At 42.1% G+C, this 119,109-nt stretch overlaps 1 protein-coding gene across 3 annotated transcripts; it reads left to right on the top strand.

The window, feature by feature from the left end:
• The first annotated feature begins 43,472 nt into the window (after positions 1-43,472).
• On the top strand, positions 43,473-117,319 carry SHTN1 (shootin 1). Of its 3 annotated transcripts, none has more exons than XM_081005250.1 (17): positions 43,473-43,578; positions 49,743-49,795; positions 55,746-55,806; positions 64,801-64,895; positions 79,135-79,303; positions 80,245-80,342; positions 81,569-81,650; positions 83,139-83,233; positions 87,982-88,128; positions 91,764-91,917; positions 94,839-94,947; positions 99,837-99,919; positions 101,134-101,240; positions 102,105-102,158; positions 104,333-104,453; positions 105,133-105,304; positions 114,435-117,319. In XM_081005250.1, exons 1-17 carry the CDS (start codon positions 43,521-43,523, stop codon positions 114,637-114,639), a joined length of 1,863 nt encoding a protein of 620 aa, XP_080861376.1. In that variant the 5' UTR covers positions 43,473-43,520; the 3' UTR covers positions 114,640-117,319. The 3 variants fall into 3 exon arrangements, with proteins under 3 accessions (XP_080861376.1, XP_080861377.1, XP_080861378.1); XM_081005251.1 differs by lacking the exon at positions 43,473-43,578 and adding an exon at positions 44,094-44,185; XM_081005252.1 differs by lacking the exon at positions 43,473-43,578 and adding an exon at positions 48,324-48,343.
• The last annotated feature ends 1,790 nt before the right edge of the window (positions 117,320-119,109 follow it).

Here is a 119,109-nt window from a genome sequence, read left to right as displayed (position 1 = left end):
TGGCCAAAGTATTGGAGCCTCAGCTTCAGGATCTGTCCTTCCAGTGAGCACTCAGGGCTGATTTCCTTCAGAATGGATAGGTCTGATCTTCTTGCAGTCCATGGGACTCTCAAGAGTCTCCTCCAGCACCATAATTCAAAAGCATCAATTCTTCGGCAATCAGCCTTCTTTATGGCCCAGCTCTCACTTCCAAACATCACTACTGGGAAAACCATAGCTTTAACTATACAAACCTTTGTTGGCAAGGTGATGTCTCTGCTTTTTAAGATGCTGTCTAGGTTTGGCTGATGTAACAAGTTTCAAAGCATGACATGTAGGTAACATTCCTGCTGGTGCAGGCTAATCTTTTTTTCTTTCTTTTTAATCAATGCAGAAGTAAGCCAGCTTTCAAATGAACTGGAAATATTGCATGGAGACAGGTTCAGTGAGTGACTAGGTCTCCAGCAGTGCAGAAATATTTCATAAAGCAGTCTCCTTTTAGCATGAAACTGGCCTAATTCATGTGCTTTTATTCAGCTGAACCTTGACAACATTGTACATTTTTGTTAGAAAAACAAACCAGACTGGCTTTATTTTGCAGAGCAATGGAATGCTTAATGTGTACTTGTATACATGTAATAAAACTCTCAGCCTTTTCCACCTGCATAGTAGTGGTAAGATTTATTATAAAATGTTTTTGTTAATCAAGGTCACTACTTTGCTAAGGAGTAGCAGCAATGGAATTACTTAGAAGGAGTTAAAGGTGGTGGCTGTTAATGTTATTTGGTGCATGTTATTTTTACTGAATGCCATAGTCATGAACAGTGTGAAACCCTTGGCCCCAGCCAAAGTGAGAAAGCAATATTATGCCAAGGACTTGTTTAAATGCCATGCAGGAAGGAGGGAGAGGGTGGCACCCCTACTATGGAATGCCCAGTCAAGGCACCAATTTTTCTGTTTTTTAGGCATCAGGCAAACAATTGTTTTCTTTTTTCTTTTTTTCTTTATTTTTAATCTCTCTTCAGAGGTTTCATCTGAAATCAAGATAGATTTAAGCTGTTGGTGTCTCTAGTATCGTCTCTCCCTTACATTATGGATGCTGGCTTATATCATAGATGCATGTTCTGTATTATTTAACTACTATTATTGCTACAAGTTTGTTATGGCCTTTGGCTAGATCAATAAACTTATGAACTAGAAAACTGAATTTAAATGTTTTAATCAAAGCAAGGAAAGAAAACCCAGTTGTTTGCATCAACTGCTGCCCCAAAAGAATTTGTGGAACCAAACTTCTATCAGCACAGCAGAACTCTGAAGACCAGACACACACTGGTCACTGGCCAGCAGTGCTTTCTCTCTGCCACAGTATTATTTATTTTAACAAAGCTACTCTTGAGTAAATGTGGTGTTGCTTGCGCCACCTGCTCTGCATTTTCTGAAAGAAAAACTGCACGTCTTCAAGAAACAGCACCATCTGGTGACTTGCTAGCACAGTGTTAAGTCCAGGCAGATGTGTCCTGAACCGAGGGCTCTTCAGGCAGTTATATGCAGGTTAATGGAAAGGTTTACAGATGGTACATTGTTGAAGCTTCTGGGACAAATTTCAAAGGAGAAGAAAAAGCAGTATCTAGCTTTTGATAATACGTCAACAGGAGTTAGGCTTCTTTGTACCATTTTCACCTTTGGAAACCCAGCTCCCCTATGTCGGTTCATCCAATTGTACAGGATTTGGCAGAGCTGTGCAAATCAACAGCATAGAACACAGACACGCACCCACCACTGTCAAGGCAAGGAGTAGTGGCTGACTCACCAGGAGCAACTCGTAACAAGCAAGTCTGTAGTTTACCTCTTCCACCAAATTTGATCCTGGGGAAAGAAGATCGGGGAAGCAGACGTGCCCATCCTAGGTATAAAAAGGAATGAAGAAGGTTTATGAAGTCAAATAATTTCATTTCTACATTGGGATCAGATTTCCTCCCTGAAGCCTGAATACTGGTTTTGGAATTAGTGCTTGAACCCCAAACCCAAGAGTGGTCTGTACTAGGTAACACAGGTACACTAGCCCAATTCAAATATAACTGAGATGCCTGAAGTGTCATGGAAGCTGCTGAAACACTGCTTTCCTGTTATCACCTCCATCCATATACAGTGGTACCTCGTTCTGGAGGTCCGTTCTTAACCCGAAACTGTTCTTAACCTGAAGCACCACTTTAGCTAATGGGGCCTCCTGCTGCTGTGCCGCCGCCGAAGCACGATTTCTGTTCTCATCCTGAAGCAAAGTTCCTAACCCAAGGTATTATTTCTGCGTTAGCAGAGTCTGTAACCTGAAGCGTATGTAACCCAAGGTACCACTGTACTAGAATTTTTTATTTCAAAAAAGTTAGGAACCATACCAACTGGAGGTAAGCAAAGATAAGGTTGTAGACCAATGTATTTCATTGATGGTGTGGCTATGGTGGTGATAGACCCTACCTTACCATACAAGGCTGGCCTAGCTGATCACTGGTCTTCCATTTAGTTCTATAATTCTGCACTTTTTATATCCTTGACTTAAACAACCTACTCTGTAGCGTAAAAAAGCAAAGACAGCAATGAGTGTTACGGCACTTTAAAGAATAATACAATATGAGATAAGTTTTCATCCCACAATACCTGATTGTTTGACTTCACTATTTCAAGTTGTAAAAGGTGAGTTCCTGCAACAGCAACAAAAAGTTGTGTTGCGTAGTGCTTGAAGTGTATATTATATTCAGCTCCACACTTTTTTATTTTGATACTCTATAGAACAAAAGCAAAGACGACAAAAAGTCTTAGGATACAAAGAGTAACATTCTGCGATAAGCTTTCATTCCACAACATATTCTTTGATATTTGAAATGTATATTACATCTCATATCGTAAGAAGTTGGGTCCTGCAACAAAAAAGTTGCAGTATGTAGTTCAGGGTCCTGGGTATTCCATTCCTTTCCTCTCCCCCCAGGCTTTTCTTTTCTCTTTCTTTTTCTCCTACAGCCAGTCAGTCCACTTCCCATGCCCAGTGAGCACACTTAGACTTTTGGGGGGGGGGGCAGATTTTATTTGTGTTCTTTTTTGGGGGTGGGGGAGACTTGTACCCAATCTAAATTACATTGAAATATTTGATTTCTCCATTTTTATCTGTTGATAGCTTTCACTGGTAACATTTTAAATTAGATTTGCAGTGTAAATTGGGGAATCAATCACATGACATAACGCATGCGCACCATTTGAATAGCAAGTTCTATCAACTTTGTGGGGGCCCCACACCCTCAAATATTTTATTAGGGGATTGAAAGGGACCTTGGTCCCTAGAAGTTGACCTCTATGAAACTCCAGCAGCGAAATATTTTCCCCTATGGATATTTTGAGCACTACAAACCTTGGGCTTATCCCAAGTCTGATTCTCTCTCTCTCTCTCTCTCTCTCTCTCTCTCTCTCTCTCTCTCTCGTGTGCTGGTGCTGTTTTTGTTCCATATGCAAAAGTATGGGTATGAGAAGGGAATGTGTCCCATACTGTGGTGTCTTTACTTTGTCCTATATATTTAATGAGAGAAATACAAAATAAGCTTGCACTCCACAACTGAGGAACATTTTCCTTTGGCCACCCACTATACCAGACCCTCCAAGTGTCCCTATTTCCCAGGGGCGCCCCTGATTTAGAGAAGCTGTCCTGGTTTCTGATTTGATCCCAGAATGTCCCACTTTTCCTTAGGATATCCCTATTTTCATTGGAGAAATGTTGGAGGGTATGGGGTTTTCTGACCCCCAAGCCATCTGAAGGCAATCCAGTATAGGGATTTTGTTTTTTTTAAAAAACCATTTAATGTTTTGTTATGTTTTTATATATGCTGGACGCTGCTCAGAGTGGCTGGGGCAACCCAGTAGGATGCGTGTAGTGTATAAATAGTAGATTTTGGAATGGGACATCCCTATTTTAATCGGAGAAATGTTGGAGGGTTTGCTATATATCACTCAGCAGAGGCATTCAAAAAAGTCCTCCTCTAGTGATGATGATAATGATGATGAAATATGTAACTAAGCACCAAGATCAGATCACCATTATGTTCAGTGTGGCTTACTCCTGGGTAAGTGGGATTGTGCACTAAATGGGTGAATCCATGTGGGTTGAGTTGCATGTTGTGCGCATGGCAGAGTAACCACATGATTCCTTTGCCATAAGAAAGATGCACAGATGCTTGTTCTCTGCATGCCAATTTGATCCTGGGCATTGGGGGTTTATTCTGGCAGTTCTGCTTTTTGAGGTCATTTCTTGTTTCTCTGTCCTTTCTTCCTTCTCCTAGAGTTAAGAGCTGAGATATGAAAAGACAATCTCCCTCTCTCTCTCCCTCAAAAAAGCCTTTAATATCAGGTCCATGTAATTTCTTTAGAAACATAAAGGTCTATTCTCTCATTGATGAAACAGGAGAATTACACACATAACTTCCATTAACATTAATAGGTCTCACCTACATAAAACCAAAGGCACATCAAAGGGAGAATGGACTTTGTGTAACTATTGGTATGGAACCATTCTTTGTTTATTTAAAGGCCCTATATGTCTTGGTATAGACTCTAAATTAGGACTGAGTGAGTGAGGGAAAGCTCTTCCTTACTCACTTCATTGTCATTTGCCTCTTTAAAAGCAATTTTCAAGAAATTATCAGGTAGTGGCATCTTAATATCATGCTCTCCTGCCGTCTACTTATTTTCTGACAAAGACAGAAGCTGATACGGTGTGAAATATTTTTATGTTGGATTTTAAAAATATATATTATGGTGCTACTATTTCTTTGTAGCCAATAGCATCTCAGACACACAGAGAGAAATATACTTACAATGCTTGCAGTGCTAGCATCAATTACCTGCCAATAAGTCTGCAATTCTACACCTACTTTCCTGGGAGTAAGCCCCATTGAACTCAGTGGGGTTTTCCTCTGAATAGACATGCCTAGGATTGCCCTGTAAGACAGGTGCATAACTAAATCACAGTGCTGATACTATATTCTCTCAGACAATGCTGTCCTGTACATGTCTACTCAGAAGTAAGTCCCCTTGCAATTCCATGAGGCTAACTTACAAGGAAGTTGACATAAAATTATAGGCACTTTTTGTTATTTCCAATTTGTTCTTTGAAATAGAATTGTATGATAAAATGCAAAGAATAGTGATAGCTCAGGGTGCTCTGTAGTTTTCAGGAGCTGGTTGCACTGAACAAAACCGAGCTCTGACAAAGACTCAGGCAGCAGGTTCTACCTAAAGTGTTTTGCTTCCTGAAGTAGGACGGCAAATGATCCCCATTTGTCCCAGTCACACACACCTAGTCAAAATGCATAATACCCAGAACCAGTTATTTTGGCACCTGGGACAGAAACCTTACAAGCACCTATTCTTCCTCCCTGCAGCAACAATGCAAATAAATTAAATTACAATTTGTTGCCACCCAAAATTAGCTGCCTGAGGCAGCCACCTCACTCTATCTAATGGTAGGGTCAGACCTGTGGGGCAACTTTGTTCCAAGTGTCTGGGGATGAAATGAGCAGGTGTCCAAAAATAGGGGTGGGGAAATGCAAATTTTCCTTCCATTTGCAGCAACACTTGTTTCAATTTACAAAACAACAACAACTGATGGGATATGAATTTATGAATTTATCTCCCTAGTGGATTTCTCTACAGATATTTTGGGGGGATGGCATAACTTTTTCCCTACCTTGTGCCCATCTCCATGTTCCACTACCGTATCAATATTTTTTGGAATGAAAAATCTGCCCAGATTTTTTATGCTTGAAACTCGCAAAGACAAGGTAAAAACTGCCTTAACCAACACCTCTCAGTCAACCGAGTCTGTGCTGCCCGTTGCTAGTCTTAAATATAATTAGAGTACCATTTTCCCCCTTTTGAAGCACACAATTGCCTAATTCATTATAGACATGCTATATGTACTAACCTAATTTTAGCAGGATAATCTCATAATGGACATCAATGAATAGAGAATTAGTGGAAAAGCTATTAATAAAGCGATATAACAAAACCTCAGATCTTTTCATTTGCAGGGCACACAGTCAGCTTCATATTTTATTTCTGGTGCCCAGCCTGAGCAGCTGGAGATGAGTCTTAGGCATCTCCACAGGAGACAGAAAGAATTAGCTACCATCAAACTTTTCATTAGAAGAAAATGCACTTTGCCATTACGACTTTCACTTTATGGCAGCATTAGCTTAACAGCGAAGAAAAGGACATTCCAAGACATGAAAAGCAGGTAAATTCTAGGCTGAGAAATTGAGTTTCATTCAGCGCTGGTTATCCTTATAGCTTGTATTTTGTCTAGCACTTACATTGTACAACATGCTTTGAATTCTTATCCAATCCTTAGCAGTGGTATATGCAAGGATTTGGCCAAACGCTGCTGTTAAAGCTGCATCTAACCATTGGACCAGGTGCTGCTGCTCTGTTTGCCATTATAATACTAGATCACCCTATCATACAGGAATGGAGGACCTGTGAGCATGCAGAAGCCATTGGAATAAACCTCCCATCATCCCAGACCATTGACCACTCTGGCTGATGCTGATGGCATCGGAGTCCAATAACATCTGGAAGGGGATGCACAGGTTCCCACCCCTGCTGACCTCTCTCTTCTCCTCTCTGCCCCTGTTCCTCTAGGATGATCTAAATAGTATGCTTGCATGTCTCACATATGCCACAAAGCAGGGCAAAATGGAAATTAAGCTTTGCACGTGTTTTAAGTTAGACAAATATCCAGTGCTGAATTTTGAGCACTTTCAAATTTTGCTTCGAAATTAATTTTTGAAGAATTTTGTTCCCATTAAATTTTAAATCTTGCTATCAAAATGGGTGGTATAAATGGATATGCAACATAACAAGGAACAAGTAGATGGGTGGATGGGGAAGTCTGGAGAAATGAGATGAATGAAGAGAATTTAAAGATGTATGTATTAAATTTTGGAAAATAATATTTTTTTTAAAAAAGTCTTGGTGATGAATTTTATCAACAACACCAGCTTTCCAGATTTGATACTTTTGCATACCTTCTCAGCAGAACTGGTGCCAGAATGGGGGCGCAGACACATGGCCGAGCGGCAAGGGTGGGGAGAAGGCGCCTCCTACTCTGTGCTGCTGGCCAGTTGAAGGCTGCCTTCCCTCCTTCGCACAGGGAAGCTTCAAACAACTTCCAGGCAACTTCCAGGCAGCAGCCCTGAGTGAGAGAAGGCCAATGTGTTTCACAGCGACCCATGTAAACATTTTTTAAAATGTTTTAAAATTGCCATTTTTTTTAAAAAAAGTTGGACTATCTGCTGTCCAAGAAAAGATGGCAGAACAATGGACATATAGGAGGACAATTACTGGATGACAGTGTCATGTGGATGCATCATAAAAAGTGAGCGAATGAAGCATGGCAATTCCACACTAAACGCTAGTGAGGAATCTCTCTTAGCCCAGTGGGGGGGAATGCTTCATGTACAAATGCCCAACAAGCAACAACTAACTTTTGACAGCGCCATCCTATACACGTCTACTCAGAGCTAAACTTCAGAGTAATCCTACCCTTCGAGCAAAGCAACAAAGATCCCAATGCATCTGGAAGCCCTACTGGGAGCTGGGCCAGGGCAGGATCTAGCCGCTATGCCCCTGGCCCTGAAACGTTTCATCTCAGGACGCCGTGTTAGCTACCCCTGTCAGGAGGACCACTTGTGATAGCCTCCCACATGTTCAGCCAGAGGTCAGGTCTCTGCTGTGGTGATGCCTGCCTCCTTTCAGCAGTGGAGAAGGGTCCATACTTCGCCATAACTTTCTCCTGGGTAGGACCGTGGCCATACTCCTAGCTAAGTAGATAGGACTGCAGGCTAAGATGGTGGTTGCATGGTACTTGCAGGGGAACAATTAGGCTGCCAAAGCTTGTCACAAAGGTTGCACTGAGACAAGCAATTGATATGGTCAAGTTATTGTATTACCACCAGCCATACAGCAAGGAAAGGGAGATGGAAAATGAGGGATACTATAAACTTAGAAAGTCTAGACATACCTCCCCCCCCCGCAATAACCACTTTCTGGGAACAGAATAAGACCGTGTGTGTGTGTGTGTGTGTGTGTGTGTGTGTGTTATTTCTTTTCAGTTATGATTCGCTGCTTGGATGTGCTCAGAACTTAGGAAAAGAATGTACAAACAAAATTAATGTACAAAGATTTCCTGCAATCACAGGCAAAACATCAGCAGAGAATAAAACTCCTTCGTTTTCCAATTGAAGATGCTTCGTAACCACTATTACTGTCCAAACAATTTAATGTGCAATAGATAGAATAATTTACTGTTTGCACACCTCAAAATGAGCATTCACCTTTGAGCAAGACAGTTCTACCTTCAATATTAAAAGTGAAGTGGGAATTGATTTATTTTTAATGTCCGAGTTTTCAAATGAATAGCTAATCTTTTCTTATTTATCTGGTGTGTAGAAAGTGGTGCAGTATCTGCTGCTCCAGGACAGATGTGCTCTGGATATTCCACAAAGTCAATTTCTATATGCTGTCTGCAGGGAAAGGGTCTGTGCCACCACGTTAAAGGTTCAATTCCTTTATTAGAATCACACCAGCCGCCCCTACGTACCAGGTACAGTTACTGTTCTCTGGTTTCTGTCCTTGGAAAATCCACTGGGTGGTATTCAACCCAGCCCTACTCAGAGTAGACGCACTGCTGTTGGACATGGCTAACTTAGGCTCATTGATTTCAGTGGATCTCCTCTGAGTAGGATTTAGTTGAATACAGCCCAGTGTCTCTCATTTGCCGTGATTTTTGTGCTTTGGGGATACATTAATATTTTGCTATGGTGAGTTGCTAGTGTTTGCCTTCTTTGGGGCGCCATGTCCAACCCCAGGTATTTTGAGTGGGGAAAGGATGAGTCTTGTCTCTAAGGCATATGTAGGTAAATATATAAGTACTTGATCTAGACCTTGGTTTATGGTGTTGTGTGGTTTCAGGAGTGCTGGATTAGCTCCCCTGCTACTCACTGCCTATACCAAGCTCCACCCCTTCCCCCTCTTTGTAAGTAGTAGCGACCCATGGTGTTGGGAAACTGGGAAAGCAATGAAGCCCCACCTGCCCCATCCCACCAACTGCTTCCAGGTTCACCTTGTAAAACACACTGAGCTTTAACAAAAGATCTTCAGGCAGCTGAGATTCAACCTTTAGTTTTAAATTAGAAACGCAAACCATCTTGCAAAGAAATGTTACCATTTAAACTGCTGGCATGAAGTAGGGACTCCCAATGAAGGAAAGAAGTATTCAGATTCAGCCCCCCCCCCCCGATTATTTTATCCCTTCTCTGACTTACTCTAGGCCAATTGGCCTCCAACAAACTTGAAAGCCTCATTATCACCAGGAGAAAAGTTCCAGCAGATGACATCATCACCCTGCTTCAAAAAGAAAAAAGGAAAAAATGAGCTGAAGTGCTGCACTTGCCCGTGTTCTACCTCCAGTACAGACGTACCTCGGGTTACAGACACTTCAGGTTACAGATGCTTCAGGTTACAGATGCTTCAGGTTACAGACTCCGCTAACTCAGAAATAGTACCTCGGGTTAAGAACTTCGCTTCAGGATGAGAACAGAAATTGTGCTCTGGTGGCGGGGTGGCAGCGGGAGGCCCCATTAGCTAAAGTGGTGCTTCAGGTTAAGAACAGTTTCAGGTTAAGAACAGACCTCCGGAACGAATTAAGTATGTAACCAGAGGTACCACTGTACCTGATCAGAGTCGGATGTGTGTGTGTCACCAGAGCCAAGGGTCAGTATTTTCACAGCTTAGTGGCTTGAACAGTGGGTCTGGGGAAAGATTTCTAGTCATCAAAACTGTACAGTTGTTTTAAATGGTTGGGAGTAGGGGAGAAAGGAAGGCTGTTTATTTCTGATTGGTTGGCAGCCCTACCTGCAAATAAACCACAGGTAGAAGTCTGCCAGCCTACAGTAAATCCCAGTGGGAGTGCACTATAAATTTCAAAACAAACCCAACAGTGCATTAGCAAGGAGATCATTATTAATAGTCATAAATATCAAGAGCTTTGGTAAGCCAACCTTCTTTGCAGAGGAAATAGAAGACTAGAGTTCTGGAGAATATTCTTGTTGAAATACAACAATCAATGGGATCCATAAAATAGTAGCATGCGCTACGTACCATCCTCCTGAGACAAAACAATTTCACTCCAGCAACAGTGTTCAAATATGTAGACAGACATCTCTCTCTATATATATTTAAAAGAATAATGTGTAAAGATTCAGTAAGTTCTAAATTTCTGCAGATTATTACCCACTGCATTAAGTACATGACTAAGTGCAGTGATGTAAAGGAAAATATGCAGAAAGCATAGTTCATGACTCCGGAGGACAAAAAGGATTGATGAATTAAATCCTCAGCTCATCAGGAAGGCCTCTTAGGCAAGCCCTATTGGAATGAATGTGGGCTGCAAAGGAACACAGGAGTGGTTTTGTGCAGCTTCCTATTTATTTTAACAGGATTTGAGCAAGAAGATTTCTATGAGGATTGGGCCTCTAAGGCATGCTCACTTGTGTTGCTGTAGACACAAAGTAATCATCTTTTCCATCGCTTTCAATATTTAGCTGATCATCCAGTCCTAAACCTTCTTCTTTGTGTACCTGCTTGGATGGATGTCACAGTGGTGCACCTCTGTCGGCACATCCCTTTTCTGAACATGTGTAATGGCACAAGACACAGGACTGAGCTCGAAGCCATTGCTAATGGAGAAAAAAAGGGGGAGGGGGAATCCCACTGATGGGATTGCAAACTTTCATTTTCAAAAATCCCAAACTGAAATAGTTGGTGTTTGGTGTGTGCAATGGTTTAGCAACACAACCAATTTATCTTGATTTGCTGCCATAGCATCTAAGTGTTATTTTTTATGTTCAGCATGTTCAATTACTGTTTACATCCATGAAAGTCTGCTCCAAAGTGTTTTTCTCCTGGCTATGCCAGTGCTTAATGAAAAAATACAGTTTTTGCTATGATTAAATGCAGATATGAAAATATGCAAGAAACCCTCTTGCTGAGCACTTGAGTACAGTGATAACACACATACCTGTATCTTTTTGTTTACACCATGGGAGGCAAACTTCTTTGACCCTTGAAGCTGATCTGTGAACTTGGTCAAAAAATTCAGAACCACACAGCTAAGGTTTGTGCATCCTATTAGCATAATTTGCCACCCAAGATGTAAATGCATGCTGCACAATGACACACCAAGAGAAAAAATGCACATTGGAACTTGTTAGAAGAGAGTACTTATATTAGATTGTCCTTGCTGGTTTTGATTATAAATTGCCCAAAGTTTATATTATACTAGCTGCTCTGAGATAATCTAGGGACGACATTTATGCTGAACTTTGAGGAGCGGGGGAGGGAGGGAGTGGCAGCAGAAAAGGCACATCAAATAAACATCAAATCATTTGCTGGTTTTGCAGAACAGAAGGATTATGTATGAGATGCTTTTGTTTTTTGTGCCTCTTGGCAAACCTCTATGTTGCGGTAAGGGGAATGGTTTAATTGGATATACACGTTTGAAGATATTTGAGAATCAGATTCTAAAACTGCTATAACAGGAATATAATGTGGATCACACACACACATAACACACAACCCCCGTATTATTTTCTGTCCAGAGAATGTGTGTAGGACCTCACTGTTACTAGAGCTTGCTTTTTCTGAAATACAGTTTATTTAGAGAAGGAACGGTGATGTTTCGCTCTCTTTTTCCCTACCCCAGCCCTCCCCTTTTTAATTCTTGAAATTAAAATGTGTTGGAATGCTCAGTGCAGCTTTTCACTCTCTCCTGAATGGGCCCTTTAGTTTTTCACACCAAGGTGTCCTTCGGGGTGCCAGGTCAGGCTACCAAAACAGCTTCTTGGAGGGGATTAGGACCAATTAACATCTCTGTACACAAAAGCCACTGGCAGCTGAACAGGCGGCCTGGTGGCCTGTTCGGGAGCTGCATTTTAAATAAGGGCCTTCTGTACTTGAGCTCAAGTGGGAAGAGGCGGAGAAAGTTTTTATTTATAATTGAAAACGCTGCTCTTGGATAATGTGCAATGAAAGGCAAAGTGGTGTTCAAAAGTATCAAAGAAATATCATTTGAATATTGTCCTTTATTGTTTCAGTGCTCATCAAGGATACTGTAACAGTGTAGTGACTCCACACTACACATTGAGAATTATTATTTCCCCATCCTATTGGAGGAAAAACAAATTAATCCACAGATTACGCCATACTCTCTGCATTTTGTTTTAAAGTGATGGGGATCTGCATTTTGTGTTAGTGATGGGGAACTGCTATAGCAACGTGATTAAAAACAGGCACCTCCTTTTTAAAATAAAAAGTACCCATTATAAATTGCTGTCACAGGAATTACTGTTTTGCAGAATGCCTTTTAGTTTCTTTATGGCAAAGACATATTTTTAGGAGACAGCAATAGTATTGTTTAATAGACTGAATTTATCCATATTTTTACCCTTTGAGTGGAAAAAGCACGAGGTGGGGGCAGGGAGTGGAAAGACTGGTCAGGTGGTAAGGAAGCAGCACTTATTTTCTCCCATTCCTCCACTCAAACTTGCAGCTTCATACGGATGCTTTTAATTGAAAAAGGGGGTGGGGTGGAATTCTTACATGGATCTTCTGTGTTAGGCCTAGTCTAACCCTCCCCATCCCTGGAGTGAGTTTTTAAAAATATTCTATTGATTGGAATGTTTATTTCAGTGGTGGGGGGAACTCAGACAGAATAAACTACCACTGATTGCTTTTTCACGGAAATGTGCTGATTTATACTCCAGGAATGAAATCTTTACAGCTTTAATGGACTTTCTAAATTATGGCCCTCCAATATAACCCCTCTTCATAATATAACAGGGTGTTGAAACATATGGTAAAGGTAACAAATATATCTGTATGTTATTGCTTAAAAAGAACCCTGCTGATTTGCTGAGGTTTACAATTTGTACCATGTTATGCAGGCTATGATGAAAACTATATCTGCATATTTGCAGCGAGCATCCTTCAAATCTAGCTGCTTTAAAGCATTTTCTTCCAGTTAGCAATAATGCTGAAGATAACTAGAACAGCAGCATCAACAATAACAACAACTGCAATGCTGTTTCATAGATAGAAAAATTATTTCTATCCCACTATTAACCAGGCTTTAAAAGAAGATATGAATGTGAATATATTATTATCATCAGAGGAACCAGATCCTATTGCCTATGTCTCTTTTTTAAAAAAGAAAGAAAGGTAATGAAAAATGGTGCTAAGAGAAAGTTTTAAAGACACCAGGAATCAATGGAAGGGAAAAGGCATAAAAGAATGAAAATAGGCTGTGGTTTCAATGGGTGACAATTAGCTTAGCTCCATTGATGCCATGGAACTTAGCCAGTTTATATCAGCTGAGGAGCTGGCCCAGTATAAGTGCGTGAGCCCGGATCAAAACATTCTTAGCGGTATTTAGTCATTTGTTTTAAGGATGTGAGAATTTCTAACTGCCGAGGCAAACGGGAAACCCCGTAATTATGATCGTTTCCAACCTCGGGATTTTATAAATAACTACAAACTCCACTCCAGTGAGATATTTTAGAGCAAACACGAAATGTTCTCAATGCATGGCTTCCCACCACCACCAGCACCACACACAACTCCCTCGCTCGGTTGCCCCCCTCCCGTCCCTCACTTTAGTTTCAGATACTGTATTGTGTTCCTTCCGACATGTTGATTCTACCTCATGTTTAACGGTAATTGGCAGTGGTCTAGGTGGGGATAGAAACATTGTTATGTTTTGTTCATTTTTCACACTTCAGCGGTTCTCCCTTTCTTTCCATCAATGTATGCTTATTAGTGTATGAAATGCAGGTGTGTGGGAAATAGCAAGCATGCATTGACAGGTTACTTTGTTGGCCACTGCCTAATTAGTAGCATAGTGGATGCACCCTGCTAAGCTTTAGTGTGATGCTGGTCTGTTCTAATTTCCTCACAGCTTTGATATTCGCCAAGAGATTGACGGTTAGCACAAAAAGCCAAAGCGCGACAGCGGCCTGCAGAAACAATGGCCGCTCTTGCTTGTAGACACCACAGATGTGAGAGAAAGCTGACTAAAAACAATTGGCTGACACTGTCTAATTGTCTCCAATGTCAGCATCATTAATGTTTTCCCATGTAAAAAGTAAAAGGCCAAGGTTGTATCCTCCTTTTCTTCTGAGTCACATGATTATGTAACTTACTGAGTTCAGATTAAGTGTTAATTGTATTTGTGTATTTTTATTGTATTTGCAATAAAAGAAACTGAAGCTACCTTGAATTTAATGAATATGTACTTAATTAATTTGACAGCCTTTATCCTTATTACCTATTCAGATAATCACAATCAGAATTAATAACATTTATAAGCAATTAAAATTACAGCCTATTGAATGATAATATATGTTTACATTTCTTTCCCTCTTTTTATTGCTGATATGCAAATTATGAATACTTAGTAGCTGAGATGTTGTTTGCCTGCCAGGATGGTTCTTGCCTGGGTGTTAACAGCAACAAACAACAGCAATCACTTCAATGTGTAATAGTGCCTTTCACAATCAGACAATTTCCTAAAGCACAACACAGGAGCGGGTCAAGACAGTGTTTGAGGAACGTATAGATAATTGCTAAATTGCAAGAATAACAGTTTACCTGGAAAAACAAAACACCCCATAAATCTTTCAAATCACATGTAACAAGAAACTAAAACAAACCACTCTAGGGTTTGGGGGTGAGTGGGGGGGGGGGGAGTTATAGCAGTTTTGCTATTTCCAAGCATTATTTCCATAGGATAAAAAACAAATACCTATTCCATTCCCTGACTGAACTCTCTCTGAATTTCACACTGGACCCCTGAGGTGTGCCATTCTGTTAGGTCCCCTAACAGAATCAGCTGAGGAGAGCAGACATTGACTACAGAGCATACTTCTCAGATGTATGAAGGCACCGAGTTATTGTTACACTTAGCACTTAGGTCGTTGAATAGTAAAACTGCTTACATCCAGGATAGTAAAACGGCTTACATCCAGAGGTCCTGTGGCTGGGACTGGACGATATGGGATTGGGGGGGCAACTCCCATCTCTTGCGGGGGTGCAATTAGTGCCAGCACCGTCCGTTAAGAGTTTGGGTGTAATCTTCAACACCTCCCTTTCCATGGAGGCGCAGATTGCAGCTACAACAAAGGCGGCATTTTTCCATCTCCGCCAAGCTAAGCCGTTGGCTCCTTATCTCTCTCGCCCTGACCTAGCCACTGTGATCCACACGACGGTCACCTCCAGACTGGATTATTGTAACTCGCTCTACGTGGGGCTGCCCTTGAGACTGACCCAGAAACTCCAGCGGGTGCAGAATGCTGCAGCGAGACTCCTTACGGGGTCTTCGCTGTGAGATCACATTCACCCGGTGCTATACCAGCTGCACTGGCTCCCGGTGGAGTACAGGATCAGGTTTAAGGTGCTGGTTTTAACCTTTAAAGCCCTATACGGCCTAGGACCCTCGTACCTACGGGACCGCCTCTCCTGGTGTAGCACCACCCTAGCAGAAGTGGTTTCTGTTCTACTTCTGAGACTTTAGACATATTAGTGGGCTTCTGGCATGCCCTGCGGATACCTTGCACAAGCGTCTGGCGGTAGGTGGTAAGCCTGGCCAGGTGAATCGCATTGTTTGGATCCCAATTAGGATCCTCCAAGGGAAAGTTGTCCTGGAGATGACGGTCAACATTTAAAATATTTCCCACTCTGGCCTGCTCACGCAAATATATCTGTGCCTTTTCAATTATGTCTCTCCTTTCCTCAGTGGTGAAAAGAGTATTCAGGAGCTGGTGGCAATCTGTCCAAGTAGGACTATGAGTATTTACTATTGAAGTCACCAAGTCCATCATAGCCTGAGGTTTTTCTGCGAAAGACGGGGTGTTTGTTTTCCAATTCATCAGATCCGTAGTCATGAATGGAATGTACTGGAGGGTCGAAGTTCGAGGTGGCTGTAGGTCAGCTACAGATTGTACTTTCTCACACATACAATGCGCTGGATACTTCACCACACTCTACCTCCCAATCTTTCCCTTTTCCCTCCACCAGACCACCATCTGATGTACCCAACCACCTAGCGTACTCAGTTCCCCCTTACTGAGACGCAGAAGTTTGATCAAGACTTCTCTTCCTCCCAATTAATTGGAGGGCCTCAACCCCTTGTGCACTTAACCTTAGCTGGTTCCCTGTTTATTTCTCTGGTTACCCCCGGTCCATCGCCGTTAGTGAGCAGGGTATCAGACAGACGAGACTTCTGCGTTCCCCTGGAAAAAAATGTTCCAGTGCGCGCTGGGTAAGCAGTTAGTGGTCCTCCCTCTTGTACCCTGCCCGCTAAGGCGAAGGGGCTGCGTTCCAGCAGACCACTTATCCGAGTCACAGAGGCACTATAAAATGTAGCACCCTATTGCCCTATTCACTCCAAAACAGATGGCTAAAACAGATGGCTCATGGTTTTAAATTTTATCTTAAACAGAGATCTTGGGTTCACCTTCTCACACACCATCAATGAAATAAGAATCTAACATAAGAATCTAACATTTCTTACTTTCTAAATCCTTTGCATAATTACATTTAAGCCAATATATTTCATACATTAACATAGATAGATTTTTAGAAGGAAAGGAACAGTTTCAGAGAGAAGCCTCTTCAGTTTACAACTCCCTTTCCCCAGCCAGCTGCTGTTCCTATTAGCTCTTGCCCTTTAACCTTAGGAAAATATGACTCGAGTCTTCTGTTAAACAATAAAACTTACTATTTACCAACTCTTAATTAGTGTTTTTTGCAGCTTGATTGTATTCTGTAATATGTAGGGTCACTGTAACCTTTGCTCCAAGCCTGTAATTTCCTTTTACAACTTTGAGGTACTGCTATAAATCAGAGGGGCCCTGTTTAGGAAGATAAACATCTGCCAAAGTACTTAGCCAGCTGGTTTCTGCCTGGCATGAAAGATACAAACATTTACAATATATATTTTTAAGCTCATTTTAAAATACAGGTCTTGATCAGATGCCTCACTGGTATGCCCCACAGAGAAACTTACGGTCTTCAAATAAAAACATCTTGAAGGTCCCAGGCCACAGAGAAGTTAGGCTGGCCTCAACTAGAGCCAGGGCTTTTTCGGCCGTGGCTCCGATGTGGTGGAACACTCTGTCACAAGAGACCAGGGCCCTGCGGGACTTGACATCTTTCCGCAGGGCCTGCAAGACAGAGCTGTTCCACCAGGCTTTTGGCCAGGGCACAGCCTGACTCCCTCCCTCGGCAATCTTCGCGGAGCTCTGGCCCAATGGTTGCCAGTGGCTTGAATTAATTAATTTTATAATGAATGATTTTAGAGTGTTGTTTTTGCTGTACTTTTGTACTGTTTTATTGTTGTTAGCCGCCCTGAGCCCGGCTTCGGCTGGGGAGGGCGGGATATAAATAAAAATTATTATTATTATTATTATTATTATTATTATTATTATTATTTACTCCTGGGTGGGGATACCGATCTGGCCTGAGTTACATCCAATCTAGGCTGGCCTAGGAGAATGGGGTGGCATCTCTCAGCTTTGCCTGCTGGGTTTCCAGGTGCAGCATCAGTTCCAGCTTGCTTAAAATGGTTTCTTGACATTCCATCTTACTGACCAGGTGCCACCTCCGGAACGAATGAAGTACTTAACCCGAGGTACCCCTGTACTAGTTTGGATGTTCTACTCAGGTAAGAATGATGTTAATCGGTGGGACCAGAAGCAGTGTTAGGGGGTGGTCCAGAGAGTCCATGCCCCAGGCATTTGTCCCTTCCCCACATTTTTAAAACTTAGATTATTATCTCTCTATTAGCATATGCAAACTTTATGTAGATTGTGTCATGGGCCCCTCCCCTGACTTAATTGGCTAGTTAGTTGTCTCCAATGATCATGAACAGATTATTATCTGTTCTGATTTGAGTTCTTGGTGACATCTGATATCGTCCATGCAGGTTGGGGACCCATTAATTCGTCTGTCCCTGAAAGCTTATGAATCCAAATACAGTGGTACCTCGGGTTATGTACTTAATTCATTCCGGAGGTCTGTTCTTAACCTGAAACTGTTCTTAACCTGAAGCACCACTTTAGCTAATGGGGCCTCCTGCTGCTACCACGCCGCCGGAGCACGATTTCTGTTCTCATCCTGAAGCAAAGTTTTTAACCCGAGGTACTATTTCTGGGTTAGCGGCGTCTGTAACCTGAAGTGTATGTAACCTGAAGCGTATGTAACCCGAGGTACCACTGTATTTCTGCTGTCTCAAATATTTCTGATGTCACACAGTGTGATGGGGCCCCATCGGACCCTCCTGCGGCTGCGATGAGCCCTGCCAGGCCTCAGCGTGCCATGTGATGTCACACCTGTGACGCATTGGGCCGCTCCGCCAGGCACCCACAGTGAAAAATTTGAGGGTGCTTTGGCAACCAGCCCCCTGCCCCAGAGATGGTGCCTATGCATCAGATATAATCCATGTGGGTGGTGGACCCATTAATTCAATCTGTCCCTGAAAGCTTATGAATCCAAATATTTCTGATGTCTCTTGATTTTCCTACTAATAAGTCTGGCAGCTCTGTCAGAGCCCTAGTTGACTTCTAGAGTAGGTAAATGACCTGGGCTAGTGACATAGTCTCTCATAAATATTCTTGCCCTATCCACAGACATCAGCTGCCTCCTTGGTTTTATAAGGAGCTAGAGAGAATGAAATGAAAGGGAAGATTCCTAGAGCAGCAACAGCTGAAGCCTTGTGATAAATCTGACCAAACACAGACTAGAAACCATGTGAGGGCCTACTATGTGGTGGCAATGATGGCCAAAAAGTTTATTCTTTTTCACCATTGCAACTGCTCAGTGTCATCTAGCAGAGGCTTTCCAGGCTTTCCCTGTACAATCTGCCTAAGGCAACTGGTGGCCTGCTGTGACCATTTTGTATATCTTGCAGAAAACCAACTGCACCCATTTTTATTGGAACAGAATCTGATCAGAGATGGATAACTTTCATATTGTCCCTCAAGGATGTGGGCAGATTTCTTGGAGAAGTAACACCATCTACATGTATGCTTGATTCTTGCTAATCTTGGCTGCTCTCTAATTGGATCTCAGAGATAGTCAATGGCTCATTTAGAGAAGCAGCGATTCCGTCACAGGAGCCCTCTAAATGAGCCTGTTCTGAGGGAAAAACTGTTCTTGAACCTGGTAACAATCATTTTACTCTGGCGGCTCATAGAGCCTCTTGAGATGGTACCCAACTGATTCTGACCCAGCTTAAGTATGCTGCCACATTAGACTTCTCAGCATAGAATTTGGTAGGCCAGCAAGCTGTTTTCTTTTATCACACATTTTCACTGGCTTCTTTTTATCATACCTTCTACATTTTCCTTTAACCTTCTATGTAGAGCTGAGAGCAAATGTAGCCTCACAATGCTGGAGAAGGTGGGTGCATGGGTAACAAAACTTTTATGTCAGTCATCTGCAACTCCAGCGTCCAGGTATTTCATAATGGTGTGTTAGGGCCTCACCTCCTAAATCTAGTGAAGATTTGATGTTTTATGTACATATTTTTGGAATCAATTCTAGCACCATTGCAGTGGGGGCTATTATTATAATATGATTATATCCTGCCTTTTCCCTGACACCTTAGGTGTATGGTTTTTCAGTTTTTCAGTAACCCTACAAAATGCCATTTAATTTATTCATTAGTCTTCATATCTACAGCTACTTATCCAAAATGTTGTTCTTTCAATTTCCTGCTACAAATTGAGCACCAAAGATGAAAAAACAGTATTTTGTCAGTTTCTTAACATCACTACAAATGTAATAGTAGTGAAAAATACCCCACAGGTTTATAAAGCACTTTATGAACCTTAAAAAAAAATGTATTTTTTTGTTAGAACCTTTCTTGTGACGCATCAAAACTATTTTGTTTTTCTGATGCCTATTTGCAAGGTTCATGTTAAGCAATACTTACAGATTCTGCTTTTGCGGTCATTTTGGCTTCAATTGCAAAAAAAATTGCAAGCAACCTGCAGCTTCACCTCAGCAGATGGTCAGTTGTGACAGCAACTATCAACTGATGACATTTAGATAATGACTGCTCCCCACACAAAACAGGGGGCGCCCTTTGTGTGGACGCGCGCAGCCCCTGGATCTGGAGCGGCTCCATCAACACAGGCTTGGCTTCGCCTTCCCCAGGTGGGATACCTGGAGGTCTCCGCCTACCTCAGTCAGTTGTCCAATCCCACCTGGGGAAGCGTTGCCAAGGAGACCAGGCCAGGTAGGGGAGGGACTACCGCCCACACAATAGAGGGAGGACATTTAGATAATACTTTCCTATGTTTATAGGAAGACCTTTGCAAACTGTGTTGTTGAGAATTGCCTCTGGCATCTTGAGCCTCAACTCAAACCTATGCTGGACTGTGACTGAACAACTTAACAATACATTTACAGCATTCTGGATGAAACAGAAGAATTGTTCCACCAGTGTGCCCACTAGTCAGGGGATTAGGTAAGAAAAATCTGAGACTGATTTGCACATCGGGGGGGAACACACACCCAGAAATTTCCCCAGAGTCCCTTGCACAGAAATCTAGAAGTGCAAACAGCAGTATTATTATTATTTTTTAGAAAATTCTTTATTATAACAAAATTGAAGGTGGCATGGACACCATGTTCACTTTCAAATGTATTATCAAATTGCAGCTTTTAAAAATGTAGTAGACTTTTCTTTCTTAAGTGCATAGTTTGTTTGGAAGCTGAATAAGCCACAACAGAGTGAGCATCACAAAAGCAGCTCTCCCTGGCAGACATGGGTCTAAGGTTGATTCCTGAGATGTCAAGAGAGGAAGCCTTAGTAGAGGGGTAGGCAACCTAAGGCCCGGGGGCCAGATGTGGCCCAATCGCCTTCTCAGATGGTCCGGGAATCAGCGTGTTTTTACATGAGTAGAATGTATCCTTTTATTTAAAATGCATCTCTGGATTATTTGTGGGGTATAGAAATTGGTTCATTTTTTTCTTCAAAATATAGTCCGGCCCCCCACATGGTCTGAGGGACGGTGGACCGGCCCACGGCTGAAAAAGGTTGCTGACCCCTGCCTTAGTACTTTCACCACTTTGGAACCAAAATAGGTTTTACTGTCTATGCAACTTTGCTGACTAATGTATGGAAAAGCACATAAACATGACATTTGGAGAGTTTGTAAGTAAACCATTTTATCTTCCAATGCTGGAGGAAGAAGGGACTATTTTGGAGCTCACTTGAAAGGATATGTTTTAAAGAACTAACAGCCTATATTTCCATGCTTCACTTTACAGTGGTACCTCAGGTTACATACGCTTCAGGTTAGATACGCTTCAGGTTACAGACTCCGCTAACCCAGAAATAGTGCTTCAGGTTAAGAACTTTGCTTCAGGATGAGAACAGAAATCGTGCTCTGGCTGCGCAGCAGCAGCAGGAGGCCCCATTAGCTAAAGTGGTGCTTCAAGGTTAAGAACAATTTCAGGTTAAGAACAGACCTCCGGAACGAATTAAGTACTTAACCTGAGGTACTACTGTACTGCATATATTGTGATTTTAAATTTCTGTTGGGGTTCTCTCACCAAAGAGTATTTGCCCCAAGCTTGATATTGGCACCCAATAATTATCCTTTTTATATACCTGTTTTTCCTTTAATCAACACTAATCAGCCTCTTAGTGGCCCTTTGCCAGGGCTTCCTGCCTTGCCTTGTAATGATCACAAACTTATTTACATCTGCTGCCTGTTCTTTCAAGAGTCCTTTTCCTCCTTCCTGCTGCTCCTAAATTGATCTGCAGGCCATTCTAACCTGTGGATCAAACTAGATGTATGCCCTTGTGCAAACCTTTATCCAGGATTCCATCTGCTGTCCAAGGGGTAAATTCTGCAGTATTATCCAAGCCAGGCAACTCAGGTTGCCAACCACTGGTATAAAAGCCATCTTGGCAGTGAAACAGGTCACAGCAGCAGCAGTACTCAGCCACTTTCTGATTTGATGTTCTGCAGCTGAATCAGCATTGACCCTTGTAGCTGCTGATCAAAAAGAATTCTCATTCAGTTGGCCTCAAGTCTTTCCTTCAAGATTTCCTTCAAGGACACTTCTAAGCTGTATTTGAGAAGTCTCAATGCTTGCTTTAACATTTTCTGTTTGCAGCTGGTATTATCAGCAGGTTTCTAGGAGATCTGCTATGTGCTCCATTCTCGCTCAGTCATTCCCACACATTTCTCCACAAGGGGAAAATGCCCTATCTCTACCTTTAGGTGGAAGAGACTATATTGCTCAGTTGTAGAGCACATGTTTGAGTAAAGAAGGCCCAAGGCTCCATCTCCATTATCTTCAGTTAGAGTAAAGGTACCCCTGACCGTTAGGTCTAGTCGCAGACGACTCTGGGGTTGCGGCGCTCATCTCGCTCTATAAGCCGAGGGAGCTGGCGTACAGCTTCCGGGTCACGTGGCCAGCATGACTAAGCCTCTTCTGGTGAACCAGAGCAGCGCACGGAAACACTGTTTACCTTCCCCCTGGAGCGGTTCCTATTTATCTACTTGCACTTTGACGTGCTTTCGAACTGCTAGGTTGGCAGGAGCTGGGACTGAGCAACGGGAGCTCACCCCGTCATGGGGATTTGAACCGCTGACCTTCTGATTGGCAAGCCCTAGGCTCTGTGGTTTAGACCACAGCGCCACTATCAGGTGGCAAAGACATTAAAGACCTCTGCCTGAGACCCTGGAGAGCCTTTGAAGGTCAAAGTAGATAATACTGGACGTGATGGACAAAACAGCTTTCCTTCAGCTTCAGCAACAGCCAAATGTTGTTCAGGGTGTTTGATTCAATTTCTCCAACTGACCACATAGTGGATCACCAGTCAACTATATGTTTTGGCAAATTTATCCCTTTGCTATGCATTTGGGCACTGCTTAATGACAGTGTATCCAGATTTTGCATGATAGTTTCTGACTGGGTTTTCATCTGTTTTGATGACACCACTTTGAATCAAGATGGTAGCCCAAATCTTTCAAAATTGCATAACCAATGATTTAAAAACTGCACTGATTCTATAGTTTCTTTGAATCCCTGAGCAACACTGGGTACAAGGCTGCTAGTATCCCATGTTTCATTACAACTCCAGTTTCTTTCTAATTTGTTGTTTTTGGCACAATATATTTGCAAACTGGTATGCACCAAAATAAACCTACGCCCCTCTTAAGTTCCATTCAGACCAACAGAATTGAAATGCATTCAAACAAAATTGAGAGGATTGTGCCCAAATCTTATTTCTCCACCCATGCAAAAGGCAAATAAAGCCTTTTGTTACATAGAGCTAGCACAGACAAATACATTAAATAATGGAGCAAGCCTGGTTGAAAAAGAGCATGCTAGAAAGTAAATGAGATGAAGGCATAGAGTAGTGTGGACTCTGATAATGGTAGTCTGCAGTAATGTAACTAAGAACAACAGTATTGACTTGCAGTCCATTATGAATCAAGGTGTTAGCCTTATTTCAAGATTTTACAGTAGCTTTTAGTCTTTTTAAAAAATCTTCATTAAGGATTTTGAACGCAAAGGTCTTTGCTTACATTTAAAATACTTTCCCTGAGCTCTGAAGCATCATAGCCCCTTGCTAATGGATTTCTGAATGCCATTTTCATCATTCTGTTTTTATAGGTCTTTTCACTTACTTCATTACTACTACTAATATTATTATTACTGTTATTAGTATACATTTTGCTTTTGTGCACACTGTAAATCCTTTAATATTTACCCCTTTTTTGTTTCCATTAATGGAGGGTGGAAGTGATTTACCTATATAAAAACAAATAAAAGCCTAACCCAGCTTATTAGACAACCAACTATATTGTACTGTGACTACACAGACTCTGTAAGCTGAATTGATAGCACAGAAGAGTGGTGCATTTATTGCATTTGAGAACTACTATGAAAGGAAAGATGCTTTGCTAGATCGATATTATATTGAAGCAAAACTAGATGATACATTAAATGTGTGTGCATTTAATGTATTTTTTCTCATTATCACTGTAGCAGCACCAGCTCTCTCTCTGTGTAGGGGGAAGGTCAGAATCAGGACCGTGGCGTGAGCCATTTTCCTTGTGCTTGGTGAAAATCACTGTAAATGCATTGAGATGCACTGAAGTGGTGTTCAAGAACAGTACCCCATCAGTGCAAAGATTTCCACTTGCACTTTCCCCTTCCTTCCCCTGCAGGTGCCCCACACATTCCCTAAATCAGCTCCAGAGGGTTAGAACAGATTTAGAGAGTGCAAGGGAGTGGGCAGTAAGAGGGGAAGAACATTCCATTGTTTATTCAGACATCCTAGCAGTGAAGGAATGCTTATGTCACACTACAACCTCATGTCTTCTGGTTGGCTTAGCAGGGGTGGTCTTGAGTAATATGGCACCCTAATTATTTATTTGGCACCCTTGCCCCTCTCACCTTCCTTTCTACGCATGCTCTCAAGTGTACTACGTCATAGTTGTGGCAACTCCATCGCCCATCTTACCTAACTGCACTGGGAACTCAAACTTTTTTTCTTGCTCTGTTCCTTTCAGCTGTTCTGGACACACTAGTTTTAGCTCCTCCTCTTTTCCCACCAGGAAAATGTCGCCAGCATTTATTTCAGGAACATCAACTGACCATCAATGACCATTAAGTAAGTATGTTGATCAAGCTGCACACAAATTTTTGTGTGTGTTCATTCCCTTAGCACAATAGAACAGCTGGTCCCATAGCTGTAGTTTGAACTCTCTTTGTTTCATGTGCTATAGGCAAGTCATGATGACTATACTGTTATGTTCAACCTTGGAATATGAATCACAAGGACACGGGGAGTGAAAGCTACTGACCTCACTTAACCCTGACCCTGAAGAAGATTGATCTCTATTTGGTCATTGCCTCTCTAATGAGCCTGTCATCAGGGTGCCATTCAGCGCCTAACGGAATGTAGACATTCCACCAAACACAACGGACTGTCATTACTAATATGGCATTTATTTAATAAATACTACTGTTGTTGTCTAGTCTCAATCCATCCCAATGTACTAATTTAAACCAGATGCTAATTACATTCCACTGCCACTCATATCCATCGATAATTCATGCTTTGTAATCGTTGTATTTCAGTAACTATTGGTATAACAACCTTGCTCTTTATAGATACTGTACTGCAACTTTGCCTGTCGGAAGCTGAAATGTGCCAGTGGACAAGCGTAAGCTATCACTTAACAATCCTTTTCTGATTGGTTTTTGCAATTCATTTGGTTGTGGAAGGTTATGAAAATTGCTCATGTAGCACCTACATCCCTGTGCTGTCAACCACTTCTTTATTTAAATATTTGGAAAGGTGGTGTGCAGCCGAAAACCATAAAACAACAATAACACCACTGGTTAAAAAACAAAACACAACACCAGTAACATGTCAATAAAGCTGGTTGGTAAAAAATTTCAAATTCTAATGGTGTGCCTGAACAATACAGTTTCTAAAATATGTCAAAAAGAAAGCTGGGGTGATTCCTGCTGAACTTCTGTTGGCAAGCAGTTCCACAGGGTAGCCTAAAAGGACACTAAAAGTCTGGTCCTTGCTAAAGGCCTGAACTGAATCTCAGAGGCATGGAAACAACCCAAAGAGTTTCATCAAGTACTGAAATTACCAATGCATGGATCACTGTATTCAGGCTATCCTAGAGCTGGAACAGCCAAAGATGAAACTGGAAGAAGGAACTCCTAGCCACAGGAGTCACTTGTGCCTCTAGTGTCAAAGACTGATCAAGGAGTACCCCAAATTGCAAAGCTGTTACTTCATGATGATGCACACATTTATTTTAATTGAAGATACCATTTGGGGGGATGTGCTCATTACAAATGCCTACACAAGTCTAGGACCTCCTCTACACACAACAAATTAATCAAATCAGGCAGTAGTTCTGTCTCCACATATAGACTTGTCCTGATTTGCAATTCTTGTCAACATTGCAGAGCAAATACCATTTCCCCCACAAAAGTACTTCTCCTTCTGGCACTTTGAGCCATCTCTGATTAAAATCACCAGAAAGTATATACAATATTACAATAAAACGCTGTATCATCATATGCACAATATCCATTTCAACAAACCACTGAGCAGACTATGGACTTGTCCACACTTTCCGTGCCTAGAAAACATGAGTCTGGATGGTTTTCCATTTGCCCTGCTACTTTCTCCATGGAAAAACTGATGGACATTTGCTCCGATTCAGAGTTAAAGAGTGAGTTTTCCAGGAGGAAGGTGGCAGAACAAGCAGAAATGTGGATGAGCCCTAAAACGGATGACTAAGCGAGAGTGGAAGCATGATCTGCCTCCTTTATCAGAGGCAATAACAAACTGTTATTAAGATCTATCTAAAAACAAGGAAGGACCAATTGTATTTCCTGGGGAAGAAATTACACAATTTTGGGACCATCACCTAAAAGGACCTGCCTTTCATGGCCACCAATCTAACCTTCCTTCTTGGAGGGCACATGAGCATCAACTCTGTAGTTGCCCATAATAGCCTGGCAGCTTTTTATGGGTGCTGGCACAAGGAGTCTGGACCCTTAAAAACCTGCCAAGGCTTTAAATTGCCAGCACTTTGAATTGGGCCTGGATGTGAATGGGTGGGTGATATGGTATGGATGTTTAGACCCTGTAAACACCGAGACTACTGCATTCTGCCCCAGCTGAAGCTTCCAAACCATTTTCAAAGGCAGCGCCACACAGAATGTGTTGCAGTAGTTTGATCTGGATGAATGGACTCCTATTAACTACTGCCACTTGTATTACCACAGATAGCAAAGGATCCAGGAAGACACCCCCCCAAGCTGTGAACTCAGTCTTTCAGAGGGAGAACAGCCGTATCTAGAAGCATTCTGGTGAAAGTATTGTTATGAGTTTTGGGGAGAGGAAGTAGGCTATATGTGAAATCCTTCTAACCTGTGGATCCAACAAGTGTTAAAATAAGCCAAGCTAGCTTCCTGTGTTGAGGTGATAGTCTGATGGGCAATTAAGGGAAACAAAGGAAAGGATGTCTGTGTGAGATGGCAAATGGGTGTGGCCTTCACAGTTAGTTGAAAGGATGACGCCAGGGTTTAGAGTTGAGCTGCAATGATGTGCGTCAGAAGCAAAGCAGCAAGCTGGAGAGAGAGTCTGAGCAATATTTGATTTCTGTTTGAATCCAAGGCTGCCGCTATGGAGAAACATGACCTTTTTCAGGTGTTAATGCTACAAACACCTCCATTGTAGGCGCAGGTTGTATATATGTGTAAATAAACCATAAAACATAAAGACACCGCAGTCTCCTCTGTGCCTCATTCCTAAATTAAACACAAACCCTGGGTAAGCATATGGAACCCCTGGAATCTTGCTCGGAGATTGCGGTGGCATTCAACAGTATGCTAACTGAGCTAGTCAGACTCTGAAACTAGAGACACCTTGGAAGCTTTCCCAAGTTATTGTCATAGACTGGCTGGATGCAGAGGAGTGTTGGGAGGCACCACCAGCTTGGAGAACCTCCATGGGAAGAAGACTCAGAGCCATGGGATTGGTGGTGGTTTAGTGAGTGGTCAGGGGGAGAAGAGGGAGCAGACTGGGTAGAAGAGGTGTTGGAAGCTGAAGAGGTAACAGGATTTAGTGAGCAGGAAGAAGCTGTAACTGACAGCAGTCTAGAATCAGAGGCAGAAGCAGAGGCTGGAAAGGAGGCAAGAGACAAAGATGAGGTAAGCAACTGAAGAAGCCCTCCTGATGTGACCAGCTTCTCTCCCCTCTGGTCTCCCAGAACCCACAGAGCTATGAAGAGGGTGAAGCAGAAACAGATGTGTCGATAGAGTCTCAGATTGCTTGGGAAGGACCCAGGGACGGAGGACACTTAGAGAGTTGTGGGAAGGCAGGGACCTTCAGTCCTCACAACTGCCTCATTGGGGCAAGATCTACCAAGAAGAGTTGCTGTGCTCACTAGGCCTGTCCTCCTAAGCTGTTTGTTTCTTTGAATATAGAGTTAACTTCACTGACACTGTGTGAGTTATTACTGACCTGCTTCCGGCAACTGCCCCTGACATTTATTTATTTTATTGTGTGTGAGGTTATGATGTTATATTTAGCAATTTTACAGGGTGAAGGTTGTGCAGCAGAAGTCATTCATTTTCAATATTATTACAAAATCTGTAATTCGAAAGAGTGGTGGTGGCAAGAAATGGGTGAAACTTGCGTGTTTCATTCCAGGTGGCCTAATTCTATATTAAAAGCAGCCACACAAATAAATTTCCCATTGTCTCTGACACAAAGAGTAGTAAGCACTGCAAGGCAATGTGCAAAGGTCATCAAAGTCATAAATATTCAAAAGAAAGCTACCATTGTAGAGTATTTATTTTGAAGGCAGGCCAGTGGCTTTGCTTAGAATTTCTTTTTAAAAAAACAACAGCAAATTAATATAGTGGGATAATCTAGCATTCTTATGGAAACTACATAATGAGCAGGAACAAATGTTAACAAGCTGCATCATAAAGATCAAGACGAAGTGCTGGCATAATGGATGGTATATGGCAAAACAGTAAAGAATACCAAACAGACCTTGACCAATGTGCAAATCTGTATCTGCCTCTGTGAAGTTGAATTTACTATATAGTTTTATATAACTACAAAGACCCTGATGTTGGGAAAGATTGAGGGCACAAGGAGAAGGGGATGACAGAGGATGAGATGGTTGGACAGTGTTCTCGAAGCTACCAACATGAGTTTGACCAAACTGCGGGAGGCAGTGGAAGACAGGAGTGCCTGGCGTGCTCTGGTCCATGGGGTCACAAAGAATCGGACACAACTAAAAGACCAAACAACAACAACAGCAGCTCATCACAATATAATAAGTGAATCCTTATTCTATCCATGTATGCTTTGAAGTAGGGATGCATTAGGCATTCAGTTTTCTTTGAATTCCAGTGGAAATGGACATTATTCACACTTCATCCTAATGTGCAGATCAGAACATAATTAGTCTTCAGATTTCGCACTCCTCTTAATTTTGTACTACCATTCTCAGCTCAAAAAATGCACCAGAAGAGGTTAGAAATGTCCATTTTGGGACAAAATGCATTTAAAAATACATACAATGAGATACAATATGTAAGAAAACATATATTTTATGATAAAATATATCATTAAATAGATCTTTAATGGTGCAAATTTTCATACAGTTAAAAAAAAATATTAAGCAGATAAATGCAGAAATGGAATGGAACAAACTTACAGATGAACAATTGTGAAACTGACATGAGCCAGAAATGTACAGTACTGAGTCATCCAATGATTCGCTCATTGAATTCCAGAAGACCTGCTGTGCAGCTGAATTCAATTAGGCCTACAACACAATCCCAGGTGGGGCCAGGGAGTATGAAAAGTGGTGGATCTACCCCACTTCCAATATCCTACCAGCTTTCCCCAGGCCAGGCAAGAAGTGGGGCAGACTTACTCAGACTTACTTTTCTTTCCTGCATCATTTCTCACTCCCAGATTTCCTAGGGAGCAATTATTCACACCAAGTCTGGGAGTACGCCCTTAAAATTGTATTTATTTATTTATTTGCGAACTTTTTATACCGTACCATCAGCAAAATAGAAGTACAATCCAATGAGAAGATATATATATTAAACAATATACATACAATCAGCATGAAATCGTAAGATATACTGTATCTTATAGGATGACTTCCATAGCTCCTTATGATATATAAATGACATGCACACATACCTTGTATATATCTGATTCAGACAAACAGGAGCCACACTCTAGCTCAGCTTTTCTCAACGTTAGTTCCCCATATGTTGTTGGACTACAAGTTCCAGCATCCCTAGCTAGCATGACCAGTGGTTGGGGGATGATGGGAGTTCTAGTCCAACAATGTCTGGGGACCTAAAGTTGAGAAAGGCTGCTCTAATTGCTTTAATGCTTATCACGTGCCATAAGTAGACAGTCACCTATATTTTCTGGCTGTGTGTTTAGTACCATCACTTTGTCTTCCCCTATATCCAAGACTGTAATCCAAGACACACTTGATGGGGAATAAGACTCAACTTAACTCTGTGTCATTCACAGGCCTATGCTCTAAGAGGAGGAGTGATGATGCTGGACGTAATCACCTGGATACCTTCTCAAGCAGTTACAGGTACCACCACATAGTATGCTTTTAAAGTTCCTGCATACAACCCCTAATTGCTGAACAGTGTAATCCAATGAATGTTTACTCAAAATCCCAACTGTCTTCAACTGGGCTTATTTCCTGGCAAAAGGGCACAAACTGAAAACACTAAATCTATCTGGCATAACCGTAAAAAGGGGCAAATTTAGAATATGTTACATGCCCTACCTTTTCAACAATGAATTTCCCAGGAATGGAGAATTTGTCACCATTTAGCATCATTATTTCTCAGGGATGAAGGCTTTTGCTCAGACTTATGGTCTGCATCTTTGTATTTCTATGAATGACTTTGACATCATCATAATCATCATCACCATCATCATTATTATTATTATTTTGCCAGTATAGCTTTAAGACTTCTATCACCATTCAACAATGTTCAACAGAGAGCATGAACACAAAGGGGTTCACACATGAAATTATGACACAGGTCAGCAGCTCAGTTAAGAAATGTAGTTGCAAGGATGGATACAAAAGAGAAACTGTAAGGAAGGCACCCACCAAGTCACCATATTTAATAGGCTGGACAGCTTCCGAAGCACAAGAGAATTCCTGTTTTAGATCAAGATTCAAAGTGCATGTTCTTATGTTTTATGTTCTTAAATGGCTCAGGACCACAATACCTCAAGGAATGAACCTACCCGGACCCTGAGATCATCTTCTGAGGCTCTCCTTCGTGTGCCTCCTCCTCAAGAGATCTGGAGGGTGGCAACACGAGAACAGGGCTTCTCTGCAGTGGCTCCCTGTCTGTGAAATGATCTCCCCAGGGACATTCGCCTGGCGCCTTCATTATACACCTTTATGCGCCAGGCAAAAATGTTCCTTTTCAACCAGGTCTTTGGTTGACCTGATCAACATTCCATACCCTTTTAAAATGTGGCTCTTTTTTGGGGGGGGGTGTATTATTGGGTTATTTCTTTTATTTTTATTTTATATACTGTAGGGTGGTATAAAAATTAAATTAATAATAATAATAATAATAATAATAATAATAATAATGTCATATAGTTGGCTCAAAATTGCCTGGCAGAAGACTGACAATTCCAAAAGAAGAGGTCCTCTTAAGGTAGGGCTGTCATATGTCCATGTCTTCCCAGACATATCCAGGATTCATTGTAGGATGTCTTGATTTTTTTGCAAATTTCCCTAAAAATAGTTCAAAAACTTCATAAACTTCATTTTTTGGGAGATGTTGCAAAAAAAGAAATGAATATATATTCATTGAATGAAGGATACAATGACTCTTCCTCTACTGTATAAATGAAACATTTTTCAATTATACCCCCCCCCCCCCCGCCTGAATGTTTCCTGGGGGAAATTCAGTTTACAGGCTGCAATTTTTTTTAGCAAAATGGTGTTTAAATTTTTGTGCCTGCAAAAAGCATCCTTGTTTAGGCAAGCCTACCCAGATGCCTAGAAGTGCTGACATGAATTTTAATGTTTTAGTGTTACAAATTTCTGTATGTTTTAAAGCAGGGGTCAGCAAACTTTTTCAGCAGGGGGCCGGTCCACTGTCCCTCAGACCTATGCCTCACAAATAACCCAGAGATGCATTTTAAATAAAAGGGCACATTCTACCCATGTAAAACACGCTGATTCCTGGACCGTCTGCGGGCCGGATTGAGAAGGCGATTGGGCCAAATCTGGCCCCCGGGCCTTAGTTTGCCTACCCATGTTTTAAAGTATTCTAATTTTTTCTTGATTTTATTGGTTTATCTGTTTGTAAACCATTTTGAGGTGTTGTGGATTTTTTTACAACCAAGTGGTGTATAAATTTTATGAAATAAAAAAATAATTTAGGAAGGTGGTCTTCTTTCCAGATTTTGAGGCAGAATTTTTTCCCCAAGGGGCACATATGACCAGTGAGGTTTCTGAGAAGGATAGCCATGATAGCCACGCTCGTCCTCCACAATAGCTGGACCATAAAGAAGGCTGATCGCCAAAGAATTGATGCTTTTGAATTATGGGGCTGGGGGAGACTCTTAAGAGTCCCATGGACTGCAAGAAGATCAAACCCATCCAATCTGAAGGAAATCAGCCCTAAGTGCTCACTGGAAGGACAGATCGTGAAGCTGAGGCTCCAATACTTTGGCCACCTCATGAGAAGAGAAGACTCCCTGGAAAAGACCCTGATGTTGGGAAAGATGGAGGGCACAAGGAGAAGGGGACGACAGAGGACGAGATGGTTGGACAGTGTTCTTGAAGCTACCAGCATGAGTTTGACCAAACTGCGGGAGGCAGTGGAAGACAGGAGTGCCTGGCGTGCTCTGGTCCATGGGGTCACGAAGAGTCGGACACGACTAATTGACTAAACAACAACAATGTTTTGGAATACCAGTTGCTAGAAACCACAGGAGGGGAGACTGCTCTTGTGCTCAGATCCTGCTTGTGAGTATCCCACAGGTATCTGGCTGGCCATTGTGAAAGCAGGATGTTGAACTTGATGGGCTTTTGTCTGATCTAGCAAGATTTTCTTACATTCTCATGATATCAGTATATAAGAACTAGCCTCATACTTCCTGTGTGATGCTAATGTGAAGAAGGAGATACTATTTAGGTGAGAATTAGCAGGCAGCCTGCGTATGCTCCAACACTAAAGCTGAAGGGGATAGAGAATGTGCAACCCCCAGGTTCTCTGCAATATACTCTGGTTACAATAGTTTGTCATAATATCTGAGATGCTATAATGTCGGATTTAGCTCTCAGTACTTGAGGATAAATGTGGGAGTCATAAAGCCACGGCAAAGGCTTGTAATATTGCAGGGTGCCCCCTGACCTCGGCTGACCAGCACTCTGAGCTTTACAATGTATTGGAATGTATTGACCTTAAATGGAGTTGTGTTTCCTCTGGGCAGTGATGACCCTATATGGTGATGGGTGTAATAAAGGCCTTGACCGGATGAGGTAACGTGAGACATTGGCAAACGGCCATGCGGCTGGAGAGAGACAAAGGATAATAAAAAAGCTACGGGAGGAGAGAGAAGTTCGAAAGGAGCTGCTCATACCATCCTGAAAATATTGCTGGCTCTCTGTGTCTTTATTTTATGCTAAACTGCGCCATTTGTGACGACTGGCTCCGACAAGTGGTGCCCCATGTGAGGCTGAATAAAAGAAAACGTCTGAGGCTTTTAAAAGAAAACCGTGTGAGGTTTTTCGATCCAAGCAAAGGATATCATCGGCTCACCACGCCCGGCAAGGGTTTCAAGCGCAAATCATCTTAAAAAGATCCCGGTGAGTTCGATCTCTTTTTTTTATCTCGATTTTAGAAAAATGGGCAGCTCTTGTCTACTCCCCAACAGAAATTTTTAAAGACTTAAAATTTCTCCTCTCCTCCAACAAATTGGAAGTTCCGGAGGGTGATTTGATACAGCTCATTCTGGCCATCGAAGAGCATTCCCCCTGGTTTCCTGCAGATGGGACTTGGGAATTGAAACATTGGGACAAGATCGGGGCACATTTTCATGGGCACCCCAGCATTGGTCTTCGGATTCTAAATGCATGGTGCAAGGTTCGTTACGCCATGGGCTCTTTATCACCAAAAAATATCTCCCTGGCTGCATTGCCAACACAACCTCCAGCTTCCTTAGTCCAGCCTGCTGTGTTAGCCTCTGTTCCAATACTTGCTTTGCCAGCAGCCCCAGACCCCAAACCTCCGGACTACAGTTCCTCACCAGAGGACCCAATCCTGCAAAAATACCGTGGTCTGGCTGGCAATGATCCTAATCTTTCAGCGGCAGAACCAGCTGCCCCTTTTCAACGTGCAGTCCTTGCCTGTTCCTTAATTCAGGATACTATGGCATTCCCTGTTATTGTGCCCCCTGCTGGTGCCCCGGCAGGCACCCAAGCCCAACACCAACCTTTTGACTTTAAGATTTTGAAAGAGCTGCAACAGTCAGTAAAGGCCAATGGACTCCAAGCCACATTAGCCCAGCTCTTGGTTCCAGAGGACATAAACTTTTGGCCCATACAGTGTTACCCCCATCAGCTGGTGTTTTGTTTGCCCACGAATGGGAAACTGCCTGCCGTGCTTATGCTCCAGCCTTGTTACAACAAGTCAGAGGAAATAATCCAAATGTTACCCTCGCAGACGTCATAGATGCCATGATGGGGCGTGGTCCCTTCGTTCAAGCTTCAGTGCAAGCCACACTGCTGCAAATCTTATTGAGGGACACTGCTTTTGCTGCTAAACAAGCAATGAGAAAAATCCCAGAACCCAGTATTCAATCAAGGTGGGGTTCAATCAGGCAAGAGGCAAGAGAATCATATTCTTCCTTTATGGACAGGCTGCTTACAGCAGTGAGTCGCCAAACTGAAAATCCTGAAGCCAAACAAATAATTATCAAACAATTGGCCTTTGAAAATGCCAATGAGGATTGTAAGGTTGCGTTACGACCGATAATACACAATCCTGACACAGACACAGCAGCCATGCTTCGCATTTGTCAGTCTGTAGGTACAGCCACCCACAAGGCTCATCTGCTGGCAACAGCGCTAAATGAAAACCAGCCTGTAGCCACCGATACAACTTGTTCCCAGTGTGGCAAACCAGGATCACCGATACCCCAGTGGGGGTAGAACAGTGGCCTCTACCAAAAGAAAAATCCGCAGCAGCGGCACCAGCTATCTCTGGCCAGCTTATTTCTGAACAATTGACTTTCGGCCACATTGAACCATCTTCATCCCACTGGCTCCAGCAGACAGGGAACGGTTTGCTTTTACATTGCCAGCATATAACAATTCGCAGCCCACCCAGCGATATCAGTGGGTTGTCCTGCCTCAAGGCATGCGGAACTCCCCTACACTTTGTCAACATTTTGTGGGTGAAGCATTGAAACCTTTCCGCATGCGCCACCTAGAGATGCTGCACACGAGCTGCATCTGGCAGTGTTTGCCTTCCTAACCATTTGCCTTGCCATCCTTTGCTGCACCGTTATACAAGGAAGAGAAGCAGACAACCAGTCCAGTTGAAACCACCATATTTCACCTCATCGGCTGGCAAGCAGCTGTCGTCAGAATCCTACTCTGGCTGGCAGTATCCACGGCTCAGCCACTTTCGAACTAGAAGAACAGCGTTGTTGAATAAGACTTTTAGGGGAGAAAATTATAAGATATGGAGGGATAATATTTTTGTACAAGATATGATTATGTTTGCCAGTTTATTGCATGCTTCTAAATGTTGGGTGTGTATGCCAGTCATTCAGGCATAATGCTTCATGGTGTGCCTGTCAATGGATCTTTTCAATTTACTAATATTATATCCCCTAAGCAAACTTTTTGGCCTCCAGTATAATTGACCCTCCATGAGCCTGCCCCCATTTGTTTTCAAATTAAAGAGGGGAAAGAATCATGGGGCATATATCCAAACTGTCAATATACATTGAATTTCACTTTTAATAGCTCTTGTTCTCTTACAGGAACATACAGTGACCAATCTCAGTGCTATAGGAGTGACACCAGTGCATGGCTAATAAACTAGAAAGGAAGCCTACCATGCAGCTTGGAATCAGAATTCTTATATTCTTGGCTCCCAGATGGGAGTTGGCTTCGACATTTATTGATTTTAGTGATCATTATAGTAGTTATTTGCATTATTTTGTGTTGCTGTATCCAATGTATTCCTTCTTTAATTTCTATATGTACTGCATGGTTCTCCAGTCCGCGGCCCGCTTCCGGTGTCACAAGAGTCGCTTATCGTGCTCGATATAACCGTATTGGTACTGACATATATGACTCTGATTAATAAAATAAAGAAAGAGGGCATGTGGGAGTCATAAAGCCACGGCAAAGGCTTGTAATATTGCAGGGTGTCCCCTGACCTCGGCTGACCAGCACTCTGAGCTTTACAATGTATTGGAATGTATTGACCTTAAATGGAGTTGTGTTTCCTCTGGGCAGTGATGACCCTATATGGTGATGGGTGTAATAAAGGCCTTGACCGGATGAGGTAATGTGAGACATTGGCAAACGGCCATGCGGCTGGAGAGAGACAAAGGATAATAAAAAAGCTACGGGAGGAGAGAGAAGTTCGAAAGGAGCTGCTCATACCATCCTGAAAATATTGCTGGCTCTCTGTGTCTTTATTTTATGCTAAACTGCGCCATTTGTGACGGCTGGCTCCAACAGATAAAGAATTCAGTCTTGCTGGCAGCATATGGACATGTTTATTGTGTTTTATTGGTTTTGGCTTTGAAAAGGACTATATGTTACTGTATTTTTGTACCATTCTAGGAAAGAAAATCTGTAAAACCACCGCAGCGCTTGAAAATGTGGAGTCCAACTTGCTAGCCTTTATCTTGGTACAAAGGCTGAACATGGACACTGGCTCTTCTGTTGCAGAGATGTAGTATTTAAAATGCTGTCATTCAGAAATAGATCAGCTTTGCCAAGGTTATTGTAATAAAAGGCTTCTTGTGCTGTTCTGTTATTTCCTTGGCACTTCCATCACCTAGTATTATAGAAATGCTGGTGACACACATAGATGAATTTATATTGCTGCCTGCTCATGGTCCCACAAATCCTTAGAGGGCAAGGTTGGGTACAAATCAATAAGCAAACCACCACCTTCAAATTTCTTATGTAACTTCTAGGAGAAGCAGCTATTCTAGAAGCCTCTTGTGACACCCGCCATTCATAGCTGTACATTTCACAGACGGTATCGTTAATTGCATCGGAACAATGTGTTTTAAAAACATTACATTATCTGTTTATTCTGGGCTTTCCCCCCTAATTTATCTTCTCATCAAGGTTGTAATTTCTTTGCCTAGACAGGCAAAATCCGCCAGAGTGGGAGTGGCCGGCTTGCGAAAAATCATGTTAATGCTGCTAATCAAATAGTAAAGTTTAAAAGGGATTCATCGTCATTAGATTCTGCTACTTTAATCATAGAAGGTATTTGGTTATGAATGTGTTTTGATTAGTTAGTTTTCAATGTGGATAGATATACAGCTGACACTTATTCTCATATATTATGCTAGAGCTATTATTTGGTCCTGGCTGATTTGATAGGAAATTTGCATCCGTTAGCAACTCTGTAATAATATATGAGAGCAAATATGGGCTGCATTTTAAACTTATTCATGATGTTAATTATAGACTCAATGGTTTATTGCCATTAATTCTTTATGGCATTTTGTATGAAGGTTTGTTTGTCTCTGCAATTATATTTCCTTACACCTACATAGATGCCTATGGGATTGACCTGCTATACAAATGATAAATGCTCTGCACTCATCCAACTTGTTGTGCAATGTCTCAAGTCCTGCACTTAGACCACCCCATGGACTGAATTAATACATGATACAGTTTGATGTCTGTTGGACCATTGGCCTCCATTAAGGTTTAAGTCAGATGATCTTTGGCAATAGGAGTTGTAGTCAAACATCTGGAAGGCACCACATACTGCTGAAACTTTGTGCAAAATATTTTAACTGTTACATACAAAACTGTCACATTTTCAGATGCTTTATTTGGGTGTCTTGGGTGACAGGCTGAGGAGTGTAGATGATGTAGAAAAAGAGAAAGAGAGTCTCATGACTTCTCTAGTAATCAGGGTATTTCAGTTTGTGTATTAAACTTTGGTTCTCTAGCTAGTATGCTGGAATAACACTACTACATGACAGTTCTTTCTTGGCTTATTAAATGATCTATGGCCCTTTAAATGTGTCTGAGAGTGGGGTTATTGGGTTGCTGTTATAGAATCATAGAATTGTAGAGCTGGGAGGGATCCGCAGGATCACCTAGTCCAACCCCTTGCAATCCAGGAATCTCAGCTAAAGCATCCAAGACAGTTGATCATCCAACCTCTGCTTAAAAACCTCAGACGAAGGAGAGCCCACCACCTCTCATGGGAGTCCAATCCCTTGTCAAACAACTCTTACTGTCAGAAAATCCTTCCTGCTGTTTAGTCACAATCTCCTTTCTTGAACTTGAAGCCATTGGTTCAGGTCCCACCCTTCAAAGCAGGAGAAAACAAGCTTGCTCCCAGGGGCGGAGAAAGGGGGGTGCGGTGGGTGCAGGCTGCCCCGGGTGTCACCACTGAGGGGGGGTGACAAAATGCCGGTCGGCACACACTGCGGGGCCTGCAGCGCACCTGAGCCACACGTCTCTCCTGGGAGAGATGCAGTGGCTTGGGCATGCGCAGGCTCTGTGCTGCCCAAACGGTCTGCCGGCTGCCTCCCCCCCAGCTGTAGGGCAGCTGAATGGGAGGAGGCAGGCAGACTCCGGAGGCTCTGCGGTATGCCCCGCCCCATGGGCAGATTGCCCTACCCTCGCCCCGCCCCTATGAGCGGCTTGCCCTGCCCCTGGGCACTCTGCCCCAGGCACCTGAGCGGCTTCCTCCACTGCTGCTTGCTCAATTTTCCATGTTTCAGTCCTTTAGATATTTGAAGATGACTATTGCATCTCCTCTCAGTCTCCTCTTTACCAGACTAAACATAACCAATTCTCTCAACTGTTCTTCATAAGGCTTGGTTTCCAGATCCTTGATCATCTTGTTCTTGTGTTATATATTTTGTGTTTTTATACTGGAAACGGCCCTGTGTTCTTCAGATGAAGGGCAGTATATAAAATTTAATAACAATAATAACAATAATAATTCAAACTACTCACATGTCCCTGATACAGTGTCAGTCCAGGGCATTATTGGGAAATAAAAACAGGTGGACCCAGCTGCTCAGAGTGCTGCCCACCACTGCTACCACCAGAGGGGCTCCACCCTCAAAGCTGGAGCTGATCTTGGAGAAAACTGGCTTAAGAGTGACAGAATACCAAAATGCAGAATGATACACATGTGGAAAGAAAAGGCAGCCTGAACCTTGCTTGTTGTCTCTCTCTTTAGTAATTTGGCTATGAAAACAAGTCCACTCAGGAAATCTAATGATTCTTGTACAAGGATGTGTGTGTGTGTAAGGGACACACAAATACCCATTTACATATAAATATATATTATGCTTCTTTCAACGGCCCGGAAGATACGTACATGTTATACTAATTCTGACATGGTAGAAACACAAGATCTGTGCTTATGCTGTGTAGAAGTATACATGAGCATTGCAAGTTGTGATTCATTTTAGAAATAATCTAGTTTTTGAACAAACAGGCAAGGGGGTGGCCTCTCTTCCACATTTCTGAACCACATTCCGCTCCACCACAGTAGTAAAATGAATATGTTAAAATGCAGATTATGCATTACTGTTCAAAAATTACCAGTCATAGAATAAATATGTTTTTGGCTAAGAACATATTTTAAAGCTGCAATCCTATATGCAGTTATGTGGGAATAAGCTCCATTGGATTCAGTAGAACTTACTTCTGAGTAGACATGCATAAGCTTGTGCTTTGAAACACCTCATAGATTGAATCACAGCCCTGTAATGCCTCTGAATGAAAAGAGACAGATACCATGCTGCTACATATTGATTCTTCAACAGACAGTGTTGTTTAAACATCATCAATTCAGTTTGTCTCCAGTGCTGAAGATCAATACAACAGATAACTCAGTAAAATGTGCTGCAAATTACTTTAACTCCTGTATATGAAGCTTGCCTTTTATTGCTGTTTGTTCCTCAATGTTTATTTTTTAAATGATTTTCTCCCTTAACTAGCGCAGTTTAGTATTCACACCTGCGGAATTACAGGCCTGAGAGGATTGTTTGTGCAATCTTTTCCAGTTCCTATTTGTTCTATATATGTGATCCATAGTGCAATGAGCACGTTTACTCAGATGCAAGTCCCACTCTTTTTAATAGGGCTTATTTCCCATGTAAGTGTGAAATATTGCAGCATGATGGTGTAATCCTATGCATGATTACCAAGAAGTAATCCTACTATGTTCAGTGGGCCTTACTCCCAGGTCTGAAAGTAAGCCTAAGTGCCTTTATGGACACCTACCTTGGAATAAGCCTCACTGAACATGATGGGACTTACAGATGTGAAAAGCAGTGTAAGCCCCATTAGGAAGAGAGCTGGATCCCTGAATCCTAGGCATATGACCCTTCATTTCCCTCTAAACCCTCTCCCGCTCTGTTAAATGGGGGTATTTCCCTAAATCAGAGGTTTGCAATGAATACAAGAAAGATAGTAAATCATTTTGCAAACTTGAAAAGATTGCTACACAAATGTGCAGCAGTGACAGCCTCTCCCCCAAGATGTTCTGCTCAATTAGTTACTGCTAAAATAATACTTAAATGGACAGACCTGGAAAAGTTCAGATGCCTTTGTGCCAGAACACGTAACAATTTGATGCTGTTGCCTAGTAGATTTTTTTAAAAAAAATCTTTATTGGAATTTGTAATGCTAGCTCTGTGGGTTGCTTTCATATGTTGACTAATTGGTAGTCTGCCGTTTCATCCTGAAGTTGTAAGATGTCATGCCACGAGCTGAATAGGTCATGACAAGTCATGATTTGACCTTCTGATGAGTCAGCCACTCAGTAATCTTGAATGCCTTTGCCTCTTATATGTGCCATATAGTATTTAACTTACTACCACCCCCTTCTTTTAAAAAAAGGCTGTATCTCACTAGTACATCTTAGAGTCTATCAGTAAACATCACCCCACCTTTACATCCCCCACCTATGATCCCCCTGAAGCAAGCACACACTGTTTTGTCCCATTAAGGCTACTTAAATCCCACTGAAGTCCTGAACAGCCCCAGTCAACCCTGCCCACCCCCATTTTTATGTTTGAGTAAAAATGCTTTGGATCAGACTTGGGCCTAAAACTTGCCAAAGTCCTGTATTAATTTCCCCCACAACCGGGAACATGGTGGCAGCTTCTTTTCCTGTGATAACGGGTGAGGAGGAAAAGATTTCTCTGAGCTTATTGTCTGCATAGAGGAGGGCTGGTTAATATATATAGCCTTTAATGTATGTTTGGTAGACCTGTAGGTGGTGTTTAGTGCAAAAGGTTTGCAATGAAATATGTCAGTTCATTTGTGTAAATCTACCATTTAAAATTCTTTTTTGCATTCCATACCTACAATATACATTACCATGATCTTATTTATGTCCTGTAATCAGTGCTTTTTTTCTTTAAAAATGTTTAGGGGTACTCTCATTTTTACTCAAGAAAATCACCATTTTATGGTTCAAATCAAGAAAAATAAATACAGTAAATGGAGAAAGTACAGTGGTACCTCGGGTTACATACGCTTCAGGTTACATACGCTTCAGGTTACAGACTCCGCTGACCCAGAAATAGTACCTTGGGTTAAGAACTTTGCTTCAGGATGAGAACAGAAATCGTTCTCTGGCGGCGCGGCGGCAGCGGGAGGCCCCATTAGCTAAAGTGGTGCTTCAGGTTAAGAACAGTTTCAGGTTAAGAACGGACCTCCAGAACGAATTAAGTACGTAACCAGAGGTACCACTGTACAAAGATTCACAAAATGCTTAGGGGTATGCGACCGTACCCATGTCCCCCGAGAAAAATGCACTGCCTATAATACACTACAAATTTTCATGTACAGCCAAGATGTTTGCAGGTTTATTTCGGGGTTATTGTTTAGTATTAAGTGATGGATATAAAAACCGGCCCAATACATGCTCTTTTGACCCTCGCCCACCATGGCTTATTTGTGCCAGCTGGGAGTGGGGAGTTGACTACACGTGTGTCCAGGGAGTGGTAGTGCGACCATTTTCTGCTTGTTTGATATCTCAATGGCTTTTGATACTGTTGACCATGTTATCCTCCCTTTTATTTGTTTTCCAGTGGTTCCATTCCTATGTACAGTGGTGCCTCGCAAGACGAAAAGAATCCGTTCTGGGAGTCTCTTCGTCTAGCGGTTTTTTCGTCTTGCGAAGCAAGCCCATTGACGGATTAGCGGATTAGCGGCTTTTAGAGGCTTTTAGAGGCTTTTAGCAGCTTATCAGCTTATCGGATAAGCAGATAAGCGGCTTGGCGACTTAGAAAAAGAGGGGGAAAAGGGAAAAAAAAAACCAGGAACTCGCAAGACATTTTCGTCTTGCGAAGCAAGCCCATAGCAGATTCGTTTTGCGAGGCACCTCCAAAACGGAAAACTCTTTCGTCTAGCGAGTTTTCCGTCTTGCGAGGCATTCGTCTTGCGGGGCACCACTGTATGGGGCCAGGTTCAACACATTGGGTGGGGCTATGTGCATATCTCCTGTATGCTGGCCATCGTTTGTGGGTAGGTGGAATGAGGTATCATGTTGATGACAACCAGGTCTGCTTCTCTGTTATATCTAAATGGGTAGAGGCCATAGCTCATTTGAACTGATGCTTGGATGCAGTGGTGTGCTGGATGGAGCCCACAGGTGAGATGGACTCCTGATAAGATGAATACTTTGTAGGTAAGTGGTTCCCAGGTTTGAGGGGTGCCTGTTATCAACTTAGATTGATATTCCAACTATATGCTTTCCTGATCAGGGATAGCTTGGCTACTGTGACTCGTGCTGATAACAATCTCATGAAAAACTTATGCACTTAATGTGGGGCTTCCCTTGAGGTTGCCTGGAAGCTGTAGCTAGTGCAGAACACAGCTGCTGCTAGTTAGTTGAGTACCTGGGCATGCACATACAGTCATACCTCTTCTTGCGAACGCTTCATGTTGCGTTTTTTCAGGTTAAAAACGTGGGAAATGCGTCGCTCTGATTACGGACTTTTCGGGATGTGAACAGCACCCTGGAACGGATCGTGTCTTTTCCTTTGAAATGATAGCAAGATTTCACCACACACTGTGTCCATGAACTCCCTGCCCTTCCTTTGTTTAACTGGGCTCATTCAATTTCATTCCACTGGGACCTTGCAACCACCACTGGGAACAGTGCGTGGCAAATATTTTGCAAGGAATGTAAAAGATGAAAGCTCATTCATTCCCAAAACAGGAGTAATGGCGAGGATAGAGCCATAACAGAAATGGTCTGGGCATGATCACTACATGTCCATGACTTGTTTGTTGTTTTACGGGAAGCAAACTTTCTCTCTCGCTTCCTTAAAAAAAAACAAAACAAAAAAAAAAATCTGGCTTCCCTCCTGCCCTATACGAACGGGGCGAAAGCGGCCGCCAGAAGGCCGGGCATGTGCAAAAGCGGCAGCAGCGGCAGCCGCTCGAGGGCTCTGCCCGAGCGCACGCGGCCAGCCTCTCCGCCCCTCTCGGCGCTCGCAGGTGAAAGCGGCGCCTGCCTGACGCGCTCGGGCGGCGTTTCCGGGTGCCGAGCCAGACGCTCTCGGGCGGCCCGGCAGCATGAGCGGCTCCGAGGCGGCGAGGCAGCTGGAGCTGCTCGGCGGCCTCAAAGACCAAGGTAAGCCGCGCAGGACGAGGGCGAGGACCGGGGGGCCCACTGCACCGGCCGGCCGCTCCTCCTGCAGCGCCTGGGCGCGAAGCCGCAAGAGGCTCGGGGAGCGGCTGGCGCGCCGCTGCCAAAACAAAAAGCACCCGGGCGACCTGAGCGGCGCTTTGGCCGCCCGCCTAGCGAGGACCCCCTCTGTGGGCGGAAGGTCGCGCCGCGCTGCGCTGCCCTGGACCAGGGACGCCCCGCCGCCCAGTGTCAAAGGCAGCAGCCAGACGGCGAGACGCAGGGTGGCGGGGCCGAGGGGAGGGGACGCCGCACGGGCGCGCGCGCTCCTCGCTCGTGCGCTCCGGCAACCGAATCCGCCCCGCAGTGGAGCTGGGAGGGAAATGGGTCCCCCTCCGCGGGGAAGCGCTTGCTAATAGGGCTGGCGTCCCTGAACCCCGAGGCCTGGAGGCAGCTCTTCCACCCGCTACACACACACACGCACGCACGCACACACACACACACACACACACACACACACACACCCCCCCCCCCGGATTCGGAATATTTCCCGTTTGCCTCCTTGTTTCTCCCTGCAGGAAAATGTTGGCAATCCCCTCTCCTCGGTTGCCGGGTAAATCGGGCGGGTTTGATTATTTAATCGGCTTGCGCCACCTCCTCCCATCGGCTGCAAAGGCTTATTGTTTTCTTATCCACCTGGCGCTGCAAGAGGAAAAGACGATTTGTGGGTTTGGGCGCAAGGGGTGATGAAATCCGTGGCACGTGCCTGGCTTTGTACGTCCCCTCCCCCTTACGAAAGAGCCTTATTCCCCAAAGTGAAACAATCCCTTTTTCCCAGTTGGAAGGGTTCCAAGAAAACAGCGTTCGCCTGGTGTTTTTACCTTCCCCGCAGCAAAGCGCAAAATGATTCAGACTAGGGAGTCTCCCCACTAATTGAGCAGAGAGCTGATGCTCATATAGGAAGGTAACTTTTAAATACATGCCTGCTGCCGGTTAAAAATTAACTAAAGGAAGCATGGAGTAGTGGTTATAGTACTAGGCTAAGATTAGGGAATCCCAAATTTCTAAATCCCCATTCAGTGATGAAACTCATGGGGTGGCTGAATGCCAGCTAATGCTCTTGCTGCATGAGCTACCTCACAGGGTTGTTGTGAGAATAAAAGAAGGGAACTGCACATGGGCGTAGCCAGGATTTTTGTTGGGGGGGGGCAGGACTTTTTTCTGGCAGGCCAGAACCTCAGTTTGCTATGTATTTTTATTGATTTAGGGGAGCAGCTGCCCCTCCCTGCCCCCCTTGGCTATGCCCATAGAATTATATGAGGTCCTTGGAGAAAGGGGAAGGTTTAAAATATATATCATCTAGTAGAATTGGGTGGTGGTCAGCTTGCATCCCTGCTTCTTCCATCTATTCTTCCATTGCCTATTCAGGCAGTGTCAGCTCTAGTTTTCAGCTTGTTTTAAACTTCAAGCCATGTTACCAGCCCCCTGTCAGTTCTGTACATGCTGATGGCACACCCTGGGCAGCTTGTGGCATCTGAAGGTTTTTGGTGTTGGCATTTGACCTCATAGGGAGTCAGACTGTTGGCCCATCTAGTTCAGTACTGACTACTGTGGTTGACAGCAGCTCTCCAAGGTTGCAGACATTTAAAATCACACAATTTTATATTTTGTGTAGAGCGAAGTTTTACCTGCTGTCACATTTCCTACTGCCCTCCCCCTTCTGCTGTCCATGCATCTGGGGAAAGTTTGAAAAGGGAAGCCGTGCATGTCTACAGAATGGTCATTCAGAACATGGTTGCAAATCATGAGGCGAAAGAGCAGGCTTGCCTTTTCAGGCATTCCCCAGTGTACGGATATCACAAGGTGAGGCTCACAGGGCATATGTGGGTGCCTGCTCTCCCACTCAATGCAGTGATAATAGAATGTGTGAACAGAGTTACTGTTCTAGGCCAAATTGACGTCACAGGTTTGAAATACAGTGGTACCTCTTGTTACGAACTTAATGCGTTCTGGAGGTCTGTTCTTAACCTGAAACTGTTCTTAACCTGAGGTAGCACTTTAGCGAATGGGGCCTCCTGCTGCCGCCGCTGCCACCGCCCGTCTATTCTCATCCTGAGGTAGAGTTCTTAACCCGAGGTACTACTTCCGGGTTAGCGGAGTCTGTAACCCAAAGTGTTTGCAACCTGAGGTACCACTGTACTATGATACCACTTTGAACAGTCAGGATTTCCCACAAAGAGTTATGGGAGCTACAGTTTGTTAAGGAGAGCCCTCTTCCCCTCATGGAACAACCATTCTCAGAATTCTACGGGAAGAGGGATTGTTAAACCACTCTGGAATTGTAGTTCTGGGAGGGCAGGAGGAGCCTGCTAACAACAGCTCTCACAATTCTTTGAGGGAAGCCATGAATGTTTAAGGTGGTATCATAATGTGTCAAATGAATAGTGTGAATGTGGCCCTAAGGTACAGTGGTACCTCTGGTTACAAACTTAATTCGTTCCAGAGGGCTGTTCTTAACCTGAAACTGTTCTTAACCTGAGGTACCAATTTAGGTAAATGGGGCCTCCTGCCGCCGCTGCACTGCTACCGCACAATTTCTGTTCTTATCCTGTGGCAAAGTTCTTAACCCGAGGTACTACTTCCAGGTTAGCGGAGTCTGTAATCCGAAGTGTTTGTAACCCGAGGTACCACTGTATAGGGAGTGGCAGGAAAACATTATCAAACACTTGCTGCATTACAGTATTTTACACTTACCAGAGAATCTCAGTTGAGGAAATCATAACCAGGATAGAATATGGAAAACCTACCCTCCCTTTAAACTTTGGAGTCATCCAATGTCCCCTCCAGCCATTATCACATATTTCTACATGTTCACACATCAGCTGCCCACATTTACTGCTGACATGCAACCCCTGAATATTGGTTTTTCCATTTTTATTTTTTTTAAAAGACAGTTGTGAATATAGAAGTAGCCAAGTATCTAGCCGCCTTTTGTGTGCTGGATACTTCTGACTGTTGTTTTTGACTGGATACTTCTGACTATTAGAGTTTAGTTCCCAGGTCCTTTTGATTTCAGGGAGATGGAGGATGCGAGTCATAAATTCATGGAGAATAAATTAATGGTTGATAGAAGATAAACCACAGGCTATTTGTCTCAATGACTATTTGGAACGTTCATGTTCAGAGACAGTATGTCACTGGCATACCATGAATGAGCAGCACGCTGGTGGTAAATAAACCAGGAAACCTTGACTTTCTATTGCATATGAACCATGGTTTGTTGCTTCCTATCTATACACTAAACTGTGGTCTGCTGCAGGCTTATGGAAGTTTGTGTTTTAGGGAGCAACAAACCACAATCTGTGATTTTGACATAATTATGAACACAAAGCTTCCTGATTTGTGCACACTGCTTTTACTAGGAGGAGCAAAGTGAGAGCATTTGAGCAGTTAGTGTCAACATGCTGCCTGTTCAGGCAAATCAAAGCCTGACTGCTGATATGGGAATACCTAAATGGCATGGACACTAGTAGCTGCCTTTGCTAGCATTATAGGACAGTGTAGGCCAAGCCTACCCAGATGCTTAGAAAGTTGATGCTGTTTTAATATTATAACTTTTGTATGCTTTTAAGTGTGGTTATATTTTTGTTTTGTTTTATCTTTTTGTAAACTGTTTGACTTTTTTGTTTTGTTTTTTACAATAAAGCAGTGTATACGTGTAAATAAATAAATAAGATTAGCCCTTGTTTCCCCCCGTAAAGAAATGTCTTGTTTCTGGTGGGCCTCCTAGTACTTATTTGATTGCTGGGATTCTTACAAAGAATGTTAGACTAGTTAAAGCTGAATCTAACTGTGCGTGGCAACTTATTGTGTAAACAACAGTATATTTGGATCAGTTAACCCAGATTACTTTGTGCGTGCCCCAGCAGATCCTGCATAGGCACTTAATGCTTCATAAATTTAAAACACAGATGAATGAGACCTTGTGGATTCTAGGCCTCACAAGGCTGAAGCTACCTTACTCCTTTTTTAAAAAAACAAAGACCTAAAAGGCTATTTGTACTCTAGGCACAGACTCCTAGGCATGTCTTCTCAGAAGTCAACCCCATTGAATTCAAGGGGATTTAACGGGGTGGCGCTGTGGTTTAAACCACAGAGCCTAGGGCTTGCCAATCAGAAAGTCGGTGGTTCGAATCCCTGTGACGGGGTGAGCTCCCGTTGCTCGGTCCCTGCTCCTGCCAACCTAGCAGTTCGAAAGCACGTCAAAGTGCAAGTAGATAAATAGGAACCGCTCCGGCGGGAAGGTAAACGGCGTTTCTGTGTGCTGCTCTGGTTCGCCAGAAGTGGCTTAGTCATGCTGCCCACATGACCTGGAAGCTGTATGCCGGCTTCCTCAGCCAATAAAGCAAGATGAGCGCCGCAGCCCCAGAATCGTCTGTGACTGGACTTAACGGTCAGGGGTCCCTTTACCTTTTTAATTCTAAGAATCTGCATAGGCTTGCAGCCTGAGTCCGTGAAGTCTAGCACTTCTGTTAGCCTTTTATACTTCCAGAACTTCTGACTTTTCGCCTCACACTAAGGTTACCTTTATAAATACTTTAGAAAGTGCATCAATAATTAATAGATGTTCTGAGCGTGTTGCAGACGAGACATTGTCAGAAGGAACAGTTTAAAGCTGGGCAGAAGACATGGTACAGGAATCGTCTTGGGCTCGGTGACAACTGGTTAATCTTTCATGGAAAATGTCTCCACATAATTTGCTAAGCAGCAGGTTAAAGTCTGACTCACTTTTTTATATAAAAGCAGATCACAGAGTGATACCCAGTTGTATGTCGTGATCAGAGTAGACCCACAGAAATCAATTGACAAGTCCAAGTCGGGCATCACTCATTGGGTTCATAGTGCCTCTATAGGGCTAGATTTACACATGCCTGGCAAATACTTTTCTATTCTTTAAACATCTTTTAAAAATGTTATCTCAATATTATTTAATTTAGGCTCTTCTAAACTGATAGGGATTACCTGGTTTTAGGTTGTGTCTGGGTGTTTTTGCTCCTTTTGTATGATGAAATTATTTGATATTTTCCCCTTGACTTGAATGTTGGCTGAATTGTTTGTATTTTCTATGGTTTTACTTCTGGTTTTAGATATTAGCGTATGTGGCCCAGAGACCTCTTGTATAAGATAACAAATAAATATAATAACTAAATATCTGCAATTTCTATGCAAGATTGCTTTTAAATGCTGCTTTTGTTTGTTATTAGTTTTAGTGTTTCTCTAAAAAATTTTTGTTGATGTAAAGCTCTCCTGGGAACATATCTAAATGTTATACATTATAAATGTTATAATAAATAAGCACATGACTTGCAACTGGACATGTGAACTGAACCTGCTAAAAAGCATTTTGTTTGTGGTAACAATATCAAAGTTATCTTGTATAGTGTCATAACTGTGGCAGTGTGTGTGATGTTGTGTGAACCATCCTACAGTTATGCACCGCTATGCACACCTTGTGGGGAAAATTAGAAATCAGTAATTAAAATTAAGTTGAGGCTATAAAGTCAAAACACCATTGGTGTTGCAGTTACTGAAGATCTAACTTCACTCATGATCTGATTATACCAGCTAGTTTGATTGTGAGAGAACATGAAGTTCAGTAATGCACAATTACGTAATAAAGGATATATTCTGCGTGAATAACAAAATGACTGGATACATAGCATCCTAAATCTAATTGTGAAGCTGTGGTCATAAAGCAAAAAATGTGTGCAACTCTGCTAGTTCTTGCCTTTTCATTACTGTTTATCATCTTTCCTTCCAAGCATCTTCTTTCCCATCCTTCATTTGTATCATCATTTCATGTATCACTGTTCCTGGAGAAGCCAGACTGAAATCTAATGCAATTATTTTAAATGATTTACATTTGGGAAATAATTTTTTTAAGTCTTTTAATTGCTCAGATTATGTCTGTGATGATTCTATGATACTACCTGAACAGTCTTTTAAAGTCCTGTATAAATGCTATGTGTTATTCCAGTGAACAAAGTGATCTTTATTATAGACTTGCAACATGATGTTTGCAGCTGTAAAGTTTATGGATGTGTGAAAGTTAATGAGATTTCTATGAAGAGCACCACCAAGATAACTTTTTATGTATCTTGTTTTTGTAGCTATTGGTGAATATGAAGATCTAAGAGCAGAAAATAAGAAAACAAAAGAAGAGGTTTGTACTTGTTTTCATGTGATATAAAATATTGTGTAACTATTGATTTTGATGGACCTTGGCACAATTGGCATTTCCCCTTACAAATATTTTATCCATATGAGGAAGTATTTGCAGCAACTTCCATAACCATAGTAGTACTTTGATACCACTGTAATGGTGGAAATTACTGGTATGTATATCTGTGTATCACCAGTTTGCTTAGTAATTTTGTCCTTTATTTACTTATTTGATTTATACCTGCCTTCCACAAAAGGAGCCCAGAGCAGCAGCACTAAAACAGTAGTATTAAAAAAATTCTAAAAACAGTTTTAAAATATTATTTTAAAGCATTCACATTCTCTCAGTCAATGATTTCTTTTTGCCAGATTCAATGTTGTTCAGCCATCAAATACCTGGCTAAACAGGAATGCTTTTAAATTCCTCTTAAAAGTCAGTAATGAGAGAGACAGATGTACCTCTTCAGGGAGCCACCACATATAAGGCCCTGTCATGAGCCAATGCCAACCAGCAGCTCCCAGCAGTGGCACAGTGTATAGTCATACTGTATATGTATATCCCAGTGACTAACAAGGCCATAAACGTCTACTTAGAAGTAAGCCCCATTAAGTTCAGTGGGACTTTCTCCCAGGTAAGTGTATCTTGGATTGCAGCCATAGACTGATAAAAATGAGAACTGCCAAACTTGATATGTTGATATAAGAGAATTCTCATTGTAGTTAGCTATAGTTGACATTGCCCGTATTTAGTTCAGATAAGAGAATTTCTCATGCAAGTTTTCGGCAGAAACCAATAACAAAACTACTTCCTTATTTACACAGTAATTTCAGACTGTCACCACCACCACAATGTGCCTCTTAGATCATGATTCCTATCCTATCCTGGCCTGGATGCGTTTGCAAGCCGGAGCACACACTACAATCATTTTCTTCTCCTGCCTGTTGGAGGTGCAAAGCAAAAACAAATATCAGGTTTCTTGCAAATTCCTCCCTACCCTCACACACAAAGAAATGGGAAGAAACCTAGTGCTCATGGTGGTTACTACAGCAAGTGAAACAGTGAACTATGTGGAATGACTCCCATCACCATTCCTCCCCTCCATCTGAACCCAGTGCCCTCGTCTAATTTAGTGGGAAGGTCTGTAGCTCATTGGGAGAACATCTCCTTTTATGCAGAAGATCCCCAGCATCTACTGGTAGGCTGGGAAAGACTCCAGTCTTGAAATGTTGCAGAGCAACCTTCAGTCAGTGTAGACAGTACTGAACTGGATGGGCCATTGGTCTGAATGAGTATAAGGCAGCCTCCAACATTCCATTCCTAAAAGATGGTCTAAAGTTGCTTGTAGATTGGATGACTGTGAATAAATAGAAGCTTAATTTGGACAGGATGAAGAAATAGCTCATGGTGAGTGGTCCCAACGCTTGGGGAGTGATGGAAATACCCGTCCTAAATAGGATCACACTCACCCAGAAGGGGCAGGTTGGCAGCTTGGGAGTGCTTCTGGTAGATGTCCATGCCAAGACAGTGTCCACAATCACGTTTTATCATATTCTCTTGATTCGTGAACCACACCCCTTCTTAGACGAGAGGAATTTGGTTGAGCATCCCTGGTTTGTAGTCTAAATGTGAAGTGCTGTTTCTTTTAAGCTGTGATCCTATACCCACTTTACTGGTAATGAGCTTTGCTGAGCTTAATGGGACTTAAGTGAGTAGACATGTCAAGGATGGCACTGGTTTAGGTCTGGCACCCTTGAGGAAGCATCTTCTCCCATACGTACTCTATTGCCTTTCGAGATCCATTACTTGATGGGCCATCAGAATATTAACACCCATAAAGCAAGTTTCCCCTGTGGTCTCCCAAAGTTGTGACAGCTGAGGAAAGAATTTGAGAGCTCGTCTTTTTTTGATCAGTTTAAATATTTTTCTTTCTTTTTAAACAGGCTTTAAGTTAATGTGACTTGATACTATTGAGGCTTTTATTGCTTTTATTGCTGCTGTTGGGTTTTTCCATTTACTGTTTTTGTGATTGCCTTTATTGTGTTGTGAAACTTGTACTGAAAGGTGGGCAGTTAATGAATAATTGTTTGACCAACAATGCCAGTAGGTGGATCTTGCTGCGCTCCCCCTTGCCTTTACTGATGCATCGTGGTTGGGGCTTTCCATGGTTGTGGGTTTTGTTATCGCAGCTTCCTAATTCATAATAATTCTGTTTCCTGTACTCTGTTTACATGCCATGATAAGCCATAAACCTTGGCTTACCACCAACAGGCACTTTGCTCAAGCACACTGTTGAATTGTTCCTGTGTCACTCCACCCTTCATGGAGCTGGGAGCAACAAACCACAAGCCTTGGTTTACTGCAGGGTTTGAAAGGCTGTCAGGAGACATTCTTCGCTTTGAAGGAGGCCATCATCTGAAGGGTCATCCAGTCCTGGTCCAGTTTAAGATAAGCTCTACAAGAAGGGAGAGGGCCTTGAAGTTGTCCATTATCAGTTGGCACCTGGACAGAATGCACTATATTTCTGTTTGAATTACAAATTTGCACCTGTAAATATAAATTAGCATATGCAAAGGCCTTTTGTGTGATGAATTCTTTTGGCAGTAAGGGGCTACCCTAGACTAGTGTACTAATTCCATCAGTAATGTCGCAGATAAAACTATGAGAAGAGGCTACAGTGTTGTGTAGTCCTCTCCCCACTTTCCAGCTCGAAACAACTTCTTGTAGACTGCAGTACACCCCTACATCATCAAGACTTAATGATCGTCAACACTAACCAGAATTGCTATCTGAATCAGGTTTTGAAATTGATGCAGATTTGCACTCCCTAGCTGAGACGGAACCTGATACGAGTCATTGATGTAATGCTTTGCCATGGTTAAGGCTGACAAGGGAACGTTGGAGGAAATTCATGTTGCAGAGGTTGGGAAGTGAATGGACATGATTGTGACTAGCTCCTGATCTTTTAACAACGGTTAAGAAAACAGTGGCGTTAACATCTGCACTGAGACAAATTTTAAGAGAGTCAGAATAATAAGTCATTGGTTTTTTTTTTTTGCACATTGCATGTTTTTGTTCATGGAAACAACCAGTTTCTGTTGCTATAAAGCTATACATTTGTACTGGTTCCTTTTCTTTATTTCCACTCACAGTCTTCTTCCCATAAAGTAAATACAACATGCTATTGATTTACTGCAAAACTATCCATATATTCAAGCCTCTGAGTCTGATCAATGTGAACCACTGACATGAATATTTCGTCTTCTCTTCCATACCCTAAGAGGGTTTGTTTTTTTGTGGATGTTTTCATGTGTTAATATTAGAGAAAAGAATACTACTTTGGAGGCAGGGGCAGCTGGTACCTCCAGAATTGCTGTCCTTGACCATTCATTTGCATTCTAAGACATAAAGGGCTTCTTTTTTAATATATTAAAAAACATGGTAGGCCTGCCCTGTTGTGGCAGGCATATCTGGTTTTTCAGTGAGACATTTTAATTCTATCTTCTCCCACTGTTGCTTATCATTTTGTTTTATTTCAATGAATGGATATGCAGGCTGCAGTCCTGAAATTTCAGTAGAATTTGGATTTTGCTAGGTTGAAATAACAGCTAACGTTTCCCAAACTCAAGTCTTTTTATGACAGTTACCTTTCTATAACAATGCCTTGAAAAGCTGCATTGTGATATGGGAGATCTGTTATTTTCCACGTTGTCTTTCACTGGCCTGCCAGTAAGAACTACGAGGCTTGTGGGTGCTAGGGGCAGGGCCTTTTCAGTAATGGCCCCACACTTTTGGAACTCCCCACCCAGGGAAATTTGTATGGCTTCATCATTGCTTGTTATTATTCCCTAAAATGTGCATAGTTAATGGCATGTGTCAAAAGAATGACTACTGGTGTCTATTAACTGATTTTTAGTTTAATTAGTGTGTGTGTTTAAAATTGTAAGCCTCCCAGGTGACCTGTTTAGTGGAGAAGGGGAAGAACTTTAGAAGGTTGTTTGCCAAACAGCTCTCTGAAGTGCCTGCCCCTTCCATTAAAGACAGGTGCAGTAAGGTTTAATAGAAGGGGAGGAGGTGCTTCAAATAACAGTTTGACAAACTTCTCTCTGAAGCCCCTCCCTTTCCTTTGGAGGGGATAGGGAGGTTTGTGAGAGCTGTGAGGGGGTGAATGTTGTGTAAAGGGAGGAGGGGTTGGCCAGGTGATAGGAAAGGGCACTGGCTAAGGAGATGGTGAGTTGGCAGAGTTGGTGAGCAGAGCAAGCAGGGTCAGGAATCCTTTGTTAATAAATAAATAAAGGTAAAAGAACATAGGAGCATGGTTCAATCAAATTTGGAAGTTGCATGGTGGAGAGAGGATAGACATTTCTCCACATTAGTATTCCAATCAGCTTCTCCCACCCCCCACACCAAACAAAGGCTGCTGTTTTTCTGGTGCACCCCCCCCCCCCCGGTAAGGCAAGTATCAGTCAGTATAAGTGGTGTGATTTATATTGTGGAAACTTGCACGTGGCAACGTGTTTTGCCTGCAGAATGGCCTTGATCCAGTTCAGCCCCCTTCCCCTATAGCTGCTTATAACTTAAAAGAAATAAGAGAGGCTGATCACAGATCTCCTGCATCACATCTTGCTTGATTTTTAACCCTTAGTGTCTCCTGTTTGTGCACATACCATATATGTGTAGGGGAAGCAGATCATGTTGCTGGTCCTGCCCTGTCCTCTTTACATTTGTCAGAAGGTGAGCATGGGACTTCTGACACATGTAGAAGTCAGGAGTAGGCTAGTAGGCTGGTCCCCTTCTAGTAGGCTGGTCCCCTTCCTCTTTCACTTGATCAGTATATATGCACATAGAAGGTGAGGATAGGTCTCTACTGCCTGATTTGTTTACCCATTCAAGGGATTAGTTGAACTTTGAAAGAAAAGGTGAGATACCCTAGGACAATTAGTCATTCTTGAATAGCTTATAACTGACTGAATAGATGTCATTCAAATGAAAGCAGGGTCATGGCATGCTAAGGTGGGTGTAATACTTTGTGATTACAAGTAATGGGTGTAGAGGGAGGAGGACTGAATCACCCAAGAATTTGTCTCTGTGGGCAAGGAAGGCTTGTAACAGCAATTCTTAACCATCCAAGTTTGATGAGTCTGAGCATCTGTGATTATATAAACAAGCCCTAGAGCAGTGGAAGAATATGCTTTTTAAGGACTGTACAAGAATCCCCTTGTTGTGCTTTGTGGCCCTGAATCAGGGCTACACATCCCACCCTGGATTCTTCTGCACAACAGTTGAGCGGGTGTGCATTAAAAACTTTTTGAAAAGGTTTGGATGCACATCACCATGCAGGATCAGGTCCTCTTGCTTAACTAAGCAGGAGCATCCGATCCTGCATGGTGCTGGCTGATCCTCCTTCATGAGTGATTTCCCTGCACATAAAGGAAGCTGCTCAAGAAAAGGTGACCAGCACCATGCAGGATCAGATCCTTCCACTTGACATTTGTTAGGAGGAAGAATCCAACCCGGCTTAGTGCTTCTTCATAAGTGGCTTTCCTTACTCCACTTACACTAGCTGTGGGAAAGGAATTTCCTCTGAGATAAGAGCTGTTGAAGCTGTAATATTAAGGTGGAACGTTAAGTTGGGAAATATCAAGGTAGTCTGAGCTGCTAATAACATCTTTAGAGGAAACCTGTCCATTTTAACTTGCATGTCCTCTCCGCAATTGATGGTGCAGCTTATGAATCTTGTCATTTGAACCTTGACGCTTTTTGTACTGGAGTTTAAAAACCAAAAGCAGGAATTGGCTCCAAATTACCATTTGCCTTTCTTTAAAATTTAGTTTTAAGTTAAATCTGCACTTTTAGCTTTACCCTAATTCCTGATTGTTGTTTTGCTTTCTGTTGATTGTGGAAGTTGATTTAATTATTTAAATTCTGAAAATGCCATTGTATCTTCCGGCAGTGTGACAAAATCAAGCAGCAGAGAGATGAAGCAGTCAAGCAGTTGGAAGAGATTCAGAAAAGTAAGTAGTGTTTTCCAAAGGAATAAGGGTTCTTTGCTAACAGATTTATGTTGTGTTGTGACTCAGATCTAACTTTTGGAAATCTGTACAGTAATTCAGTTACTCTGGGGTTTTATCCTCACAGGTTTTTAAAAATTATTTTTTCATTTTCAGATTTAGCAAGGAAAGAAAAAAGAGAAAAAGAAAAAAGAGAAATTGAAATTTAAAAAGAGAGTGAAGATTAGTAATAATAATGTACAAAAATGCTACTAATAACAGTAGTCCAATTAAACAGAGTAAAATACATTACACAGAATGATTATTAAAATCAGACATTCTGTCAGATAAGAGTTTGCTCCCCTGAGGAATTCAACTTACCATCCCTGCAAACTTTTCTCCTTACTTGTCCCCTAATAAAAAGTTAATCAGGTACCCAGTCGATCTCTCAACTGGGAGATTTAAATCTTTGAACAAGGCTGCTCTTAAGTCCTTGTGGATTGGGCAAACCAGTAAGTAGTGTGGTACTGACTAGGTGCGATATGCTTGGCCCAGGGGTGCCAACTTAAAATACATTTTTGGGGGGTGGGAGGAGGTGGTAAGCCCTGCTGCACATAATTGATCACATGACACAGTGCACACACACCATTTGACCTTGGCCCCTAGGAGTTGGCTCCTATGGCTTGGCCCCACAAAGAAACGGGTAACTTGGAGGAGGTGATCTTTGTTTTTGGTTTGCATTACCATCTCTGCTTCTTTAAGGTCATGCTCAGGAATGGGCAATGCTAATATTCTCATTGCCTTGGGCCAGGTTTTAGTGAGGGGTAGCAACAGTGGGATAGACTTGCCCACTTCTGCCTTCTCTGAAGCCTATTGTAAGACCCCTTTGTGTCCCACAATTCCTTTGGCACATACAGAGAATTCGAGAAAGGGGGTCACTTTCTCCCCACTTTGCATCATATTCTTTCCCTCCTCAAAATACAACATGAAGTAGTCCTAATAGTCCTCTTGTGGGATTTCCATTTCCCTATTGTAGCTGGTAAAATTTTCCAGATGTTGAACCGCCACGAAAATGTGTAGGAATGAAAGCAAAAGCTGAGACAGGTTGAGAGGCAGTTTTATGGCAGTTCCTTGAAATTATCCTTTCTCTCTACCCACAAAAAATGCGGAAGATAAAGCTTGACAAGGATGACCTTTTCTGGCACATTAGGCACAAGGATGACCTTTTCTGGCACATTAGGCACAAAGTTTTTCCTAGCAGGGATTCTGCCACCCCTCCCCTGCTTAAATGCCTCATGAGAAGCATAAGTTGATGGAACTGCAGTTATGAGAAAGATTTTATTGTATAAGTTTTAAAGGTAATTGTAGAGCTTTGAAAGCATCATTTACTTTGTTCTAAATAGGAAGCAAGCTGCATATTTTTTTTTCAAAAAAGTTATCGTAGGGCACAAAGGCTGTTAAAAGTAGGCAGGCATTCAAGTGGTATAGTTCTCCCTGTCACAAAGATGCAGCAATGAGGAATTTCTGCCTGTTTTGCGGACTTTTGAAAACAATAAACACTGTTTTTGTGATGTAATGCCAAAAACATATGTCAATATGCTTTCTAGGCACTTGCAACTTCATAGAAAACCTACATTTCAGTTCTGACATGGTGAAGGCATCACCAGTTCCATTTACATTTTCTAGTCAAAGAATCACTTCTGTTTACTGTCTTAATGCAATCTTCCTTCCTTCCTTCCTTCCTTCCTTCCTTCCTTCCTCTTTCTTTCTTTCTTTCTTTCTTTCTTTCTTTCATATCTGTATAGGGGAATGAAATATTCCTTTAAATGCTTCCATTTGGATAGCATTACTTGGGTTGAAAAGTGGCAGGAGTATTTGTTTTCCAAAAGACTTATTCTTTTATAAATAAAATTACTTGAAACGAATACACTAAATGCCAGCTTTTGCCTCCTTACTTTCAACATTTGTCAACTGCTGAAGTATTGTTATTTTTCAATTTTTGGAATACCCAGAATGCTAGCCCAGGGGCTGATAGACAGAGAACATCTTCTTTAGTTCAAAGAATTGCAAGGAAAGGAAATCTCTGCCCTTGCCTTCTTTTATTTACATTTTACGTTTATTCATGTGTGCTTTTGCTATTCTTGCCCACATATGGAGGGTTCTAATTGGAACTGGCTGTGACGGCTGTGTGGAACTCTTCCTTTGAATATCTCTGTGGTGGGAAATGGGGTGGGGACCCAAATTCAATATATTGGAGAAGGCTTGTTTGCTTTACTGTCTAAGGCTCAGGCTGCTAACTTCTTTATGAAGGATCAAGCACATCTACATAACCAAATTTAAAGTGGGTATGATGATGTCTCCCACTGGCGCAAGGAATAAATATGCTAACAACTCTCCCCACCCCCACCCCCTCCACCAAATATCCAGTTTTCCCTCTTGTGTGATAATGGTTCTATTGATGCCATGTGGTGTCTGGAGGTAACAAAGCACAGCTAATGGGAGTGGAAAGCCCTCCCGTGAATAGCTTCTCAAGAGAGGAGATGACAACAGTATTGCAGCCTGTTATGTTAGGTCTCTGTCACCATAGTATGTTTTGTTGCAGTATTAGGCATTAGCAATAGAGGGCTAAAAGAAAGAACCTGCACCTCATACATAGATGACAAAGAAATTTACACGGCTGGGGTTTGCGTTGGTTCATAAATGCAGTAGAAAAACCTCCAGTGAAATAGTCCTAAACTTTAAACTATTTTGAAATAATCTGGTGGAGTGGCTATATGTTGAGGGGGGAAAAGGCCTAAGAAGTCAAATTCCTGTGAAAAGAAGTGGAAGGAATAGGGCAGGCACACACAGGCACCTTGTGACTTGTTAATATGTGCTAGTGATACTGGGAATTCAAGAGCCTGGCAGAAAATGTCAAGGAGTGGAGTCTTAAAATTTGAAAGTAATATTTGCTCTTGTAAAATGCCGTGGGTTTTCCTTTATCTTCCTTTTCATGTGCTTCACCCCCTCCCTTTTTTAAAAAAAGAAAGGGGGGAAAAAGACATACCTTGTAAACATAGCGATAAAATGCCAGGAATATTAGGATTTTACAGCAATAATGGAGCCCATTATTTAAACGACAATATAAAAGGCAATTATTTTGATGAAGAGCTACACGGGCTTTGTGTCTGTGAATAAACTTGGCCTGCGCTCAGCTTCTATTTGTTCTCCCGGCATAAACACATATTGTGCGTGATTCCTGTTTAATGGGGCCCAGTCTGTATGCCAAGCAGCTGCATTTTAGGCCCTATAGCGTGATTTCATAGCTCTCTGAAAATTGGTTCTATTCAGCAGAAGAGATAGGAGGTGGTGGTAGGGGGGGGGAAGCTTCAACACACAATCATTTCTTTTCAATTGGAGCCAGAAAGGTTGATGACAACATGACCATTGTGTGATAATGATAAGACCACTAAGGATCTGTACTTCTCATCAAGGCTTTCACACAACAGCAGATACAATTTAATTCACTGCTCTGTCAGCAGTGCTGATACCATTATGCCGTCTGTCTCCACAGTTATAATCACTGTCCTCCGAGAAATGCAGTTGAAATGATCTTGAGCAGTCAAAGAAACTCTCAATTAAGGCTGCCACTTTCAATGTGTCAGATTGTGTCTTATGCACTTGGTACAATTTTCACTTCCAATCCTGTTTATTTACAATGTCGGCCAGTAATTACGCTTAACATGTCATTTAGTGAGGGTGCCCCTGCCAAGGAGATTGTTGGGTGCTGCAGTGCCATTGAGGGGGAGTTTCTTGCAGTCAATGCCATCAGCGGCTTTTAGTCCCTGATGGGATGCGGTAGTAATGTTGATAATGCAAGTATCACGCTCATCAAGTCATAATTAGATGCCACTCAAATGTGCCACTTGTAATAACAGTGTTGATTCATGTTTTCTCGGCGACTGCAACTACTAATTAGTTAAGTGGTTTTTGGTTGGCCTGCATTTGCTGCATATTATTATTACCCCTGAAAAAATGTTGAGGTTGGAGAGGTTTTTGGCCACTTAGTGTTGCTTTATGAATTTTAATATCAGCATAATAAGAACTTTGGACAGTCTTAGGAAGGGGGGTGTATGTATGTGTGTATATATATGTGTGTGTGTGTGTTCAGATACATTTTACCTTTGGAATTTAATCATAATTGCAGGTTAACTAATCTTTAAATGAACCATGAGGTCTTAAAAAAAAACCCCTTTATATTTTACATGAAAAATCTAGTTAATTTTCACCTCCTACCATTAATGTAAAGTGACTCTTTTTTTTAAATGCACTACTCCTACCATTTAATGTAAAAGGAATCAGAACTTTCTTGGCTAACTTTATGAAACAACAAAGCAGCTTTTTGGACAAATGCCATGTAATCACTTTTTCTTTTCTTTTGACAGTGGACAGATGTCACAACTTGGTGACACATTAGCAATAGCTTATTTTTGCTGTTTGTTGTGATTCTTCAGGTTGGAATGCATTCTACGCTACCATACATCCGGGTACCAAACCTGAACTACCTGGTCTGTGTATCTGCATAATACACACTGGGTGAAATTCAGTGGCGTCTATGTATGGACAAAACGGACATCTGCTTGCACAATGGGACTTCCCTTTCCTCTTCTCCCCAGTGCAGCTCCCTGAAGCTGGGGGTGCAGAAGCCAGCTCACACAATGTTGAATTTTTCCCACATTTCCAAATGTACATTTTACACATTGAATTATACATGTAAAACCTGTTTTGTGTACACTTAGAAAATTGTAATGTGCCAGGTTGATGTGGTAGAAGACTACAAAATACCTTCTTTAGCAGGATCCAACCTATGTTCTTTGCTTTCTTGGCTCAACATCTTTAGATTTCTAGGACATTGAAGTTGGTTTTCCATGCAGCCTGATCCTATATGTGTTTATTCAGAAGTGATTTGCACTGAGCTCAAAGGAGCTTCCTCCCAAGTAAGTAGGATTGTGGCCTAAGAGAGGTTGGCTGATGACCATTTGTTTTATTATTCTTGCCTTCCACTGCAGCATGTGGCAGAGATTATTTGCGGCATTTCCCCACGCTTTGCTCAACTCATTCCATTTTCTGACAGTATGTCTGCAGCGCATGCAGTGCTTACTCCTGTTCTTGGCTTATGACATGCTGCCAAATAGGTAGCCTGGGTTGACCTAATAGAAGATAAACCTCTTAAAGTACAGGGCTTCTGTGTTCTTTTGATTATTGGATCCCAGGGCTGAGTATTTCCCTTGGTGTCTCTGTGTTTCTACCTCATCTACATGGGAAACTACTGCCATGTGTTGGTTTTCTAGGCCCAGCTATAACAACACATCTAGGCTCTTGCGGTGTGTCTATGTATATCTCCTTCGGTTAAGGCTGTTTTCTTTCATCTCTCTGGTGGTACAGTGCCAGATGCTGACAGAACACGAAACATAAATAACAATTATAGCAAACAAGAGGGAGAAAGCCATTGGCTTCTTATTCATTTTCGAGCCATCGCTCACAGCACTGTTTCCCCACCACCACCAATAAAGCCCCAAAAGGCTTGGATTCATGTGTGAAAGAATCATAAAACTGTGCTTCTTAAATTGTGGTGCCCAGAATTGGACACACTACTCCAGGTGTGGTCTGACCATGGCGGAATAGAGTGGGAAGAAAATACATCAACTCTAGTATCCCATAACGATAGACAGTACACATAAGAAGAGCACTGCAGGATCAGGCTGGTGACCCTGTGGGAAACCCGTAAGCAAGACATGAAAGCAGGACTTGTGATTCCCAGCAACAGATATTCACAACTTCATAACAATATCATTTATATGCAGTTGGGTAACTGTCCTACAACTGGAGGCTGCTTTTATTCTGAAGTTTTCTCATTTGGTTTAGAAGATGAGACAGTGAGACTTCTGTATTCAAGGCGGAGATGTCAAGGTTATAGCTCTGCCCTTGGGCATATACAAGGGCAATCTAATGCATTCCTACTTGGGAATAGGTCCTACTAAATGCAGTGAGTTGCATTCAACCTAGTGCATGCCCCCTAAATCTGTTCTGCGGGGTTTCCACAACCTTCCCAAGCGGATTTGGGGATGCCGCAGGACAAGGAGAGGGTGAAAGCTCTAGTACATAAACTGTTCTGCTTGCACATTTTTAAAGTTAAATACCGTATTTTTCCATGTATAAGATGCACCCGTGTATAAGACAACCCCTATTTTTTAAACCCAAAATTAAGAAATTAACTTGTTTAGCTTTTTGGGGGGTTGAGGGAGGTCACTATCGCCAATCGCTCACACGCCTTCCCGCCACTGCCAATCGCTTGCCACAGCCACTGCTTATTGCACACCTCACCACAGCCACCAATTGTCCGCCCAGTTGCCGCCACCAACAGCCCACCCACCCACTTTCCGCAACCGCCAATCGCCTGCCCAATCTCCTGCTTGCTGCTGCCATTAATGGCACCCCCCCTGCATTCATTATCTGTGTATAAGCCGACACCCAATTTTTGTCAATTTTAAAAAAAAATTTTTAGCAAAAAGCATTGTCTTATACACGGAAAAATACGGTACCACCCGGTGGAACTCCTTATTGCGATGTAAATTGGATGGCGGTGACGGCAGTTGTTTGTTTAAATATTTATACCCAACTCTCCATTTAAAAAATGCTCATGGCAGCTTGCAATAAATTTGGAAACAAAATTTCACCGAAGAGTTAAAGAATTCTTAAAGGCACTTAGAAAGGTTATCTTTAATGCCTCAAAATAACTTAAGCAATTTTATCAAATATGTGTAAAATATCATAGATAGTAATGGGAAGTCAGGTTACAGATCCAGCAGTCTGGCCAGAAATATGGGTGCTTTTGAAGAATAGTCATGTGTGACCTTCTATGCCAAAGCTTCAATCTCCAAAGTAAGGCTGGAAGAGAACCAGAAGCAGCTGTCTTTCCATTGCTTTCCTGGCATCCCAACACTGTCGCTGCCACTTATGGACGGAGTGAGGGGTGGGGAGCTCAGTGTGGTGCAGTGCTTAGTGGCAGGAGTTTTGGTTGGCTGCATAGCAGCCACACCTCACCCCCCCCCACCATCTCTCTTGGTAAGCAGCAGTGTTGAGATGCTGGGAGGGCAACACAGCCCACCCGCTCTGTGCCACTGGCCACTCCTAGAGAGAACCCTGCCTGAAACCTCAGCAGGCTCAATGTAAACATTACTGAGCTAGATGGGCCAATGGTCTGACTTAGTGTAAGGCAGCCTCCTGTGTTATGTTCTTATGAAGGAAGAAAGTCCACTCTCACCAGTGTCACGCCTGAATCTTTGCATCTTGAAAATTCTGTTGCACCTTTCAGCCAGCTTTGGGGACTGGAATTAAGCCGTTTGGGACAGAGTTTAGGCTTTAGGAAATATTAAGCTTTGAAAAAATATATAGAAAGCTAAAAATGTACCATATTTTTCGCTCTATAAGACGCACCAGACTACAAGACGCACCTAGTTTTTGGAGGAGGAAAACAAGAAAAAAAATATTCTGAATCTCAGAAGCCAGAACAGCAAGAGGGATCACTGTGCAGTGAAAGCAGCAATCCCTCTTGCTGTTCTGGCTCCTGGGATAGCTGTGCATCCTGCATTCGCTCCATAAGAAGCACACACATTTCCCCTTACTTTTTAGGAGGGAAAAAGTGAGTCTCATAGATAAAAAAATACGGTATTTAAAAACCTTTATTTATACAGTATACCTGAAGGAGCGTCTCCACCCCCATCGTTCAGCCTGGACACTGAGATCCAGCGCTGAGGGCCTTCTGCTGGTTCCCTCATTGCGAGAAGTGAGGCTACAGGGAACCAGACAGAGGGCCTTCTCGGTAGTGGCGCCCGCCCTGTGGAACGCCCTCCCATCAGATGTCAAAGAGATAAAAAACTACCTGACATTCAGAAGACATGTTAAGGCAGCCCTGTTCAGGGAAGTTTTTAATATGTAACGCTGTGCTGCTTGGACAAGTGAAACCGACTTGATTTTTAACACTTGATTGGGAGCCGCCCAGAGTGGCTGGGGAAACTCAGCCAGATGGGCAGGGTATAAATAATAAATTATTATTATAAATTATTATTATTATTTATAGAAAATAATTGTTTTCCCCGCCCTTCCAATTCCTACTGCGGTGTAGTAGTTCGACAGGGACCCGGGAGACACGGGTTCAAATCCCAACTTGGCCATGTAGCTTGGGCCTCGTCACTGTCTCTCCGCCTAATCGACCTCACAGGGTTGTTGTGATGATAAAATTGGGGTGGGGGAGAACCATGTGTGCCAGTTTTGAGTGCTTGGAGGAAAGTTGGGATATAAATGAAATCATAACAACAACAACAATTAGGATGATAAAAATTAGTTTGAAATTATTTTTGTGTTTGCTGTAATATAAGCTATAGGAAGTGGGAAGAGGTAAGTAAGAAAATGTGATTGTTATAAGAATGGAAGGCATGAGTTTTGAAGGGGTGGTGATTTTGGGCAGGGAGGATGAAGGCAAGCATGCAGAAGTAGAGGTAAAGTAGAAGGACTAGAAATAATACAGAATGCACTTTGGGGAGAGGTGAAGCACTGGGAAAGAAGAGTTAATGTTTGGTAGGTTCTGTTAGGAATTTCAGACTGCAATCCAGTGCTCTCTCTCTTGGTAATAAGTCCCATTAAAACAGTGGGCCTTCCTTCCGAGCCAGTCTGATCAAACAGCCATAGGATGGGAATCCTGTTTCTCCTTGTATTCAAAACTTTGGAAATACTATGTATTATTTTTGACCTTAATGTTTAGTTCTTTTTTTAAAGCATTCATAAACATCTGGTCCTTTTATATATATGTTTTGCTTAATATGGATAAAGTGTTAGCTTTAAAGAAGTAGTTGATGTGGAAGTTGAATTAGATTTTCATAATCATAGGATGAATGATCTGAGTAAAATAAAAATCAGAGTGAGGGAAGGCTTGACTCATTAAACACTGTGTGAATCAAATATTTCCCCCTTATGCTTTAGTTTCTCACATGGTCATTGAGGAAGTGAGCTGCATACAGAGCCACCTTGAAATTGAGAAGACATGCCGTGAAAGTGCAGAAGCTCTGGCTACTAAGGTAAGAATATGTATTTTATTTTTCCTCTCTGTGGAACACCTAATCTGAGGGTTTATGAAACAATGATTCATCTTTGGCTGGTAAGCTTAGGTCGCATAACAATGATGCTGATCCTTTGTAGTCCACTTGGAAGGCCCAAGAAGCTGTAAGGTCAGCAGAGGAGACTGAAACCACAATCCTTTACACACTTATTTAGGAACAGAATGATTCCTGACCCCCCCCCCCCAGTAAATACGCAAAGGATTGCTCTCTAATGTTGAGATCCTGTGTACTGCTACTTGGCAGTGAGGCTCATGAAGAGTGAGGTTTAATATCTGAGTTAATATGCATTGTGGGCACATTCAAATGTGTAAGTTATTGTGTTAGATCCCCTGACTAAAGTGCTACTGCTTCTGTCCATTTCCTTTCCTTTCCTTTTCCTTCCTTTTAAAAATACACTGTTAAAAATTATTATTTTTTGCATAGTACTTAGGAGAGGATGCAGTTATGAAAACAACCTAACAGTGTACATCAGTTGCCCAAAGAGGTGTAAGAAGCCATGTCCAGACAAGCACATTCAGACATACGTTTTTCTTTCACACTGCAGTACCTATAGCATTATGGAACTGTGGCTTTTTAACCAAGACACCAGGATGTTGTGCTAAATTTCATTCTGTGTCACTACTCCCCCACACTTTCTGCGCATGTATGTGTCTGTTCCTGCACAATTCCCCCATGAGACCAACAGGAAAGAACTGTATGCCAGTATACCACCCCAAATTATGTCACCTGACTCCCTCAATTTTCTGGGTTTCTGGCTGGGTTTCTGTTTTTCCCCCTGGAACCAAGTAACACAGAATCAAGCACTAAATAGGTGCCATTAGTTTTCCAGTAGTGGCTTTTACATTGTGTGAAGGCTCAATTGTAATATGGAAATTAACAGTTAGGGAAATGTCAGGGAAATGGAATAAACAGGTGTGTGGATGCAGCCAGTATGTCTTGCACCCAGGAAGGGTGTGCCCAGCCCCTCCCAACCTGATACCCCAGTATATATGTGCAATCAGTTCCATACTTGTCAGTGCTGAAGGATGTGCCCTCAGACAGATTCAGTGCATGACAAAATTCCTACATGGAAAGCACTCCAATGTAGAATGTGGCCCGCAACTTAATGAAAAATAGTCATATTATGATTATAGATGCTTCTGTTTTGTCACATATACATATGCAGGGGAGTTGTCAGGGTCCAAATACGTGTGTGCAGTCATGATATGTGACAATCTTGAGTTTTATGTTATTTCTGATAAAAAAGAGCTTTATGAAACAGCCCTGAATTTGTTTGCTTGAGGCAGGAAGCAGGGAGAGGATGGGAAGTTGACTGTTTACTTTTGGACGTAATAAAGGATTTTTTGCTTTCTTTCTTTCAAGCAATGCAATATGTGTCTTAGTATTTTATTTGCTCAATATGTGCAGTCCGCTAAAGATAGATTTGCTTGACTGGGTTTTCAAGCTTTTAAAAAAACAAAGCAAAAAAAGGATAATTCATTGAATGTTTACTTTTTTATTCTGCCTCCCTTCACCACTACCTCCCACATACCATTTTATGCATCTGGGTTAACTGATAAACAAGTTTAGAAATGTCCTGAGTGTCTGCGACATGAAAGAATAATGAGCATTTCAGTGTGTGAATCAAATGGAAAAGTCAGCCAGAGTATTACATTTCAGGTGATTGTTTATGAAAGCAAACCGTGGAGCAAGCAAAAGGTGACCTGTACTGCTCTGTTGATTGCATCTAGGTTGATGAATTTACCAAGTATATAATTTTCTATATTCCATCTCATCAGAAGTGCATTATTATTATTACAGAGTGTTTTTATCTCTTCATGGATACACACACACACACACACACACACACACACGGTTGTGAATAACACATCTGAGCCACTTCATAATCAGAAAATGGATTGTGGCAATTTTGAGCCAAATTTCATTAGCAATGCTGGCTAGTCTGTGTGCATTTGTACACGCCCCTCCCCCCCGCAAAATCTCAAAGTACTTCTTCAGATGTAGCAGAAATCCCACCAGTAGGAAATCTTTTTTAATTCAGATTCATTAGCAATGTACTTTCTGGATATATTAACTTAATTGTTTGCATAATGATACTACATTAGGATTCATAATATAGTCAATCAACATATAACTAAGAAAATGAATTTATGACTGTAACTATCCTTTCTTTCCATTCTTTGCATGGAGTGACACACTCTGACAGCTAAGAGACTAGCACCTTCCTCTTTGGTTTGCTATGTCAAAGCTGACTCACTCTTCGACCAACCCTGGAAGGGTTTCTCACATTTTCTGTCTAGATCTTTAGGAGTGAAACACACTTAGAGAAACTAGCAGTGCAGGGTGACTGGGAAGATCTCCCTCTTTCAAACGTCTAGGTTGAGGATTTGTGATTGAGGACAAGAGTGGTGATCTCTTCTTACTATGTGGCGTCCCTTACCAGGAAAAGAAGATCTTGTGTCTTAGGGCTCATTCATGCTTCCACTTTCCCCTGTGCCTAGAAAGAATGGGTCCAAGTGGTTTTCTGCTTGTCCTCTGCTTTCCTCTGCTCTTTAGTGCTGAATCAGAGCAAATGTCAATCTGCAGAAAACCAGATTGACATTTCAGCAGTAAAGGGACTTCCGGGGGCGGCGCGAACGGCAATGGCGGTCCTCTTCTGAACGGGAGAGGAGGCTCCGCAGGCAACGGGTCGTCCGCTACGGCGAAGCGGAGACCCATTCTGGAAAACCCCAGGCGGCAAGAGCCTGGGGTCTTGAGGCTCGGTGGGCGCCTTGAGCGACCCTCCAAGCGCAAAAGGAACCCCGTAAGGGGCTCCGGAGCGCGGAGGGGGGTTGCGGCGCTGAGAGCTGCTTCACAGCCTGAGGAGCGAAGCCGCGCTGCTACTGTCGGTGAGCGCTGATCCCTTTTCCTGCTAAATTACGGATTCGGACGAAAAGCAACTAACTTGTGAGTAAAAGACTGAGTCACTTGAAATTAGAGACTTTAAAGGGAAAATCTAAATTGGCTTGAACTTGGCTGAAAGCGGAGAGACGTGGAAGCAGGAAGTCCGTCTTCCGCAGCCATTGAACTTGAAAAAAGCAATCAGCTGGAGGAGTGGAGGCTGAAAGAAAGAGATCCTAAGCTTTACAGATCTAAGCATCTATTGAACTTGCATCTTAAAGTAAAGACTTTAAGCTAAAGATTTGGGATTATTACTTGCACTTGACTTTCCTCCTTTTATTGGATTACAAATTAGAAGGTGAAACCCAGAGTCAGGAGCTGCCTGAGCACTAAGGGAGCTGTCAGTACTGCAGATTTGGATACTGTATATTGGAACTTGAAACAATCTGAGGGTATTGAGACCTTTTAAATTTGAAACACTCTTTTTGGAGATAAATAAGCACTGTCTGTAACAAAGTGACCATTTATAAACTCTGCTAAACATTTGTATTTGAAGGTTCTTGGACATTAAATTAGACTCTGAAAGACATTTTAAGCTCCCTCTAGAGGATTGGATTAAAACAGTGACTTTACATGCACATTTTACTTTCGATTCCCTTGTTGTCTGCTTGCTCTGGACCTTTCCATTCCCATGGGAATAACTCAGTGTGACCTTGACTGACAGATAACGTTGGAATGAGTGGCACAAGAAAAAGAGGGAGAGCTAAACAAACAACTTTAACAACTCTAACCTCAGCCTCACAGACACGTAGATCATCTGTACCTACTTTGCCCTCAGAAGTGGAGGGAGAGGGCGAAGCAGAGCAGTTACAATTGGAAGATATGGCCTCAGGAGTATCTGTTTCTGTTCTAGACAAAATTTTTGAAAAATTGGAAGCTTTGGACAAGAAAGTAGATGCGCAATCAGCAAAGATTGACAAAAATACAGAATGTCTAAATAAATTAACTACACAAGTGGTACAGAATGCACAAGCAATTGGACAGTTAACGGAGGCCTCAGCAGAAAATCGGAAATTGGCTGAGGACACCAGACAAAAATTAGAAAATTTAGAGCAAGAGGTAAGACCACTCACTAAACAAGTTGGGGAACATCAGATTTATCTCTCCATGATAGAACTGCGAAATCGTCAGAATAACTTGAGGATTAGATCATTACAAGAGGCAGAAGAAGGACATCTAACTGAGTTTTTGACCAAAGAATTCTCCAAGTTCTGGAATTTGGAAGAAAAGGACTTTAAAATCGTGTCAGCTTTCAGACTTGGAAGATTCATAAAGAAGGAGAGGCCCAGAGACTGTTTGATAACATTGAGATCAAAGGAGGAAAGGGATAAGATCTTGGGCCTACATTTCGTAAAATCACTGGAGGTTTTGGATAGAAGAATTGAAATCTATAAAGATATCCCAAGACTACTGCTGGATCTTAGAGCCGCCTATTCTGAACTTGCTAAACTACTAAGGAGCAACGCAATTCCATTCAGGTGGGAATTTCCCCAAGGAATATCTTTTACCTTTAGAGGGAGAAAGGTTAAAGTAAGAACACTGGAAGAGAGAGACAAATTCCTGTCTACATACGGAGAGGACCTTCAAAAAGGAATTGAACTACCTTCTGGGCCTGAGGCAACGCCAGTACCAACATCAGCACCTGTGGAACCTGAAGATCCTGAGAACAAGATACCACCCCTTGAAAAATAACCAGATAATTCAGGATGTCTCTGCAACTGTTGAGTTGGAATATTAATGGTTGTAACATTCCGGAAAAAAGGAAGAAAATATTTCATATATTAAAAAAAGAACAATTGGACATTATTTGTTTACAAGAAACACATGTGACGAGGCTCCACAGAAAAGTGTTAATAAATAAAAGATTGGGCCAGGAATTTGTATCGTCGGACAAAGTTAAGAAGAGAGGCGTGGTGATATATGCAAAAGAGAGCCTGTCACCTAAATTCCTATTTAAAGATGAACATGGAAGAATTTTGGCTATTGAGATACAATATCAAGGAGAGAAACTGCTGATATTAGGAATCTATGCACCTAATGAAGGGAAATCGGAATTTTACAAGAAGTTGCAGGAGACAATGCTGGACTATCTAGACTACAACAACATCATAATGATGGGAGATATGAATGGGGTCGTATCAACTAACATGGACAAGTCACAAAGTCAAAATGTTACAAAAGACGGCAGACTACCTAAAACCTTTTTTGAAATGACTGACAATATGGATTTGATTGACATTTGGAGGACAAAGAACCCACTAGGAAGAGAGGGAACATTCTTCTCTGAAGCCCAACTGACCTGGACAAGAATCGACCAAATATGGATTTCTAGAGGCCTGGCACCTAAGGTCAGAAAAGTGGAAATCTGCCCAAAGACCTGCTCCGACCATAATGCAGTAAAGATGGATATGACACTATTACCAACTGGATCCTTTAGATGGAAGATGAATGACAATTTGTTTAGAGATCAGGAAATTACCAAGAAGGCCCAAAAAGTTTTGAAGGACTACTTTGAGATAAACATGAATAATATGGTGGAAAAAAGAATAATCTGGGACGCAAGCAAAGCTGTAATGAGGGGATTCTTGATACAACAGAATGCAGTAAAGAAAAGAACACAAAATGAGAAAAAAGATAAGATCCTGGATAAAATAAAAGAATTAGAGAAGAAATTAAGAGTGAATCCGAAGTCACAGCCAACTCTGAGAGAAATTAAACTTTATCAAACACAATATTCTAAATTGATAAATCAGGAAATTGAATGGAAGGTTAAATTAATGAAACAAAAAACGTTTGAGTCGGCGAATAAATGTGGAAAACTGCTAGCCTGGCAGTTGAAGAGAAGACAAAGATTAAATACTGTTACAAACTTAGAGGTTGATGGAAAAAACATCCAGAATCCAGTGGATATCAGAAAGTGTTTCCAGAGATACTTCAAAAAATTATACACCCAAGGGCCGCAAGACGATGTTGAGATTAAACAATTTTTGGCAAAAAACGGACTATCTAAATTGTCACAAGAAAATAGGACAATCCTGAATTCTAAAATAACACGACAGGAGATCGAACAAGCCATCCAGAACATGCAACTTGGCAAATCTCCAGGACCAGATGGGCTGACCTCCAAGTACTATAAGACATTAAAAGACTATTTGATACAACCTTTGATGGAGGTCAGCAATGAAATTATGGAGGGGAAGAGGGCACCGGAGTCTTGGAAGGAAGCGTTCATCACATTAATACCAAAGTCGGAAGCTGAAAAGACACAACTTAAGAACTACCGTCCCATCTCTCTTTTAAATGTGGATTACAAAATATTTGCAGACATTTTGGCAAATAGATTTAAAAAAGTTTTAAATGAAGTAATTCATAAGGACCAGGCCGGCTTTCTCCCAGGTAGACATCTGTTTGCTAATACAAGGAACATTATTGACATTTTGGAACTTTTGCAAACAGATATAAATACAAAAGCAGTTTTAATTTTTATAGACGCGGAGAAGGCCTTTGACAATATCTCCTGGAAATTTATGATGGGAAATTTAAAAGAGATGGGAGTGGGACGGGGTTTTGAGAATGGGATTGAGGCGATATATTCAGAACAGAAAGCTAAACTGATAGTTAATAATGTGGTTACAGAAGAGTTTAAAATTGAAAAAGGGACACGACAAGGTTGCCCTATTTCCCCTTTGTTATTCATTTCGGTTCTGGAAGTGCTATTGAACATGATTAGAGGGGATCGGTTGGTGGAAGGAATTCAGGTCGGTCAGAAACAATATAAATTAAAAGCTTTCGCAGATGACCTGGTTTTGACCTTGCAGAAGCCAGAGCCCAGTACGAAAAGAGTATTACAACTGATTAATGACTTTGGTCGGGTGGCTGGATTTAAACTAAATAAACAGAAAACTAAGGTTTTGGGGAAAAATTTGACTGATACAGAGTCAGAACGGTTTCAGAATGAGACGGAACTTAATGTGGTTAAAAAAGTAAAATACCTAGGGGTAAACATAACAGTTAAAAATCTAAGTCTATTTAAGGACAATTATGAAAAATGCTGGACAGAAATTAAGAGAGACTTAGATAGTTGGTCAAAATTGAAACTTTCTTTGTTAGGCCGAATTGCTGTTATCAAGATGAATGTATTGCCAAGGATGTTGTTTTTATTTCAAACACTTCAGGTTTTGGACAAAACGGAGTGCTTCCAGAGGTGGCAGAGAGACATTTCTAAGTTTGTCTGGCAGGGCAAAAAGCCCAGAATTAAGTTTAAGATTTTAACCGATGCAAAACAAAGAGGGGGCTTTGCCCTGCCAGACTTAAAGTTGTATTATGAAGCCGCAGCGTTTTGCTGGCTAAAAGACTGGCTACTTCTTGAAGACACTGATGTGTTAGATTTGGAAGGGTTTAACAATGCCTTTGGATGGCATGCATATTTATGGTATGACAAGGTTAAAGCAAATAAGGCCTTTAAGAACCATATTGTCAGAAAATCATTGTTTAATGTCTGGACAAAATATAAAGACTTGCTGGAAAATAAAACACCAAGGTGGCTTTCACCTTTGGAAGCCAAGGCCCGAAAAAGACCCAATATGGAGGCTAAATGGCCAAAATATTGGGAAATACTAGAAAAGGATGGAGACAATTGGAAATTGCAGAGTTTGGAGAAAATGAAAGACAAAGTGCGAGATTGGTTACATTACGCTCAGATTAAAGAAGTTTTTAAAAATGATAAGAAACTAGGGTTCCAGGTGGAGAAATCGAAATTAGAAACAGAATTGCTAGAACCAAAGATTAAGGTACTTTCAAGGATGTATAACTTGCTGTTGAAATGGAATACACAAGACGAAACGGTTAAATCGGCTATGATAAGGTGGGCACAGGACATTGGGCACAATATCATGTTTGAGGACTGGGAGAGGTTGTGGAGTAATGGATTGAAATTTACTGCATGTAACGCTCTGAAAGAAAATGTAATGAAAATGATTTATAGATGGTATATGACCCCAGTCAAACTTGCCAAAATTTACCACCTGTCTGATAATAAGTGTTGGAAATGCAAAGAGTGCGAGGGAACGTTCTTCCACCTCTGGTGGACTTGCCCTAAAGTGAAGGCGTTCTGGGAAATGATTTATAATGAACTGAAAAAGGTATTTAAGTATACCTTCACTAAGAAACCAGAGGCTTTCCTTTTGGGTATTGTCGGTCAAGGGGTGGCAAAGAAGGACCAGACATTTTTTATGTATGCAACAACAGCAGCAAGGATACTTCTCGCAAAACATTGGAAAACTCAAGATCTACCCACACTGGAAGAATGGCAGATACAACTGATAGACTACATGGAACTGGCTGAAATGACCGGCAGAATCCGTGACCTGGGAGAAGAGAGGATTGAGGAGGACTGGAAGAAATTTAAGAACTATTTACAAAAGTATTGTAATTTGAGTGAATGCTAAATAAGATGCTAGATCAAAATAACTGAGCACCACTAAATTTAGAAGTTTTTAAGAAAATAAGTAAGACTGTGAAATTTAGCTCCTTCTGAGAATTATAAGATTATGAAATATAGAAGGGATATAAGAATTTAAATAAGATGATAAATTGCTGACCAAATGTTACAACGATGAAAGTGGGAGCGGGAGATGTGAGGAAGTCCAAAGAAAATGTGAAAATATGTTAAGATCAATGTTATATTGCTTATTATGTTTATTTTTATTGTAAAACCTAATAAATTGCTTTAAAAAAAAAAAAAAGACATTTCAGCAGTAAAGACAGCTAGCTTCCTGAGGGGAAAGCAGCAGGACAAGTGGAGTCTGGATGACTTTTTGCTATTATAAATGTTGGACAGGGGAGGTTATGAGAAAGCACAAGTGCCTTGTGTCCCCTTGGTGATTCTTGATATAATTCAAAATAAAAGTTGGATATCTCCCATGGTCAGATCTGCAAGCTGTCCTTGCATTGTGACCTTGTGCATCTCCCAATGGGGGTGGTTCCATTTTTTATCATACAGACAGAACAAACACAAGGAATGGGGAATGCCACCTGTTATGGATCATGTGGTCCATAACTTTGTAAGATAGATTCATTTTCTTTTAGTTGATTGCCTGTATAGCTTTACATTGCTTGGCTGCCTTGCTTTGATGGGTTTAAAAGAGATTTAGACAAATCCATGGAGGATAAGGCTGTCAGTGGCTACTGACCCTGATGGCCATGTTCTAGACCAGAGCTTTCCAAACTCTGTGTTGGCTGGAGTGTGTAGGTGTTTTGTACTAACACCCCTTCACTCCTCCCAGGGCTGGAAATAGGTTGGCTTAACCCCTGGTTTGCTAGTAAAACTAAATTACTGTGTCACGAAATGATATGTGTATAAAAAGTGTGTCAACAACAGGAAAAGTTTGGAAAGCTCTGTTCTAGACTGCTGGAGTTTGCTTCTGAATACCCTTTGCTTGTAGCAGCAGGAGGAAAAGTGCTGTTGTAATAATTTATTATTACGGTCAGAGACCAGTAAAGAGTGCTGTTGCACTCAGGTCCTGCTTGCAGGCTTTGCATGGGCATCTCGTTGGCCACTAAGAACGGGATGTAGTACTAGATGGGGCACTGGCCTGTTCCAGAAGGACTCTTCTTATGCTTGAATAGAGGATATAATTGTTGGAAAAATGCTCCTCTGAGCGTCTCCCGGTAGGCACGTCTCTGGAATGGCATGTCCCTTCATCTCCAGAGTGCCTCTCTGCGACACTTTTCATATGAAAAGTGCACACAAGTCTTGTAGCATCATACAGCAAGAAGAAAGAAACATCCGTAGATCTAAACTACATTTTATTTACATTCTATAAAGACAATCCATAATCACGTCTGTGTTCTCCAAGCTCTGGCAGAACAACTGTTGCATACTGCAAAAGTGAAACCACAGTTACAATAACACACTCAGACGGAAGAGATAAGACAGTCTTCCATTCCCACACTCTTCTCAGACATCTCATGTGACTTATACTAATCACACTAGCAGCATCGGCTGCATAAAATATCCTAACAATAATTGCACTTGTTCAGCTATCTATTTTATATATCCTCTACACTATACTACAGAGACAGGCAAGCTTTTTTCCCTGCCAAGGGCTGCATTCCCTTGTGGGACAGCAGTAAGGGACCACATACAGCAATGAGCGAAACATGGGTAGGGACTGAGCAAAAGGTGGGCTAGGCCACTCATCTATTATTATTATTATTATTATGCCACCTGACTGGGTTGCCCCAGCCACTCTGGGCAGTTTCCAGCAAAATATAAAAACTCAATAAAACATCAAACATTACATGTCAAACCGAGAAGGCCCTCTGCCTGGTTCCCTGTAACTTCACTACTCACAATGAGGGAACCACCACAAGGCCCTCAGAGCTGGACCTCAGTGTCTGGGCTTAAAGATGGGGGGTGGAGGCACTTCTTCAGGTATACAAGACTGAGGCTGTTTAGGGATTTAAAGGTCAGCACCAACATTTTTGTTTTCTGTCATCTCTTTTTCTCTCTTTCTGCAGCTCCTTTCTCTTTTTGCTGCCACTCTTTCCCTTGTCTCCCCATCACCTTCCAACCTGAATGAAACTGATTCACCCAGCCCTAGCTACAAAACCAGATCCAGCTATATACTGTGTTTCAAGAAACTGGAGGCTGCCAGTCTCTCCCCCACCCTAATCAGTCACTATTATGTGAGGACCTGTCCAAGAAATCAAAACTAATGTAACCCCTGCCTGCTACAGACAGAGATCATGCAAGTTTGGGAGAGTTTACCAATCAATTTGGGCAAGGCCATGCTTGCTGCTATAACACTGTCCATGTGTGTGGCAGAAATTGTGCCTACATTTCACAATTCAAGGGTTTCCAGTATCACATGGGGTACAGCTAGGAGCAGGGTACAGTGGTGCCCCGCAAGACGAACGCCTCGCGAGACGAAAAACTTGCAAAACGAAAGGTTTTTTCGTTTTCGAGTTGCCTCGCAAGACGAATTTCCCTATGGGCTTGCTTCGCAAAACGAAGCTTGCCCCGGGAACTGCGGGTCTTCTCTTTTGAAGCAAGGGGCGGCGGGGAGAAGCGATCTTCTCCCCGCAGCCCCAGGTCCGGGGACAGCGGGAAGCGCTTCCCGCTGCCCCCGGACCTCTTTTGAAGCAAGGGGCTGCGGGGAGATCGCTTCTCCCCATCGCCCCTTGCTTCAAAAGAGGTCCGGGGACAGCGGGCGCTTCCCGCTGTCCCCGGACCTCTTTTGAAGCAAGGGGCGGCGGGGAGAAGCGATCTTCTCCCCGCAGCCCCAGGTCCGGGGACAGCGGGAAGCGCTTCGCGCTGCCCCCGGACCTCTTTTGAAGCAAGGGGCTGCGGGGAGATCGCTTCTCCCCATCGCCCCTTGCTTCAAAAGAGGTCCGGGGACAGCGGGCGCTTCCCGCTGCCCCCGACCTCTTTTGAAGCAAGGGGCTGCGGGGAGATCGCTTCTCCCCATCGCCCCTTGCTTCAAAAGAGGTCCGGGGACAGCGGGCGCTTCCCGCTGTCCCCGGACCTCTTTTGAAGCAAGGGGCGGTGGGGAGAAGCGATCTTCTCCCCGCAGCCCCAGGTCCAGGGGCAGCGGGAAGCGCTTCCCGCTGCCCCCAACCTCTTTTGAAGCAAGGGGCTGCGGGGAGAAGCGATCTTCTCCCCGCAGCCCCAGGTCCGGGGGCAGCGGGAAGCGCTTCCCGCTGCCCCCGACCTCTTTTGAAGCAAGGGGCTGCGGGGAGATCGCTTCTCCCCATCGCCCCTTGCTTCAAAAGAGGTCCGGGGACAGCGGGCGCTTCCCGCTGTCCCCGGACCTCTTTTGAAGCAAGGGGCGGTGGGGAGAAGCGATCTTCTCCCCGCAGCCCCAGGTCCGGGGACAGCGGGAAGCGCTTCGCGCTGCCCCCGGACCTCTTTTGAAGCAAGGGGCTGCGGGGAGATCGCTTCTCCCCATCGCCCCTTGCTTCAAAAGAGGTCCGGGGACAGCGGGCGCTTCCCGCTGCCCCCGGACCTCTTTTGAAGCAAGGGGCGGCGGGGAGAAGCGATCTTCTCCCCGCAGCCCCAGGTCCGGGGGCAGCGGGAAGCGCTTCCCGCTGCCCCCGACCTCTTTTGAAGCAAGGGGCGGCGGGGAGAAGCGATCTTCTCCCCGCAGCCCCAGGTCCGGGGGCAGCGGGAAGCGCTTCCCGCTGCCCCCGGACCTCTTTTGAAGCAAGGGGCGGCGGGGAGATCGCTTCTCCCGGTGCTCCGAAGCGGGGCGGGGGGTGGGAACACCTTCCCCCACCGCCCTGCTTCGGAACGGTGCTCCGAAGCGGGGCGGGGGGGGGCGGGAACACCTTCTGAAGGCTGGCGGGGGGCAAAAGTCTCTGTCCCCCCTGCCTGCCTTCCCAGGGGCTTTTAAATCGCCCCGGATAGCGGAGAAGTCCTCCGCTGTCCCGGGGCGATTTTAAAATGCCGCCCGCCAGCATTTTAAGATTGCCCGGACAGCGGAGAAGTCCTCCGCTGTCCCGGGGTTTTTTAAAATGCTGGGGGTGGGAAGAAAAGCCCTTATCCCCCCCCAGCCTTCAGAAGAGGTCCGGGGACAGACTGTCCCCGGACCTGGTCTGAAGGCGGTTTCCCTAGGAACGCATTAATTGATTTTCAATGCATTCCTATGGGAAACCGTGCATCGCAAGACGAAAAACCCGCAAGACGAAGAGACTTGCGGAACGAATTAATTTCGTCTTGCGAGGCACCACTGTAGTTGCTATGTCTTCAGGAATGCATTGAAACTTTTCAGATTTTTCAGAAGTGGATGGGGAGGGACCTGTCCATCAGCCTGTTCTCTGCACCTGCACTGATTTTTATTATGCATGCTTTCTGCATTATTAGGTCTATGGCAGCCTCTTACACATCTTGTAATACAGAATAATTTAGGGGGTAAAGCTATGCAAGCCACTGAGCCCCCTCCACACCAAGTTGCAGGATTATGATACTTGTCTCTATCTTGCATAGATCATGGAGACTGCCTGCTATGATTTTAGCAGGTGTTTTCAGGGTTGCCCTAAGTGAACCATGTCCTCATTTGTAAGGCTTGGCCATGCTAGTATGTAGTATTTTAGTGCAGTGCATATTTCAGAATATGACAAAAGCATGGCATATTATAAGGGCTCCCAATGTGCAAATGAGTAGGATAATCTTGTCAATTTCTGCTCTTTTGGTTTTATTAAACATTGGAACTTGACTCCATATTTATAAAACCTCTTCCATTGCTGATCTGGAATAATCATGGCTGCTGTGAACACTTTCCTTCTGTTCATGAAAATGTACATTCAGGGGCAAAAACAGTAGAAATGAAAGGAATGGAGAGTGCTAAAATAAGCATAGTGATTGTCTAGCATAGTCTTTCTGTTCTCTCTCTTGTTCTGCTGACCTCCTTTCAAAATTGATTTTTCAGACTCTTTATGAAAACCTTTCTTTTTCTCCTAACCCCCACCCAACCTCCATTTCTGCAAAACTTTTCTTTGAAATTCAGAGAATCAGTGCAGCTTTCTGTGGTTTAAGTCAGGTAAGCCATTTAATCTTGAATCAAGATGCTTACTAGACAACCACACTTAAAAACAATGCAGAGGCAGGGCAGCCCTACCATTAGATATGATGGGGCAGTTGCCTCTGGTGGCAGGTGCTGTGAGGTGGGGAGAGCAGCATTATGAATGTAGAGGATAGAGAGGTGTGTTCCATGTGGCCTGCCTCTGCCCCTCTGATCTTACCTGCTGGGTGGAGGACATTGTCCATTCCCCAAAATGGCCCACTCCAGAGTTTAAGTAAAGCTAGGTAGCACCTAGAGCAGGGCTGGGCAACCTTTGGCCCTCCACACATTGCTGAACTACAAATTCCTGACCATGGCCACGATAGGTGGGATTGATGGGAGGTGGAGTGCAACAACATCTGGTGGGCACCAGGTTCCCCAGCCCTGACCTAGAGGTTCACTTCCTCTGGAGTAACTCTTTCTGTTGGACAAAGGGAACTGCTGGATACAACCCATTGCTCTGCTTCTGAAGTCTGAACATCCCACTCTACTCCAGCCACCAGAAGCTGTTTTTTCTTTCTTTCTGAAACGCTTGCTTGACACACTCCTCAGTCCCATCTCAGCGAGTGTTTCAGATTCGTATCATTTATGCTTGGTGGCCTTGGGATGACGGACATGTTCTATTTCACTTAAGAAAGGAAAGAGAAAGGGCTTTTTTGTTTTAAGCAACAGAGTATGTTCTTGGAATTTTGTAGCTGAACAAAGAAAACAAGACTCTGAAAAGAATCAGCATGTTGTACATGGCAAAACTGGGGCCGGATATAATCACTGAAGAAATAAACATTGATGATGAAGAATCGTCCACAGATACGGAAGGTAGTCCAGGGGCATGTGACTCGGTGCTTTGCCAGCAGATGATAAAAGGTGGGTGCTTCTGAATTAGGGTGGGGTGCCTTTTCAAAAAGTGAGCATGAATCAAGTTGAGTTGTACTGTAATGAGTAAATGTTTGTCTAGTTGTATAAGAGATTTTAGATGCATAATGGGCTTCCAGTAGGATTTGAAACCAACAAATAGGGCCCGGACAGAGATGAAATTTTCATCATTCATGGGCTCTTACTTTGGACTGGGTCCAAAGCTGGCTTTTACTGAGTTAGCCACTGATCCATTTATTATTATTATTATTTCAAGAATTTTGTGTTTTTATAGTGTAAACCACCCTGTGATCTTTGGATGAAGGGCTGTATAATAATATATAATAATAATCGGGCAGCAGCTTTTTGGGTTTTCAACAGGAATCTTTTGCAGCCATACCTGAACATGCCAGGGATTGAACCTATGACCTTTTGCCTTCAAAGCATGGGCTTTACTACCGAGAACTGCAGCCCTTTCTAAGGGATGCCTGGTCTCTAGGGCAGGCTGAGAGATTCATGGTGCACTGCAGAACTGAACTCAAAACAGTTGAGAGCCTGCTGCATCAGGCCAATGGCCAATTAGTTTAGCATCCTCTTCTCAGAGGCCAGCCAGATGCCTGTGGAAACCCTGCAAGCAGGATCCGGGCACAAGAGCACTCTCCCCTCCTGTTTTTCCCAGCAACTGGTATTCAGAAGCATTACAGCCTCTGAATTTCTGGCTTTTCAGACTATGATGTGTCTGCAATGAAAATCAAACTAAGACAAAGGACCAGACAAGGCAAACTTGTAATGGTATCTGCATGTAAGGCACCTGCCTTCTTAATAATTTAAGAACCTATTGATGACCGATTCTTCAGCTTTTCCTGCCGGTGTCTGTCTTTGTGTGCTTATTGTGTGTGTTTTTGTCTCAAATGAAAAACGAACTCTTCCCACCACCGCTCTTGAAAATGTAGATCTGCGGGATCAAATTATATCTCTTCAGGAGGAAAAGAAGGCCTTAGCCATTGAGCTGGAAAACCTGAGGAGCAAATTAGAAGAAGAAATTGTGGATGTAAGTATTGTGTCAGGAAAGCAGAGAGTTGGTGAATGTGACGTTGACTTTTTGTGCCTAGTTTTTGGTTTATGACTGTCCACTGTTAATTGGATAATACCTAATCCCGCAGGTTCATCAGGATTGTTAACTGCTTCTTCATTTTTAAGGGTGGGTGGCTTTCCGTTGTCCGCTTCCCCTCTGAAATATCTATTTTCCTTTCGACGAATCATTATCTGTTGGATCCTAGAAAAAGGAATGTGGTAAACAATAATTTGTATCAGCATCTGAGTGTTTGTGCACTCAGATGGATTGCCCCTGATATTACAAACTAACCAGACTCCAGTGCAGTCCCATACGAGGGCTGAACACTGGGGCTTTTATGGTAGTTTGGGAGGGTTAACCTCTCCCAACCAACTTTTTGTCAGGTCCAGTGTCAGGATTTTGGAGCTTTGTATCACAACCATCAGCTGGCCTCAAAATCCGTAAGAGGAGATGAAGGCAGAAAGTATGACTCAAAAGCACTCTTAACTTCACCAAAGTGGAGATCAGCAACCCCCTCATTGCTGTTTGATGCTATTGTATTACCCTGTACAAATCTGCAGCCAGAGAGAGACTTAGCTGTGTGTCTATTAGCCTCCTGCCCCCTCCATCTCCCACAAGCGATCTTGCTAGCTAAGATTCTACATCCTTGTATACAAGGGCTTTAAAATCTTGCTGTGTATGAAGTACTTATTGCTACTTCTCAGCTCTCGGTTATTATTCAGTAAAGCATTTTAAGGTATTCCAGCTGTTTCTGTGCAGCTTTGGTTGGTATGCTGAGCAAACATATTAAAAAGTAAATTCCTTTGAAACCAAGGCATGTGTCAGAGTAACTTAAGATTTCTCGGTTAGCTAGAAAAATTATGAGCAAAGACTTCTTACAGGCACATCAGCAAGAGCAGAAAAGAACATGGAAGAACTCTGTACAGGCCAATACCTAAATGAAATACCAGTGTTAGCATATTGGTTGAGTTACAGCCAAGTCTCATACCATGTAAATCATTAAGTGTTTTTGTTTTCCTGATGATCTCTGTTATGTTTTATGCTCAGTCAGTAGAGCATGAGACTCTTAATCTCAGGGTTGTGGGTTCAAGCTCCACGTTAGGCAAAAGATTTCCTGTATTGTAGGGGGTTGAGTTAGATGACCCCTGTGGTGCCTCCCAACATTTCAGTTCTATGATTCTATGTCTTCCCCTACTACGCAGGCAAATAAAGTCAAAGAAGAAAATGCAGTCTTGGCAGCCGAAGTTCAGAAGCAGCAGAAGGTGTTGGAAAAATGTAACCGAAGTACGTACCTTTGCTTCATAGTCATCTTCTCCTCCAGTTTGCTTTCTCAGCACTGCCATTTGGAGAGCCTTGTTACTGCAGTTGTTCTCCTATATAGATGCAGCAAGGCCCAAGTCAGAAAACATATCATCTAATTTTGTGTACTCTTTTTAAAAAATCTTCTTGGTTTTATTTGAATATTATTTATAATTGTTGTATATTCTTTTTATGTACACTGCTTAGGATTTTTAAAAATTTAATTAGTTTATAAATTATTGTAAGTAAATAAAATAAAAGCCAGAATCAGGGGAGCAAGGCTGATCCAACAGACTCTTCTTACGTTCTTACCTATAGAACAGGTTTCTCCATTACTAAACATTATCAATACATAGCTCCCAGCCCCACAAGTTGATTGCAAAACACTGGTTCATGAAATTGGGACCAAGCCTGCTGGCTAAAATTACCCAGAATGTGCACAGATATTGTGCAGGCTCTTTCGTATTGTTCTGCCCACACAGCTCAACCGGGACTTGAAAGTAGTAACAATCAACTCTTCAAAATCTCTTAATGACTGCTCACAAGCCCTGATTTTGCAGCATACTTCAGCTCTAAGAGTCAGTTTTCAGAATAATGGCATAGAATTTCAAAATCTATATACTCAGTAAATCCACTGTGTGCCTGGAAGCACTCCCTCGCCAGAGCCAAAACAGTCAAAGCACCATGAAAAAGCCCTTTGCAATATGAATTAGAAACTGCCAAGAGGCAACCAATTTTCAACTTGCATTTCATAAGGAAAGCTGCGACAGTGAGGAAGATTTAAAAGAGATTTGCTGGGCACCGCCAGAATTTTGTACCTGATCTGCACTGCCAGAATATTGCAAACCAAGAATCAGGCCTAGTTGCAAAACTCAGTCCTAATGACCTGCAGTGGGTCAAAGCTGGAACTGGTTAGGACACCCTCTCCTTATTGTCTCACTGCCTTTTTGCCCCTCCCCATCTACCTTCCAATAAGCAGCAGTGATGCTACCAATCAGGTGAGCGAGGCCAGCCCACAATGCTGTTTTAGATTTTGTTTAGATTGGGCTTAGATTGTGTATATCTGGCTTCGGTGAAAGGCAGATTATAAATACTTCTAATAAATAACAACAAATCTTTGTTCTGGGAAAAACGCAATACATGTTTCCTTCCCCCCAGCGAAGCTATTTGCACAGAAGCCAGTCTTCCACCCCACTGCACTACAGTTCTGGGATTATTTATCCACTAATGCAGTATTGCAGCTAAAGCTTTTATGGTGGCATGCAACCATAAATCTTGTGTAATCTTGTTTCATGGCCTGATACAACATGTCATTTTGAAGTTTATATATTTGATGCACTTTGTATGTGAATTGCAATGGCTTGCAGCTGATGGTCACTTTTATTTTGCTTCCTAATTTGTTGTTCATCTTTGTGTGTTGTTATGTGTTGTGGTGTGTTTGGATTTGTTTTGTCTTTTTTGTGCTTTAAATAGTGTCTGTACTGGCAGTAGAAGAATATGAAGAGCTGCAAGTAAACTTTGAATTGGAGAAAGATCTGCGACAGAGAGCAGAATCCTTTGCACAGGAGGTATGTAAGCCAACAGAATCTACAGATCAAATCAGGTTTTGAAACATGGATTTTTAAAAATGACCTAAGTAAGGAATGAAGGTTATATATGCCACAGACATTAAATATGTGCAGCACACAAACAGTCTAGAATAAGGTGGGGGAGGGATGTATTCATAAGTAAACAAAAGCCAAGACACAATGGTCAGTTGGGGGAATGTTTGTTGTTATTATTTGTCCTTTGCAATAATGGTCAATATTTTACAGAATATATTTTTTTAATGTAAGAATACAACATTAAAATCAGTTAAGACCATTTGTATGTATGTGTCCAGTCAATCTGTCAAGGTTCATATATATGCCACAACTGTAGTATTTGTAGATTGTATGTCTACACAATTGTATATTTTAGCTTGATACAGGTTTTCTGAAGTAAAGGGCCATTTACTCCATAGCGGCTTCTGTTTATTTATAAATAAATACTGTCTTCTTTCCACTCTGCAGAAGGGTGTACATTTATCATGCTCGTTTTAAGAGTGTCTAGTCCCAGAATCGGACTAGAGTGCATCTGTGGCCTTGACCATATTTCTGTGACACTTTGGTGTCCTTTTGTGTAGTGCATGCTTTTGGGTATGCACAGGGGCTTGCAGGAAACAAATTATTGTGTTAAATTGGAGGCCAGTTATGAAGTTTGCCATGTGGCTTATCTATCAGCATTGAATGTGGCTTATCTGTAACGCTGGGGCTTCATGTGGTATATACTATATGCTCTCTGGGTTGTGGGTTGGGGTCCTAATCTGTAAAATGCACTCAGCTTTTGCTTCAGGGTGGGGCCATAACTCTGTGGTAGAGCACATGGCTTATATGCAGCAGGTCTCAGGTTTGATTCTGCATGTGGGGTTGGCAAAAACCCCGGGGAGGTTCTTAAACGAGCAATGCAAAGAAATAGAGGAAAGATCAGCTACTTGTTTTAAACAAGAAAAACTTGCAAAAGCACCACGCTTTCATTTTGAAAACATGAGTATCTTGGTTCAGTAGGCATAGCTTGATTTTCAGAAGCACTGAACTTCCGCATCACAAAATAGATTTTGGTGAAATGTAATCATCATGTGCAAGAAATAGCTCAGGGCTTCAGAATACAGCCATATGCTTATGACGTGTTGGATTTCACATTTCATTGCCTTGGGAAATTGGCGTTAGACAACAAGTTCAGGAAAATTTTTGTTTCATTTTGTTTCATTCAAGTTAGCGTCTTGCTAGTATTTGGAAGCTTGTCTCTTATAAATTTAATGCAGGCAAGCAGATGCTACAAAATGTACTGAATTCTTTCATAAAAAGTCTCTCTTGTCCATTGCAATGCTAACTTTAGAAACCCACCAGTCTCACATTCAAATGAAGTTGAACTTGTTCAAGTCGGGATAGAGGTGCTCATCTTACCACACCTGTTGCAAAATCACTTGCTAATGTTGAATTGAATGACACTATCAGATTAAATTTAAAGCACAGATATTATCCCATAAAGGTATGGAGGTGCGCTTGAGAATATGTGGGTGATATCTGGCAGCAGCGGAGCTAGCCGATCGGGTGCCTGGGGCGGGGCCAGCTGCCCGTGGGGCCTCCAAGGCGTCTGCCTTCCTCCTCCCACTCAGCCGCCCTACAACTGAGGGGGAGGCAGCAGGCGGACCGTTTGGGGCAGTGTGGAGCCTGTGGGCGCCCACGCCACCGCATCACTCCCAGGAGAGATGCGTGGCTTAAGCGTGCTGCAGGCTCCGTGGTGATTGCCACCCGGCATTTTGTCACCCCCCTCAATGATGACACCTGGGGCAGACCACCCCTCCTGCACCCCCTTCTCCTCTGCCCTTGATATATGGTGCAGCCTGACACTGAGGGTGTATGTGGGTTGGGAGCTAGGAAAGTTCCATTGACCTGCCTATCATTTTGCTCAATTTGACTGCCTATGTGTAAGTAATAAAGGTTCCATACACAATTTAATATGTGCATAATACAGTTATTTTTAAAGTGCAATGCCTTTACTTATCTTGGTTACTTAGGATGCCCTTGTCATTGTGCAACACTTGGCAGACATTGTATTTAAAATCCAGTATTGAACATTTGCATACAAAAGGTCAAATGCTGTTATCTGCTTCTTCCACCCCCCTCAACAGTAGAGGAAAACGCTTATAATTTCCGACAGCCATGACCTCCTTGTATAAGAATGTTGCTCCTCTCATGAGATTGCATGCTATTGATTCAGAGATATCAATGGGCTTTTTTAGTGACGAGCTCCACAATAACTCTCATTTAGATGCATTAATGGCCTTTGGGTTATTTTGTAATAACTCTTCCATTAATATGTGACGTGTCTCTAAATGGGTTGAAAAACCTGCACTTATGAAAAGATTCTTATGTATAGCCTAGTTCGCAAAGGATGGGAGCAAGGGGATTTGCTATGTGACTATAATTAATGTAACACCCCATAGCTTCAGTTGTCATATACAGGAATTGGGTGAGGTCAGGGGACAAATACATTAGCCTTAGAATCTGAAACCTGTCACCTGCAGAGTATAATGGAAGATTCAGCTTATTGGAGGGAGAGTGCCAAGGAATTCCATTGTAAAGGAATCTAATATTTGTCATACTATGGAGCCAATCATATGGCAAGATCTGCTGGGTTGAGAAGCTTAGAATGCAGATGATCTCCTGCTTAATCAGCTGATTTTAGTCTCAGCTGTCATTAAGTCCCCATTTGTGACTCAGCCGAAAATACATCGGTGTAACTTGCTCATTCTGGCTTAGCCAGATAAGCCACAGCTGCCTGACTTGAAACCATTGTAAGTTCTAAAAAAGGGGTGTTCTTGGGGGCGGGACCAGAAAAGAGGAACTTAGGCTGCATCCTAAGCCTATTCAGCTTGGTCACATGACCTGGTGACCTGGCATACAACACTGTTCTTTCTGTGTTTATTTCTTTCACTACATTTTCCACATGAACTCGTTGCAGTGTAGGTCCTTGTCTTTGGAACTGTGATCAGCACTATCCATCATGACAGTGTTGAAACACCTGTTAGGTTGAAGGGCGTAAGCCAATAAATGCCAAAATCTACCACTCGGCCATATTTTACCTCATTTGCAAACAGGTGATTGACAAAGTTAAGAGCAGAGAGCACTGGTCATATTTCAGTAGATTTGGAAATATAGTCAGATCAAGTGGTGCATGGGCTATTTATAAAAACAAGCAAGTGTCCAGATATCTGATTTCGTTTCCGTTTTTGTTTAATGACGTGTTAATAAGTCATATAAGGGATAGTAAGAATCTATCAGCCACCATGCTGTGGTTATTTACTGTGCTGGTAAACAAACAGCATGGAATTTGGACAAGAAATAATGTGGCATTCTGTTTCTAATACAGCAATCCTAAAACACATTTTCTGCTTTTCCTGCACTACAAATGAATTTCTTAGTCATTTTTAAATAATTACTTTACTTTTTCTTTCCATAAACAGAAGATCCTACCTTGTGCCGAAATAGGCAATATTGTCTTTCATATAGATTTTTTTAAAAAATCCCTCACCTTCTGATACCAGGCTTAGTCTTACATCTGTTGTTCATTAAGAAGGAGTCTTAATGAAGTAGGAAAGCAACTTCAGCATAAGGAACGAAAGGAAATTGTTATGGATTTTGTTATGAGTGCTCAAATAGAGAGACACCATCTTTTAAATATAAAAGATTAATTTGAAAAAATATTTCAGTGCAGCACATGTCCCAACTACCGTAGATTCCGGTGTATTAGGTGACTGGGCTTATAAAATGACCCCCCAACTTTTGCTGTTAAATTATAGAGTTTGGCCACCCGCCAAGCACTGCCAGGGGCAGAGTGCGCACCACTCCGCTGCCTCTGCCGTCGCAACAGCAGCAGCAGCCCGAGGTGAGGCGTTTGGTGGGCTCCCTCCCGGCTCCCTCCCTCCCTCCGGGAATACGGCGGTCCCCATGGTGGCAGGGCAGCCGAGCCCTGGCCAAAGCTGCGCACCACCTCGCCACGGGAAGGGGAGGCTGCCACAGTTGTTGCTTCTTCGGGAGGTGGCCAGGGATGGAGGTGGGGGGCGGCTCTTACCATCCTTCTGCCCGTCGCCATTCCAAGTCAGCCGCCGCCACCTGCCACAACCATACCCAGCGTATAAGATGACCCCTGACTTTGGAGAAGATTTTCCGGGGTTCAAAAGTCGTCTATTACACCGGAATCTACAGTAATCTGAACTTCATTTATCTATACCTGATCACCCAAACATCCTTAACATATTCCCGTGCAGACCAGTGGGTGGCTTGCCCTGCCGCTCCAGGTGCCGGAGCAGCTAGCTACGTCCCTGACTTCTCTGTCCCCAGAAACAAGCCATTCGAAACTATAAAAAAAAATGGGGCAGTGTTTGGGGGTGGGTGGGGGACAGATCTGAAATTAGACAGTTCCATAAAGATTCCTAAGAGGAATAGGAAGCTTCTTTTCCAGCTTTTCCACCATTGTAAAATAATGCCTTTTTCCTTTGGAGCGAATCTAATAGAAGACTAGGCAGACTTTAGGGTACAGTCCAGTCATTTGCTCTTAGCATTGACCTGCTGAGATCCTGAACGTTTCCTAGATAGAGGAGGTGGCAAGATTCTGGTGTGTGCTTGTAGATTTTCCTGATGCCTGCTCCATCTGGATGCTAGATAACCAATTACCCGGGTTTGAATAAATGCTGGGCAAATGATCTAATTTGCAATTTGGTCATGTTTGGTAGATGTTTATTGAACAAAAAACACTGAAGCGGCAAAGTCAGCTTCTCCTGCAAAATGCTGGCCCCGACGAACAGCTTTTGAAAGCTCTGGATGAAAATGCCAAGCTGAATCAAATACTGGAGGAAGAGAGGCTGCAACACCAGCAAAAGGTAAGTACTGTACTTTTCAGAGACTGTGGTGTGGCTTTGTTTCTGACACCTGTCTTCCCAAACTGAAGAATATATAGTAAGCAGAAGTAGCTCACTGAGTGGGACAGAGCTTTGGGCCACTGTTGCTTAATGGGAGGGAGAAGGGGAGAGGTGAGGCAATGGGGAGGTCAGTGCAGTGCAAACACACCAACTAAGCCAGGCATCCCCAAACTCAGCCCTCCAGATGTTTTTGGGACTACAACTCCCATCATCCCTAGCTAACAGGACCAGTGGTCAGGGATGATGGGAACTGTAGTCCCAAATCATCTGGCGGGCCGAGTTTGGGGATGCCTGAACTAAGCCAATCTAGCACCCCTGCTAGTGTGTTTGCACTATGGTTCCCTTTCCCCAACTCCTGTTTCTTCCTCCCAGTAAGCAACAGTGACCCACCTGCCAGGAAGCTAGGGTAGTGGCTCTAACCCGCCTTGCAAGCCACTTCTGTTTGTAAGTTATCAAGTTGGTTTAATTTAGTTTAGGTTGTCCTGTTGACATATCACTTCACACATCCAGAGGGGTCCTGAAGCAATTTACAATAATAAAATTTCAAATGCATTAAAAAGCCAGTAAAACATTACAAATATGAAACACTAAAAGTGGTCGTCCAACTAAAAAGTTGTCTAAACCAGCGTGAAATATCCATCCCCTTCTGCACCAAGACATTGTTAGTGAGATTCTGGACTGCACAATGAAGCTTTAACAGTGTTAACAGCATCACAAATAATTGGGGGGAGGTTCTGACCATCCAAAGTGGGTGCTGAAGGGGCTAAGCCAGAGGGGCAACGCAGTCAGCCGTTCTGGGGCTGGAAGACCGCGACTGTGATTCCTGTGATGCAGGGGGTTGGACTAAATGACGTTTGGGTCCCTTCCAAATCTACAGTTCTGTGATTCTTTGGCTTAAGGAGAATGCCTGGGTCTCCAGAGAGGAGCTTGTACAGTGGTACCTCGGGTTAAGTACTTAATTCGTTCCGGAGGTCCGTACTTAACCTGAAACTGTTCTTAACCTGAAGCACCACTTTAACTAATGGGGCCTCCTGCTGCTGCCGCGCCGCCAGAGCACGATTTCTGTTCTCAACCTGAAGCAAAGTTCTTAACCTGAAGCACTATTTCTGGGTTATTGGAGTCTGTAACCTGAAGCGTATGTAACCTGAGGTACCACTGTAATTGTTTTGTAAACTCCCTGGTCCCCCCCCCCTTTTTTTTTTTGCTGCTGCTGCAGCAAACTAAGGACCCATCCACACTACCATTTGTACTGTAATTTCAAGTCATGGGTCCAAGTGCTTTTATTTGTCCCATTGCTTTCCCCAGGGAAATCCATTTTTCCCTGCTGATTCAGAACAATCCACAAAAAGCTCAGCTGACGTTTGTTCCGATTTAGCAGTAAACAGCGGGTTCTCCCAAGGAAAGTGGCTGCTAAAAAGAAGAATGTATTGGACCTATGACTTGAAATCATGGGACAAGTATGGACGGACCATAAGTCAAATATTTTTCTTAGTATGTACTCCAAATCCAGAGTCATAGTTAAGCTCTCTCCAGACGAATCAGGTGCTGTAAGTAAGAGCAAATTTTGATGCAGGTTGGCACAGCGCAGTAGTAAAAAGAACTGGGCCATGAGCTCTTCTCCAGAAGCCCCACATGCTCAGACAGTTGTCTAAGGCAGAGATTGGCTTAGCACAACAAGTAAAGCAGGCCACTGAGACACCACACTGTGGCCTTTAAAAGGAGGAGGGAGCTTCTGGGTGTCTCTTCAAATAAACAGGAAGTGTGTTCCCTTGTCTTTTAAGTCCTGAAGAAAGAAAGCAGGCTAACAAGCTACATATGCAAAGTAGGTGATACACACATGAACAAATGGCACCGGAAGTATTTGGAATATTCTGGAGATGAATTATTTGGATTTCTATTGGTTTGAATTTGGTGGAGATTTTAGCAATCTACAGTACTGGAAGCAATTATTGTTTGGACAATAGTTAAAATTGAAGCCATGTTATTTTCCCCAATTTTTAGGAATAGTAAAAAGAAAGCAGTGATTGCTTCAAAAGCATAATGCACACATGTTTGTGTATTTATACATTGGGAGTAATTCCCAGATTCTGGGAAAGGATTGTTTTCCAAATTTGTTCAAATTGTGTACAGGGGCAGAGAGGTCTTTATTTTACTGTGTCTCAGCCCTTCAACTTGACTATTCTATAATTCACCTATTGCAAACAGCAGGGGTTAAAGAAAGAGTGTTCAAATAATAACATTTAACAAAGGCAACCGTTTAATAACTTACATTAGTGTTTTATTTCTTGAGATAAAAAAAAAACATGTAAGAAGGTGTACTCTCCCCTCTTTTAAATCCTCTTTAAAACATTTAGGCACTCCAGAATTGAAGTGTTTTGTAAAATAATAATTGACAAAACAACATTCTAGTTGAATACAAACCAAATTATGAGATCTTCATGGCTCTCCAAGGGGGAGATTTTTGTCCTGTTCTTCATATATTTTGATTAAATGCTTGTGCCAACATTGGGCTAGATGAATGGATTTTCTGATTTTAAGCAACTGTCAGGCATCTCAGGAAATTAACCATGCTGCAGGTATAAAATCTGGCTTGTGAAATGTGTAGTCCATGGTTTTCAGTAGTAGTTAGAGTGGAGTGGAGTATACAATAGTTAAGACTGTAGCTTCAAAACAGAGTAATATCCAACTAAGTCATACTAAGAGCAGACCTGCTAAAATCAATGAACTTGAGTTTCTCAAGTCCAGGCATCCCCAAACTCAGCCCTCCAGATGTTTTGGGACTAGGGATGATGGGAGTTGTAGTTCCAAAACATCTGGAGGGCTGAGTTTGGGGGTACCTGCTTAAGTCTATTGAGTTCCATGTGTCTACTCCATGATTAATGATTACTCTAAGCCTGGAGCTGGTGTGAAATGGAAGAAAAAAATGTCAGTTCTCTTCCTCTGTTGATCTGCCCTCGGAAGACTTAGGATGCAGTCATGGATCCCACTCTCCCCTGACCACTCTGAGGATTGCATTATAAAATTGCATTATAAAACTTGGAAATTCTGGAGTAGAACAGATTTTTAAAAACAAACAAACAAACAACCCAATACATCCATAAATGCTACAAATGCTTCCTCATTTCGAGCATGTTTTTTAAACCTTGAACTATTAAGCACTGGGTTTGAATAACAACATTTAGAGTATGGTGGTACCTCAGAAGTCGAATGGAATCCGTTCCGGAAGTCTGTTCAACTTCCAGAATATTCAGAAACCAAAGCACAGCTTCTGATTGGCTGCAGGAAGCTCCTGCAGCCAATCGGAAGCCTCGTCAGACGTTCACGTTCCAAAGAACGTTAGCAAAACGGAACATTCACTTCCAGGTTTGTGGCGTTCAGGAGCCAAAACGTCTGAATACCAAGGCATTCGGGTTCCAAGGTTCGGCTGTATTCCTGTTGAATATTGTCAGGATCCCAGTTTTTCTACTGCCAGATAATTTTTTGTGTTCTGGGGAATTATTAGCTTGACTTGGTTGGGTGTGCTTCTTTGTTAAGTTGGTGGGTGGGACAAAACAAGATCTTGATTTTCATTGCAATTTTGTATTTGTCCATAACAGGTTGAAGAACTGGAGGAACAATTAGCTAACGAAGTCTTGAATAAGGAAATCAAATCCCTTAAACAGCAGCTAGAACTTTTAGAAGAAGATAAAAAGGAATTAGAGGAAAAATACCAGATTGCTGAAGAAAAAGTTAAAAACCTAAAGCATTCAGGTAAAATATTGAATAAATTTGATACGGTATTCAATCTTAGTATGATGGCTGTAAAACAGATAGAATTAAATGTGAACTCCAGTTAAGACATAACCATGTGGTTTCATGATAATCAGTGCTCGGAATTTCCAAGCTTTATTCGTGACTAGAACTTCATAATGTTTTGTAATGTATGTTTACAAAAGAAAGCAATCCAACTGCCTCATACACCAGGCTGTCTCTCTGTGTGTGTTTTGGATTGAGTGGAAGCATCCCACTGCTCATTTCACCTGGCTGAGGGGCAGAGAGGCCTGTTGGTGGTATCCCCACCATTGGAAAGTCCCCAAACAGGGTGTTCTAAGGGCAATGAGGAGCTGAGCCAGCCCAGGATTGACTGGATCTTGATCCAGTCCTCCAGTCCTTGTGGCCAGCACTGGACTTGATCTGCACCCTGTCAGTGCATCAGCCTGGAGCTTGTACAGGGCTTGGTTGCCCTCCCACCACTGTCTCTGTGGCCACCGTGAATGACTGGCTTGTGGATGTAGTTGCTCCACAGGCAGGGGTGAGTGAGTTTGGATTGCAGCCTTAGCTAGGTGCACTTATTCTCCATTCAAACCAGCAGGACGTAAGTTGCATCACGACCACCTTGTCTAACCCTTTTGTATTCACTCAGTTGGTATTCTTTCTTCCAAATGCAAAAGTCACATAGGGATTAAAAAAAATATCCTCACAACATTCTAGTTGCAGAAGTTATTAGTATATTCCAAGAAATGATTTAGCGCTTTGCAGTGAGAGTTGGGAAGCAACAACACGTTATGTGCCCTTGTGCCACTGACATTTTAAAAAGTAAATGCTGTGTCGAAGGCTATGCAGAAGGAATTAGCTTTGCAACTCCCATGGGTGTTAATGGCTAAAATCCATGGGAGCTGTGTGGCTAATTCCCTGCACATCAGGCAAAACATTTACCCCTCACTATCTGACTGTAGAAACTGTCTGACTTGCTGGCTATTATTTGTCCAGTTTATAGGCTAAAGCAAGACATCAGGAGCACTGACAAAACCACTTAGAATGCATACAGTATGGATAAACTACTGTAATTTAGTTGTTACCAAAGACTTATTTGCCAGGATGGTGCCTGACCAGCTTACAGCATCGTACCTATTAAATGCTAAAAACTGTAATTTACTACTCTTTATCTAAGATTGCCATTTCTTAATAAATTCAAAATACAGTTACCAGCAGGGGAAGTACTGTTTAACTATCCTAAAGCAGCTGGATTACGTGGATGGAAAATGTCAAAAGAAAAACATACTAATGCCTTTGTGCAAGGTCCTAAAACTGTTTTACAGTGTTGTGTGTTAAATTAATCACAGCGTTGTAAAGTGACTAGAAAACCTATGGAAATTACCAAGGGAACCCACTCAGGGACCACTATAGGACACAAAATAAATTACCTGAGTATATGTATTGACTACATTTCAACTTGATGGCGTCCTTTAATGGCTGCCACATTCAGCTATTATCTGAACGATAAAAATAATGGTTGTTTACTATATCAAAAAGTGAGAAGGAAGAAGCCACTAATGATTCTTCAGGGATTTCAAAGTGGTAGCATGCCCACCAGAGCTATGTATTATGAAATACGAGTAAAGAAAACCAGTTATCAGTACAAAAACATTTAGTTTTAAGAGCCAAAGCTGGTTGCTTTTCCCAGCATGCAATTGTGTGTCCTAGATTTATCTTCCAAGTTTAGCAACAGAGACCAGCCGAAAAGGACACTATTAAGTTGGACCCATGAACTCAGAAAAAAGAGAGAAATGATGCTTCTATGGAATCCATACAGTTTCATTTGACTTCAGTGATCAAATGATCCTTTATTTGCAAAGGGCCTGGATCTAGATCTTTTCATCCCTCCTAATTGTTACTCCAACACTCCATAAACATTGAACATGCAAAAAGGAAACCATAGACTATATATTTAGGGAGTGCTATGGTCAGAGAGGTGTTTTCTCCCCGAAAACTAAGCAGACAGCTTCTTTACTTTTAGGAGCAAAAGTCTGGCACATGACGGCGACAGCCATTACATTTCCTCTCATACTTGAATAAAAAAATTCTTGCTTCCTCATTAGGATAGCACTAGGAACTGCTGTCCCTGTTTGTGTTGCTCACTAAGCCCACCTACAGGAGGAAGTGGGTGGCAGTGCAGGGCAAAGAAGGGAAAGACTTTGTCCTCCTCATTCCCCTCTCCAGTGCAAATGGCAGTGGGCTCTTAGATTTGGGGACAAGCTGTGAGGGGGGAGTTTGGGGTGAACTGTGGTGTGTGTGTGTGACAAGGACAGGGAGCGTGTGAAAGCCTGCCTGGACCCAGCCACTTGGCTGCAGGTGGCAAGGGTAAAACAGGGAATGTGGGAAGACTTGCCTGGGCCACCTGGCTGCCTGCTCACTCATCAACTTGCTCTGCCATCCTGCTCAGTCGAGTTGCCTGCTTGCTTTTCTTGCTATCGGTCCACTTGCTATCATGCTATATACAGTTTGCATGGTCGACTGTTGACAACCGCACAAATGGCAGTGTGATGACATTTCCTCCTTACAAAAATACTAATATAAGAAAACAGACAGTGATAGAAGAGAGAGGCAGTGATATCTTCATCCTAGTTATTTTAATAAAATCTCCAAAATGCAGGTTTCTCAGGTTTTGATTTTTGTTCTTGTTTTTTTTACAATGTGAAATTATTTCTGTATAGGGTACTAACTTACTGACTCTCAGTACCTAATTGATTCTGACAAGCTGTATCTGGGGTTTCACATAGTCCATTGGGCTGTTAATCCGTTTGCATTCTAAGGGACTTGCTTTTTATTTTGCCAACCCCCTGCATACATCATTTAAATACACACGGGTAGAGGAGCATTTTAGCTGAGGACTTGATTCTGTCTCTGTGCAGTGGAAGAGCTTCAAAAAAGAATACACCAATCAGAAAATGTTATACCACCACCACCTCCTCCTCCTCCTCCTCTTCCTCCTCCACCTCCTCCACCTCCAAATCCAATAAGGTAAGTAAAATTATATACTTACTGATTCTTTACACTGTTTGCTTAGAAGCATGAGTGGCCAGGATGAAGGGGCTGCATCACAGCCCTGGCCTCCTGATAGTGACATTGCAACCACTTACTCAGGTGGCAGGGAGGTCAGAGCTGTGCAGGTGAGTGGTGGGGGAACTGGATTGTCTCCACAGGTGTGCCCTCACAGTGCCACGCTCCTCACCACCTCTCTCCTCTCCCTTTCCCTTCTGGTAAGTGGCAGCAGTGCTACTGCTGCATTGCTGTGATCCTCTCTGCCCACTGCTCCTGGTCAGAAGTATATGATATTAGGACAGGAGTCGGCAAAGTGTGGCCCATGGGCCGGAAGCAGCCCATGGAGGCCGTTTAACCAGCCCACAAGCCACCCCAGAACCGAGCCACCCACTCGGCGAGTCCTGGCGCACTGCGGTAACCCGGCACAGGTCTCTTCCGTGGCTTCAGAAATCGTTTTTGTGCATGCGCAGATGCCAAAAATCGCTTCTGCACAGGCATGATTTTCGGCATCTGGGCATGCGCAGAAGCGATTTCTGGCATCGCAGACATGCACAGACGCAATTTCCGGCGCTGCGCCAGTCTGACCCACGATCTCCACGGGAGTGATCCGGCCCAGGTAAGGTAAACCTTGCCGACCCTTGCCGAGTTAATTATAAGCATATTGAGGATAAACATGCACTTTTGCCTCCTAGGAAGAAAAACAGGTTGGGTGAATGGATGAAACCAAATTCAAATACATATACTCAGTTCACATGTAATTTCTACAAATTTAACCTGTTGCATAACCCATTCTGCAGGACAGTCAGGCTGTTAATACCTGTCTGCTTTGGGAGTTGGTGAGCTCTTTGCTGGAGGTGTTTGGTCAGAGGCTGGGCAACCATCTTTCAAGGATCCTGCATTATAACAGGAAGCTGGATTAAATGACCACCAAGGTCCCTTCTAACTCTAAAATTCTATAATTATATTAATTATCCCATCTACTAGCAGTATATCCCGCTGCCTATATGCAGGTGATTTCAGGAATCAGCCATGCACTGCCATTAAGAAGTTTGGAGTTATTCTCTTTGTCTCAAAGCAAAATTATGGCAGATGGTTTACAGCGGTCCTGGGACATTGCCTGAATCCAAACCCATTAAAACATAGTAATTGTTAGCTGTGTGTGCTTAGCATTCAGCAAGAACAGACATTATAACATAGGGGGGAAATTGAAAGGATGAATGCTTCATTGCAATTTATTGTTCCAAACTTTCTGAACAAGAGTGGTTTTCAATACATGTATCAATGTGTAACTTAAATATGTGCAGTTTTAATGGAAACCTAGCCTGCCATAAAGCATCCAATTCAGTCACATGAATTCCCAAATAGCCCTGTTTTGTAAGCCTCCTGTTTCCACCTTCCTTTTGCCTCATGTGATTTGCTTAATCTTTTTACTCAGCCCAACTGCTTTATTTACTTCCAGTGCAATTTAGGTCTATTTGAAGAGAACAGCTACTCCGTTGATTCTTTGCATGCCATGCTCCCAGTGTGCTCAGTACTGTATCTCTTAAAAGCCTTTCTGTGGTATTCCAAAACCAGGCAGGAGTATAATCCGTTTTAAATCTATGAAGTGCTTAATGCAGAATAATATTCACACATGATCTAAAGCCTGGATGAAGGCACACTGTAGGTTTGCGTTTTCAACAACTGAATGAATGATATCTTAAGTCATTATAAAGCTATTTATTGTCTGTTTAAGATATTCTGTTTTTTAATGTTTGATGTTTTATTGTGGTTTTATATATGCTGTAAGGAAACCAAGCCAGACAGGTGGGATATAAATAATAAAATTGTTGTTGTTGTTGTTTATATGCTGCCCATCTGACTGGGTTGCCCCAGCCTCTCTGGGCGGCTTCCAGAAAAATATAAAACACAATAAAACATCAAACATTAAAATGTCCCTCCGCCTTCAGATGTCTTCTAAAAGTCATATAGTTGTTTATCTTTTGGACATAGGATGGGAGGGTGTTTCACAGGGTGGACGCCACCACCAAGAAGACCCTCTGCCTGGTCCCCTGTAACTTCACTTTTCACAATGAGGGAACCGCCAGAAGGCGCTTGGTGCTGGACCTCAGTGTCCAGGCAGAATGATGGGGTTATTATTAGTTATTTTTATTATTTTTTGTGTAACCTAAAGCATTCCAGATCTAAAACTGATAACAGATTATGGAAGATTTTTTGCATGCGTTCTTACATTTGATGAGCACAGTTACTAATATCTCAGAATAGTAGCTATATTTGCATCAGATAGTCTGCTGGACACACTGATTAAACTATTAACGTAAAACTTAATTAACCCTTAACTCTTGTCTGGTTCCTGATAGTGAGATTGAAGTTGGAAAGGGCTTTGATTCTAGCTTTATGTACTTTGATTCTAGTATATATACTTTGATTCTAGTATTACATACTAATAAAGAAGATATTTAATGGGAAAAATATTTTCTCTTTTACTCCCTCCCTACACCCTAGACTTAGTCTTGTGTTCCTCCAACCATCTACCTTATTTAGCAATTCTTTTATATGCATCTTCATGCTGGTCTTTTAAATCATTCTGAACTTTCATGTAGTTGATATACAAGCCATCTCATTTCTACACAAAACAATGTCCTTTAATTCTTTTGAGGTTAACACTGGCGTTTGTGTTTTCATTTTTAGTCTCTAATAAGTCTCTATTCACAGGTCAAGTGGCTGTCTTTATGGGGGTGGGGGTAAGCTGAAAGGAATTTTGTTTATTCTTTCTCCTTCCATAAAGTTTTGGGTCAGCTAAGTCTTATTAATAAGTCCAATATATATAAAAAAAATCACACCAATTACACCATTTCAGGGTGTTAAATTAACAAATTGTAAATTTGTTTTTGTAAAGGTGTTAAATTAGGAGATTGTAAAATTGTTTACTCACAATAAAGGAATTTTTTTAAAGTGATCCATTAAACAAATTGAGTTATGTCCTGTTGTCAATGCAACACCCCATCATTTGCTCTCACTTGCTATGATAACATGATTGGCCAAAGAAACAGGAGTTATCCAGTTAATTGCAGTTGTTTCTTTACATGATAGAAAGTTTTAGGTGGCGAAGCCCTCCTGCAGACCAAACAGCCTTTTGCTCATGTACCTCTTCTCTTCTGTTGCCTTGTCAATGTGTTAAAGTTTTGGTTAGGTTGCTTTTGTTTTTGTTTCTGTGGGATCAGTGGCGGAGCTTCATGCTCCTGCACCAGGGGGTGGAGAGCAGGCAGGGGCGGGGCTTGCGTGCAACCTGGGGGCGTGGTGTGCCGCCCGTAGGGGTGTGCCGCCCAGCGCGGGCGGGGGGCAGCCGCCATGGGACCCCACCAGGATCCCGCTGCCAGGGACGGGGCGCACCCCCTGCACGCCTCTTCCTCCACCAGTGTGTGGGACAGGCTTACTTAAAAAGAATAAAAAGAGGCCATATGCATGTACGTATATGTTTGGAACCACGGTACTTGAAGAACCAACTTGTTTTGTACAATCCTGCCCAAGAATTGAGATCTTCCAACTGCCTCTTCAGTGATTCATACGCTGATAGTGTGTGAAAGGGCTTTTTCTGTGGCGGCCCCACCACTTCATGTCCTCACTCTTTTCTCAATTTGTTCATATTTTATAGTGTGTTTGTGTGTTTGTTGTTATACCGTCAACATCTCTGATCTCATGGAGGGAGAATGGAAAATAAATAAATTAAAATAGATAAATAAATGCATCTAGATTCCTTTTAAGAGAGACAGGGATAGGCATCCTTTCTGTCCATTATACTTGTAATAGACATTGCACTATTGTCACTGGCATACTTCACAAAGGATAAAATATGGTTGGGGCACACTTTGATCCTTTTTAACACAAAGAATGAAAATTGGTCAATTTCAATTTAATCAGCATGCAACCTGTCATGCAGGTTAGCCTTTATGCTTTGGAAGTGTTCTTGCCGTTCTCAAATGTGCTTATCCTCCAAACATTGCAGGCAATTGTGGTGGCTGTTTCAAAGATCACTGGATTGATTTATTCATTTGCCTGCCATTTAGCATTTTAAAAGGTGCTCAAGACATCCAGGTACAGACACATAATAATAACAACAGCTCCCCCTATTCCCCCCTTTAAGGCATGTTGAAAGCTTTTTGTATTAAAGTAAAAGGAAAAGAGGAAGGAATGACAGCAAACCTCTCATATTTGGTCAAATATTGACTTGGCAGTGCCTGTTTAAGATTAATATCATGCCTTGCAGATTGAACCAAAAGCATAGATAATGTGAGGGTTTTTATTTTCTGTTCTCATTTTGTTTGTTTACCAGTAGCCCTATTCCAGCAAATACATACTGTCGAAACGAGGGGACAATATAGAGGCTCCCTGCTGGGTGGCATTGTTCTCTGGAGTGTAATGCGTTATGTTAACGTTCCTAACCCTTCAATTTTTTATTGTGTGAGAAGGCTTTATTTTGTCACACATGTCACGGTGCCATGTTACCTTTTAATATTCAGATCTTGAGTATTTTGCACTATGCCTTGTCAACAGCAATCGTATAACAAATAATACGTTCTGTGTATTTTTTAAATCTTTTTTTTTTAAAGGAGGTGTGACATTTCTGCCTCTGCCTGGAAGTGTTTGAACACTCATGTCAATTAGAAAGCTTAGCTGTTTGTCGGTTAATGCCAGCTCTTTCCACAATGCATGTCATAGGAACAGGCCCCGATCCTACATGTGTTTGTTATACCTTCTCGTCAAATGGGACTACGGGCAACGAAGCATGCTAAGTTGGTTCTGAAAGTGCAGGTGTCAGGTTCAAGAGAAAGCTTGAGTGACTCTCTTCCATCTTTACTTTGTGAAAGGTCGCTGATGTCAATGATTCGTAAGAAGTCTCATGCAAATAGCAGCCTGGCGAAGAAAGAAAAGGCATCTCAGCAAGGCTCAGGTACAGCACATTTTCTTCCCAGCAAAATGAACCTTGTTCCTAGTTCAATAAGGTGATATCTGAGCTTTTCATTTCACTTCACACAGTGCATCATCGGAACTATGGAACCTTTTTGCTTTAGAGGTAGTGATGTCCACCATCTTGGATGGGTTTAAAACAGAACTGGGCAAATTCATGGAGGATAAGGTTATCAATGGCTGCTAGCCATGATGACTATGCTCTGCCTACATGATCCAAGGTAGTAATGCTTCTGCATACCAGTTGCTGCAAACCATAGGAGGCAAGAGTGCTCCTGTGCTCAGGTCCTGCTGAAATCTGATTGGGCACTGTGAGAATGGGATGATGGGCTAGATCAGGCATCCCCAAACTCAGCCCTCCAGATGTTTTGGGACTACAATTCCCATCATCCCTGACCATTGGTCCTGTTAGCTAGGGATGATGGGAGTTGTTGTCCCAAAACATCTGGAGGGCTGAGTTTGGGGTGCCTGGGCTAGATGGACCACTGGTGTGATCCAGCAGGGCTATTATGCTCCTATGTTCTTGAATTGTAAGAACCATCTTTAGCCCTTTTCAGTCATTCAAGCAATGAGGAGGGTTGTGTACACTAGCTCCATCCATATCCCAGTGCCCATCTCCCGTGGCCTTCCGCGTGTTGGAGGGCAAATATGTGCAGCAGGGAGCCAATTTAGGACTGTAGCTGTGTGTCTTCAGGTTCTGAACCACCATCTCCACAGTCTTCACTGTGGCAGCCCCTAATATGTAGAACTCCCTCCCCACAGAGGTGTATCTGACACCTTCATTATACAGCTTTCAGTAAATGCTGAAGATGGCACCTGTTCACCTTGGCATTTGACACTTGAGATGTATATTTTTTGGACCCACCTTATTTTTGTAAATCAGAAACTGCTAGTAGAATTCCAGGTTAACTTGGTAGCAAGTCAAAGCATTGAGTGAGTAGTAGCATGAGCACCTAATATGAGCTGGCAAAGTAATATGAAATATATTAAAATAATTAAAAAAAAATAACCATTTCCCTTCCAAATCCCATCCTTAATTCTAGCTTTATAACTTCTGTGGTACGGTTTGGAAATCAATATTCTTAAGCAGTGTGAGTCAGGAAGGCTCTTTTTGGCTCTTTGTTTTCCTCAGTTTACAATGTAAGGAAGGAACCTCTTGAAAGAAAGGAATTTGACTTTTTTGTTGTTTTGCAACAGGAGAAGTATCGGATCTGAAGAGACAAGCTGTTGAAGAAATGATGGATAGAATTAAAAAGGGGGTTCACCTTAGACCTGTTAATCAGACCAACCGTTCTAAGACAAAGGTTTGTTAACAACTTGCATGTAAAACATGCCGGGGGGAGAACTGTGTTATTATAAAATACATGCTCTGTTCCAGGAGAATAGAAGGGTCCTGAAGCTCCTCTAGTGCAGTGTGCTTCAACCTTAAGTCCCCAAATATTGTTGGACTACAACTCTCATCATCCCTGCCTATTGATAGATAAACTGTAGGTTGCTAAACAGTAATCGGAGGGGGAGGCTCACTCTCCCAACTATCTCTTCAAACTGACCCCTAGCTAATGCCTGTGAAAGCAAGAGCTTGCCATAATCTGTCAGAAGGAATGGGGTGGATTATGTTGGGCAGGAGGAAAGGAGGGTAACAGCCGCTGAGGCACTCCAACCTGGATTGCAGAGTTAATGCAGCGTTATATGACTAAGTTATAAGACCACACTCATTGACCCAGGCTGATAGCAAAATAATAACTTTTTTGAAAGTTTCCCAAACCATTTTCTACTATTAAGGTTCATCTGATTTCTATTACTTCATTCGGAAGCAGTCACTGGGTGAGATCAAATTTCTGCGCTAGCTTCCTGCAAGGTAGGTCACTGCTGCTTACTGAGGTGGGGGGAGGTCAGTGTTGTGCAAACACCCCAGCAGAGCCAGTTCAGTGCTCCTGGTCAGCATGTTTGCACCACAGCAACCTCCCTTCCACCCCACCCCACTCCCTCCTAGTAGGCAACAGGAACCCACCTACTGGGAAGCTAGCATAGTCTAGCGTATTTCTTTGTGGTGAAAACCCTCTTCCAATAGCCTTGCCTCCAGTTTTCCTCTTTTGCACGCCTTAAGTGCTTTAGTCAACGTCTGCAAAATCGCATTACCTAGATGGGTGTTTTGTTTTCATTTACAGCCAGAAGTACCCAAACCCTCTGAGAGTGCAATGAAAGAGTTAAAGGGAATTCTGGTAAGAAAAAGAGAGAAAACGACAACTTTGCATTATACTTTGTGTCCTTGTGTCATTGCTGAAAAGTGCCCCAAGGGAAAGAAGATGGGCGGATGTAGACAGATGTTCAGAATTATGTTTTCTTTTTCTTACTTAATTATGCAAGCTCATGTGACATTCCAAAGATTTCACCTAGGGATGGGGAAGAAATTCAGGTCAGATCACATTTAATGGTGAACCTACCTAATTCTCACTTTCTGAAACATGCCCATCATTCAAATTTTGTGCTTCTCCAAATTTTACAGTGCAGTTATCCAGCCAAGCAATGGGTATAAAAATTAATATACTAGGGTAAAATGTGTATATAATGCATACATGTGTGAAAATAACATTAAAAATGCACTATATCAGGGGAAATTGTATGCAAAAATGTGTACATTAGGAGAAATCGGCACTTACATGCCGAGGAGACCTTTTTTAAAAATCATAAAGTAATATGGAAATGTGGAGAACCTAATTTAAGATTCGGAAAATGAGAAACTGAAATTGACAGATTTTACGCCTGCCTAATTTCAGCTGAATCTTAGTACCTGCTCTAATAGATCTAACTGGTTCCATGCAAATCGCTTCACTATGAAAAGTAAAAGGAACACTCGATAAAACCAACTTCTAGTGCATTCGCCAGGCTAGTTATTAGCACAGTGAGACAGGAAAAATAAGGTTGGGAGGTGTAAAGCTAAATCCTTATATGCATATTGTTACTGTGCTAATTATGCATTTTGTGTAGGTCTCCGTATAATTGTTGTAAACAAAGTGATATTAATTTGTTCCATTTCAAGCTTGATGTAAAGCACCCTACTTTATTTCCTTTGCTACTAGATCTGTAGCATGAGCACAATACTAAGGAGTTACGTGTTAATAATATGCCTCCTCTGTTAAATTCAGAATACTAACAAAATGCAGGATTTAAGTTAATTGAAGGAAACATTGGAAATTAAGTGCTGTTTTGCTGAAAACTTGAAAGATGTGCCAATTTTAAGAATTAATGTGCTGCATTTTCCATTTTCTTCCCAATAGTCAAGAGAAGCATGAGCACAATTGAGGTTTTACATGTGCAGGCTAGGAAATGTAGTTTAGTATTGACCCCGCACCAGTTCCATGGGGAAGGAGACTAACTCTAAAAGGTGTTTGAAGAATTTGCAGTTGTGTGGCTTAATACATGCTCTCAACACATGCCCATTGGCTGGTTTGTGCCTCCCATGGAAGGTTAACTGGGTAGATCACACTTCATTGTGTGATAGGGTGGTTCCTACTTCCTTAAAGGAAGCAGTGATATGGCCATTCCTGAAAAAACCAACCCTGGACTCACAGGTTTATTCCAGCTGCTGCCCAATTACCAATAGACCTTTGTTAGGCAAGGTGATTGAGATGGTGGTAGGGATTCAGTTACAGATGCTCTTGGATGAAGCTGATTATCTTGACCCATTCCAACCCTGGGCTCAGACCAGAATTAGCCTTTGTATTTCTGATAGAGGACCTTCTTCAGGAGAGGAACAAGGGTGTGTAAGCCTGATGATTCTGCTGAATCTGTTGGTGGCTTCTGATGCCATTGATCATTGTAACATCTTGGACTGTCTCTATGAGTCAGCAGCTGAGGGCACTGTTTTATGGTGCTTTCACTTCTGCTTACAGGGTCAGTTCCAGAAAGTAGCATTAGGTGAGTGTGCCTTAACACTCTGTTAGTTGATCTCTGGGGGACACTGCACAATTTTGCCTCTAGTGTTATTTGATGTCTATATGAAGCTGCTGGCGGTGGTCATTAGGAGAATTGGGGCAAAGTGTCACCAGTATGCAACAGTATATCCTGGTGCCAAGCCATTCATAGATTGAAAGCATCATCTTGAATTGTACATAGAAACAAACAGGGAGTCAGTGAATTTATTATTATTATTATTATTAAGGCTGTTGAGATAAGTTCCAAGTGACCAGTTCCAGTCAATAATCAGGCTACTATATTCTGAGCCAACTGGACTTTTTATGTAGTCTTCAAGGGCATTTATGTAGTCTTCTTGTATGAAGAATTTTTGGTAATCAAGTCAGGATTACATGCTTTCCAGCAAATTTTGATGTATGGTTATGGCATCTTCTACTGACCGTCACATGGCCGACCATTTTACTGATATATTTTATTTTAGGAAACGATGAATACATCTGCAAGTTCAAGAAGCCTAAAATCCCTTGAGGCAGATAGTAATGAAACAGAATTAGAAAGAATTTTGCGGCTCAGGAAGGTGACGACTGATCAAGATAATAGCAGTGAGTTACCAAGATATTTTCTGATCCTGCAACTGAATTATGTTATCTCTTCAATGCTGTTCCAAAGGTCTAATTGCCTTCCTTTTGAAACCTTTAACATTTCAGTCCTCATTAATTGAGTGAGCTCTGATTGCTTTCCTGGCTGATCTATGGTCTTATAAGAGCTGCACTCTAACATCCCCAGCATTGTTCAGTAAAGCCATTCTAGACAACCTTCTGCTCTGAAGTTCAGACACTGACACTAAAGCCATTGTGATCCTTTCCACCGATATGCTTTCTTTTCAATAGGTTCATAAATTAACACCTGTGTAGCATAGGAACAATAACTGATAGTTATCATATAAGCTTGTACATCAGGAATATGATTTCAGACTCATAGGAAATAAGAAAACCTTATTCATTGTTCCAAGAGCAGTTGTACATACAAATAAAATTCTAATTATTTTCCAGAGTGAGCACAGCCAGATAATACATCAGGGAAGAAAACCTTGAAAAAGTGAGGGTGTGTGTGTGTGTGTGTGTGTGTGTGTGTGTCTTAAGTGGCACAGTCTTCAATAGAAAGTGGTGCATATAGTGATCAAAATTGATCTGGACTAATTAATGCTTTGGCACAATGCCACTCTATAAGTATATAATAGTGTAATTTAATAATGCAGATGCTGTATTCTTTGGGTTTTAGATCCAATTGGAATATTGGCTTCTTCTGAATCCAAATCTATGCCAGTGTTGGGTTCCATTGAAACACAGTCTGGATTGAACAAGAAAACTCTGGCAGCAGAACTTGGTCCCAGTTCTTTGGGGTCAGATGAAAAGTGTCACAAAATGGTTGAAAGCACAAGTTCCGACATTCAGTAAGTAGTTTATGTTTGTTGATGATTCCCCTTGCAATGAGATCAAAAGTCATTAGGTCTTTCAAAACCCCTCCATTCAAAAAATAGGGGTTGACATTGCAAGAAGATCTAGACGTGTATGACAGCAGGTGTAAAACTATGACTTCCTGTTCCTGCTAGCACTTTGTTTTTAAATCCTTCTCAGTGGAAAACACCAAGCACAGTGCAGACAATAACATTTGCATTTTAAAAAAAGATTGTGATTACTCCTCATATTCACTTGTATGATTTCTGTTCCTGACCTTGTACGAAGATGAGAAGTGCAGCAGTATTTTTTCTCTCTCTCTCTCTCTTTCTCTCTCCCTCCCCTATCCCTTTTACACACTTTAACTAGGAGTGTCACTTCCAAACTCAGATCTCCTAAAAAAAAAAAAAATCCTCTAAAATATATATTCCATTGTTGAGACTATTAAACAGCAACCTGCCAACAAACAAATTGACAGATGGAAGCAGATAAAGACCATTGGGAGACCCTTCCCTAATTTGGCCATTAGCCTTATGGACAAACAAGGTACCAAAGTAGACTGAAGCACTTGCATATCTCAGCTGTGGAAACTGGAAGCATGAAAAATTATTCCAGTGCTGGATCTTAGAGCCTTCTAGTTAATGCCCTAAGTTTAATCTAGTTGAGATAACAAAGGCTTTGGGCATTACTCTCTGTGAAGATGGAAAACTGAAATATCACTCTTTATATCATTAAATGTCATAATATGCCGCCTCTTATTTGTATTTCATTTTTCAGTGTTTGGGATGTATACATGTTCCCATTTAAATGACAGCTGCAGTTCTTGGGTTGCCACAGTCCTGAATAACTGAATTATACTACTGCAAATTAGCCATTAACTATTTAGACAATATATCTCAGCAGCAGTAGCAATGCATATTCAATTTTGCCAGGAATATGTGTATTTTCTTAGCCTAAGATGCAGCTGGCGATGCAACTTTTAATCAGCGGTAAACAGACTGCTGAGCTACCTGGAGGTGTTGTGATCAAGAGCTTTGAAGCTCCCATCTGTTTGGCTGAATAAATCCGCAGTTTGGTTTGCCCAAGGTATTACCTGACTGTACATTTTCTTTCAAAGTGCTGTTTAATCATCAAAGAGTTAATCCTGCTTCAGAAATGCACACTTCAGACAGATCCGGTCGAGGGTCAGTTTGTTTTATAACAATCCCCAGCTTTCTATAAACTTCTCTGATGCTTTCAGTTTGGTCCTCTTTCCAGGATGTTGGGCAGTTTATTACTTAAAGAGGAAAAAAGGAAATAGGTGAGACAAATCAGATCAGCAAAATGTTATAATCATGGTTAATTAAACCTCTGATTTCCTGTTCTATCAGTTGAAAAAGGAACACCTATTCTCAAACAACTGCATCTCATAGTTCAAAGGGGTAAATCTCAGCAAATGAAGTGGAAATTCAATTCACGCCTATTTTTGTGTGCTTCCTTTATCATTCGTAAAAACAGACTAAAAACCTTATTTCTTATTTCTCTTGCTTTTATGGTTTTCATTTCATTCTGTTTTAAAAGTGTGTTTTTTAAAGTATGTTTTGAAAGGAAATAGCTCTCTCCAGTTGTATTTTGTTTCTTCTCATTCACACATCCCTGATAAAAGATTACCGAGTTTCTATCTTTCCGATTAAATGTGTTTAATTTGACTGCATTATTGTTGCATTTGTGAGCCACTAGTGAAGCACAAAGGCAATTTAGTTCAGGGATGTGTTGTTGTTTTTCTGTGAACTACGGTTTTGTTCATCTGTGGATTTCCACTGCTTTGGATGGATAATGTTAATCAGAAGATTCTACTTACTCTTGCTACCTTTTTTGTCTACCTTTTATTCTAGTAAACTAAGTGGAAATTGCATTTGCAAGGAAGGAAATGAAATAATTGCGGGGCCCAAGGTCTCCCAGAATGCGTGATGAATTGACCATGAAAAGGATCTTGTATCGACTGTCATAGTTGTTAGGAGCTGTAAAAGCATACGTGAAACTCTGTTGATTATGCAGCTTGCCTATTCAGCAACAACCAAAAAGGACACCTTCTTATTTAAAATTATATGCTTAAAAAGTAAAACAAGTGTCACTGGCTTTGTAGAGGCAGTGTAGTCTTGGTGTGACCTAATCATGCAGCCAGGAGACAATGGCCATTTTATGAAACTGCTGAATTGTGGGTCCATTTGGCAAAGTTTACCTGGGGCAATCTGAGCAGCCTTTCAGAATCTACTGCTAACTAGGGGAGTACCCCTCTGTGGGGGCTACAAAGAGCAACTGCTACAGGGGCCACTTAGGTGTTGCCAGAACAAGAGAACACTGATCAGTATTTTTAAGAATTGCATAGTCTAATTTATATTTATAGATACGCATTACAAATAGTCTGTTGCAGAGGTGCTAACGTTGCTGGACAGTTTCAAGACCTGATTTGCTTTCAGCTGAATGTCCTTAGACGGCCCTTTAGGCTAAAGTAGCTGCCATACATGGGAATTTTGGGGTTAGGGCTTGCTTTCTTGTGGAACCTTTGCCAATTTAAACCCTCTTGGGTTTGCTCAAATGCCTTATAGTCACATTATTTTGTTTTGTACTTGGCTGCCCTATTTATATAAGCATTCCCTGCATCTATGTTTGCATGAGTCACTGTTTAAATATTGTAGGCGTGTATAATTGTACAAAACTCTGTGGCACTTTTTAAAAAGTGGCAAAGAGAGATTGTTGACATCCATCTACTTTGCAAGACGATGGATTATGCCTCTGGGGATGAAGTCAAACCGCTGCATTAGCAGCACCAAAGTACCTTCCTCAGGATGCAAGCCTGGGCAGTGTGTATGGAAGTACTGGCCTGTCTAGTCGACAAGACCCCCTCTTGGCCTCACTGATGTGGTCCAAAGGAAAGCAGAGGACTATGTTTGGCACCACCTTGGCTGCAGGAGTTGCCAGAAGGAGGCATACAAGGCGTCACCCACTCAATCTGCAGAGCTTGTCATTGCAAGCAGGAGAAGTCCCTCACCCACCAAGGGTTTGAGACCCATCAGCTACTCTCACCTGGTTTAGCTGGCCAGTCGAAGCCGTTCCCAGGGTGTGGCCACTTTCACATGCTGACAGCTTCTAGGAGCCACAGGTGAGAGCTGTGTGCAGGGTGGGGACCAAAGGTGGAAAGACTTCCCCAAAAGGAGCACAGCATGTCCCCCACCAGAGGTACTAACACTCCCCTAAGACCCCATACATCCCAGGGAGAGAGAGAGAGCAACAATGATATGAGTAGCAAATAAGCACTGTAGTAGGATGACAGAACCATTCTGACAAAACATGAGTCAAGCTTTGTGATGTGAGGACGAGGGACAGATTCCACATTACACTTGAACACATAGTTTGGTGTTCCATGATTCTTCAAATAGCAGTGGTATGGGGGCATTGGCGTAGCAACAGACCATTGTTCAGGTTTTTTTAGGGTAGCCGCTGATTTCAGGGATGGGAAGTGGCTCTGCTGCCCTCAAGCTCCCTTGCTGACCAGAATCCCAACGCACAGCAGCCACCGTGCCGCACTACAGACCCCCGTGGCACCCAGTGGACCCCCCCCCCCAGCTAGCTACACTACTGTGTGAGGGTGATCAGACTGTAGTGAGATGGGAAAGATTTTATTTTCACCCTTCCTCCTTGGACTGTGATCCTGATAAAAATTTGAACCAGTGGCTGTTTCCCTCCTGTACGTGTGCTTCCCTGTCTCCACAGTCCTGATTGTTATCAGATTGCACTGCAGCTGCTTTTTAAAAATAATTTTAATTTTTTTTAAAAAAAACAACCTATGGCCTGGTTTGAGATAATCATTTCCTTGGTTTATGAAGCTGGCCAGTTTAAACAGGCCAGGCCATAGCATATAGTTTGGCTGTTAGATATAAACTTCAGAAGGCTTATTTCTAATTCATTGTGACTAAAATGTACAAAGGAGAAACAAAGGCTAAAGGAACTACCATGTTTAATGGCAAATTTGTGCCCACTTATGTATACTTAAGACAAAGAAGAGCAGTTGGATTAATATGTTACAGCATGGAATTGCAGCATGGAGTTGATTAAAGAGCAGCATGCTATAATTTCAGAAAGGCTGTTGTGAAGTCAAACAACTCATTTTATTACTACTACTTCTGTGGAAAGGACAGTGGGTTAAAGTTGCACCAGAACAGATTTAGCTTTCATTGTAACAAATATTGTAAGAGTACTTGGTCTGTTGTCCCAACAGCTTGTGTGATCTTCTCCTGGGTGTTTTTCCAAGAAAGACCAGATTAGTGTTGTTGCATGTTGCTGTCATCATACTACTTTAAAACCGGGGGGGGGGGGGGATTTCAGGAATTGTCAACTGCTTTGTAAGCAACAACAGGAATGAACAAATCATGTGCCATGTCATTGTATTCCTCCAACGGCCCATTTATTTAGTGTTCTTGCAATTTGCTCTATTTTCAAAAACTTGTAATGCTTTTGCACTGATTTTGGCGGCCTGGAAGAAACTGGTGATTATCCTGTTTATTGTTATATTATAAAAAGAAGGCGAAAAGATACAGTTTGTAGTTGAAGAGAAGAGTTAAGACATTTCCCAGTTGATTTATGCATCCCAAAATATGAACACTGCAGGTTTAGGTGCCTGCCTTAACTTTCACGCCTCATAAGCAGCCAAACAGTCTTGCCTTATTCCTCTTGCTTACAGCTTAACCTCTGCAAATCCATGGTTTCTCTTGGTCTTTTGGCCACAATGTGTTTCCACCTACATCCTGAGAACTTTTCCAGTATGCTTTCATTTAGGTTAGAGAGAAAGCTTACATAAGTAAATTGCATATTTTGAGGGAAGAACAAAGTTGATTGATGGAGGATGCAAAAGAAGGAGCCATGACTTGAGGGAGATGGGCACTGGAACATGTATCTGTTTCATAACAAAGCGACATTCAAGTCAATAAAGGAAGAGATCTGTTAAATCACACACACTAGTTTGCAACAGGTTGGCACTATTTCAAAATAAATAAATTCAATTTTTAGAGTTTAAAAGTAAAGTCAGTCTGCTAGTCTTATATGTTCAGCTATCCAATATCATTTATTTATAGTCCACTGTCCACTAACTCAAAGTCACAGAAAGTGAAATACTTTTAAAAAGAAAGAAAGAAATCAGAAAACAGTCACAGAACGTCTTAGGGAGAATTGTATTGGCTTGAATAGTTACTTAGTTATTTTTTCATTTATACACAAGATTGAATTTTGCAGTTTAAGATAAGCTTTGCATGAGGTTTGCTGTCAGTATTAAGAATTTATCATTAAAGTCCGCTGTACATTTGAACCCAGCTCCCATGCTCAACCCAAGTTGCAGAGGAAGTGGTTTAGGGATGAAAGACCAAGAGAAAATACCAGTGGATGGAGGCTAGGTTGTGTATAATACATGAGACCTAATCCAATTGTTCTCTGCAAAATTAAACACAGCAGGAGTTTCATTTAGGCAGTTTCTTCACAGAAACTAGGTGCTAATTTTGTTCAGTGTGGAACAGTTCCTGACATTCCTGTGGTGTATGTACATGGACGGGAAAGTTGCTGTATCTTACTCTTCCAACCTTCCCCCTACCCCCTTCCTTTTACTTAGTACGTTCTCTGCACTTAGTAAACATTTCCATGTAGTAGAGGACTCGGTTAACAGAAGAAGCCACATATTGGGTAAGGTTTAATCTGATGATTTTATACAATTAAAGGATTTTCTCTTTCCCTCAGCTGTAATCTTAGCACCACTGAATTGTCTACTGGCACTGCAGGAAACAGCTCAGCCTTAGAGAGAGTCAACTACAAAGGTTTTCTGTGTGCAGTTTGTGCATGGGCAATTAAGCTTTAACAACAAATTGGAAAGAACAACAGGATGTGCTGGAAGTTGAGAATCTTCTTCCTTAAAAGATTGATGCCTTGTGGATGGCGAAAGAAGGGTGCATAGATACATCAGAAACATGCTTGAAAACTGAGCAGTTTCAGCATCTTCTCGCTGCTCTTTATTGCATGCCATACAATGGCTAGAAGAAATCCTAAGAATATTTCCTAAAAATGAGATCTAGCACAAGGTCTCCAATGTCATGTCCCAATTCATATCCACCTTTCTGTACTGCAGGAGCCCTTAGCATTTCTGCTCAGTATTTTCTTTATGTATCTAATGTGTTGTATAAGTACTGCTCAATGAGATTACTCCCGGGTAACCCAGGAGCCTGTTACTTCAAACAGTAATACCCTGATGGTTTGTAATCAGTACTAAGCATAGAACTCTATGGGTCTGACCCAAGGGCTCTAGCTGGTGCAAAATGTTGTGGCTAGACTGCTGGTGGGGACAGACTATGACCAGCACATAGCTCCAGTACTCAAAAGTCTGCACTGGTTGCCAGTATGCTACCAGGCCAGGTTACAAGGCCATTAACAATTTGGGTCCAAGATGCCTCAAGGACTTCCTGATCCCCAGTGTCCCTGTCCAGTCATGGAGGTCTTTTGGGGAGGAGGTCTTTGGGGGAGTCACTGATAGTGGTCTTCCGTGGCTCAGATGCATGATTCGCATTCACCAGGAGCTATGTGTTTTAATAATTCCAAAGTGACAAATTAGTTTCTCGTTCCCTTTGTAGGATTGGAATTAATGCAGTCTGGAGGCTTTACATTCAATGGAGATATCCCATAAACTTCAGATAGAGAACGTTGCTCTAGACTCTAGAGCAAGATATGACAGTGTTTCCATTACTTCTACAAATTATAAAGGCCATTTGTCAAACTGGCATGTATTTTGGAGAATCGTTTCATTTTTTTTAAGGTTTCAGTTTCAGATTGTAGTAAAGCAAATGCTGCATCAAAATCAAGAGGATTTGAGTATGATGGGATGCCACATGGAAGGTTGTATAAAAATACCTAAATAAATCAAGTTTCAATGGGAGATCAAAAAATCTAAGGCACACATATTCCTTAGCTTATGCTGTTGTGTTTGCTGTTTGGATTAATACTTTTTGTTTGCATGAAAATGGTGAACAGGTGACCTATAACCCTGACGCTCATGCAGAGTACTGTATTATCACTTTTCCTTTTCACGTTTAATGATTTGTGTTATCTTTTGTGATATATAAGTCCTTGCACTGAGAGTGGCGGCAGGTGTTTGAAATTCTTGACTGATAGCAGTTATTATTAGAATGTTTGTGTGAGCTTACACAATAAAACCCCAAGCTGTTACTGTTTATCTTGTTAATTATGTCTTTAGTTCTTAATTAAAAGGTTAATAGCATTAGGCTGATGTTTAAAATCTGAACTGAGTGCTGCTGCCATTACATAAACGGGAAACTATATCCAACCTTTCTTCAAAAAAAAATTGCTTTCTTCTTCCTGCACAACTATTAATTTGCATATTGACTTTCAGAACCGTATTATCAATAGAGTATGCACAGAGCTAGAAGTTAAGACTCTCTGTCACTTCATATCTGCCTTAACAAGTACTAGTTAAACACTATGCCATACAAACTGGTTTATAGGTCAAAAAACGCCTGAGTGATCCTTCATGGCAATACAGCGCAGACTTATTTTTTCTCCTCCCAACTGCCTCCCCACAAAAATAGTCTGCACAGATAGCATTTTTAAAAATCAGTTTCATTTCAGCTGAAACTTATTCCAGAGCAGAAGAGCAAAGTTTCACCAATACCGCTGAGATTTTTCTGGTCCGAAGTAAGGGCTGAGTGCAATCCCACAATGATCTGCTCCTGTACAAATTGTGTTCAGAACAATAAAGTACCACTGACAGTTACAATAAAGCTGAGCGGATTGTACTCTTTTATACAGAATTCAAAAATCTGTTTTGCACTGTGTCGTTAAGCTGTGCCAAATTTCAGCTCAGGATACAGTGTGGTAAGTCAGCAGTAAACACTTGAGAGAGATTTTATGGTTTTTAACAATAATATTGCACCGTAAATAACAGCAGTTGTGTAAAAAGGGGACTTGGGGGCGGAGATGCACCAAAGGAACCCTGAGCAGCAATTTCTTATTTTGTGCTGGTACATAATCACTGGGTTTTGCCATTAAACTGTTATAGTGACAGACTTTAATCTCCCATTTTTCTGTCCTCAAAGGTGATAAATATGATTGCTCTGTTATCCTTTTTTATTATTGTAAATGACACAGGCTTCACACTCTTTGGCAGTGCATCAGCCGTTGGATTGCTGCCATCCACTAATGCAGGCCCCCTGTGGAGATCCCAATGAAGAATTATACTCTGATTCACCAGATTGTGTTAAATAGTCCAGCTGTTGAGATTTTGAAAGATGGTTACCTCTAAAGTGATTTATTTTTTTAAAGACCTTGGCATTTATGGCTTTGACCATTTTGATAGTGTTGGGGCAATCAGCTTTTCAGAGGTAGCATTTTCTAAAATAACTCTTCTTGTTGTTTGTCACTTCCAAAGTTTCATTCACGGTGATGTTAAGGGGGGGGGCTGTTCCACTTTCAGCAAAAAACCAAAATAAGCACCCGTCAGAATCTGCATAAAATAAGACTTTGGGATTTGAATAATGACCAAATGGACTTGCCAAATGGATCGGCTAGAGCCAGGTTCTGAATTAGTTAGTCTCAAGTTTGGTGTGATTGTGGTGTATATAATTTGAAGTATGAAGATCACAGAGGAAGAACAAGGTTTTGCTGTTCTCAAGTAGCAATTTATTGCTGAAGAAATCTGGCACCTGAACATAAAATTCTGCAAGGATGACAATTTGTTTTTTCTGTGATCTGGCTTTCTTTCTTTAAAACTGTAGGGCTTTACGGCTTTCCCGTCAAATCAAATACAAAACAGTTGAAATGGCAGCATTTCTATTTCACCTTGCCCTTGCTGAGTTACCTTCCTTCCTGAACAATTGCCCAAACTGCTCCAATAATAATTGGGCCAATCACATCAATTTCGTTCTCCCCAAAGGATTCTTCTTGTTCTTTCCAATACTTATAGCTTCTTGGCAGCTACCATATTCTGCCCTCAAAATAGCCAAATAATCTGTACTTAGTGTTTTTGAAGTTGGTATGCAAGCCAGTTAGTATGTTAATGATTTGTTCCTATATTTACATGTTGCTTTGTGCTTCCAGGTCATCAACCAACATGGGGCTTAAAAATAAGGCTGCTGGTACAGAAAAGGAAGCAGAATCCATGGTACTACTGAATCCTGAGAAAACCAAAGAGCACACGCCTGGACATCTGAATCAAGACAAGGAAACTGAAGGAAAAGGTCAACAGCTTCATAAAGATGCTAGCGTTGGGAAAACAAAAGAGACAGACAGCTCTCATTGCTAATTGATGTGCTAAAAGGCATTAACTTCTGGAAGTTCCTTTCAGTGAGCTTCAGTTGTTTCATTTGTGTGTACTGGGAAGGGCTTAATTCTGTAGGGTTGTATCCAATTTAGTTGTACTCAGAGTAGATCCTTTGGGTTGGATTCAGCTAAGTTGCTGCAGTAGCAAAAACCAGTGCAATAAGTCTCTCTAGCACAACAAGGACTTCTCCTGCTGTGTGCCCCCTGCTACCTCCCCAAATCTGCTGACGTCAGGAAACCCCAAGAACAGCACAAGGGGAGATCATTCCATCTGGCAAGCAAAAATGCTTGCACTGGAACAATTTCCATAGTGCAGCCTGGAATTCTACACATTGAAATTAATAGGTATAAGTAACTTACGTCTATTAATTTCAATGGGACTACTTGGAGTAGTGCTTAACTGAATGCAACTCCTTCTAGTTTCTAATCATGTAACCATAATTGTTTATTGAAATGACCTTAAGTTATATACAATTTGACTTTCTCCTGTAGCAGCAGGGAAGTTTTTACTGAATTATCGTATTGGGGTTTTATCTTAAATTATGCAGTACATCAAATTTTATTTCGATATTATTTTATATTGATGCCTTGTTTAGGACTGAAAGCTCACCCAAACTGATAGATTGAGCTTTATTTAGGTAATCACAGAAATGCACTTCTACTGATAGATGCAGCCACAAATCAGTTTTGGAAAAGGAAAGATGAACATAACTCACCTTAATAAGAAAAGATATAAGTGAGCCTTTTGGCCATCTATGTAGTCTCTTCACACAAGCAATCCAACCAACCAAGAAGTCTTTCCTTAATTAACAGATCTGGTTAACAGATTTGGAACAAGCCAGTGTGTTGAGCCGCATTTTGATGTTGTTCATTGAGGATGTATGTGCAGCCAAAAGGCTTGTCCCAAATGTACTGGGGACTTCTCTGCAAGACCTATGAAATTTTGAGCTACCACCTGATTAAAAGGGTCTTCAGCTACAGTCTTGTGCATTCACTAGGCTGTAAGTCCCATTAAAAATAGTAGAACTGAGCACAAATGTTTAGAACTGCACTGTTAATTAATTGTATTGCTTTTAATAGATCACTGTTTGCATATATCTGCATATGCCGAAGAGGCACAATTTTTAAAAGAAAAGGTAGATTCTCTTGGTTATTAGGTTATATACAAATATGTTGTAGGAGATATCATCATAAAAGACACATTCCTCCTTCTGTTTCATGGGGAATGCCAATGGTGCTTTTTAAAAGTTCTGTACTAAAATTAGTTATTTTTTAAGCTGTTCCCTAATTAGGGCACCATTTTCAGTCATTCAACAATGCAATTCTGTGCATGTCTACTCATAAGTTTTTCCATTGATTCATTGGGCTTTACTCCTAGGTAGGTGGCTACAGAATAACAGCCTTAAAAAAATGCACAAGAGTTTATGCAATTTCCATTCGTTTCAAAGAGGCTTCTACAGGAAAAGTCCCCAATGGATTCATACCCACATAGCTATACCTCAGTAGCCCAAACAAATTTTATATAAGGACTATTTTATCCATCTTACCCATAACAGCTGTACTTAGATACTTTTGAAAAGCAAAAACTCAGTAGTTCTGCCTTATAACAGGATCTTGTCAGCAGTGTCCCCCTGAGTATTGTTTTGCTGTTGGCAGGATCAGTCAGAGAAGTTGGCAATAGCAAGCTGATGCTTCCAAGGCATGGCTTTCAATGCCACTGAATTCCTTATGGAAAAAAAGTAAATGAGGCCTGTTTCCTTTAAAATAATCTACCTGTTCAGACATCATACAATCCATCTAGGTTTTGCACTGCTATCTATATAAATGGCTTAATTTCTCACCTAATTTCCTTTCAACTGATATTTAATAAATAATAATAATAATAATTTTATTATTTATACCCTGCCCACCTGGCTGGGTTTCCCCAGCCACTCTTTCTTTCTTTCTTCATGCTTCTGCAAGCTTCATACTTAGCACCAAACCTGTCATTAATCCTGGTTCCATTTTCACTGCAGAGAGAACCTGGAATTCATTTTTATGCCTTAGCATAAAATGGTCTGATTTTGCTTGGAAGCTGCTCCACGCAGAGGGCTCTTAATGTGTGGTGGTTCACCACGTGGACCGTAATTTCTACAAGAACCATCTGCCAGGGATGTTTTGTGCCACTTTAAGACAGGCAGCATAGTGAGCTGCTTCATGCAAAGAACTGACCATACGGATGCTGTTTCATATGGATGCAGTTTCATGCAACTTCTGCTTGGTTGCCATTTTGTTGCTTAATTCTGTCCCCACCTGGCTTCATCTGTCTTCCTGGATGAAATAAAATAAATACTTGCTCAGGGAGGCAGACTAAAGCAGCACCCCAGTTCTAAAACAAGGAAGGCAAATCTGACCTTCCACCATGGTTTCACCAGTGGTACTCATACTACGTAAGGCACTTTTCGGCCATGGGCAGAAGCTGGCTAAAATCCTGAGTGTCATAGTTTTCACTTATGAATCAAAATCATAGTTAACAGATGGACATTGAACATTGTTAAGAAACCCAGATTCATTGCATCTTTCAGTTCTTATAGTTCCTATATCCATAATGTTCAAAATCTTACTCCTATTATAGGTTTGTAGTTTCCTGCATACAAATATTGTAGAATTAAGTGCATTGCATCTACCAGTACATCATTGTTTATTACTCCTTTTGTTACATTTTTTCATGTTGTAAGGCGCCTTGAGTATGGTAAGAACTGTGGAAAGGCAGCATACAAATAAAATTATGTATGTTTGTACTGACAACCACACTCAATGCACAGTTCTTAAAAATGAAGTAGTTTGCCAGTTATCTTATACCTGGAAATGAGAGGCAAATTGTATTAAACAAAAGCATCTAAAATACATGCAGTAGCTGCTAAACTGCTCTAAACACCCAAGCAAATATTTTTGTCTGTACACTCAATAAAAACAAACCAGTCATCTCTCTGGATAAGACAGCTGTTGTTGTCCAACTAGGCCTTGTGGCACACCAGGCAAGGTGTTAATGGAGTTAGATAAACTTAGGAAAACTAAAAACCTTTCTATAGTCAGAGTATCATTTCACCACCCAGAAAATTCATGGTCCTTCCTGAGAGTTTAGACCATGTTGTGTCTCCACACAACTTACGTTAACCAGTACTTAGCTCTCATTATGCAGCCATGGCCTCTTCCCTGGAAAGCTGTGGGCATCATAGTAAGTGTGCCAGTTTATGTGGCATTTTAAAGTAGCTGCGATCTTCACTAACACCTCTGTGCTGCATAGGAGAAAAGTGGTGGTCATGGTTTTGCTGCCTGTGGCAAGAGGATAGCCTACAGTTTCTTGCAGTCTTAGCCATGAGTGCTGCCTCAAACGTTCTGCTCTTTCAAATAAGGGCTCAGCATTTCTGTTGCCTGCATGCACTTCACTGAAATGTCTACTTCCGTGCATGTTTCTAATTTACTGTCAACCATGTGCAGCTGTGACACACTTCATCAACTTCTTTGTTTATCAATAACCCAGGAAGAATGTCGTGTGTAGGCACATCTAGAACATGCCTCCAGCTCTCGGTGGTGCTCCTCTAATGGGACTTTGGTTGCTAATTGCTGAGACTTCCATTATTGTTTTTATCAGCACTTTGCACATTTTGGGTTTCTACAGCGATCAGAAATTAGTATATTTGACCATTTTGAGGCATCTCTTGAGGAAAGAAACCTTTCCCCAACTGTTTTTTCAACTAAACATTCAGTCTACCAGTATGTCATTTCTTGATTGTTCTGCCAGGCTGTGCAAACCCTGTGCGCATGTTACTCACGTGTAGAGAATGCATGCATATGGACCAGAGCATTTTTTTAAAAGCCAGCTTTATTTTTAACAACCACACATAAAGTGTGGTTGTTGGTAAAAGAAGGCCAACGCCCAAGCACCTCCTCATGTGTAGGGCCTCCATGCAGTTAGGACACCCAAACATCCAAGTGTCCAAAATACACAAAGCCTTACAGACAAGGGGGCGTGTTGCTCTTCCTGTGCAGACTGTGGCTGGGGTGCTGTTTTGGGGGTTTTGTTGGGGAGAGTTGTTGCTGTGGTCCTATTTTAGATCCTGTGATTTATGTGAAAATTGTTTGTCCTGCTTGTACATTTTAATATTTTCTTTATTGTTTATTACTCCTTTTGTTACATTTTTTCATGTTGTAAGGCGCCTTGAGTATGGTAAGAACTGTGGAAAGGCAGCATACAAATAAAATTATGTATGTTTGTACTGACAACCACACTCAATGCACAGTTCTTTAAAATGCTCTGGTCTGTACTAGAGTATGCCTTACGCATGAGTAACATGTACATGGAGCTGCAGGCAGCTGAATCATTTCACAAGACCAAGTCTATAGAAATCTTGTATTGAGCTGACCTTCTCTCGTGGCTCCATATTTAATAAATGTAGGTATAGTATCTAGG

This window comes from Podarcis pityusensis (genome assembly GCF_964106645.2).
Source record: "Podarcis pityusensis genome assembly, chromosome: 5".
Classification (NCBI taxonomy): domain Eukaryota; kingdom Metazoa; phylum Chordata; class Lepidosauria; order Squamata; family Lacertidae; genus Podarcis; species Podarcis pityusensis.
Note: the sequence above shows the minus strand (reverse complement) of the source record. Positions and strands in the feature narration are given on the sequence as shown.

Coding starts and splice junctions, on each gene's coding strand:
- SHTN1 (XM_081005250.1), top strand. CDS start 43,521: ATGAGCGGCTCCGAGGCGGCGAGGCAGCTGGAGCTGCTCGGCGGCCTC. Junction 99,920..101,133: donor GGCATCTCAGCAAGGCTCAG/GTACAGCACATT, acceptor GTTTTGCAACAG/GAGAAGTATCGGATCTGAAG. Junction 104,454..105,132: donor GACTGATCAAGATAATAGCA/GTGAGTTACCAA, acceptor TTTGGGTTTTAG/ATCCAATTGGAATATTGGCT.